The sequence below is a fragment of the Sorex fumeus genome, unplaced genomic scaffold (assembly GCF_029834395.1).
Source record: "Sorex fumeus unplaced genomic scaffold, SorFum_2.1 ptg000063l, whole genome shotgun sequence".
NCBI lineage: Eukaryota > Metazoa > Chordata > Mammalia > Eulipotyphla > Soricidae > Sorex > Sorex fumeus.
Genome location: NW_026606120.1, coordinates 65,696,403 through 65,840,581, shown reverse-complemented (window position 1 = coordinate 65,840,581; position 144,179 = coordinate 65,696,403). Strand labels below are relative to the sequence as shown.

General features: G+C 38.0%; 1 protein-coding gene across 1 annotated transcript; it reads left to right on the top strand.

The window, feature by feature from the left end:
* The first annotated feature begins 56,272 nt into the window (after window positions 1-56,272).
* KIF2B (kinesin family member 2B) lies at window positions 56,273-58,346 on the top strand. Its single transcript, XM_056127953.1, has one exon. It carries the CDS (start codon window positions 56,307-56,309, stop codon window positions 58,344-58,346), a length of 2,040 nt encoding a protein of 679 aa, XP_055983928.1. The 5' UTR covers window positions 56,273-56,306.
* Window positions 58,347-144,179: the final 85,833 nt, after the last annotated feature.

The window sequence follows — 144,179 nt, the reverse complement described above, 5'->3', positions numbered from 1 at the left end:
TCAATGATGTCATACTTGATTTTCACACTTGTACTATCAGGTCCTCGATGGGTGCATCTGATGCCAGCCTCTGTGTATTGAAAGTACAGACAGTCATTTTTGTCCTTCTTTGTTTGGGCAGCCTAGTGCGACCTTGAGACTTTATCAGCTTCTCCTTCCTCATCCTTCTTAACGCTGCTGTATTGGTGGCTCTTTCAGGGTCAGAGGAATGATACCCATTGTATTTACTGATTTTGGCATATGGAATATGCCACAGATAGCTTGCCAGGCTCGCAGTGCGAGTGGGATATTTTCGGTAGCTCACCAGGCTCTCCGAAAGGGATAGAGGCTTTTTGGGTGGCCTCTAATTACTCTTGCAGGTGTTCCCATGGTTCAAACCATATTTGAACCCTATTTAATATGGTGTGGTAATCTTGGAAGATGAGAGTATTAAGTGTCTTATGGATGTGTCGCATGTTCCAGAAAGGAACATGGCGGCGGCTGGGTAGTGGAGGTAGTGGAGGTAGTGGAGATCTGCAGATGAGGTATTTTTTTGGTATGGGTAGGGTGGGTCTTCCTTGTGTAATCCATAGGTGGCCGGAGGTTGGTGGAAGCAGACAAGGCAGGGTAGGGCGGGGCTTCTGGTTTTATATCCTTGGTCTCTGGAGATTGGTGGGAGCAGGCATAGGATCTCTGTTCCCGGGTCCCATTGAACCTGAAGTCCAAGGTCCCAGAGTTCTGCTTTCCTGGTTCTGTGGGTCTTCACTCGTGCTTCACTCAAGCATCTGGAAAGCATCCTGGAGCGTGGCAGCAGTTGGGTAGTGGAGTTAGTTGAGGGAAGAACAGAGTCTACATATAGCAGTGTTGAGAGCATTCTAAATAGTGTTCAGTGGGAAAACTCACAGAAGTGACTTTGATCAAACATGAAAGAATTCCTCAAGACAGGAAAACAAAACTTGGGCAAAAACCAACAGTGGTTAATATTCTATATTACTTTAATATTTCTACCAGTGTGATTAGTTCCTTATGAGCCAAAGAGTGCTAAATGAGTACTTTGTAGGCAGGAGGCCTGGGCTTAATTCTCAGCATTGCATTCTCCCCATTGCATTCTCAGCATTGCATTAGAAATAGCACCCATTGCATTCTCGCGATTGGGGACCACATCTAGTGGTGCTCCTGGTCAGGTTGGCATTCAGACCTTTCCTTCGGTTTTAATTAGGTCCAGTTTCACTACAAGAATCATGTCCTTAGACGTCTCTTGAGCCTTTCCTTCTTCTCTTGAGCCTCTCCTGAGCACCACTAGATGTGGTCGCCAAACCCAAAAACAAGGTGAAAAAACTTGTTCCTTATGGATGCAGCAGAGAGTTTGGGGGAGGGAGAGTAGGAAGGTGTTAAAAACTGATAGGTCTAGAAAAGTGTAAAATTAACACAGTACTGCATTAAGGGAATGATATTATACTTTAAGTGGAACTCTGCACCAGGCTGTTTTCACTTGGGGCATCACAGGGGTGTGTATGAGAGCCCTCCCCACCCCAAGGGTCCCAGTGCCATGCTCCAAGATGATTTCCACAGCTCAGGCTGAGCCTCACATATGAGTGAACATATTCCTGGACCACATGGTCATGACATCATAAGACACTTCTTACCTATTTTCCATAATTACCACATCATATTTTGATGGGGTTCAGACAGTAGGCAACAAACCATAGAAGGAAATATGGGTGTGTGTGTGTGTGTGTGTGTGTGTGTGTGTGTGTGTGTGTGTGTGTATGTCTCTCAGAGAGCCCGGCAAGCTACTGAGAGTATCTCGCCTGCTTGGCAGAGCCTGGCAAGCTACCCGTAGCATATTTGATATGCCAAAAATAGTAACAATAAAGGGTCTCATTCTCCTGAAAAGAGCCTACAGTACAGCAGTGTTGGGAAAGACAAGTAAGGAGAGGCGGCTAAAATCTCAGGGCTGGGACAAATGGAGACTTTACTGGTGCCCGCTTGAGTAAGTCAGTGAACAATGAGATGCCAGTGATACAGTGATACTTTAAATGTCTACCCTGAAGCAATAGTAAAGAAAATACTACGTTATAAAAGAAATTATATAAGATTATTGTTACCATTTGTGTGAATTTGGTCAAGTTAATCCAACCTTTCCAACATCATCATTTGCCAAATCCTATCACTTTTAAGTCAGTCTTGAGAAATGCATGCAAGAAATGAGATAAAGGTGTCCCATCTTTTCAAATGTTTAAATTAGGCCACTGCATTTTTAGGGTTCCTCACCTGTTTTTGCTAAAGAAATTTGAAAGGAATTTTACCAAATCTTGTAACCAAATAAATCTTGTAACCAAATAAATTAAAACTAAATTGATGGGATGGTATAAGAGGGGGAGGGGAAATAATAGTCCTAAAAAGTAGAAATAGCACTAAGCATCTATTTTCCAGGAACTTTATATATAGGAAACAGCAGGGAGTGGTCAGAGTGGGTCCACGGAGCCTTCTTCCCATGACAACGTGTACCCAGCATCAAGCTGCGAATAAGTTGAAACACCATTTGCAAGCACCGGTTGGTTGTCTTAGTGTATTCTGTGCATTCATGAATAAGATGTGCCCAAAAGTACAGGAAAGGCTCAAGAGGAGGACATGATTCTCGTAGTGAAACTGGACCTAATTACAACAGAAGGAAAGGTCTGAATGACAAGTTGACTAGCCAGTGGATGAGAAGCACTTGAGTGAGACTTTTAATTTTTTTTTCTACAATTGTGCTGCAATGATTGCAGAAAAACAAGGTGGTGATTTTTGGAAGGACATGTAGATTAAAGGCAGATTTATAGGATGTTTTCAGGGACTTCAAAGAACCAACTTAAGAAAAAATGCAGGAGGCTGAGCAGCCAAAGGTGCTGTTGTACACCTCTGCCTCATCAGCTGATGCAGAACTCCCATCTTCCACAGAAAGTCTCCTGAGACAGAAGACCATGTCCAGTCAGTGATGGAGGCAAGTGATGGAGGCAGAGGATTAAGAGAACTTGCTCTGGGGTCTGGAACAATAGCACAGCAGGGAGGGTGTTCGCCTTGCCCACCAGGGTTCAATTCCCAGCATTTCATATGGTTCCCTGAGCACTGCCAGGGGTAATTCCTGAGTACAGAGCCAGGAGTAACCCCTGTGCATCACCTGGTGTGACCCAAAAAGAAAAAAAAAGAGAAAAGTTGCTTGATGACCCTCTTCCTCAACCCTGCACTTGGCTTTCCCAGGATGTAGCCTAACACCCCATCACATAGCCCCTCCACCTCCCAGTGTGCTGCTGGCTGCTAGACTCTGTTAAGCACAGATTCTTTGCACACTGCAGTTTCTACTTCCTGTATTTTCACTTCCCTTCTCATTCCTGCTCTTACTTGATGGTGGAGTTATCTTGGGTCTTAAGTGTTATTTGGTATTTTTTTTTCCTGGGACTTAGAATGCTATAAGTATTTTCCATATTAATTAGTAATTGCATCTTTGATTTAGACCATTTCTGCATATGAAAGTTTTTATATGAATTTCCTTTTTTGTATTGCAGAGGAAACTCATACATAAGCATTATAAAAATGTAAGAAATCCTTATTGTTTTGTACATGTGATATTATTTACCGTAGAAAAGAATAAATGTAGTTTGGTGGGTGTTTATCTGCATATTTCAGAAGACTTATAACTCTCTGAGAGTTCCCAAGTGTGTGTGTGTGTCTGTGTGTTTGTGTGTGTGTGCGTGCATGTGTGTGTGCATGTACACAATTGTGTGTGTAAAACAAAGGAGGGATGATTTTTTATTTTAAGAAAGAAAAAAAATCAGTTGTCATGGAACTATATATTCCTACAAAGAGAAAACAAAACAGTCCTGAGACTCTAAATTTAGCACAAATTTGGAAGAATTATTTCCAGAAGAATGTTCTGGATATCAAATACATTTCTAATGTTGAGGAAGACTTCAAAAGTTTCTTAGTTTTATTTGTTTATTTCCATTTTACCAGACCTAAAGAAACATCCTTTGACATGGCAGCACTGTAGCACTGTCCTCCCATTGTTCATCAATTTGCTCGAGCAGGCCAGTAACATCTCCATTGTGAGACTTGTTGTTACTGTGTTTGACGTATCAAATACATCATGGGTAGCTTGCCAGGCTTTGCTGTGCTGGCAAGATACTCTAGGTAGCTTGCTGGGTTCTCCAAGAGGGGAAGAGGAATCGAACCCGGGTCATCCAGGCCAGCTGTGTCGTGCAAAACAAATGCACTACCTCCTGTACTATCGCTCCAGCCCTTTGACATGGTATTAATTGTAAAATGACCAGGGTCCAATATGTTTCTATTTTCTATGTATGTTAAGCTTATTTCGGGAATATCCAATGACTTTTTTAAAAAAATAATGGACATATTTGAAATATATTGTATTTCACCAAGCAGTACTCTTACTCAATTATAATTACTAGAGAGAGAAGAAGAAAGAAGAAGAAGAAGAAGAAGAAGAAGAAGAAGAAGAAGAAGAAGAAGAAGAAGAAGAAGAAGAAGAAGAAGAAAGATGCTGTGCTCTTAAGCTTGGGGAATCTTTATAAAATAGGTTTACTTTTTAAATATTATACTGGAGCCTGAGAAATATTACAACAGTTAAGGTGTTTGCCTTGTGCTCCCTGAATTTTTTTTCCCAAAACAACTACACAGTTTCTAAGTGAATAAATTGAGGGACTTAAGAATTTCAGAGACAGAAAATTTGTTAAATATTTATTAAGCATTCCCAAGACAGTAAAGGTAATCCCAGACTCTAAGGTATTTTGCTGGGGAAACATAATTTAGACTCATATTTAGAAAGCATACTGATGTACAAGGCACAAATTACTGTTTATTAAATACTGAGTATATGCTCAGTTCCATTAAATAACAAATATCCTAAATTTAATTATGGTTATCTATATGTAATTATATACTTTATACTTAAAGTATATAATTAAATATAGCCATAATTGGGGCTGGAGCTATAGCACAGCGAGTAGGGCGTTTGCCTTGCATGTGGTCGACCTGGGTTTTATTCCTCCATCCTTCTTGAAGAGCCAAGCAAGCAGAGTCTGGCAAGCTCCCCACGGCGTATTCAATATGCCAAAAACAGTAACAAGTCTCACAATGGAGATGTTACTGGTGCCCGCTTGAGCAAATCGATGAACAATGGGAGGATAGTGCTAGAGTGCTAGTTTATACTTAAATATACTTAATTATTTAATGCTAACTGTTTCTTCTACATTTGTACTTCTATAAAATGTTAAAATTTAACTATACTTTATGTATGCATCATCAAATTATATAATTTACTCCTCATATTAAAACCATGAGACAAATAGTATCCAAATTTTAAAGGAGAAGAAATTCAGGCTCAGAGAATTTAAGTTGCTCTCAGGTTCACAGAGCTATATATGTAACACAGTTGAGAGTACATCTCAGATCTGTTATCTCTAAGGATATGATCTAAGCCACAAGGCTGAATAGCATCTCATTAATAAAAATATAAGACATTCTGACTGATGAATTTGAGGTGCTGTGTTCATGAAGGAAGGAAAGATCGTATCTGACATTCTGTGGCTTTACACTACAGGAGAAAATCCTGAGTAGGGGAGAGATGGTACAAGTGACAATGTGACTGACACCCAGTTTTATCCCCCAAATCATGTGCCCCTCCCCTACAGACATTATTTGATGTAAACTTAAAGGACACTGAACATAGCCACAGGTAACCCTCCTGGTGGTCCTTAGCACTGAAGGACCTGAGCAGCACTGCATCCTCAGTCCTAGTACTGAGATGCCATCCCAGTTGACTAAGGCTCACTGTGTGTTTTTGCTGCCCTTGCCCTCCAAGGTTACTTAGTATAGCCTGAGAACCCCTGTTTCCTACCTCCCCACCCCAATTAAAAAAACATATTTTCAGAATGGGGCTAGCCATTTACTATGATATTTTTCTTTTTCTTATTGTATTTCCTTTGGTTTGGGGCTCACATTCAGCAGAACTGAGGCGTCTATTCCTGGTCCAGTGCTCAAGGGGCCATGCAGTGCTGTGGACCAAACTCAGAGCTTCTGGCACACAGCATGCACTTCAAAACAACATGTTTTGTTGTTACTGTTGGTTTCTAGTGGGCCTCTTCTAGTGCTGCTCATGGTTTACTCCTGGTTCTGTGCCCAGGGATACTCCCTCTGGTGCTTGGAGGAATACATGTGGTGCTAGATTTTGAACCAGTGACACCCAGACTAAGGCAAGTGCCTTCGTACATGTACTAGCATTCTGACCAGAGTTTATACTTTTTTATAATAATTTGAATTTTGAATTAGTACTCTTGTTCATTTTCCTAATGCATTGGTGCTTAAAAAAATCCCAACATATATGTACATTATTATTTTTAGAGTAATTAATAGACAGATTCTGCTCTGTCAAGCATTCATCAATTTAAAGAAAGCCTTAGATTCTGTTGAGACTGAAGCAGTCATCAAAACCCTAGCCAAACAGAGCATTCAAACTCAGTATATCAGCATCCTCCATGAGCTGTATTACGGATTCTCCATCAGTATCTCATGATTCTACAAGGAAGAGATCATCGATGTAAAGAGAGAGGTTCAGCAGGGTGATATCATTTCACCAAAACTCTTCAGTGCCATCTTCAAGAACATCATGCAATAAACCACAACACCCAAAAGGAGAGAGAGAACAGAGGGAAATGCCCTGCCACAGAGACAGGGTGGGATGGGGAGGATGGGGGGTGGGAGGGATACCAGGATCCGTGGTGGTGGGAAATGGGCATTGATGGAGGGATGGGTATTTGATCATTGTATAATTGAAACCCAAGCACAGAAATGTGTAAGTCTGCAACTGTACCTCATGATGTCTCACTATTAAAAATTTTTTAAAAAAAGAACATCATGCAATGATTAATGGGAAGCAATAGGGGTGAAGATAGATGGTCAGCAACTACACCACCTCTACTTCACTGATGACATCATTCTAATAACACCAAATATCAGCCAAACAGCGTGAATGCTGGCCAATTTCGACCATGAGTGTGAAAAGGTCGGAATGCAACTAATCTCATGAAGACAATGTTCATGAGAAACAGACTAGTTCCTGACATTCCATTTGATCACATTGGAACGAACATCTCTGAATGCAGCACTTATGTGTACCTGGGTCAAGAACTCAAGATGATGAACGACTTGGTGCCAGAACTGTGCAGGAGGAAGAGTGGCATGGAACGCCTTCAATTGTGTTGAAGAAGTTGTTAAGAGGATGAAGAATCTCAATTTCCGAACACATCTTTTCAATTCCACAGTTGCTCCTGCACAAACGTATGCCTCAGAGACCTGCACCCTATGAAAAGAGGATAAGAACACTATTCGTTGTCTCTCAAAGAGGAATTGAAAGAGCTATTCTTGGAGTATCACACTTCACTCAAGTGAGAGAAGGAATCTGGAGTTCCGACCTCTGTCGACATTCTAGGATCAGGTACACTGCCTTGTTTGTAAGATGTAAAAAATCAGATAGGCCGGACACAAAATGCAATTTGGAGACAACCGCAGGACTAGAGCCATTACTGACTGAATTCCACAGGATGTCAAAAGAATGCTGGCCGCCCATCTATGAGATGATTGTACTTTTTTTTCAAGACCCTGACCGAATGGTTTGATGCTCTTCATGTTGCTAGAGTGAGCAGATGCCATTGGGCTACAGTAGCATGTGACAGGAACAAATGGAGATGTTACTGGTGCCCACTTGAGCAAATCGATGAGCAATGGGATGACAAGTGATAAAAGTGATACTTTAAAAATTTAAAATATTTTGTGACTTACATATCTGGCACCTAAAATTTGACTAAGAAACTGAGAGGAGATTCAAACGAAAATTCAACTCTTTCTCTTACTTTGCTTGCAGTGTCACTTAAATCACTTAACTTCCCGTTAGTCGTCGATTTGCTCGAGCGGGTGCCAGTAACGTCTCCATTTGTCCCTGTCACGTGCTAGTGTAGCCCAATGGCATCTGTTCGCTCCGGGAACATGAAGGGCCTCAAACCGATCGTTCATGATCTTGACAAAGAAGTCTGACCATCTGGTAGGTGGACGGCCACGCGGTCTCTTGACATCCCGTGGAATCCAATCAGTAACAGCTCTAGTCCAACGGTCGTCTTTAAATCTCATTACGTGACCAGCCCATCTGATTTTCGACACCTTGGCAAATGAGACAGCGTCCCTGATCCTTGATCGTCGACGGATGTCAGAACTCCGGATTCATTCTCTCATTTGAGTGAAACGTGATATTCCAAGCATAGCTCTTTCTATTCTTCTTTGGGAGACCTGAATGGCGTTCTCATCTTGTTTGCGTAGGGCCCAGGTCTCTGAGGCATATGTTAATGCAGGAAGAACAGTGGAATCAAAGAGATGTGCCCGGAGCCGGAGGTTCTTCGTCCTCTTAGCTATTTCTTCGACGTTCTTGAAGGCGTTCCAAGCCGCTCTCTTCCTCCTGCGCAGCTCGGGTGCCAGGTCATTTGTCATGTTGACCTCTCGACCTAGGTACACATAGCTGTTGCATTTGGAGATGGTCGTTCCATTGAGAGCGAATGGAGCGTCAGGAACAAGGCTGTTTCTCATAAACATTGTCTTCGTAAGATTCAGCTGTAGTCCTACCTTTCCACACTCACGGTCAAAGTCGGCCAGCATTTGTGCCGCTTGGCTGATGTTTGGTGTTATTAAAACAATGTCATCAGCAAAGCGGAGGTGGTGTAATTGCCGACCATCTATCTTCACTCCCATTCCTTCCCATTCCAGTCGTCGCATGATGTTCTCGAGGGTGGCACTGAAGAGTTTCGGTGAAATGGTATCACCCTGCCGCACCCCTCTCTTGACATCAATGATCACTTCTTTTTAGAATGGTGAGATCCTGGTAGTGAATCCGCAATAGAGCTCACGGAGGATCCTGATGTATTGGGCTTGAATGCCCTGATTGGCTAGGGCTTCAATGACCGCTTCCGTCTCAACAGAATCAAAGGCCTTCTTTAAATCAATGAACTTTAAGCAGAGCGGCATCTTGAACTCCCGAGAAACCTCAATGAGCTTTGTTATTGTGTGGATATGGTCGATGGTGCTGAATCCTTTGCGGAACCCTGCTTGCTCGCATGGTTGTCCTTCATCTAATGTTCTGCCAATCCTATTCAGGATGACTCGAGTGAACAACTTGTAGATGACAGACAATAGGCAGATCGGGCGATAGTTGCCAATGTCATGGATGTCTCCCTTCTTGAACAGTAGTACGGTCCTGCTGGTTTTCCATTGGGACAGAACCTTGCATTCAGACAAGTAGCGAGTGAAGAGACGAGCCAGTGTATTGATGAGTACTGACAGCAGGTTCTTCAGGTGTTCAGGTCTGACCTTGTCTGGGCCGGGTGCTGTTTGTTTCTTTACCGACGAAATGGCGTGTCGGATTTCGGAGGGGAGAACATTGGGAACAACATACCCATCCTGTGGAATTTGGTATGTTGGCAAGTGGACATGGCTATCGAAGAGATTTGAGTAGAAGTCATGGATAATCTTCTCCATTGCCGTTCTGGAGGATGTGATGGATCCATCAGGACGTCGGAGGGCAGTCATCTTGGTCTTATAGTTGGCGAAGGACAGGCGGGCCTTACGAATACTTTTCCCGGCTTCTGCCGCATCTACCAGTACTTCTGCTCTTCTCTCTTTGAGGTCTTCCTTGATCGCATCTCTGCACTGCTTTGCAAGCTCGGACGTTAGCTTGCGGTTGCCTGAGGCATGCGCCAAACCACGCTGGCGAATTAGCTCAAGAGTTTTCGAAGATAGGCGACTTTTTGTGGCTATCTCTCTCTTGGCGTTCCTCACACATTCATGGAGGTGCTGAACCAGTCGATCGTATTCCTCGTCAATGTTGTCAACAATGGCATCTTCCCATGTTGCCGCAATAGTACCAAAGAGTTCCCAGTTGGTGGTCATTCTGGGAGTTCTCTTTTTGAACTTTGCAGCCCTTTCTCCCCGCTCTGTGAAGTAGAATTTTGCACGAAGGAGACGGTGGTCCGATCCCGTTCGAAATTTTGGGACAACAGCGACATCAGTCAGGCAAAACCGTCGATTGAATATGATGTGGTCTATTTCGTTGTGGAATCGTCCACCGGGAGACTCCCACGTCCATCGTTTAGATTCTGCCTTCTGGAACTGTGAGTTACCATGGATGGTCTTGGTCGACATGATGAACTCTGACAGTCTCTCACCCTGTTCGTTCCATTCTAGGCCATGGGTCCCGATGTGAAGTTCTTCAGCTGATCTTCTCGGTCCTATCTTGGCATTAAAATCACCCACAATGATCTTGTAGAAGGTGTGGTCTTCTTTATAGAACTTCTCTAGCTCCATGTAGAACTTCTCGATTTCTCTTTCATCATAATGAGATGTTGGTGCGTAGACAAGGAAGATAGAAACTGCAGGCAGTGAGCCACATCTATTCAAATGTAAACGTCCGATTCGGGTTGTTAGGCATTCGAATGAATCAATGCTCTTGGCCAAGTTTGTGTTGACAAGGACACCGACGCCTCCAACACCTCTTTTATCGCATGTTCCGAGGAACAATTCTTCTCCAGTGTCGAAAACGGCATGGTGAGATTCGTGCCTTCTTGTCTCGGTCAGACCAATGATGTCGTACTTGATCATTCGCGCTTGTACCATCAGGTCCTCGATGGATGCATCTGATGCTAGCGTACGTGCATTGAAAGTACAGACGATCATTTTTGTCTTCCTTCGTTGTGGCAGCCTAGGTCGGCCTTGAGATTTTGTCGGCCCCTCCTTTCTCATCCTTCTCAGTGCTGCCATGTCGGTGAAGCCTTCAGGGTCAGGTGAATGAGACCAGTTGTAGTTACTGGTTTTGGCATATCGAATACACAGCGGATAGCTTGCCAGGCTCTTCCGTGCGGGCGGAATACTCTCGGTAGCTTGCCAGTCTTTCCGAGAGGGATAGAGGCTTTTGGGGTGACCTCTAATCACCCTTGTAGGTGTTACCATATTTGAACCCTATCAAATATGGTATGACAATTCCAGAAGATGGGTATTTAGTGTATTATGATGTGTCGCGCGGCCGCTTGCGGCCACGCGGGTCCGGAAAGCGTCCTGGAGTGTGGCGACGGCTGGGTAGTGGAAGTCGTGCTTGCAGTGTATATTTTATAAATTATATCCATTCTCAAATAATATTTTAACTGAAATGATCATATATTTTAAAACTATCTTGTCCAGCATGAGTGGACACTGATAGTTTTTATTTAAGTATCTTGCAAGGCACGTTACATGCATTATGTCCTGTCTCACAAAAGCTGCTATCAAATTAACTTGTATTTCCACTTATCTTTGATAACTTGAGCAAGTTAACTTGTATAGGGAAAAGCAACAGGTCACAGAGTAAAAGTTTAAAATTACTGCTTTTATGATTTCAGACTATCTATTGCTTTTCACTCTGTTATGTTTCTGTTAACATGTTAAACTTGTCCATGATAAGGTCAAATAAATTGACTTTGCTATTTCTGAACTCAGGGTAGTTGACAAGGCAGGTAAATGAAGGTAAGAAGGCAGAGGGTAGTAACATGTAAAATAGGATTCACTGAAGGGAAAAATCAGTGCACATTAATTTTGCACATTTTGCACAATCTTTAATGGCCACTTTTAAATCAAAGTGCACTCAAGACATTCAGAGTATAAAGCACACTGAAACTTTGCTGTTCCTTAATTTGCTTGTAGCTCATTTCTAGAACTGCATTGCACTATGATTTGTTCTCATTTTCATTAAATCGTGAGCTTTTAAAAGATTTTATTTCTTCCGCCTGTAAGTTCACCCATAAAATATGTTGAGGATTCTTATCTTCTCTGGAGGCCATTTTTTCTCTAGATACAGTATAATTCAAAGTGATGGTTTGGAGGTGGATTATAGATTAAATGGAAGAAAAGTCATTGAAGAGGCTGCAACTGTGGTTAAAAGAATAAAACAGAGAGACTTGAAGGGAAAATAGGGTCTTGACTTAAAGTATCATATCCTCTTACTCAGAGTAAGGGTTGGCACTTTTTATCTGCATTGTATTTTCATGAAGCTCTCTTTATTCATAAGTCTTAAAGCCTAGAAAATAAAGACTCAGCTGGAAAGTTGAATTCTTATGGAAATGTGAACTTCTCTAAAATTTATTTTCTCTCTCTCTTTTCTTTAAGTAGGGTCGGGATGAAACATTGCACTAAGATTTGGTTAAGTATCTACATAGCTTTGACTTAATGATTATTTCTGAAGCTGAAAGGAGTAGCACAAGATTAATATGGTATTGAACTTGAAATCAACTATGCTTGTTTACTGAAGAGAAAGAATAGAAACCTAGAAAAGCAAATGTCATTGTTTAACTGTACGTAGTATTAGACCTTGAATATGTCTTCAACCTCTTCCTACAGCAGGCGGTCTTTTAAGAAAAAGCTGCTCAAGAAATATTTGAGACTCTTTAGGATGTAAGGAAGCATTGGTAAATAAATATCACAAATCTTAAAAAGATTCCTCTCTTTGTTATCTCTTAAGCTTGAGGACGAGGAACATGCTCTCCTTTCTGTGTATCATCTCACATTCCTTGAGACCTTCAAACATGTTTCTCCCTGATGAGCTCTTTATTTGTTAATCAACATCTTCAACAGAAAGGAATAAGGTTTCTTAATCTTCATCAAGACTTAGAGTAGAATTTCTTAATCATATTTTGACTTGCCCCCCTTCCAACCTTCTTTCCTTCTGTGCACCCCCCTGTCCTACTCATTTGCCCCTAATCATCCGTGGAGACCCCCATTTGTGCAATATTTACTTATGAATCCCTTGATTCATAAGTGCTTTGTACCCCCACCCCCCAGAATATAATACTGGTTGAGAAACATTATCTTAGAGAAATGGTCTAAGAATTCAAATTCAAAATATTCAGGTTCTTACGACTACCAATTATTTGCCATCTGATCTGTGAATCTTTGTGATAAGGGGTTATGATAGCATATATAGCTGTTAAAAATACTGACTTGACCCTAGTTGAATCCTAGGAACCCTATGACACCCACCCCTAAGAACCATGGGGTGGTGACTCTGGCAGTCCCAACAATACAGGGGTGGTCCTGGAAGTCCCCAGCACTGTAGGATCAGAGCAGCACAAAATTCTTGGGACTTTCATTGAATCTTCCAGCCAGTTGACTGAGAGTCTTCAGGAATGACCCACAGGTGTCCTGAGCACTGAATTAAAGGTCCCCAAAGTAAAGTTTTAAATTTTAAAAATAGAGGCTGATATATAATTTTGTTATTAGTAGTTTAATGTTTAGTCAAATAACTTGCTGGTTTTTCCTGCTCCTACAACAGTGATTATTTTAATCAGTGCATAGGATGGGTCTTTTAATAAACATTTTTCTAACCCAAAAGAAGTACATGTATCAATTCAAATGTGTGCTATTCTTTTAAGTTGAGCTTTCTAACATAAAGACCCTGCCAATGAATTTGAGTCCTAGTGATTTGTAAGATAAATGCTCCTTAAAGAGGAACTAATAAAGGTGTGAATGTGTTGAAGAAAGGGGAGTGGTATGTGGACAGAAAAAAAATACAGGAATAAGCCAAATAATGGTAAAATTTCAGAGAAATTTCAGCCTTAACCAGATCCCACGATAAGCAAGGAATACTATTAATCTTGCACTTCAAGATTTGTACTCTTGAAGAAAAGATACAACATTTAGCTGTGGCCTTCTGGAAGCAGTGAGATGTGGGTGGAGCATTGTGGGACTAAACAATAATAGTTTACTTTCTAATTGTCTGAACAGAGAATCATTTAATCACAAATAAGAGACACTACCTCTGACTTGGTTAAACAAAAGGAAATTAGTTAAACTCATATCTATGTTTCATAAAACACTTTGACAGGCGTAATAGACTCATCATAATAGGAATTGCATATAGAAACTAGAAAGCCAAACGGGAAATAAAGCAATCTTTCCTCTTTCCATCCATAGTTCATTTTTTTAAAATATATTTTTTTTAAATTTTAAAAACACTCTCTTCCACTAATCAGTTATTTGGATTTCCTAATAATTCTCATTCTTGAGGATTGTTTTACTAGTAGCAGTGTCCTTAAAAAATTGAACTTTAAATATAATAGCAATATGAATTGGCAGATCTCTTCAAAAGCAATTTAGCAGTAAACAGAAGTGCTATAAAATGTTCATTCCATTGACCAAGTAATCTAAGAGAATTATCAGAGTTCAAAATATGGGAGAAAGCTTTATGTGTTTATTATGTATATTTAGTATGACCATAGAAAATAATTTTTCAGAAAGGAAATAATTAAAATATTTTGAGTCTTTCACATTCTGGCCACAAGAAGCATGAAACTTTTGTAAATAGAAAAATCATTTCTTCACACTTGTAACTTGTCATCCTGTTGCTCATCGATTTGCTCAAGCAGGAGCCAGAAAAATCTCCATTAGTCCGTGTCGTGTGCTAGTGTAGCCCAATGTCATCTGCTCACTCCAGGAACAAGAAGAGCCTCAAACTGTTTGTTCAGGATCTTGATGAAGAACTCCGACCATCTTGTAGGTGGGCAATCAGGCATTCTTTTGACGTCCTGTGGAATCCAGTCAGTAATGGCTCTAGTCCAGCGGTTGTCTCCAAATTGCATTACATGTCCAGCCAATCTGATTTTTGGCACCTTGGCAAATGAGGCAGTGTCCCTGATACTCAATTGTTGATGGAGGTCAGAACGGAGCGATAGCACAGTGGGTAGGGCGTTCGCCTTACAAGTGGCCAACATGGCTGACCCGAGTTCGATTCCTCCACCCCTCTCAGAGAGCCCGGCAAGCTACCGAGAGTATTCGATATGCCAAACACAGTAACAACAAAGTCTCCAATGGAGACGTTACTGGGCCTGCTCGAGCAAATCAACGATCAACGGGAGGGCCTTTACTTCTCTTACTTGAGTGAATTGTGATACTCCAAGAATAGCTCTTTCGATTCCTCTTTGGGAGACCTGAATGGTGTTTTCATCCTATTTCCATAGGGCCCAGATATTTGAGGTATATGATAGTGCAGGAATAATGGTGGAGTCAAAAAGACATGCCTGGAGCCAAAGCTTTTTCGATATCTTAACAACATCTTTGACGCATTTGAAGGAGTTTCATGCTGCTCTCTTCCTCCTGTGCAGTTCTGGTGCCAAGTCATTCATCATGTTGAATTCTCGACCTAGGTACACATAACTGCTGGATTCAGAGATGTGCATTTCATTGAGAGCAAATGGACCATCAGGAACTACTTCATTTCTCATGAACATTGTCTTTGTGAGATTCAACTGCAGTCCGACCTTTCCACACTCACGGTTGAAGTTGGCCAGCATTCGTGCCTCTTGGCTAACGTTTGGTGTTATTAGAATGATGTCATCAGCAAAGTGGAAGTCATTTAGTTGCTCACCGTCTATCTTCATTCCCATTCCTTCCCATTCCAGTCGTCACATGATATTCTCGAGAGTGGCACTGAACTGTTTCGGTGAAAAGGTATCACCCTGCTGAGCCCCTCTCTTTACGTTGATGATCACTTCCTTGTAGAACTGTGAATACTGGTGGTGAATACGTAATACAGTTCATGGAGGATCCTGATGTACTAAGTCTGAATGCCCTGTTTCGCTAAGGCTTTGATGCCCACTTCAATCTCAAAAGAATCAAAGACCTTCTTTAAATTGATGAACATTAGACAGAGCACCATCTTGAACTCTTGCGAAACCTCAATGAGCTTGGTCACCATGTGGATAAGGTCAATCGTGCTGAATCATTTTCGGAAGCCGGCTTGCTTACATGGTTGCCCTTCATCTAGTGTTCTGCCTATTCTATTAAGAATGACACAAGTGAAAAATTTGTAGATGACGGACAACAAGCAGATCAGATGATGGCTGCCAATATCGTGGATATCTCTCTTCTTGTACAACAGACCAGTCCTGCTGGTTTTCCATTAGAATGGAACATTGCATCCAGACAGGGAGCATGTAAAGAGCCAAGGCAGTGTATTGATGAGTACTGGAGACAGATTCTTTAGGTGTTCGGGTATGACCTTATGTGGACCAGGTACTGTAAGCTTCTTTATTGACAAAATGGCATGTCAGATTTCAAAAGGGAGACTGTTGTTAACATATCCATCCTGAAGAATTTGGTATGTGGGCAGGTAGACCTGGCTATCAAAGAGATCCTAGTAGAAGTCATGGATAACTTTTTCCATTGCCCTTCTGAAAGATGTGATAGATCCATCAGGGCATCAGAGGGTGGTAATCTTGGTCTATTGTTGGCAAAGGACAGGAGGGCATTGTGAATACTTTTCTTGGCTTCTGCCACATCAGCCAAAACTGCTGCTCTTCTCTCTTTAAGGTCTTTATCGCTTCTCTGCAAAAGTTTGCAAGCTTGGATGTTAGCTGCTGATTGCCTGAGGCTCTTGCCAAACCACATTGGCAAATGAGTTCAAGAGTTTCAGAAGACAGGCGTCTTTTTGTAGCTTTCTCAGTATTCCTTGCACAGTCATGGAGGTTCTGAACCAGTATATTGTATTCTTTGTCTATGTTGTCAATGACGGCATAGAGTATATTGTATTCTTTGTCTATGTTGTCAATGACGGCCAAAGAGTTTTCAGTTGGTGGTTGTTCTGGAAGTTCTCTTGTTAAACTGCAGCCTTTTCTCCCCTGCTCTGTGAAGTAGAATTTCACATGAAGGAGATGGTGCTCTAATCCCATTTGGAATTGTGGGACAACAGAGTCATCGGTCAGGCCAAAGTGTCGACTGAATATGATGTGGTCGGTTTTGTTGTGAAACTGTGCACCCATGAGACTCCCTTGTCCAACCTTTAGATTCGGCCTTCTGGAACTGCGAGTTACCCTGGATGGTCTTGGTCGACTGATGAACTCAGACAGTCTCTCAGGCTGTTTGTTCCATTCTAGTCCACGGGTACCAATGTGGAGTTGTTTGGCCAATCTTCTCGGTCCTATCTTGGCATTAAAATCACCGACAATGACCTTGTAGAAGGTGTGATCTTCTTTGTAGAACTTCTCCAGCTCCACGTAGAACTTCTCAATTTCTACTTCATTGTAGTTGGATGTTGGTGTGTAGACAACAAAGATAAAAACTGCTGACAATGAGCCACATGTATTCAAACATAAGCGTCCAATTCGGGTTGTTAGGCATTCGAATGAATCAATACTCATGGCCAAGTTCGTGTTGACGAGGACACCAACACCACCAACGCATCTACTGTCACATGTTCTGAGGAACAGTTTTTCTCCAGCATCACAAACGGCATGATATGATTGATGCCTTCTCCTTTTGGTTGTTCAATGATGTCGTCTTGTTCTTCTGCGCTTGCACTATCAGGTCCTTAATGGATGCTTCTGATACCAGCAACGTACGTTGAAAGTATATACAGTCATTTTAGTCATTCTTTGTTTTGGCAGGATGAGCAAGGAGAGGCTGATAAATTCTCAGGGCTGAACTAGGCAAATAGAAAAATATCATGGAAAAATATTTTAGATTAATAATTAAAGTAGTTGAGCACAATACTGAAAGGGAACTCATAAAATGAGAGTAAAAATCCATAGGAAGGACTGGAGAGATAGTACAGGTATTGGAACATTCGCATCACACATAGCCAACCTATTTGATCTTTATGATTTCCAGCAACATATAAGAGCTCCTGAGTACTACCAGGAGCAACTCTGGAGCAGAGTGAAGAGGAAGACCTGAGTATTACCAGGTGTGGCCGCAAAACTGAAAAACAAAACCCACAGGGGAAAAAATGCTAAAAATAGTTATGATTAATTCAATGTATTTAAGTTAGAAGATTTTAAAATTATTTATGAACTTCCAGTGTGAAAATTCTGTCAGATAAAATTATTGTTTATAAATATTCCACCTTGTACATCAGATATGGTTTGTATTCTCTGGAGCTGTTTCAATAGGTCACTGTTTTTCTTGAAACTTACTATTTTTTTAAAGGATTTTATAAGTTAAAAACTATTTCTAAATACTTGGAATCTACTGAGAGGAAAATAGAAAATCCAGCTTAAGTAACAACTGTAGAGAAACTTTCCAAGAGTCTAGAGAAGAAATTTTGTTTAAAATAAATAAATAAATAAAAGTGGAAGACCCTGTAAGTCCTCAGAAGTGTCTGAAACTGACAATTACTTAACAGTTAGTTAGATGGATCTACAGCATTCATTATTTGTTTGATACAGAATTCAAGAGAGTTAATGAATAATTATTAGCATATATTAAGAAATTTAGATTTTCTTCTATGTGTCCATTTTGGCCTAATTCTCCTGTCTGTTTATAGATTGTTGTAATATTATTATAAAACCACACTGAAATGAGTATTTACATCTCTCATGTCAGAATAAGTAGAGACATTCTTATTGAAACTATTTTAGGACTATAATTATATGTTTTAATAACTGTCACTGTCACTGTCCTCCTGTTGTTCATCGATTTGCTTGAGAGGGCCCAGTAACATTGTAAGACTCGTTGTTACTGTGTTTGGCTTATAAAATATCTCATGGGTAACTTGCCAGGATTTGCCGTGCGGACAAGATACCTTCGATAACTTGCCAGGCTCTCCAAGAGGGGAGGAGGAATCGAAGTTGGAGGAATCGAACTCGGGGCAGCCGGGTTGGCCACGTTCAAGGCAAATGCCTACCCGCTGTGCTATCGCTCCAGCCCTTTTTAATAACAATAAATAATTATGATAATATTATTATAGTTTGAAGTTCTAATGCAGCAATTTCCAAATAATGTCCTGTAGAATGCTAGTGTCTTATGATGCTTCTTTTGGGAAGGGCTAGGAGGTAAAAATACATATGTGCTGTGTATATAAATCTTTAACAAAAGAGTGATTTTGTTTTATATTTTTGGGCCGCATTGAGCTGTGCTCAGGGTTACTCCTGACTTTTTGCTCAAGAATCATTCCTGGTGGAGGTCACAGAATGACATGTGGTGTCAGGGATTGAACTGGAGTCCACTACTTGCAACGCAATTAACTTACTGGTTACAATATCTCTCTGGTCCTAGGATATTATTTCAAAAGTATCATAGTCAATCTAACTATTTTCCCAAAATTTCCCAAGTTTAAGTACTCAGAAAAATCTCTCTCTTTGCACGTAATATTTATAATTGAGTAAGATATAGGTTGGTGAATTATAGGTTGATAAGTACTTTTGGTATATTGGCAGATTTCAGACATAACTAAACCTATATTCAATTAGTCAAATTCTACCACACACTAGGTAGAGGAATCTGAGTGACCTATATAAGTTATCCTTTTTAACTAAAAATCTGTGAATAATTTTATTGCACCTGAAATGTTACTGGTGCCCGCTCGAACAAATCGATGAACAACGGGGAGACAGTGCTACAGTACTACAGTGCTATATACTCAGAAACATAGCAATATTTTTAGAGATAAAATATCCATAACTAGTACTTTCTGAGATTTTACTCATTCACACCTGTAGAAGCTTGTGGGTTTTCTTCTTTATTTTAAATATTTATTTGAACGGAGCAAAACAGGATGTCCATATAGCTATATCACCGAAGGGGCAACAGATAGAATCCGGGGTATAAAGTTCCCTTCCTTCTGCAGTATAAACGAAAAATTAAATACCCATTTCAGTGTAGAAAAGGACTACTTATGGAATCCAGTTCAGCATTTTTGGTATTGATATCATTAGAGACAACTTGGAAACTATTTTTTCCCTTATTTTGGTCACACTCAGAGCTACTCCTGATGGTGCTCAGGGGATCATTGGATGCTGGAGGTCAATTCTGGTTGGCTGCATGCATGGCAAACACTCTTAAACACTATTCTATCGCTTGAGTCTGATATTTAACTATGGTTTTAATCTTCATATCTCCAGTGGCTCAAGATGTTAAGCAATGGTATTTTTTGTTTTTGTCATCTGAGTATCTTCTTTGTCAAAATATTCACACTTTTGTGACTGTTATTTAATTGACCTGTCTCAATACTTAGTAGTAAGAATTCCTAATATTTCTTTGTATAATTGTGATACATTTTTCTTGACTCTATATTTTGAAGTACTATATCCCAATCTGTTCTTTGTATTCTTAGAGTCTCAAGTGGATGGTAAAAGAAGGATACATTTTGTTATCAGGAAAGTGGATTTTTTCCTGTACTGGTGGATCCTTGAGAATTGTCTGAAAGATTTGCAAACAAAACTCAGTGGATTAAACATTAAGAGTTTATTGTACAGATAAAGTAGATGGGCCTGGTCCCTCCCCAGAGGTCCAGGCTTCACTTTAACCATGAATAATGCCACTGGTCCTGTACCTGACACTTCCCTTTCTCATCTCACATGGTCTACTCATTTCCTGTGAACGATGACCAGATGCTATCCCTGTGCTGTTCTCTTGTCCCACGTATGCTTTCCTTAGTCTCCTGCCAATGCCCCGTGCACCTGAGTGAGAACCCTGTGCTCTGTTACCTGTTGCTTGACCTCCCAACTGTACTCAGAAATTCTTGTCATCCTGGCCAGGCCTTTCTAGTCTTTGGCCACAGCCACGTGTTTGTGGGTGAGACTTCTGTGCTCAGCAACTTGTGTGTCCGAGACCTGCCTAAATCTGAGCTCTTATGGGTATTCAAGCCCTACATGAGCCTGAATTTTCCTGGGCATCTGAGTCCAGTCTGTATTCTGCACCTATCTGGCCCTGAGTGAAATGCTTGTGCTGGGCGCTGTCCAGAGGCACAGACCTACCTGACCCCGGAGGTCTCAGAAGAGAGGAGACAGTCCAGAGTGTGTGCTCAGAGAAAGAGAGATGGGGCTGGGGGTTTCCTTTTATCTGCTGCCAACTCCCCACCTGCCAGCCATCCCAGTATCTATTCTGATTGGCTACCAGGGCAGAGATTAAAGTGACCTGGCACTCCATACCTCAGCTCCCACTGTATCAATTTCCCGGTGTCTGCAGTGTTTTTATCCTGCAAGCAAGTTACTTATTTTTATTGATTGAGGTTCTGTGATTTACAATACTATTAATGATGGTTTCTTGTGCACATAATTCAAACTCCTCCCCGAAAACCAGTGTACCTACCTATCTTCTCAAAGACCTCAATCCCCTCCCCCACCACACACATATAGACTCAACTATATCAATTTTCCTGTTGTGTTGCCTTTGGCCCTTGTCAGCTAGCAAATAATTTTTAGTAGTAGGAAAAAAAACAGATTCAATTACATACATATGGAAAAATTTCATAGCTGTAACTTTATAGTAAATGAGAGAGAATAAGAATTTTTATTATTGAGCTAATGAATGGAAACCTGGAGACCTAAGAAAAGAAAAAATGAGCTTCATATGTAGTACTGTAGCACTGTCCTCCCATTGTTCATCGATTTGCTCTATACATCACGGGTAGCTTACCAGGCTTTGCCATGCGGACGAGATACTCTCGTTAGCTTGCCAGGCTCTCCGAGAGGGGCGGAAAAATCGAACCCGGGTCAGCAGGGTCAAATGACTTATGTTTACTCTGCAAATATAGATAGCTTTCTCGGAAAATTTTTTTCTACAGAGGTTTTGTCTGCTTCAGGATAATGTTTTATCTATGCACTTAAGGATGGGAATCTGCTTTGTTTAGGGGATGGACAAGGACTTTTCTTTGTACCTTAGGTCCTCAACTTGAACAAGGAAAGTTGGCACAGAACAAGGCAATAGATAATCTTAATTAATAAAAAATTCTTGCTATTGGAATACAACATAACTCCAGATTAAAAGAAGTGTAGGTTGAATGGATAGGACATAGGGTACAAATCTGGGGCACATTGGTGATGGTGAGCTGAGGTAACTGTGTATGCAAGACTGTGGTATTTCTTGAAAAGGTCTGTTCTGAGAGTCCTGAGGGAAGGGCAGCAGTTGAAACACAATTAATTATACTTTTTGAGAAGTATTTTAAGATTTACATTTCAAATAAATTCTACATTTTTAAAAAGGCTAAATCATAGAAGCTGTTTTGAATCCATGATTAATTTCTTTGTGTATGGTAGGGGAGGGTTCATGTGGTTTGGGGCCATATGGATTGGTATTTTAGGAACTAAGGATCTTTTCTCTTTTCTCATTGCTTTGGCAGTGCTGGGGGTGGGAGAAGGGGGACATGTGGGACCAGGAATTCAACCCTGTTCTCCAGCAGCTAGTCATTAATTCATGTGTATGTTTAAAAGACAAAACTCAAATATCTATATCCATGCAGCATGAGATATAAAAAGATCAGTAGCCATTTGAAAAATATTTATTGAACATGTTGTGCTAAAGTGTTCTTTAATAGACTTTACAAGATTGAAGTTCTGGATATCACAGAAAGAAAATAGTATGTTTGAATGAAGACTCGTTTTAAATATTAAAGAATACCTGACTGAAAAATCTAGGCCTATTATTCATTGCAAGATATTTTGTATATGTTATATAGTATAAAGGTATATCCAAGGCTAATATTTTGCAGAAAATTTCTATGATGATACTAAAAAAGTGGAACCCAAGATGATGGTTGCACAGGAGCTGAATGTCCTGTTTTGAGCAAAAAGAGGAATCCAGGAAATGATAACTCCAAGGGGGAAATTATAGAATTAATAGAATGGGTGATGTATTTGGTTAGGTTGAGATAATTTCTACATATAGTTGTGGTAAGGAATTTAAAGAAAAGTTATTGAAAAATTCATAAAATAGTAAACAAAAAAGGGGACAGTTGTAAACTCTAAGGAAAATGAATAGCTTTACAAGAAGAACTGCAGTCTTAGATAATTATGTAGTGGTTTGTATCTCTGGATTATAACTTCTAGGTGAAAATATTGATTAAACCACAGATTAGCATTAAACTATGTTGGATAGAGGAAGACTGTCATTTTTTTTCTCTTACAAAAAATAGCAAGATATATGAAATATAACTTTAAAATGTAAAAAAAATTAGTAATGTGCGAAAATATTGCTTATAAACTATACCCATATCTAGACAAAAAAAAGCAGTTAAAGTGGTTGCTATGGATTAGTCAGAAGCTGAATCTTGGAAGTTAGGGAAGAAAAATTCTATTTTTTTTAGATGTCTTCTTTAACTTGTTTTAAAATGTTTGAATTGAGAAGTGGGGATGGGGCCACCCCCATTGTTACTCGAGTTATTCCTGGCTCTACACTCAGGATATACTCCTGGAGGTGCTGGGGAACCAAATGGGATGCCAAGGAGTAAGTCTGGGTGGGTAGCATGCAAGGCAAATATTCTAGCTGCTGTAGTATTGTTCTGATTCCAAATGTCCAAATTTGTTAAGTCATATACGTGGATAAATAATTATATCTTCCCATAAAATACAACATAGATAAACAGAGGGGAACCTAAAATAATTTGATATTAATAAAATTAATTTTAATATACTTATGGTTAGTTTTTACATCATATTTGAAGTTTAAAATATCCTATATTCTTAATAAAATAGATGATTATTAAAACAATACAATTTCATAGTCAGCTTTATTTACTTTGCAAAGACGTAATATGTGCAGTAAGATTGCAAACATAAAACAATAATATGGAAACTGTCGTAACTCACATTACCTCAGTTATACATATACATATGCTGAAGTCAGAACTTTTAGTGAGACCAGCAGAGTTCATAAGTACCTCATAGCCTGACTTCTGAGGATAAAGGGATATTATTGAGGACCCAAGCTTTATATAAATTCCTAGCCAACTAGTAAGTTACTCAAGGTAGACAACCAGTTTTTTTAACATAGACTTTCACCCACAAAGTGGGTAAGCTGTTTTCCAATCTCTTTATGTTCGTCTATTCATGACTTAATGATTAAATTATGCTAAAGTCAGTTTTTATGAAGAGCTAGACAGAGCAAGGTGCAAGATCAATTTATATATTGTGAGTAAAACAATATATAGATAGTATTTAGTCAGAATTTTGAATGTTTTCTATTTGGATCAAGAATGAAGATTTATAGTATACTGAGTATAATAGAAACCTATGACCAAAAAAAGGTGCTAGCAATGTAACAGCTAATAGAAGTTTCCCAGAGAAGATAATTAAATAGATAATCTGTTTTTCCTGTCCAGTAATGAAACTCTGTCTTTCAAAGATCCTTTAAATGCAAACATTTCTGATTTTGATCTCTTGGCTCTGTATTCAGGGATCACTCCTGGAGGGGCTCAGGAAACATCAACTGTGGTGCCAAGGATTAAACCTGGGTCAACCACATTCAATGCAGGCACCCTATCCTCTGTAAACTTGCTCTAGCCCTCTTATTTTTAAGTAACTTAGTATACTGTTATGTTAATTATATCATTTGTATCATTTCTAGACAGGATTATATTTATCAAATATTCTTCTAACTATGCATCCTATTCATGTTTGTCTAGTGATGTTTTTAAAGATGGCTACTCCCAGTAGAGTTTGGCATAAGAATTGGGGTACCTGGGCATATAGTTCTTATAGGCAGGCAGAGTCACACAAGAAAGTGCCACAGGGGCAAGGCAGAGGTAGGGATAGAACTTAAGGCTTTCCATATGCTAGATACATGCTTTATCACTTGAGCTATCTCCCTGTCCTACACCAGGGAGAGAGCTTTTTTAATTGGATGCATACATAATTAATTTTATTATTGGCCTTTTAAAAATATTATTGACCTTTTCTAGATCTACATCTATCCCTGACCCCATCACCACCAAGATATTCCACTGTTTCAGATCAGCTAGATCTAAGTAAGGCTCGTTTTTCAGAGAAAATCACAACTCTTGACCCTTCACCAAATAATACTCTTCTGAGTAATATGTCTAGTCCTAAGAATCAGTTCCTTCCACACTGAATGATAAAAGTAGGGACGATTCCCAGTGTTATGTGAGCTCTGGGCTTTATTCCTGCTACATGTTTACCTTGTTACTCTCACTTAACAGGAAACTCTTCAGTGTTCTGTCATTCTATTCCTCTCTTGTGCTAGGAGAACTCTAGAATTTATTTTTGGATGATTTGTTCATAATCTAACTGCCCTGACCTCCTCAAACTATAAATTCTATTGTCCTACCTTAGCTAGATCAAGCCTATATAGTATTTGGTAAACCCCTGGAAGCAGTGCTACTGTTCTCTCTTTCTTACCCTGTTGTTCTGTGTCTGAAACCCTTTTCATACATTTTATTTTGTCTTCAAATCATGTGAGTCAGGTTATTGCTAATTATGGAATAGAGCATCATGTTCTCTGGAACGGACTTCAGGCCTCAATGAGCTGATGGGGGAAGTGTTGTTTACATTGATGCTTTAATTCTTTTTCCCACGTTGGCTGTTTATAGATCCAGAAAGAATGGTAGGCTGCTATTTTCAAACAGAACCATCCTTACCAACATGAGTTTCCACTAATAATTACCAAAATATTCTATATGAATCATGGATGATACCAATACAAAGTATTCTGAAAAAAATCACTATATCGCCGTAGAATAAGAGAGACATAAATGCTATCATTTTGTGTCCTAAGTTTTATTTGGGTAATATTTCTTCAAATATATGCTTCTGAAGTATGCAGAAGGCTCTTTTAATAAACATTTTTTAAATTAAATATTTCCTTTACCCTGAATATTCTGCTTAGTAAGAACTCAACAAACAGTTTTCAAAAGTAATTGTGGTGTAATCCATAGTTTAGAATTGTTTATTTCATTGGTTTTCCTCTTGCTTTCCTTTGGTTTGTATTTTATTTTTTCAAATTATCTTTGAATGGGAATTCCCATAACATGTTCATGATAGGTACTGGTACTAGAGTCATCAAAATCATAAAATATCCTTGTGGAGATCAAATTTAATCACTCTTTATGTATTTTTATTAAATTCCATTCTATTTTGAAAATTAACGCATTATAGAATATCTAATTCATCTTATGCTTAATATGGGTAACTAATCATTTTTGTATCATACTAGAAAATAGAATTTTTATATGAACATTTTGATTGAAAAACATAACTGCTATTTCTTTTCCTGAAAATAATTATGAATATGTCCTTTATTAGACAATACTTCACATAGCACTGCACTGTAGCACTGTCCTCCTGTTGTTCATCAATTTGCTCGAGCAGGCAACAGTAACATCTCACAAAAAATTGTGAGACTTGTTGTTACTGTTTTTGGCATATCAAATATGTCATGAGTAGCTTGCCAGGCTTTGCTGTGCGGGCGAGATACTCTTGGTAGCTTGCCGGGCTCTCTGAGAGGGGTGGAGGAATCAAACCCGGGTTGGCAACGTGCAAGGTAAACGGCCTACCCACTGAGCTATTTCTCCAGCCCAATACTTCACATATGTGATAATATTAAAGATTCATTTGTTCACATATAATGTTGTAAAAACTTGCATAGTGCTGCTGAGGTAGATTTGGCTTAGAACTAATCCTTGATAGCAAATGACCTAGAAGTCAAACAAGACAAAGGGTTGTTAATGAAAATTAATGGGACTAAAGATATCCCAGGGGAAAAAAATATGTTTTATTAAAAACACACAAAAATGTCATTTTAAAAGTCTACACCAAGTCAATTTACTGTGAGATAACTTTATTGTCACTGGATACCTATTAAAATCAAAATGAAATGTCAAAATGTTTAAATACAGGAATGACAGCACAGTCAATTATCTCAGACCTTTTGTAATACTTTTCAGATATGCAGTACTCCAGCAGACACCAAAATGTTGTAACTGGATGAAATAGACTCTGAAATTACAAATTTGAGTTGTTTACCTCTGAGACAAATATCTGTTGCAAATATAGCATTTGGAAGATAAAGAGAGATTTCCTCTTAAGAAACCTAAATCTAAGATTGCAATATGTTAAATAACAGACAGCAGGCAAAAGTAAAGATAGGTAAAAATATTAAATACAGAGGTATCTGATACAAAAATTCCTCAGTATTCTGGTTGACAAACAAATATTTTCATCAGCTCTGTCCCTAAAAAGAGGAAGATGGCATATCTCACAAGAAGCAAAGGAAAAATAAAGTCTCAGTGTCCATCCCAAATTCAAAAAGTCATCAAACTTTAACAACTTTTACAAGTAACATTTCTTTCATTTGATCACTTGACATCCCCTCACTCATTGATTTGCTCCAACGGGAGCCAGTAACGTCTCTATTCATCCCTGTTGCCTGCTAGTGTAGCCCGATGGCGTCTGCTCGCTCCAGGAACATGAAGAGCCTGAAACCGATCGTTCAGAGTCTTGACAGAGAAGTCTGACCATCTTGTAGGTGGGCAGCCATGTGATCTTTTGACATCCCGTGTAATCCAGTCAGTATTGGCTCTAGTCCAGAGTTTGTTTCCAAATCTCATTATGTGTCCAGCCCATCTGATTTTCTATGCCTTGCCATGTGAAGAGACGAGCCAGTGTATTAATGAGTACTGACGGCAGGTTCTTCAGGTGTTCTTGTCTGACCTTGTCTGGGCCGGGTGCTGTTCGCTTCTTTACCAACAAAATGGCCTGTTGGATTTTGGAAGGGAGAAAGTTGGGAACGACATATCCATCCAGCGGAATTTGGTATGTGGACAGGTGGTCGTGGCTGTTGAAAAGATGTGAGTAGAAGTAATGGATACTCTACTCCATTGCCCTTCTGGAAGATGTGATAGATCCATCAGGACATTGGAAGGCAGTCATCTTGGTCTTGTAGTTGGCAAAGGACAGGCAGGCGTTGCGAATACTTTTAATTTTAATAAATCATTAATCATTAATCATCATGAATCATTTAACTTCTTTAACTTTAATATTATAGTGTGTGTGTATTTAGAGTTGAGAGAATGTGTACATAATCTGAGTCAAAATGCTTTTTTTTTGGCAGTCTTTTCATTATAAATTTTCATCTTTTATGAATTGATATCAACATTTTCTAGAAACACTTTTAAGGGGAAATCTAGGTCAAGTCTCTGGGTGTAAAAAATATGAAGAGAAAAAAACTGAGAGACAAATCAGCTTAAGTAAATGATACATATAATATGGTATGTTCAGCAATAATAACCTTTAAACTCTAAGTGTCAGGGAGAATGGTCAATGATGTTCTTTTTATTAATTCACATTTACAATGTCCTATTTTGTTTCATCGAACACAAGGGTCAAGATTTACCAGAAGCTTCTTTAAATAGGGAATACATCTAGGCTCAGAGAGATAAAATGTGTTGCTTAAATGTTAATGGAGTGCTTCAATGTGGCCTTGAAAACATAATAATGGAAAGAATCCAAATTCAAAATGCTAGATACAAAAGGTATGGTTTCAGTTATATGCAATGTCCAACTAGGAAAACTCAAAGATTCATGGTTTGTGTGTCTTACAGGATGTGAATACAGGAAAGCATATAAATATACACAAAGCTATAGAATGGCACCATAATGAATGAATTTGGGAATATACATATTATATATATATCAACACAAAATAATAAAATTTTCTGCTACATGGGAGAATTTAGAGAGTATTGTGCTGAGTAAAGTTAGTAAGAATGAGAGGGACAAACATAGAGTGATCTATGTGTGTGGAATATAAAGAAAGAAAGTAGTGCAATAACAAATTTCCAAACAGAACAAAAACAGAGACCTAATCTTCAGAAGAAGTTGGGGGTAGGAGGACAGTTCTGAGGATAGGAGGGACATATATTAAGACAATAGTGGAGGGAAGAGTACACTGGTGAAGGGCATGGTACTGGAATGATTTATGAAGGAACCCCTACCATTTATAGTATTTAAAACTGTGGTGCCTAAAATAAAATATTTAATACATATGTTGATATCATTCATATAAGAGTCCTTGGGTTTCAAGTGATTATCTTTTATATTCCTATGTAATTTTTATTATGAATAAAACCAAATAGAAATGAGAAGACCTCTTAGAAATTTCAATGTGCCTTTCTAGTTTGTATGTGGGCTAAAAATAAAAGTGCAATAAGTTCTCAAATGTTTCCTTTCATTCAAAAACATTTCATTATAATACCTAGGAGAGAAAACAGTCAATCCTGGCCTATGCTAATATAATTGTAAAATTTTTACCTTGTCCTCCTGTATTATGGGTCTTTGAATGCTTTGGTTTCTTCCCACCTCCTAAAGACATTCACTTTAAGTTTGTGGCCATGTCTAAATTGTCCTTACCCGGATATTCGCCGAATACACATCTGACAAGGGGTTGATATCAAGGATCTATAAAGTATTCGTTGAACTCCACAAGAAGAAAACATCCAACACCATCAAAAAATGGGGCAATGAAATGAACAGAAACTTTCTCAAAGAAATCCGAATGGCAAAAAAGCACATAAGAAAATGCTCTAAATCATTAATCATCAGGGAGATGCAGATCAAAACCACAGTGAGATACCATCTCACACCTCAAACACTGGTCCACATCCAAAAGAACAAAAGCAACCAGTGCTGGCACGGATGTGGCGAGAAAGGGACACTCCTTCACTGTTGGTGGGAATGCCGACTGGTTCAGCCCTTTTGGAAAACAGTATGGACCTTTCTCAAGAAATTAGAAATTGAGCTCCCATTTGACCCAGCAATAGCACTCAATACCTGCAATACCTAGAATATATCCCAGAGAGGCAAAAATGTATAGTCGAAGTGACATCTGCACTTGTTTGTTCATTGCAGCACTCTTTACAATAGCCAGAATCTGGAAAAAACCTGAGTGCCCAAGAACAAATGACTGGTTAAAGAAACTTTGGTACATCTACACAATGGAGTACTATGTAGCTGTTAGAAAAGATGAAGTCATGAATTTTACATATAAGTGGTACCACATGGAAAATATCATGCTAAGAAAAATGAGTCAGAAAGAGAGGGATAGACATAAAAAGATTGCATTCATCTGGGGGACATAAAGTAACAAAATAGGAGATTAATACCCAAGAATAGCCGAGATCAGTACCAGGAGGATTACTCCATGGCTTAGAGGCCAGCCGAGCACTCTAGGGGAAAGGGCAGCTCAGATAGAGGGGGGGAGTAGCAAATAAAGGGTGTTTGGAGGATCCTCTCAGGAGGGGAGATACATGTTGAAAGTACACTATGGACTGAACATGATTGCCATTCAATGTCTCTTTTACAGACCACAACACCCAAAAGGAGAGAGAGAGCAGAAGGGAATGCCCTGCCACAGAGGCAGGGTGGGATGGGGGGATGGGTGTGGGAGGGATACTGGGATCCATGGTGGTGGAAAATGGGCACTGGTGGAGGGATAGGTACTTGATCATTGTATAATCGAAACCCAAGCAGTAAAATTTCTAAATCTACAACTGTACCTCATGGTGTTTCACTAATAAAAATTTAAAAAAACATTAAAAAATAATAACTCTAGAGTTCATTTGAATTTAGAAACATAGGTGACTTACGACCAGCGTCATTTATTGTTAATTTTTTAAATTATATTCATATTAATGTCAGAAATTGCAAGTTGATGTCTAAGATTGAGATAAAACTTCAGATAAAGAAAGAGAGCTTAAAGGGCTGGTGATTTATCTTTGCATGTGTAGTCCTGGGTTTAATTCCTGTACCACATGGTCCCCCAAGCATCTCTGCATGAGGCACCCCCAAAATAATAAAAAGAAAACAAAACCCCTAAAAAAATAAAATAAATTGTCCTTACCCAGAGGCAGAACCCATCTTTTGCCTTGAGCTACTGAGTTAGGTTCAGAGCACCCATATTCTCAATTGTAATATGCAATTTAGGAAATTAAAGAATGGATACAGATGATCATTTAGTGCTAAATGTATTTTGGGTCTCTAGTAGTTCGGTGATGTTTCTGTAACCAGAAATATGCTTTATGAACTTAATTCCTTTATTTGGAAGGGCTGGTGATGAAGTGAGAAAAGAGAGATTGGGTTTAGGAGCAATTCCTAGTGGTGCTCATAGAATATGCCTGCTCTCTGCTCAGAAGAATCCCTGAGATTGTTCAGCAGACTGTATATGATGCCAGAATTTGAACCAGGGTCACAATCAAAAGCAAGGCAAGTGGCTTATGTCCCATATTATCTCACCAGCCCTTTTTGGTTATTTTGTTTGATTTTGTTTTAAGAGCCATACCTGGGGTATTCAGGGCTTACTCTTGGCTTTGTGCAAAGTGATCACGACTGAAGGTGCTGAGGAACTGTTGGGGATCAATCCAGGGCTGACCATTTGCAAGGAAAACACTTTTTGGCCCACATAAGATAGACTATAAAAAAATTGTTCTACTTTTGGTTAATAGTAAAAATTAGTTTCATTTACATTTGAAATTACTGTTTCTAATAACTTATTGATATATTATGTGTAAATAGTATAAAGTCATTAAAATTTTATTTCATTTCTTTTTAAATGGCATTGGTTCTTATTAACAATATACTTTGGTACAAAATTGTGTAAATCCTTGGTCTATCCCCATCTAGAAAAGATGTTGACATAAAATTATCAAATTACTATAAAGTAAGGATATATTTAGCATCTATTCTTTTTTCTATTTCCTGAGGAGTCAGTGGGGCTGGAGCAATAGCCCCGCAGGTAGGGCGTTTGCCTTGCATGCGGATGGCCTGGCCTAGCTGGGTTCGATTCCTCTGCTCCTCTTGGAGAACCTGGCAAGCTACCGAGAGTATCTCGCCCACACGGCAGAGCCTGGCAAGCTACCTGTGACATATTCAATTGGCCAAACACAGTAACAACAAGTCTCAAAATGGAGGCATTACTGGGCCCACTCGAACAAATCGATGAACAATGGGAGGACAGTGACAGTGAGGAGTCAGTATAGGAACTTTTTGAAGTAAAGAGCTTAAAAAGCTGTGTAACAGCCACTGCATTCTTCCCCAAAATTGTTCCTTATAACAATGATCAAACATGGGAAAAGTTAATGAACTGATTGGTTTTTGAAAAACTTTGAATTCTTACTGCAACTTCTAAAGAAGATGGTGAATTACTTTTGCTCCCTTCAGTCCCCAATTTAATACAGATATTGGAAGTGGGAAATAAACTCTTCCATGAATATTAATCTCTTTAAAATGAGGAGCAAACGTCTTCAGAGAAGAATTGGCATGTTCTGTAGTCTTAATCACAGAAACTCAGATACTGATAATAGTTAGAAGTTAATTAACCATTTTCTGAATGTTCCACATCTTGTCCCACACAATTAGAAAAGGCAATCAAAGCACTAATCTGTAACAGTGAATCTTATTTACACAAGTTTCTGTAGTACCTTTTGGAAATCTGGTTATACTGTCTTGCTTTAAAAAATGTATATACACATAAATAAATTTTACAATTTGCTTAAAGTTCAAGGAATAGTTCATTTTTTAATTTAATTTTATTTACTTTTATTATTGGAATTCTGTGAATGAAGAGGAATGAATGAGGAAGCACCTGGCTGTCCTCACCAGGGCCCCTTGGAGGGGAGCGGGTTGAGCTTTCCTCCCCACCCTGACCGGGGCTCCGGCAGCCGAAGACCTCCAAGAACAGCCACCACCATGCTGAGACCACTCTCTGCATACCTGAAGATACAGGCAGAGGAACAAAGACAAGCGGTCCCGGGGTTGAGATCTCCAAGCCTATACAGATTGGGGCTGAGCATCCTCCACCACAACCACCAACTGGCCCCCTAGCGCTGTGAAATCCCATCAAGGGCCAAGACTCAGACAACTTATTATGACATCTTATTATCTCATTCCTACTTTGGACAAACTGGCTGGCTACCGAATGTAACCTGCCCACATGGCAGAGTCTGGCAAACTCCCTGTGGTGTATCCAATATGCCAAACACCAGTATCAGTGATGGGTCTCATTCTCCTCGAGAGCCTTGAATATAGCACTTTCTTAAAAATCTCACGGCTAGGATGAAGGAGACGTTACTGGGGCCTGCTCGAGGCAATCCACGAATAACAGGATGGTCGTGATTCGTGATTGGTGATTGGAATTCTGTGATTTGCTATACTTTTAATAATGGTTTCTTATGCACATAATTCCAACACTATACCCATCACTGGTATACACTTATTCCTCTCCCAAAAACCTACATGTCCCCCTCTTTAAACGACCTTCCCCACCCCTCCACCACTACCCCATCCCCCACCCATGCCCAGCCAATTCAATTGTGTGGATCAGTTCTCCCATTGTGTTGCCTTCTGCCCTTTATTGTTACCTTGCTGAAACTGATAATTTTGTTAAAACTATCCTTGGAATCCTGGGGGAAAAAAGCCATAGAGATCTTAACTTTTTTAAAAAGCTCACTTTTAAGAAGAAAACCTAACATATTTTTGTGTTTTTCATGAACTCATTTAGTCAAATGAATTATTATAATAAAAATGTAGTGTCTGATTTGTAGTATCATGAGAATCTAACATTCAATATAAGTATAAGGTAACCTTCCTTTTTAATTAAAAATGTATTGATTTACCATTGGTTTACAATACTACATAAATTTCAGGGGTATCTTTGTACCTCTGTTTGTAAATATTTAGCCTTGTCACATTCGCCACTGATGGGCTACTGCCTCTCCTACTATATAATTTTTCAATTTAAACTGAATTTTTTTTATGTACGAGATTCTTTTTTAAATTCCTTCACCCCTCTCGGAGAGCCCAGCAAGCTACCAAGAGTATCTCGCCCACATGGCAGATCCTGGCAAGCTACCTGTGATGTATTCCCTATGCCAAGCACAGTAACAACAAAGTCTCCAATGCAGACGATACTGGGCCTGCTTGAGCAAATCGATGAACAACCAGAGGAGAGTGACAGTGAGAGACTAATTCTAATTTTCTGTTGTTCTGTTTTCTGTTGTTATTATTGCCCAGATATAAACCTAACAAGCTATTTATAATAATTTGAGCATAAGATATTTTAATATTCAAATGCCTCCCAGAGAAAGAATCTGAACATATGGAAGTGATCTTTTCCAACATCAGTGGGGTCTGCAATTTTGTTGTGTGTTAATAAAGAAAATATACTGTTTCACTCTCACTGTCAGCACTTCACATCCTTAACCAGCAGTGAAGTAGTAGGACTTATGCTCAGATTTAGCATTTCTGATTCCAGAGCCAAGACTTTTATTTCCATGATGTGCCACTGTTGGTTGGTTTCACAAAGACTATTCAAAACTTGTCTACAATGTTCACCAAGGCAAAAGCATATATCTTAAAGAAGGTATTTAATTAACATCAACTCAAATCAAAACTAAAATCAGAGGAAGGCAAACTCTCTATTTCAAATAAATGTCATAAATTTGCATTGGCAGGGTGTTTTAAGTGATTCCTTTTCAGAAAGTCAAAAATATATAAATTATCATAAATTTCCTCTGTCAAATGAACTCTTTCCCCCTATCCACAACACTAAAAAAGACAGAAAATTTTAGGTCCTAGAATTTTACTATCAAGCACTTAGAGCACATTTAAAAGGTCATATAATTTGAGAATATAATGAGGTGTGCCAACTTGTTTTTGCCTTATTAAGTCAACAGTGATAATGTAAATTATCCTTAGTAAATCATATTTAGGGACTTAAAATCCCAATAGATGATTAACACCCTTGTTTTTCTTATAGTCAAGATACATTCCTATTATTAATTATTACAGAGGTAGGGCATTTTCCTTGCACAGGGCTGATCTGGTTTCAATTCCTGGCATCCCATATCATTCCCTGAGCACTTCAGTAGTGATCCCTGCATGCAGAGCCAGGAGTAAGCCCTGAGAACCACCAGGGATGGCCCAGAAAACAAAACACATTTTTTAAAAAGGGTTTTCTTTACTTAGCTGTTTTTCTGGTTTCAAATTTCCTATATTAAAAAAAAAAACATTGAATCTTATATTGTTAATATATAGCAATAAAGCCTATGATAAAGGACAGAGGATGTGAGTTAAGAAAGTAGAAAAACCCATGGAAGATTTTTCATTAATCAGTGTTTCTGATCTGGTGATGAAAGTACCAATAGAACGATAACCTAGCTTATCAATCCTAACAGATTGAATTTCTGGGGATCTGAAACGTTAGAACTTTGGTATTCAAGACATAAGTCATAATGCGATAGATGTTTCTATGTTAAATAAAATTCTGCATTTGGGGAGAATATCAAGTCCCTTCTTTCTGTTAAAGCAAACAATATCAGTGTTGTTTTATCATATTCCTACCCCTCTCATAGTATGTTGTAATTCCACCTGCTTAGCCAACTTATCTGTTAGCTTTATCAAACACTAAATGTTTAAGCAAGCACTGAAATAGTTTTATAACTTTCAAAAGGATATAAATATGTAAAGTAAGTGTAAATATTAAGAAAACACAAAACTTTCCACAATGGTCCTTTTTGTCAAACACCTTTAAGTAGTTATAAAAGGTGCCTGGACAGTGAGGGGAGTGAATAAACAACATATTGTGGAGCAGCAAACTTCCTGGTACCTTATCCATGGGTTCTACAGTGAGTTATGTCTTGGTCAAGATGTGAGTTTGACTGAGAAAGTGAAAGGGCAGGGACTTCTATGGCCACATCTTTGCACTATTTCTCTGACTTAGTGGATGTTTATAGGTATGTGAGTTTTCTTTTAGAGCTATGTTAATTGCCATATACCAATGAAAAATATTCAAGAAGTTGTCAGTAAATGAGAAATCGGGTGCTTTTTAATGGCGGAGAAGCCAGTAAAGACTTACTATGGACTTTGTGCATAGTTTTTACTACTTGGAAACTTTTCTTCACAACCAGTTACCATAGCACTCTGCTATTAATATTATTCCAAATAAATTATCAATGTTCTCAGATGCAGAAAGTGTCAACTATGAATCAACTCGATGAAATTTATCCCAGGAAGTCACACAAAGTGATAACTTTCAGAAAACTATATTGTGAAATAGTTTGGTAAATACTGCCCACACAGCTGATGGTCTGTCCCACTCTCAAGACTAACACTTTCTATCAAGCATATTAATAGTGCATTCCAGAACCGAACATATATTAAGGGATGAAGCAAGAATAGAATGGAGGTTTGTGTGTTAAGTATATTAATGCTTTGAGGGAATCTAACCTTCATTTCATCTGCAAAGTATTTGTAATCCTCATTTAATATAAGAAGAAACAAATTGATAAAAGAACAGAAACTTGTTGTAGGTTAGATAACTGGTGAAAGGCAGATCAGAGCAGAAAAAAACTTGGGTCAACATTTTCTGTTTTCATAATAGTTCTACACTACCCTAAGAACAACTTGAGTCAACTGTTTCTTAGAATCTTTGACCATAAGACTGAACTTTTTTTCTTCAGAAGAAATATGACATATCAATATTTGGTTGTTTAAGGTCTGCCACAATATTTAATATTTTTACACATTGATTATTTCCAATATGAACCTTTCGAAGAATATATTGTTTACTATAAACTGACCATAAGAGTTACTTATATAGAACGTAAGAATAATTTTCTTCTTTCTTTGTAGTTTGGAAGGTGGTGCTCAGGAGGTCCAAAAACACCACCCAGCAATTTCTCAGTCAACTGGGTGTACTGTTCAATTCAATAGCCAGAAGATATGGTGCTGCTTGGGCACTGTGGTGCCTGGAGTTACCTGAAGCACTCTGGCAGTGGTCAGGTTGCTTCCAGACACATACCTGGTGGTTCTTCGGGATCTCCAGGTGATGCTCAGGGACCATTATTATCACCAGAATGGGATTGCTGACATGCAATATATGTACTTAACCCTGTATACTCTCTCTAAGTACTTTATTTCCTTTTGTCCTTTTGTCTAACTTATAAAAAAACTCACACATCAATTTCTCTGGGGGGATTGTTCTACCCTGAAATTTGGAAACAGATATTCCTTTCCAGTGGCCACCTATCACACTCATACACACACATGAATTCACATGAATGTATCATGTGTACATACACATGCTAATGCTTGTATTAGTATAAATATTCTCAAAAGAGAAGGAGCGATAGCACAGCGGTAGGGCATTTGCCTTGCACGCAGCCAACATGGCCGACCCAAGTTCGATTCCTCCGCCCCTCTCGGAGAGCCCGGCAAGCTACCGAGAGTATCTCGCCCGCACGGCAGAGCCTGGCAAGCTCCCCGTGACATATTCAATATGCCAAACACAGTAACAACAAAGTCTCCAATGGAGACGTTACTGGGCCCGCTCGAGCAAATCGATGAACAACGGGAGGGCCTTTACTTACTTTACTATTCTCAAAAGAAGAGAAATATTTTTTCGTTCATCACAAATTTTATTGTGAGGTAGTGCTTTAGGGTAAAGACCTCTGACCTTACAAAAGAACAGTTAAAAAAAATACAGTCTCTGAAAATCCCAACTCAGCACAGCAAAATGAGTTCAGGTAAGAAATATTGGTAGTACCAAAAATAGTGCCTTATGTCAGCCCCGTGATAAACAAGACTTTAGATCATAACTACCTACCTCTCAGAATTGAGTTGTGAGTTGGTTGTCAAGGAGATGTATAGGAATACATTTATCTAGTTTGAAAAATGAACTTGGATATTGTCAGTAGAAAATAACTGATTCAGCTGAATGGTTGAACAATGAGATGTGACTCTCTTCCCCCCCCCTTTTTATTGTATTGTGAGTGTTTTCTATAAATGGAATTAGAAAATTATACAATTTAAAATTTCCAGGGAAATGTATTTTAATGTATAGAGTGTGCTTGGAATTAAAAAATATAATTTGCAGTTATTAGGAGTTTACTAAATTGCCTTGAATATTTTTAATTTAGTAAAGCAGCTTTTGGGGGTCTTCAAGTACCTCCACTCCCTCATGCTAGCAGAAGCCTTAGACAACAGCCCAGAATCAGTGGTGTGAGCTCTGGAAATAGATTTCTCAGATTTCCCACCTGTCCTGGAATTTTTCCTGCTACCAGATCTCCCACTGAGTTTTCCCAAATCCCACTGGTTGGTGCTTTTAACTGATTTGACCTTAGTCCTGAAGCCCCAAAGAACTCTCTACCCAAGGATCAACCGCTATCAGCCTGTTTTCTGCCTTCGTTTCCCTGTGAAGCCCTTAGAATCCTGCCATGTATTTCCTTGAGAACATATAATTAAAAACTTCTCCATATCAGTTTTTAGTTGAACCTTTTCTTATTGTGGGTATATAGTTTGTAAAATGTTAATTTTAGGGGCTCAATAAATAATACATCAATTAAGTACCTTGCCTCATTCATAGCTGACCCAGCTAGATCCCCTGTGGCACCCCATAAGGTCCCCTGAACCCACCCGACTGACCCCTGAGCACCACCATTGTGGGCCCCAAACAAACAAAAAGTCAATTTAATAAGGTTGTAGAAGAAAACATAAACTTACACATTAACTTCAATGTGTGAAGTAAGTTTAAGTAATATTTTGAAATATACAAGCCAGTTGATCTATAGGCAGCTTAGTTAGACAAATTCTGAAATGATGCTTAGGTCTGAAATATTTTATGCCTCTTCAGAATTGAGTGGCCTAATTTTTTGGAATAGTTAAAGCAACTGAAAGCTATTTCACTACTTATTCATATAAACTAAATCTGATTACTTCTAGAATTGTAAGAAGTGGGGGGAAGGTTATAATCTTTCTAGTGTTCTAGAAAATAACAAGTGAACTACTAGGATAATTACCTTCAAAGTCTAAGATATCAGTTACATATAAAATATAATTTCTTAACCATTATCTGTCAAAAATGTAATGGGTTTCCAACTCTGAACATGTTTGAGAATAAACTGGAGAGAAACACTCACTGAAATCTGTATGATAAGCTAGGTCATTTGTAGCTCCTAGGCATGAGAAAATGCAGCAAGATACAGTGACTGGCTAGTTATTGAACCTGGCCTTAATCTCTAAAGAAGGAAAGTAAATCAAATTTGTCTTAGTAATGGTCAGCTTTCTATCCTTTGTGAAGATACAGAATGAGGGCCATCAGTCTTATTATATGAGAATGCCTACAGGCAAATGAATGTGATATTTTGGACCTGGCAGTGCCCACAAGCAGAGAAACTTGGGATTCAATTACTTTTCAACTGCAAACTTTCCTCAAAATAAGTTGCTATCAGGCAGCAGAATTTGCAGAATTTCAAAACACTCTCTCTCTCTCTCTCTTTCTCTCTCTCTCTCTCTCTCTCTCTCTCTCTCTCTCTCTCTTATAATCAAAGATTTTTTACAAATTCACTTGTAACTTGTTTGGGGAATGTCTCTTATTTATACCATGTGGTTAAAATAAGAATGCTCAGCCAACATCTTCACATGGGGCTTTTTGTTAACTCTCCTTCAACTATAAACTGTGCTGCAACTTCATGACCGTCACTTCTGAAAATGCAGACACAACTGGACCCCACTCTCCACTTGTTTCAGAATTTTCTGTTTCTGACTCCTTTGGTGTTTTATTCTCTCAGAAGTTATTTCCACTGTGAGAGAGAGAGTGTGTGTGTGTGTGTGTGTGTGTGTGTGTGTGTGTTTTCCATAAAAGCAAAGTATAAATTGGAAAGGATGAGAAATCAGAGGAAGCAAGAAGTAAAAAGTCCCCTTCCATTTTAAAAAGGATTTTTTATCTTGAAAACTGTAAGTCATAAGGGGGCATTGTTGGATGATAATATAATACCAATAGTTGGGGGGAGTGTTCTATTTTTATTTCAAAGTAAGAAACTAGTGGGTTATTTAGTTTATGCAAAGAAATTACCTGATTTAATCAGTTGAATTTGAGTTGGAATGTAGGCACTATTGAACTGTTATAGCTGATAAATCCATGTTTTCAATCAATAAGTATTTTTCAGAACTTCCTATTGCCATTCTTTAGGTACTAAGGATAGGGAAAATACTGTGATAGATTTCTGTTGTTTTATTTAATGTGAAAACATGTTAAATATGCTTTATCACATACAAAATCAGTGTTAAAAATGGGGAGAGAGGGTCAGAGAATAGTATAGGAGCCAGAAATTAAATATTCCTATGGCTTATCATAGATATACAAGCCCATCAACAATAGACGAGCATTCAGTGGTGAATAGTTTTGTATGCTGCAAAATCATTTAAATATATTTTCTACAAAAATGTCTTTCTTTTTCATGATGAAAAATAATCATGACTCGGCAGGTGATCACTGCTGAAATTTTAGCAGGCACTTAAGATGGATAAAAATCCAACAAACACCATTTGAAATCCATTTAAAGAAAATTTCACTCTGAAGAGCAGAATGCAAAGAGGGCAATTGATGCCAATTTATGACATGACAAAATCAATTAACTTGTAATTGGATTAGCATGCATTGAGAATGAATGGATTGAAGGTAATAACACACTTGGTTAACTCCTTTCTATCTGTCCAGTATGGCACGTACAAGTCATGTAACACCAAGGCTATATAAGGATGAATGCTTTCACTAAGTGCTGTCTCCATTAAAATGCTCCTTAAATAGGAAAGGAAAAAGAACTTCCCATAACTAGCTTAAACTGGGAATTTATCTAAAATATACTAACAGAGTTAAGCTATTTTAAAGTATTTAAATGGAGTTGTTTTTTTTAAAAAGGAAACTTCTAGATCATCATTTTAATATGGAAATGAAATAGGGCTTTTTGTTATTGCTTTTTTTTTGTTGGTTGGTTTTTGTGGCCTGACACTTTGGTCAGGGGAGTTTTTTGCTTTTGTTAGTAGCAGTAATGGGTGGGGCTCACCCTGAGGTATTTGCTATCTTTTGTGCTTCAGGGATGACTTCTTCCACCTATAGCCTGGGTGCATCATTAACCTGTCTATGTTATATCTATGGATTCTAGTCTCTGTTTGACATGTGTACAGGCACAAATTTTTCCAGATATTTTTCATTAGATGTTCTCCAATTTAGTTTGGAGCTTAAACCTGTCGTATACCTTTTGGTGGACTTTGGGAGAGCTTTCTTTGTGGAGCCGGCTTCCACTCCAAGTCTGTGGCCTGACTGACTACTAGAACCTGAATGGTGGAGACTGGAGGGGCAAAATTTGCACTCTCCTGCTGGGCTGTGTTTTACCTCTACAGTGCCTATTCCCACATTGAACCAAATTTACTTCTATCACCTTCCTTGGGCATAGGAAATCCTGAGACTGCAGTTTATAAGATGCAATAAAGAAATTAATTCTTTGAAAAACCTAATTTTCAGCAGGATTGCATCCCACATTGTGCTGCCATGTCCTATGTCTGTTTGTATTAGACAGTTCTGGTTTCATCCTGTAACTCCTTTGAGTCTTCCTGTTCTAAGTTGGTGTTTTAGTCACTACCAGATTTGTAATTACTTTTCTCTTTCAGATTTTATTTTTCTCCTCCCCCAACCCCCATCCAAAGGAAATGCTCCTTCAATATGAATTCTCATAATTCTGCCTTCCAAGAAGTTGAGTCTCAGTGAAATAATGTCTGCTTTCCCTATTGAATCCTGTCAGTTACATCCCTTGCATGATGATGTGCTTCATTTATTTGTTTATTAAATATAGCACAGCAGTAGGGCATTTGTCTTGCAGGCAGCCAGCCTGTCTGAGCCAGGTTCGATTCTTCCACCCCTCTCGGAAAGCCTGCAAGCTACCGAGAATATCTCACCAGCACAGCAAAGCCTGGCAAATTACCTGTAATGCATTCAATATGCCAAACACAGTAACAACAAGTCTCAAAATGGAGACGTTACTGAACCTGCTCTAGCAAAATCGATGAACAATGGGAGGACAGTGTTTGTTTGTAACAGTGTTTTATTATTATTATTATTATTATTATTATTATTAGAAGTAGTAGTAGTAGTAGTAGTAGTAGTAGTAGTAGTAGTAGTATCACTTGTATATTTGGGCCCACCTAGCAGTACCTGGGACTCCCTGGTTCTGTGCTTAGAGATCACTCCTGGAGGTGCTTATGGGAATTGGAATCAAATACTGTGCCAGGGATCAAACCAGGGTTTACTGCATGCAAGGCTGGCACCCTACCAACTGTACTATCTCTCCAACCCCCACCCCCATTTATTTGTGTGTTTGTGTTCTTTGTTGTTGACACCATAGGTGTTCCCATAGAAATCTTCCTTTTCAGCCATCTTGGCACTCTCCCTTCTCGAACTCGTATTTCCTTCCTTCCTTCCTTCCTTCCTTCCTTCCTTCCTTCCTTCCTTCCTCCCTCCCTCCCTCCCTTCCTTCCTTCCTTCTATATTATAGTCTATCCAAAGTGTTGTCTTAGAATCTAACAAACAAGCAAGGCAGATGTGCTCTCACCTAAGAGTCATTGTATATGTAGCAACCTCTGCTTGGGATTTTTTATTCTTACTGTCTTCTTGGTTGCTCCCATCCTTCCTGTATTTCATGTAATTTCTTAGTAAGAAATACCCTATTGCCCCACTTTCTTCCTCTCATATTCATTTATGTACTCTAAGTTCCTTTCCTGTCTTTTATTTTTCTTAGTACCATGTAATAAACTTTTATATATTCTAAAGATGAAGAGCCAATGAAAGTTAGTGGACTTTCCTTTGTCTATGGGCCACACCCAGCAGTGAGTACTTAAGACAGTCTCCTGGCTCTGTTCAGTGTTCACACCATTTGTGCTCATGGGATCATATGCAGCGTGGGGGATCAAACCCGAGTCTACTGCCTGGAAGGCAAGTGCCTTACCTTCTGCTCTCTGGCCCCTAAATAATACTCTAAATTCTATTGTGCATGTTTATATATCTCACTCATTAGTCAATGGGGCACATTGTTGTTTCCAGTTCTTTGCTATTGCAATAATGTTGAAATAAACAAATAAAGCCTTATATCTTGTCAAGGTACTGCTTTTCTATTTTGGGATAAATACCCAAATGAAGGATAAGGAAGGTCAAGGAATTCCTATTTTTATTTTAAATAATTTCTTTACTGCTTTCCTTAATAGGTGCACCAATTTACATTCTGACCAACAGTAAATAATGGTTTAGTACTTTTCAGATCCTTTCCATCATTTCTTGGTTCCTGGGCTGGAGCGATAGCACAGCGGGCAGGGCGTCTGCCTTGCACGCAGCCAACATGGCCGACCCGAGTTCGATTCCTCTGCCCCTCTCAGAGAGCCGGGCAAGCTACCGAGAGTATTGGTATGCCAGACACAGTAACAACAAAGTCTCCAATGGAGACGTTACTGGGCCCGCTCGAGCAAATCGATGATCAACGGGAGGGCCTTTACTTTACTGAATAATAGTCTTTTGTTCACAGTTCTGAGATAATTAATACCTTATTTTTGTTGTTTATTTGTTTTTATCTGCACGTCCACAATTAGAAGAGATTATGAACATCTTTTCATGTACTTTTTAACCATTTTTATGTCTTTGGAGAAGTGGCTGTTCAGATCTTTGACACACTAACAAGTTGTCTGTTTATAGTTGAGTTTTATGAATTATTTCTAAATTTTATTAGTAAGCCATTTTCTGATGTATGATATAGAAATAACTTCTCCCATTCATCACACATGTTTTAGTTTTGATTCAAGTTTATTTCCCTGTACAGAAGCTTTATAGTTTGAGGTAGTCCTGTTGGTTTATTTTGCTTTTCTTTCCCTTAAATGTGAAGTTAAGTTCCCAACTATATCTTAAAGTGTGTTATAAAGGAGCATATTACTTATTTTTTCATGTAATTTATGGTTTCACATATTAAATACAAATTTACGGCCAATTTTGTATTACATTTTTAAGTATGGCATGAGTGGTATCAATTTTCTTTCAAATGTTGATACCTGGTTTTACCAACAATGGTTATTTGTTTTCTTAGCATACTGAAATAGAAAGCAAAATATTAGGTTATCTAAAGAACTATGATTATATCATAAATCAAATTACAAAATAACAGATTCTCATAACTGCTAGTAATAAAGAAGAATGCCACTTCTAGAGAAAAATGGGTCACTTTTTTTGTGTGTGAATATATAGGATCTATGAGCTTCCTAAAATGGCATAAGGGATTTTTCTGCATAAATCCCTGTCAGGTTATGCATGCATTATCTCTTTATTAAGACTACAAGTCTATTGTGGTACACTGATTTGCTTTGAGGTACAATCACACTGTCTTCTCAGGCCCACTGCCTAGCAGGCCCATAAAGTAAGGTTCTACATTTCCTGACAGTGAACTTGCTGGATATAGTGCTGTGTTGTCACTTCTAAGGCTGGGGAAAAGCATGTAACAGCCTTCTATTTTTATATCATTACATGCTATGAAATAAACTAGCTACATGCATGCACACACACAACACACACACAAACACACACACACACACGTGCATTCTTTCATGCCTTTTGGACATATCCCCTTCAATGCAGAATCTGTTTATGGAGGGAAACAAAGATGTTATTGTAGAAGTTCTGGGCCTTGGGCTCGAGGGAGAGATAACACAAAAGGGAAGGCTGGAGTATAGAGCTAGAAGGGCCTGAAAACTGCCCAGTGTAGCTCCCAAACAAAAACAAAATATTCAGGGCCTAAGCCTTAAGAAATGAAATTTTCTACCTTCATAAACTCGGGGATTTTGAGTTACCATGTTAACATGTTAGTTAAACATGATCTCAGAACACTGAGTTGGCTTAGTATACACTGCTAGCTGTGTATCAGCACAAATCATATGAGTGAACCACCCTGTATATTTCAGCCCTGTTTATTTGAATCCTTCTCAAATAATTTTGAAATCACTCCAAGCATTTGGAAAAAAAGAAGCCATTAAACTTAACCCAGAAAACATATATAATCAAGTGGAGTCTGGGCATGATATAGTAGTTACTATATTGCACTACTAATGTTGTTAATTTGGATGACTTTTATGTAATAATGTAGATATAGAAAATTGAAAATATTTTATACACTTAGCTTAGGAAGCGAAGTTATGGGGACCACTTTAAGGGATGTGTAAGATTCTAAGACTTCTGTTCTATCTGATTTACTGTTTCTTATCTTAGAAGACCTAGAGTTCACTAAAAAGAAAGTTAGACTGGCAATGTCAACACTATTCTTCCCAAGTAGTTTCTTTAATTATAATTTATACCTTTAATTTTAAAACTTGGATTATTTGGGGGCTATAAAGATAATACAATGAGTAGGGCTATTTCATGCATGCTATCAAACCTGGTTTAATCCTTCTGGTCCTCTGAGAACTGCCAGAACTGATCCTTGAGTACAGAACCAGAAGTAAGCCCTGAGCACTTCTGAGTGTGACCTCCTAAACCAAATAAAATGAAATAAAATAAACTATGAGTAATTTCTTCCCAGTTACATGACATCTAATTTCCTGTCTAGAGGAAAGTGCAGACATTCTATATTATATCGAGATTGGGGCATGGGGATTGGCATGATGGGTATGATAGGTCTGGGTATGATGAAATACCATCATAACCATGACAGTTTTCATCACTTCACATATGTTCAGATAAATGTTAAACCAATTCCTCTTGGTCTACAAACTGTTCTGACACAGGAAGTTACACCACTTCTTACATATTGGAGCTAATCTAGTCTCTAGACCATTATGTGAAATATCAATAGATATTATGACTAGCACAGACATCATATATTTTAAAGTATATAAAGTACAGTACATAAAAGTGTATAAAACAATGCCTTGATGTTTCAACAAGATAACAAATCAATTTTAAGATTATATAATACAAGCACTGTAGCACTGTCTTTCTGTTGTTCATCGATTTGCTCGAGTGGGCCCATTGTGAGACTTGATTTTACTGTTTTTGGCATATCAAATACATGATGGGAAGCTTGCCAGGCTTTGCCATGCAGGGGAGATTCTCTCCGTAGCTTGCCGGACTCTCGAGAAGGGCAGAGGAATCGAACTAGGGGTCAGCAGTGTCGGTCACATGCAAGGCAAACGCCCTACCTGCTGTGCTATCGCTCCAGCCCTATAATACAAACATTCAAAACTAATGTAATGTTGAACTCAGGTGGACATTCAGGGAGTCATAAGTAGCATTTTTATTCTTTTTAAAAATTGTTTTATTTATTTGCTTAATTTCATTAAATTTTAATACTATAGATTTTTTCAGTTGATTATAATGAAAATAAAGGTCACAGTCTAATTTGCTAACATTCAAACCCGAAGCATAAATCCCTTTATCAAAAAAAGTCTTAATTCAAGGAGATTATTATTACAGTGAATTAAATACATGGATGTGGCATACATTTAATCCCCTTGTGGAAATCTTGTTTTAATTCTATAGTCCCAACTGGATGCAATATACTTAAATGAGCACTATTAACTTTTTTTCACTGTTCTATTTAGAAACATAACAGTCCAGAGATATTTATTAAGAAAGCATCAACTCTATTTGCACATTTTAAAGAGAATATTAGAAAAATTTAATTTTAATTTTCATGTGTATAATTTGTTAATATAATTAGAAGGGAATGCAATTAGGTACTTCGAGAGCTTTCAGTGTTAATTAAAAAGCTAATAAGTTGAATGGTTATAATACTGAATTAGGACTAATGCTCAAGGCAGTTAATCCTTTGTTTATCATTTAAGATCACTTAACTTGAATGCCATCATCATGTCACAGATTCCTTACTATTGGCACTTTTTGAATTGTGATGTTCCAAGATCTTAGATGGCATATATCTGAAGTATTTGCCTAAACTTTTCACCCAGTTCTGGGGTTTTACTAATAGCCAGAAGCTACTGTCTTTGACTCAATCCATTATAAAATCTTCCTGCCTCCCTCAACCCATGGAGTAATTTCTAGTTTTTAAAGAAAGGAAAAATAGCTCCACTAAGACATATGTAAAGGGTGACAGCTGTAAGATTTTAAATACTAATCAATATTGGGCTTAAATAACAGAAAATCTTAGAAGTAGACACTTCAAGCATTAAAGGGATTAATATCTTCAAATGGTAGGGCAACATCAAATAATATTTGCTTTTATATGGTGATAAGATTCATGGGTGCATGATGCTTAATGAAAAATAAAATCTCATCCATTTTTTTGGAAGACACTAGAGAACCAGTTCACTATTTTTAAAAGTAGCAAATAAAGTGACAAAAGTGAAAAAATATTACACTGACTTTCCTTTATTAATCATTTAAGTACTTCCACAGAAACTCTTCTGGCAGTTATACGTGAATAAGGTACGACAGATTTATAACATCACCATTTTGCAAGTGATAATAAAATAAAGGATCTAGAAAATTTTCATTATGGTTGCCAAAGTCATTAAGTTAAAAGAACAGAGCAATCTGATAACACATCAATTCATTATTCATTCTCATATGTATATTATTTAGCTTTTGTTAATGAGAGCTCCAAAGTGAGTTTGTTCCAAGTCCACTTCTGTCTTCATAATTGATAACATGATGAGAGAAGTGGTCACTGTTTGAAACACACAATTCTCAATAGTGGAAAGCAAGAGTTTGTTAAAGGCTATGCAGATAGAGTGCAAATAAATTTAAAGCCTTGCCACAGATATGTATGTCATTTCCACTCAAATGAAGTGAATGATACATTCTTTGTATGAGATGGGGAGAAAGACTGTTGGATAGATATTATCTGCTAAGCAATAATAGGATCTATTACAATATCACAGAAAGAGACAACCAGACATCAGATGCCTTCTGTGATGATCAAATATAAGAATGCAACCCAACTGACACATCAAGCTTCTGTATCAAAGCCTCTATATCTACAACCAAGCCTCTCTCCAACTATCAAACCACAGAAATAAAGAGCCCAACAGAAGATGTTAAACAAAGAAGAAACTAGTAAATTCTAGCTTGTGTGAAAACATTCCAGAGCAATTAATTATTTTTGTTTTTCTATAAATAATTTTTCAGAATAATATTGGGGTGTCTGGAGCGATAGCACAGTGGGTAGGGCATTTGCTTTGCACATGGCCAACACGGCTGACCCGATTTTGATTCCTCCTCCCCTCTTGGAGAGCCCGACAAGTTACCGAGAGTATCTAGCCCACACAGCAAAGCCTGGTAAGCTCCCCATGACGTATTCGATATGCCAAAAACAGTAACAACAATTCTCACAATTTGTTGTGAGATATTACTGGTGCCCACTTGAGCAAATTGATGAACAATGGGAGGACAGTGACGGTGACAGTGACAATATTGGAGTGACAAAGATAGTAGGAGAAATATAAATGAAATACATTTTTTGATGAGTATCATATAAAAAGGGGGGTAGGGTGTGGAAGATGACTTATCACTGGATAGTATGGAAGTTCATATGTTCAAGAAGTTGATTGTGTGATATGAGGAAATGTTATTCGCTTGTGGCCCTTTGCTTGCTTCTTCCTACATATTACATTTCACAGGTCGAAAACTTCACTTCTAACTGATAACACAGTGACAAAAAGAATATCTGTATTTCTAAGGTAAAAATACACAAATTATGTAGCCTTTAGTTTCTTAAAAAACTCCTTCCAAAATTGCAGAAAAAGACTTCAAAGGATTCTCCCAAATATAGTCTCTGAATAAGATAAAAAAAAAAACTAATTTGGGTAAATAGGCATTTTTTTGTTAGTTTTGTGGTCTTTACGAAGGGAAATCTCTAATCTTTGGTAGGTATAAACTATTTTGTTTCACATACCTAAGGAAATAGAAACACTGATCAGTTGAATTCATTTTTTTCCTTAAGTGAGAATGTATTTATCTTTAGAAAATACCAATTTTATTTCAAATTATAATCAAATAGCGACATAGTTTTAGGAGTCACAAATAAAATGGAACTTCAAGAGAAATCAGTATTTGTTTAAAAGAACAGATTGTGTATAGGGAGCTACATTATATCCCCTTCTTACCCCAAATAGGCAGTGGTTACTCCCATGTGGCATTTCAAACCACTGCAATTTACCTGGAGGAAATCATTAATTCTTGTAGGCATTTTAGAATAATAGCATGATGATGAGACACCTAAAAAGCACTCAGAGGAAACATTGGTTGCAAATGCCTGCCCAAATTGTTTAATGTTTGTCAAACTTGAATTGCATTTGAAGGATACATCCGCAGTAATGGATTTCTAGTTCTATTTCCACATGGGCAAGGTTTTGCAGCCATTACATGCTATAGTTTATTACCTTGCATTATGTATGAGATGATCTTGTGAGCAGGTACACAAACACAAGGGGGAAAAATACAAGAAAGCAATTTCTTTTATTGCTCAATATACAGCAGTTAGAAATAATTTGGAGATTTTTCAAATAGTTCGTTTTGGGAAATTCTTACATCTACTAGGGAATGATAGCAATGTTACTAAATAATTTGGCTGTAGGTAAGATTGGCATTAATACCTTAGGGAATAATATCTAGTTGCAGAATAGAGATAAATATTACAAAAGAGGCATAACATTTTAACAAAACTATCTCTTCACTCTCTTTCAAATAATGATTAGTTATGTGTGTCTTTGATGATATAATTGAACTTTTCTGTGCCTTATTTTTCTCTTCATATAGCAAGAACTAAACAATATGCTGACATAATGATAATGAAAGAGCATAAATCTAATTAAAGCATTCTTAAGAATTGGGTAGTCAATATTTTTGGTGTAATTCCCAGTGTTAAGGAAGTCCCAATAATTGTAACATAATTTTGCAAATTAAAAAGCATGATACAAATATGATAAAAAGATAGGTTTATTTTGGTCTATAAGTTTTGTTTTGAAGTACTTTGATGGTGTTTGATCAGAGGTTGCTAATTTTCTTTAAGAACTGAAAAGAATGAGTGTCAAAACTAAAACTAGTCTTTTTACCTTAAATATGGGGTAAAATACGTTATGGAATCATCTTTAGAAGGAGACTGAATTTCTAATGAAAAAAACAAAGATCTATTATTAATGAGGATATGAAATAATTTTTAAAACATTGATGTTTAGAAGCAGAAACTGCAGTAAATTGCAAACCATGAATGAAGTCTAGTCAACTTGAAGTGAGCGACTATTCATAAAATGCAAGAGAAGTTTTTGTTATGTTGTTTTCTTAGATCCAATTCATAGCCATATAATCTGTGACTTATATATGAAGAGTTATAAGTGAAGGGAACATGCATGTTCTTTATGATTTTGGCACACAGTTGCCAGTTCTAATTCAAACGCTCTCAAATTTTACCAATTTTCCCCCTACAGTTTGGAAGAAAAATTTTACTTTGACCAGAGACTTACTTTTAGAATTTTCAGTACTAGAAAGAAGGTTTTGTTTACAAAATCAGAAGGGTAAAAAATCAAAATCTCAGCAAGAACAGAAGAGATCTGGCAACCTTAGCTCCATGAGGAGGCTCATTTCAAACCTCAAGATGAGAGTTGGCTGTGCTTGAAATAAAGGTTACTTTTCTATGAAATAAGTAAAATAGTTCCCCATTAAAGAATATATTTTCAGTACCAAAGGTACGAGTTCCACAAGCATGTTATGCCCAGAATTCCACTAGGGTGAGAGGTTATATGAAAGCACATTACCTACAGGCAAAGAAAAAAAGAAAAACTTAACATCTGATGATAATAAAGATTGAACAATGAGGAATTTTAATGTCAGACTGCATTCAGAACCACAAAGCCTGAGAAAGAGAATAAGCAATATAAATTACCATTTATAATAACTATGAATTTAAAAAAGCGACTGATGGTTTAGAATAATAAAGATCCCAGTAAAATATCACCTTCATGAAATCTTGTCAGGAATACTATACTTTTTCCCCTTTCTTTTCATGGCAGAAATTCTTTCCCTATAACACTTAAAACTACCAATGATAAGCCAGAGACACTTTGGTCTGGCCAACACACACAAGATTTCTGACTTTCATGCAAGCTCAAATTTTAGGCACTGCTTAGCAGTGAGTGAGGAGTAACTTTCTCTGAGCATCAAATTTCTCATCATTATGCAAATGAAGATAACTTGTACACAATTTCTCCAAAATGTATATATTTCAAACACACATATGTATGTAAATATATGTGGATACATACATATGTGTGCGTGTTTGTGTGTGTTGAGATAGAGATACTGGCATAGAGACATATATGCATATTAGTCTAAAGAAATAAAGTGAGAAAAATACTTGAGAAATTAACCCAAGGCTTAACACACGATAAGACCTTAATAAACAGTGCTGTGTTATTAGTTATAGTATGTGTTTATTTGTTGTTCATTCACAAGTGTTTTTTAGTGACACCTATATGATGAGATAAACTTGTAAATAATGCAGTCTGTGTTAAGAAAATTTATTTTGGGGTGCAAAAAAATGGAAGTGGAAAATCTAGAATAGCATTCCAACAAAGATAAATAATAAAATTCATAGGAGAATTATGCAATCTTAAAGTGAGGGAACCCTTATACAAAATGTCATGCAAAAAATGCCATGCAAATTATAAAATAATACCCAAATCAAGTAACCAAGGACAATAGGAAGGATGAAGGAAATATTGGGTCCTAAGGTGGATCAGGGGGAGGGCAATATGGTTAAGGAATATAAATTATCAGCTTTTAATTTATATTACTTGATCACACTGTACCCCCTCCTCCACATAGAGCTTCAACTTATACATCTCCCCTATACTGCTTGGTTATCACATTAAGCAATTCACACCATACTAAGTAATTTACATTCTTCATTTTCTTGTACACAGCCAACATGGTCGACCCGAGTTCAATTCCTCCGCCCCTCTCGGAGAGCCCGTCAAGCTACCGAGAGTATCTCGCCCGCACGGCAGAGCCTGGCAAGCTACCCGTGACGTATTTGATATGACAAACACAGTAACAACAAAAGTCTCCAATGGAGACATTACTGGGCCTGCTCGAGCAAATCAATGAACAACGGGAGGACAGTGACAGTGACATATCTCAACCAATAATTGTAGCTATTACTCCATCTCCCTAACGCTAATGTATGAGTACTAACCATTAGGCCATAGCACACACTAGTAGTATTTCATGGGGTTGAAACAGAGTTGGACAGTGTTAAGTGTGAATGACTTGAAGAAAGAGTGAAGGCATCAGAGACTGAATGTATTGGCAATTGACTTCATGGAAGGGCAGAAAGGAGTTTAGATGCATGGATTAAAAAAAGAACAAACATGAGGTGACATATTGCAGAATTGGCCGAATTGTAGATAAATGTGGAGGAAGAAAGCATTCAGAAGGTTGTTGCAAAACATATCATGGTGGCCCAGACTAAAGAAATGGTATAAATAAGGTATTATGTAGATAGATATTTCAAGAAACTAAAATGAGATTTCAAGAAAGTAAAATGACAGGCGAGCATTATGATTAAATTATGTGAATGGGTAGTAAAAGAAGAGCTAATTTTTGGAGCCTGAGCTACAAGGGAACATGCACTGTGTTAGGGAAAAAAATAGAAAAAACAATTCTCAAAGGCAAAACTATTAGATATAAAGTGATTATTAAGCATAATTATTTAATACAAATTTGACTTTTCCTCTTTTCTCTGTTTCTGGATATTCTCTATTATCTGAAACCACTATAATGTATATTCTGAGTATAGTTTCCCTATTCAATATTTTATCAAATATAGATATAATTGACAATCATAGTTATGATAGTCTTTGTCATAGAGAACTAAATAACCTAACCATTGTCCCTTTATATGTGTAAATGTTTCACATAACAGAGAAAATCATTATAGCCTTGAATATGTATTTATTTAAAAATGTATTTATTTAAATATATATTTATTTAAAAATATACAAAAATATCATATACATGCTTTTCAAGAAGAAACAAAATTATCACACTAATCATAAATGTGAGTGTTTAGTGAATGCTCTTTAAATGAACGATAACTTTTTACTTCTATGATCCTGGAACACTTTTAAAATTGATATTTCCCATGTTTTGCTCAAGCGGGCCCAGTAACGTCTCCATTGGAGACTTTGTTGTTACTGTGTTTGGCATATCGAATATTCTCGGTAGCTTGCCGGGCTCTCCGAGCAAAATTTCCCATGTTAACTTTTAAAAAGCATAATTGATCGGATACTTGTTTAAAGGGTAATTGAAACAGGACAAAAGAATAAATAATGTGAGCCAGAGAGATAGTACAGTGGGTAGGGTGCTTGCCTTGCACATGGTCAACCAGGTTTCAATCCCCACCATTCCATATGGTTTCCCCAACCCAACAGAAGTGATTTCTTAGTGTAGAGCCAGGAGTAACCCTACTCGACAACATGTGTGGTCCAAAAACAAACACAAGAAATTAATTTATAATTAATTGCCCTCAAATATAAAATTCTGTGATTCTATTTTGATGAATATTAATAATGTATAACTATGGGCGGCCGGAGCGATAGCACAGTGGGTAGGGCATTTGCCTTGCAAGTGGCTAACATGGCCTACCCGAGTTCGATTCCTCCGCCCCTCTCGGAGAGCCTGGCAAGCTACCGAGAGTATCTCGCCCGCACGGCAGAGCCTGGCAAGCTACTCGTGACGTATCCGATATGCCAAACACAGTAACAGCAAAGTCTCCAATGGAGACATTACTGGGCCCGCTCGAGCAAATTGATGAACAATGGGAGGACAATGCTACAGTGCTATCAGTCCTAAATATCTTCTATTATATTTCTGAAGATATTACTTAAATCTTTCCCATGCTAAGAGCACAACAGTTTATCATTTATTGATGATAATACAATTCTAACATTGTGAAAAACTATGCACGCTGAAGGTTGTTCACGGGATCTCTGGACAGCCCTGTCTCACCTCCCGCATTCGGTGCTCTTGAGCCACTGTGTGTGGTCAGGATCAGGACGGCTGTTGGCCAAGGCAGACGAAAGAAGAGACAAGAGCCAGGCTCGTTGGTCTTAGTAGCAGGTTATTACAAGGAAGTTTATCCCATAGAAGAAATTTATGTTATGGAGGGCCTAGGTTCTCTCAAGCACGTGTTCCCCTTGCTAGTCTCTCCATGGTTCATCTCGCAGCCCTGCTCTCCCCTCTCTCCAGCTCCCTTATCTCTCCAACTTCCCTTGCAGTCTGGGCTGACACTGCCCTCAGTCAGGTAGCAAAATCAACATAAGAAAGCCCTTCCTGAGGGCCCACCTATAAGGTATTCTAAAGCCCTTCTTGACTGCCCAAGGGCAAATGCCTCTTAAGGTGTTTTTCTCTTTTCCTCAGTCCAATAACTATCAACATATCAATACTAACTATTTTTGTATGGACACAGTAAGGGATAACATTGAGACTTGTAGGGCAGCTTTCCTGGAAACATCTTGCTACAGACTCAGACTAGGTGTTCAGGACAGATTAATCATTCCTAGCCCTAGCAGGGTCCAAATCTAGTTATTACTTTTTGGATCATGACAGCATTTGTCCATGCCCAAGCTCTTAACTTATAGTTAAGCATTATGGCGCTTTGGCCAGGTCCATCTCGATGCCAGGGTAGCACATAGCTTACTGCTTGCCCTGGTTCCATCTAGTCTTTCGTTAGGACCCTGCTTTTGTGGGCTCTAGGAAGTAAAGGCAGCTGAGGCTTAGGTGAGGGAACAGATGCCCACAAAGAAAATATCACTGAGATTCACATTATAAAAGCATGTCTTCTTGTGTTCATACAAAAAGGAGATTGCTCTGAATAGACTATGCAAAGGACTTCGGGAAAAGAGAAAAACAATATTTGCACAAAGAACTTACAAATAAACACAGAGGAATGGGAGCACTGTGATGGGAGCAACCCAATAACTACTTGAGGCTATGCAAAAAGGACAAAACAATGTTAGTCTACATAACATATGTCACTGAACATTCTTTTCAAAATAAAATAAGATTTAGAGACAATTTCAACTTTCTCAGTGTTAAGACTTTCGAGCTATAAATTTATAGTCCTTGAATGCAGGTAATGTAATTATCACCACAAGTGCAACCCAACACACAATGTAATATGTGGGGTGAGAATGGTAGAAAGAAAGCTAAAGGCGTCATCTTCATCCTCAAGTTAGATTATCTGACAAAAGATTTTTTTTCTGCTATTTCACAAGCAAAAAAAACCCTACAGAAAAAAAATATAGTCTTATTAAAATACATATTCTTACATTTTAATTTATTTATTCTAGAAGAGGTGCTATGCCAGAACCAGCTGAGAGCTTCTGAGGACTTATTTCTGGCTCTGTGTCCAGTGATCACTCCTGGCAGAACATGGCTGGGGAACCGAGTGTGGTGAAGGGATCCAACCAGAGATGTGTTTATGCAAGCCAAGTGCCTTAAGCCCTGAACTATCATTTTATACTGTTAAAATAAAGTTTTGCCTCTGATTGCCATACCTCCTTTACCATCTCCCATCATTCAATACTCCCTTTAACATTTGGGGGTGGGGGTTGGGGCCACTTCTGTGTTGCTTGGGGAACTGTATGGTGCCAGGGATTATATCAGGGTGTTCTGCAGGCAAGACTAATGCCTTCATCCCTGTTCAGGCTTTGTCCCAATCCCTTTAAAATTTTCTAAAAGATAGACAGTTTAGGACAAGGAAAAGAAATAACCTGAATTATTTCTGTTCACCAAATGTCTCTTCTCTTTAAATTATAAATAATAGTAAAGGAGTTTGGAAAGGCAGTTACAAAGCTTAAAAAAAAAAGCACAAGGATTTGGTGTAACAAGACTCACGGCAGGGTTTTCGGGTCACTTGGAATATGATATAGATTGTGTTTGCAAATCCTGATGTTGCACAAAAGGAAGTTAGTTTCATATAAGCAAATTAGCACAAGAACCCACTCCTTTCGATTTATTTTTATTTTGTAATGAGAAAACCCATGATATAGGACTAAGTTTTAATAGTAATTGTTAAACAAGTTTTGAAGAAGTAGGAGGATAGGTTTGAGGACATTTTTTCTGGGAACCTGTCCTTCCAAGCCTGTGATTTGCAAACAGCTTCTACCTTCACTTGTTCCTGCAGATTTCTGGAGGGTTGACGTTTAAAGGAATATTACTGGCTCTCAATCTAAAAGCACTTAGCTCTGAGGTAGCAGGTCAAGAGAGCACTTGGGAAAGAATGTTTCTAAAGCTTAGGCACAAGTGCTCGTGGAGTTTAATAGCCTATCCCTGACTACAGTCCCAGTGCTCTCTCTGGAGGAGAACAATTTCTCTGCTCTAGCTTCCTGCGCTTCTAAAGCTTACCAGAAAAATGAACCCCTCTCCCTCATCACCCTAATCGGCCTTCCGACACCCCTATCCCTTGCCCTAGATACTCTCAGCTGTGTCCCCCCGCTCCTTTGTGACGTGAACGGCCAGAGACTGAGCCCTGGTCCACCCGGCTCACAAAGGCCAGTGCACCCTATCCAGTGCTTTGGGAGCTTCAGGCTGGTGTGGGCTCTGGTCCTGTATCTCCAAACTAAAAGAGTCCCAGAGGGGAGCGCTCAGATGTCCCATCGTTCACCATGGCCAGCGGGTTATGTGTCCCCGTCCTCCCCAAACCCCACACTTTGGGAACATCACTGACTCCGCACTTGGGGAACATCCAAAAGGGTATCCAGGTGGCGATCCAGCGCAGTGATAGGCGGATCCACCTGGCGATGGTCACGGAGATCAGACCAGAAAGACCCTGGGTCATCGTCGAATGGACAGAAAATGGAGTCACAAAAGGTAAGAAGATTGACCTAGAGACCATATTCCTGCTGAATCCAGCTCTCATCTCTGCCCAAGACTCCAATTCATCCAGGTCCTTCCCTTCCCCGTCTCTAGCATCCCCTTCGGCCAGTGGGGACCAGCATATGGGGTCAGAGTGGATTGCAAAGACCCCCCAGATCAAAGAAATGCAGTCAGGGTCAGGAGACAGCCTGGCCAAGTCTGTAAGGGTCCCCAGCAACCCTTGCCTGATGAAACAGAAGAAATCTCCCTGCCTAAGGGAAATAGAGAAACTAAAACAGCAGCGGGAAAGGCGCCGAATGCAGCAGCTAGAAATCCGAGCCCAGCGTGTCCTGGACATCAACATCAGAAACCCTAATTACCACATCATGTACATGATCGAAGAATATCGCAGGAAACTAGACAGAAAAAAGGTGACTGCCCTGGGGCCCCGGGAGGACCATCGCATCTGCGTCTGTGTAAGGAAGCGCCCCCTTAACCAGAGAGAGACCAGCATGAATGATCTGGATATCATCACCATCCTCTCGGAAAACGCGGTTATGGTGCATGAGTCCAAGCGAAAGGTGGATCTCACTCGCTACCTGGAGAACCAGACCTTTTTCTTTGACCATGCCTTTGATGACACCGCCTCCAATGAGTTGGTGTACCAGTTCACTGCCCAGCCGCTGGTGGAGTCCATCTTCCACCGGGGCATGGCCACCTGCTTTGCCTATGGTCAGACGGGCAGTGGGAAAACCCACACCATGGGTGGAGTATTTTCAGGAAGGAACCAAGATTTTTCAAAAGGCATTTATGCCCTGGTGGCACAGGATGTCTTCCTTCTGCTTCAAGCCTCAACTTATAAAACACTGGACTTCAGAGTCTATGGGACCTTTTTTGAGATTTATGGGAGCAAGGTGTTTGATTTGTTGAACTGCAAGAAGAAACTGCAGGTCCTTGAAGATAACAAACAGAAAATGCAGGTGGTTGGGCTACAAGAACAGGAGGTATATCGTGTAGAGGATGTGCTGAGCCTAGTGGAATTAGGCAATAGCTGCCGGACTTCTGGACAGACGTCAGTCAACGCCCACTCTTCTAGGAGCCATGCTGTGTTCCAGATCATCCTCAAGTCCAGAGGGAAAGTCCATGGCAAGTTTTCTCTTGTTGACTTAGCTGGGAACGAAAGAGGAGCAGATACTGCCAAAGCCAACAGAAACAAGCAGCTAGAAGGGGCAGAGATCAATAAGAGTCTTCTCACGCTCAAAGAATGCATCCGGGCTTTGGGTAAGAACAAGTCTCACACCCCTTTCCGAGCCAGCAAACTCACACAGGTGCTCCGGGACTCCTTTATTGGTCAAAACTCTTCTACATGCATGATCGCCACTATCTCTCCAGGGATGGCCTCCTGTGAAAACACCCTCAACACTTTGAGATATGCCAAAAGAGTAAAAGGATTAACTCTAGATGTAAGGTCCCACCAACGTTGTCCGCATGCAGTTAGACATGAAGTTCCAAAGATGACGCAAAATCACATCAGAAAGTCAGATGTCTCTATTCCAAGAAATGAATTAATTAGAATGCCTTGTGTCCAGAATAAAGGAGAGGAAAAGAACAAAGAAATAGAAAAATCGTCCACTCCATTAATTCAGGTTCCAACAATTTTATGGAAGACATCTGGTGAGTGGTCAGCAAATAATATCCAGGAGAGAGCTGATGTGGTAAATGCTGATGTTGAATTTTGGATTGCCCAGTTATTGTCCATTTTGGATAAAAAGATAGGTGTTCTGACTGAGATTCAGAATAAACTGAAATCATTACAAGCTGGCCTTCAAAAGAAGGGTAAGGTAGAGTGAAGTCAGTGAAAAGAAATTGGAACCAAAATGGATATATTGCTGCATTTCTATCATAAAGAAAAAATGTTAAAATTACCTAGTTATAGAAAAATAATCCTGGAAAACAACAGCTACAAAAAAACCACCTCTTCAAATATACTTGTCCAAAGGTCCTCTTTGTATTTTTTTGTTTGTTCTCATTCTGTAGGACAGTGTCTTCTCAATGGAAAACATTTTTTACATCACGATCACGATCACGACCACCCTGTTGTTCGTCGATTGCCTCGAGCAGGTGCCAGAAACGTCTTCTTCGTCCTAGCCCTGAGATTTTTTTTTTTAAAGTGCCATATTCAAGGCTTTTTCAGGGTTAGGAGAATGAGACCCATCATTGTCACTGGTATTTGGCATATTGGGTATATCACGGGGAGTTTGCCAGACTCTGCCGTGTGGGCATGTTACAATTGGTAGCCTGCCAGTTTGACCAAATTAGGAATGAGATGATAAGATATCGCGCGGCCGCGAATGCCGTGTTCTCTCCCAGGAGCTGAGTGTGATAATCTCTGGATCCTGGCCGTTGTTGGAGTTACACGGCAGTTGGTGGGTGTAACTGTCTAGTTACTGGCAGGTCCAGTCCCAAACTGTGCAGGCTTGGAGATCTCAGCCCCGGGTCCCACACACCTGGGTTCCTCTGTCAGTTCTTTTATGCGTGAGGCTCATCCAAGTGTGTGGAGAGTGCTCCCAGCATGGCCTTGGCTGGGCCTCGGTGGTCTTCAGCTGTTGGGCCCTGGTGGAGACAGTCAGGCATAGGGTAGGAGACTCTGCCTTGTTCTCTCCCAGGAGCTGAGTGTGATGATCTCTGGATCCTGGCCGTTGTTGGAGTTACACGGCAGTTGGTGGGTGTAACTGTCTAGTTACTGGCAGGTCCAGTCCCAAACTGTGCAGGCTTGGAGATCTCAGCCCCGGGTCCCACACACCTGGGTTCCTCTGTCAGTTCTTTTATGCGTGAGGCTCATCCAAGTGTGTGGAGAGTGGTCCCAGCATGGCCTTGGCTGGGCCTTGGTGGTCTTCAGCTGTTGGGCCCTGGTGGAGACAGTCAGGCATAGGGTAGGAGACTCTGCCTTGTTCTAAAAATATATATATATTTTTTACATATCAGAAATATTAAGGAAAGTCTGGAAAAAAATTCAAGTTGGTAAGTCTGTCTTTAGAAAAGCAGTGATAATGTCGAATAGTGCATAGGGGGCTAGAGATGCTGTTAACATTCATAGTGTACCAGACAGCCTGCTGTAACAAATAACTATCTGATTGAAAGTCTCAACAGTTCTGAGAGCTTGAGGAGCACTGCTATAGAAGAACATAACTGTGATAAAATCATGAATTTTGTGACTAGGAAGACAAACTACTGTGAGTTAAAAGAATTAGCATGGGACAATACCAATGGAGACACAATGGAGTAAATCTAATGATACTTGTAAATCTTTTCTGTTGCATTGTTTGTATAGATTCAGTGGTTTCTAAGATATAATACTGGGAATTAGGGAAGGGAGGAATTTTTTTTTTTAGGAAATTGTCAGAATCTAGGATTGAGACATTTTTTAATTAAGTTGAAGTTGAAAAGTACTAAGTGAAAGTGTATGCATCTGTGTATTGCATATTCATAGTGTATTCGTTTTGACTAAGGTATCTTTAAGGTTATTTCGTTTTAACCAACATTTGTTCCTATATGATTTACATTAAAATCCGTGTCCCATCAAATGGAGGTAAGGAACAAGTCAGCAAAACACTAGAAAAGGTTAGGGTATGGGTCGGACACATCCCCAAAGGCTTTATAAGAATGTGGGATATATCAATGCGTTCAATCAAATTACAGAAAATAGTCCTGATTCAGGAATCACAATATACATCCTTTGAGAAAAAAAATCTAAGCACTCTACAAATATATTAACTAATCTGATACACATGTATGTTCAGAGCGATAGCACAGCGGTAGGGTGTTCGCCTTACAAGCGGCCAACATGGCCGACCCGAGTTTGATTCTTCCACCCCTCTTGGAGAGCCCGGCAAGCTACCGAGAGTATTCGATATGCCAGACACAGTAACAACAAAGTCTCCAATGGAGACGTTACTGGGCCCGCTCGAGCAAATTGACGATCAACGGGAGGGCCTTTAATATTTCTATTATTTATAAATGTGTGGGGTCTTTTGGTTTCAAATGTAGCGAATTCAAAGTTTTGAAAATAATATAATGATTTATAGGATAAGTGTAAAACCCATTGGGATAGTTAGTGACACAAAATTAGCAACTTAATGCTACCTTTGGAAGACATGGCCAAGTCTCTCATTTGTTGTTATTCAGCAAAGGGACGCCACTGTCACTGTAGAAATATGACACATTTATAGCACAGCGGTAGGGCGTTCGCCTTACAAACGGCCAACATGGCCGACGCGAGTTCGATTCCTCTGCCCCTCTTGGAGAGCCCAGCAATCTGCCGAGAGTATTCAATATGCCAAACACAGTAACAACAAAGTCTCCAATGGAGACATTACTAGGCCCGCTCGAGCAAATCGACGATCAACGGGAGGGCCTTTATCTTATATCTTATATACCACTGAAGAGGGAAGGAATGTCCTAGTCCTAGCAAAATCTAACAGTGTAAAACTCTCAAGATTATTAAGAACACCTGGTCTATAATAATCAGTAAATATTATGGCCACTAAGTTTGTTTCCCCACTGCTATGCAGGTGAAGTCATATATTATCATCAAACCAAACAAAATTTTGGATTTGTTCTTTCGCACTAGCTCATATTTTTTTCAAAAATAAGATGTTTATATTTCACAAAATAAAATGTTAAGAATCTTTCTTGGATTCCAGTTCAAAGTCTATTGTATATTTATAATTTTGAACATGTAATGTAGCCCCACTGAGCTATTTGTCACATGCATGCACACACACAAATTACATACAAGGAGCATAAACAATCTTGTGCTATGAATTTGAGTATTTTATTAATAAATATGCTAATATTAATATAGTTGTATGAGTATTTACAAAGTGAACTACTAATATGCCAATGTCTAGAAAGGCAGAGTACCAGAAGTCTTGTTCTTGCCCCAGTTAACTCCTTATACTCCTCAAAGGTGAGGAATATTCTGACTGTAAACATCATAGATAAGTTTTCCTCTTAAAAAAATGTTATTCACGTGAATGAGGTTATCAAATATTATTGAATTTATTTTTCTTTCAAAACTATGAGCCTGTCTTTTTATCTTGTTCTATATTACTCCACTGGCATAGATTAAATCTATAAATCTGTATCATTCAGAGAAAATAAAGTTTTTATTTTTGAAACAATCCATAACTATGTCATATACATTCTTATATATGCCATTTGGTGCATTATATGTTAAGTATGTCTAAAAATGGAATTCTGTGCCTAAGTATCACTCATGGAAGTGCTTGGAGTATCATATGGTATGCTGGGGATTTAAATCAGGTTTGGCTGCGTTACTTGTAGTATCTTTCTGTTAGAGATAAAATTCCTGTATATGTCATACACACTCACAGACACACTTGAGGTAATGGGTCATGACAAAAAGTTTTCAAAATATTTGTATCAATTTTACATAACCATCACCATTTTACAATACCTCAATCCTCCAATTTTTACCTACTCTGTCATATTTTTAACTAACTGTGCCTTATGTGTGTGCATATAAAGGTATTGCCATCACTTTATGTTTTCATGATAAATATTATTAAATATATATAAATGTACTAGCTTAATATATACAAATATACAGGCTTTTTAGTCATTCTCTTTGATATGATATGTGTATTCTATTAGATCTTTAATATTTAGAATTTCCTATATCTTCTAGTTTGTAGAATTCCAGTTACACTCTTAGTGTCTTGATGATCAGAAATTTACATATGAATGTATGTTTATCAATTGCTTACTTAATATAAGTCCTATCTAACAAATCTCAATTCATTTTACCTCATGACAATATTCTTCTTTGATGTCTCTAAAACCTATCCCTAGGGTTCCAGCTGCAGCTATCTCCTCTACATGTTTACAATCAGTGACAGATGGTGTAGTTTTAGGACTAGGGCCAAGTGGAGCTAAGTTTACATGGATATGACACTTCTTTCAGTATGTAAATGGGTACTATATTTGACACACTTGTCACCGTGGTTAACAGGTCTTTGTTCTCAAAGAGGTTCTCTTCAGTCTTAAACTTCACCAGGATTTTACAATTTCCTGCCTGGATTTCAAAGCTCCAAAGAAAGGTCATATCTATATTCATACAGTATCATTATTTCGCTTATTGGGAGGGAAATACACTGGTACTCACATTCTACAACCTTGCTCCCTTCATAAGTCTCAACTTACCCAGATTTCTCTATGGGAAGATTTTACTGATGTAACACGTTTATTTAAATCTAATACTATCTAGATTTGTAGAGTATTTTCATACGCTATATTTAATAAACTATTAATTGTAATAAGACTATGGTGTAGTCATTATCTTTAACATCATTGTTGATTTCTATTTTTTTATTTTTAGTTTGGTGTACCTCATTTATTTTATGATCAGACATATATTAAAGTAGACTTTATACTTATGTTTAAAAATTACATTAGTCTTTTAAAAAATCCTGATCATTTTATTTTGTCTATTCTATAATTTCTCTTGTTTGTAATTTCAAGGGGAGGGGTACTTTAAAGGGAGGAGGAAGGGGAGGAAGTGTATAAGAAAGAAGGAGGAACAAGAAAGTCGCACTTAATACCCCATCCTCAGGGGTCTAAACACAGCTCAGGAAAGTCAATCTGGGATAGGAAGATGACACAGGACTTATAGTGCATGTCTTGCATGTGTTTAACCTGGTTCTAACCCCAGGATCACATGTCTCCCCAGCATCCGATGTGTGGTTCTGAAGCCTCTGTGTCCCTGGAGAACCCCACTGTAGTGGCTCAGGTGATCCCAGGCATTGCATGGGATTGTGTTTGATATCTACACTTGTCCTAAATGTTCTGACCTTAATTACTTAGGTTATAGATTTTCACCTTATTTTATGTTTTTTTTTTTTTTGGTTATTAGTTTTCTTCACTGTATCACTGTCATCCTGTTGTTCATTGATTGCCTCGAGCAGGCCCCAGTAACGTCTCCTTCGTCCTAGCCCTGATATATTAAAAGTGCCACATTCGAGGCTCTTTCAGGGTCAGGAGAATGAGACCCATCACTGTTACTGGTTTTTGTCATATTGAATACACCACAGGGAGTTTGCCAGACTCTGCCGTGTGGGCAGGGTACTTTTGGTAGCCTGCCAGGTTCTCCAGAGTAAGAACTAGATAATAAGATGTCAGGCGGCCACTTCCAGGAGGAGGGTTTTATAGTCTCTGGATCTTGGCCATTGATGGGATTACACAGCACCCGGGGCAGTTGGTGGGTGTAACGCCTACATACTGGAAGGTGGGGAATCTGCGGGGAGGAGGCCCCAGTCCCAATCTGAGCAGGCTTGGAGATATACGCCCCGGGTCCCACACACCTGGGTTCCTCTGCCAGTTACTTCATGCATGAGGCTCGTCTCTGAAGCAAAGTCAGAGATATATATACATATATATGTTTATGTATTTAGTAACTGTGGCCCCTAAACAAAAATAAAAGTATAGATCATTTTTATTGTAGAGTCATTTTCATTACTCAAAATATTGGATAATGAGATATTCTATTATTTTAAAAGAGTTATTAAAATTACTATATTCATAACATAGTTTTAAGAATACATTAGATATATTTACTTTACATATATTTATTTATATATATTTTTATGATTCCTATGATACTTATAGTGTTAGAATATTTTGTAATATTTAGTGATTTTATTCGTTAGCAAGAAAAATACAAAATTCTGAACTTTGTTTCTTCTCTGGGTTCTGACAGTTTTCAGATTCTATATTTTGAGGCTAGAGAACAAATTGAGAATCTGTCAAATTATAACTTTATCAGGAAGTTTCCCTCTGCCCCATGTAATTTTCTTTACCATGTCTATACATTTTCCAAGAAGAGTATGTATTTTGTTTTTTTTTAGGTAAAACAACTCTGTACAGTTAGACTTTTATGTATCCCTAGTTTTGGTATGTCTGTTGATCAGCCTCTTATGTTAAAAATTAAATTTTGCTTTCAATTGATAATTTAGCTGTGTCAGTAGCCCCCACCACTTCATCAGTCAGAAATTTTACAAGGCCTGTTTGCATTCCAACATCTCTATCAGTGAGGTTCATTACAATATCAGTCCACATAACAAGGTTCTCAGTTCTAGGATTTCCATTTGACTCTGAAAAGTAGATCTCTCTTCTTTGGCAACATCTAGATGACCTGTGGCTTTTCACTGATTTGAGTTTTTTTTTTGTATCTTTTAATTTTGAATACTAAACTAAGTATGCAATATGAAAATCACAATCGCGATCAGGATCACGACCATCCTGTTATTCGTCGATTGCCTCCAGCAGGCCCCAGTAACGTCTCCTTCATCCTAGCCCTGAGTTTTTTTTAAAAGGAGCCATATTCAAGGCTTTTTCAGAGTTGAGAGAATGAGACCCATCATTGTTACTGGTATTTGGCATATTGGGTACGCCACGGGGAGTTTGCCAGACTCTGCCGTGTGGGCAGGTTACATTCGGTAGCCTACCAGTTTGTCCAAAGTAGGAATGAGATAATAAGATGTCACACAGCTGCATTCGCGGCTGCGCGCTTCCGGGAGCTGGGTTTTTATAATTCTCTGATTCTTAGCTGTTGATGGGATTACACAGCGCCAGGGGGGGGCAGTTGGTGGGTGTGACCCCCACCTACTGGAATTTGGAGGATCTGGGTGGAGGATGCTCAGCCCTGATCCGAGTGGGCTTGGAGATCTCAGCCCCGGGACCTGCATGCCTTTGTTCCTCTGCTGGTACCTTCATGTGTGTGGAGAGTGGTCTCAGCATGGTGGTGGCTGGTTCTGGAGGTCTTCAGCTGCCGGAGCCCTAGTCGGGGTGGGGAGGAAAACTCAACCCGCTCCCCTCCAAGGGGTCCTGGCGAGGAGAGCCAGGCGCGGGGTAAGGAGACTCTGTGCTGTTCTGGAGAGCTGGGTTTTATAGTATCTGAATCTTGGCCGTTGATGGGATTACACAGCGCCAGGAGGCCAGTCAGTGGGTGTGACCCCCGCCTACTGGAATTTGGAGGATCTGGGTGGAGGATGGTCAGCTCCGATCCGAGTAGGCTTGGAGATCTCAGCCCCGGTACCCGCATGCCTTTTTTCCTCTGTCGGTACCTTTACACACACAATATGAAAATTGTGGAAAAAATTAGAGTCCTTCACCCTACCACCTAACAAGCTACCCGTGATGTATTCAATATGACAAACACAGTAATAATAAGTCTCAAAATGGTGATGTTACTGGGCCCGCTCGAGCAAATCAATGAACAATGGGATGACAGTGACAGTGACACCTTACCTCAATTCAAGCTACAGGAGATCTCCAAGGTACCACTCCATGAATAGCTCCTGAATGCCTTTGAGTGGCCCAGAGCAACAATAAAAATTAGAATCTTTCTGCTGCCAGCGGTATATGGGACTTCCACCATTAAATGTGTAAGGTTCCCCAGGTGGCTTGTGTGAAGTAGGGAGGAGAGAGGCATTAGCCTTGAGAAAGAAATTCTACTGCTCCCTTCCTTACCCACCATTGTCACATGGAGAAGTACCTGAGAAATTCAGGTCTGATGGAAGTATGTGATAAGTCCCTGAACAGCCTGGATGCCTGTGTTCCTTCAGCCTCAAAAGGCAGCCACCAAGATGCAAGAGATGCACCTGAAGTCATCCCATTTCCCAAGGAATTGGAAACTCAGAATTCCAAGAAATGAATGGAAAAGTAAAACAAGTTTACTGGGGAAATAAAGGGAGGGAAAAAGATAAGTAGATTAATATACACACTCAAGAGCCTGGTAAGCTCCCTGTAGCATATTCACTTAATCACTTCACTTAACTTCCCATTAGTCGTTGATTTGCTCGAGCAGGCGCCAGTAACATCTCCATTTGTCCCTGTCGCGTGCTAGTGTAGCCCAATGGCATCTGTTCACTCTGGGAACATGAAGAGCCTCAAACCGATCATTCATGATTTTCACGAAGAAGTCTGAGCATCTGGTAGGTGGGTGGCCACGCCGTCTTTTGACATCCCGTGGAATCCAGTCGGTAACAGCTCTAGTCCAGCGGTCGTCTTTAAATCCCATTACGTGACCAGCCCATCTAATTTTTGACACCTTGGCAAATGAGACAGCGTCCCTGATTCTTGATCTTCGATGGATGTCGGAACTCTGGATTCTTTCTCTCATTTGAGTGAAATGTGATATTCCAAGCAGAGCTCTTTCAATACGTCTTTGGGAGACCTGAATAGCATTCTCATCCCGTTTGCGTTGGGCCCAGGTCTCTGAGGCATATGTTAATGCAGGAAGAACAGTGGAATCAAAGAGATGTGCCCGGAGCTGGAGGTTCTTCGTCCTCTTAGCTATTTCTTTGACGTTCTTGAAGGTGTTCCAAGCTGCTCTCTTCCTCCTGTGCAGCTCGGGTGCCAGGTCATTTGTCATGTTGACCTCTCGACCTAGGTACACATAGCTGTTGCATTCGGAGATGGTCGTTCCGTTGAGAGCGAATGGGGCATCAGGAATGAGGCTGTTTCTCATAAACATTGTCTTTGTAAGATTTAACTATAGTCCTACCTTTCCACACTCACGGTCAAAGTCGTGACATATTCAATATACCAAAAACAGTAACAAGTCTCACAATGTAGATGTTACTGGTGCCCACTCGAGCAAATCGATGAACAATGGGATGAACAGTGAACAATGGGAGGACAGTGCTACAGTACTACTCAAGTGAAAACAAGGGCTTCAGAATGGGAAGAGCCAATACACATGCCAAGTAAGTGGGTGCTAAAGTATAAAAGTGTGTATCTCAAGAATGGAGATGCAATGCAGCTATAGGCAGCATGAGCATGGGTAGCGTGTGTATTTGTCCCTCTCAGCTTCGCTTATATTCAGCTGTTCCAAACTGCCTTCTCCCCCCAGTTCATTGTTAGGAAGAGAACTTGAAACAGTTGACGGCTTTTGTTCTAGCACTGTAACCTCTTTTCCCAGAAGGTCCAGTGTCCTTTTGCCCTTCCTTCCTTGCCACTGGGAGCTTGTGTTTGTTGATTGCCCACCAACCTGTCAATTACCCTTGTCTCCTGATTATACTGACTTGCAAATATTGTCTTTCTCTTCTCCTTAATATCCTTTGCATGGTTAGTTATTTCAGAGCAATTGCTTTTTGTATGGTTACAGGAAGACAGTTAAAAAGACAAGACTGTGGCTTGGGAGTTGATTGACTCCAGATAATATACCTTCTGGACATCTGGTCTCTCAACCTAAGTCTCAGTTATCCTTACTCCCTAGATCCCCAAAAGCAGAATCCCGACGAGGGACTGAATGGACCCAGGGCAACCGTTGAGTATGAAATACCCTGGCATTCAATTGTGCCTGGCCAAAGTACCCTAATCCTTAACTATAAGTTAACAACTTGGTCATGGACAAATTCTGTCATGAGACAAAAGTTATAACTAGATTTGGACCCTTCTGGGGTTAGAAATGATTGATCTGGCCTGAGCACTGTAGTCTGAGTCAGTGCTGAGATGTTCCCAGGAGAGCCAGCATATAAGCCTAAAAGTGTCTATTACTGTGTCCATACAGAATGGCAAATATTAAGAAATAGAATTAAAGATGTTAAGTTGCTGGTCTAAGGACAGGAGAAATACACCTTACTGGCTGTTTTGCCCTTGTGGGTTGCAGGTGGTTGGAAAGTCTGGAAAAACATTTTCGATTGTGCTTCCCATGGGGAGAAAAGGGCGATTGATTGAAGGAGAGGAGATTGAAGGATCAACAGAGAAGAGAGGGAGAGACAGCAGAGCGAGAGAGAGAGAGAGAGAGAGAGAGAGAGAGAGAGAGAGAGAGGTGACGGATACAGAGGGTAGAAATAATTGTGTGGTTAGAGAGATTGACAGAAAAAGAGAGATGGGAGAGACGAGATATTGAATAAATGGCAACTAATAATCAACCATCTTGGCCCTCATTCTTCTTTTGTCTGTCCAAGGCAACAGCCATCCCAGGTGGAGAAGCATCTCAGAGCACCAAACGCGGGCAGCGAGAGAGAGAGAGAGAGAGAGAGAACCACTGGAGAGCCCAAACACGGGTTTACACACTGAGATTTTCACAGGCTGAGAGAGTAGGGGTTTACACAGTTCAGCTACCTCCCAAATGTTCATCCATGCTTGGACATGGACTTCCACATCTTCATGGTTTTCTGGAGTCCAGAAATGGATATTTTATGTTAAAGGTCTCCATGCTTTCTGGTTTAGGTTTCAGATGCTTCTCCAACATATATTACCAACGACCTCCTATCTTCCTGCCTGCAACATGGCCTTCTCAAAACTACCAATCAGTGATAGTCTGCTAAATTAAGTTTTTCTAAACCACTTTATATCACTCCTAAATCTCTTATGAACATTGCATTATGCAGGAACAGCTTTAGAATTAGCATATACCAGAATAAAGGAGAATTTATACACAAACCTATGCTTCTCCCTTTTTCACAAAATCAAGCCTTGTCGGCTTTAGTAGATTTGAACCTCAATCTTGAACTTCTGTGAGACTTGTATCCCTGTGAGACTGCAACACAATTTACTTGGCTGATGCTTTATTTGGGCTCACAGCTCAGACCCAAGAATCAGCGAATCCCACAAGGGTTCCCGGAAAGCAGAGTAAGTGTAATGACCTTTCCAATGTAGTGCTTTATGTGCTCTCTTTATTTTTCTCCATAGCTTTGGATTTTTTTGTATATCCAGTTGCATTTATTTGTCCATAATTAAATATATCTGAAATATTTAATCAACTCTAAAGAAGTTCTGCATCCCTCAAAGATTACCCCTTAACCACCCTATTACCAGCATTAGGAAATCACTATTATCTCTCTTGCTTTCAGTAATTTTGATTCTTTACATTGTGTTTGCTCTTTTTGTTCTTTGCTTCCTTCCTTAGGTATTTTGATATTCAATTTTAGAGTGTACTTTATAAAATAGCTTCTCTATGATGCTCTGTCTTGGCATAATAACATAATGAGTTACACATTTTATATGCAATTTTGAAAAAGATCTATACATCAAAATTAGCTAAATTAAGAGTTTTACTCTATGTTGAAACAATAAGGGAGAAAAAAAGCACTTTATTGATAAATGATGGTTACCATTTTTTTGAAAGTGGATGCAGAATTGATGTTAAATGCTTCATTTGTCACAAGAAGTGATAAATATTTGTTCTTAGATTTGATCTTAATAAATTTTGCTTATCTAGTTAGGTTTGAAAATTGGAAAGGGAAGAAAAAATTCACCAAAATATTTCAAATTTTTGGAAGGACTACATAAACATGCATGTACATGCATGGTACATAGTTTTTACATATATAGTTACAAATATTTCACACTAGCTTTATATTCATATCTATAAATTAAGCCCTAAATTTTTTCAAATACTACTCTTTATATAATTGTTTCTATTGAGTTATCATTCTTCCAGAATGTTAATGTTAGTATTTCCACTGATGTTATTCTTTTCTGGGAATATAGATGGCATTTGACATGATCTCAGAACACACAACCTAAAATTTTATATGAATTCAGAAAATAATATTGGGAAACATGAAAAAGCTCAGAAAATAATTTAATTGGAGTTCACTAAAAGAGAATTGCTGACAGTTCACATAGATGCCCTGTTTAAAAAGGACTGTGAAGTAAATTAATGCTTTAACAAAACTGTTCAGAGACTGTCAGAGCTGCAAAGTCAGAAAAATAAATAATTTAAGAACTTTGGAAACATCTATTTGCACCTAAAAAGTTGACATTATAATTAAAATCTGTGCTTATCTACTAATTAAAGTAATTTTTCTTCATTCTTGTAGTGGACAAACTTGAGTTGCTACATGAACTTTCACTTAAAATTGCTTTTAAAATACTAAACTCATGGTCACATTATTTTAAATTATCTTTCCCACAATAACAAATTTTTACACTATTCTATTCATAAAGGTAAAAGGTAAAGGCCCTCCCGTTGATCGTCGATTTGCTCGAGCGGGCCCAGTAACGTCTCCATTGGAGACTTTGTTGTTACTGTGTCTGGCATATCGAATACTCTCGGTAGCTTGCCGGGCTCTCCGAGAGGGGCGGAGGAATCGAACTCGGGTCGGCCATGTTGGCTGTGTGCAAGGCAAATGCCCTACCGCTGTGCTATCGCTCCAGCCCTAATTTTGTATTATATATTGATTATATATGTGTGTCTAGGGCTGGAGAGATAGCACAGCGGGTAGGGCATTCGCCTTACAAGCGGCCAACATGGCCGACCCGAGTTCGATTCCTCCGCCCCTCTCGGAGAGCCCGGCAAGCTACCGAGAGTACTCGATATGCCAGACACAGTAACAACAAAGTCTCCAATGGAGACGTTACTGGGCCCGCTCGAGCAAATCGACGATCAACGGGAGGGCCTTTACCTTTACCTTTACCTTTACCTCTATTCATAATTTTAGTATAAACTATTTTACAAGCTATATAATAAAATATTAGTATGCTAGATAAATATGTGGATTGAATAATAATTTTTCTTTACAATTTTATTACTGATTTAAAATGTAGTTCTTATAGCAAAAAACAGTTTATAGATGATGCTGCTTAAGGAAAAAATCAAAATTATTTTTCAAAACGTATAATGTATTCAAAGCAAGCCATCACTAATGAAGCATTTGTGTAATTCTATTGTCTAAAAAGAATGACAGCTGATTGAAAACCTTAACATCTTTTTACTTACATGTAAATTTTTTCCATGCAAGTCTTTATCTCTGTAATATTAACTAAAAGTACTCTCAGAAATTAAAATATTATAAAGTATATGTTGTCCTAATGACTTAAAAAGCTGTTGAACCAAGTCAATAATAGATGAGACATATTGACAGGTGCAGGCAGCTTTTATTCCTTTGTGTTAAGGGTGATCCTTTCCATGAATGAAACCTGTTAGAGCCACAGCAACATGCTTGAATGGTGACAGAGAAAATGAATAGAATCATCAAGAAGGGAAATTTAGGAGAAATTATCCCATCAACAAGTACAAATGTTTTTATCCTGAAATAATTGCATATAGTAGCATTGTACCAGTTAACATTCCATACTCGGGCTTATATTTGTCCTAAAGTCTGTGAATAGAATGAAAGGAAGAAGATTATATTGGTACACAACTACCACAAGTAAATCATTAATTTACACTATCTGAGATTGTTCTATGTATTGAAATTGCTCAAAACTAAGTGAACAAACAATACCAAGTTTAGTTAGATTTTTTGACATTAATTTAGTTATTTGCCATCAGCAGGTAGCAATGTGACTCAGACAAGTGACTCTACCCACATTAAATCTAAAACTCAATGTTTGAGTAAATAAAAAATTACAATGCTATTCCTAAAGTGGAATTTTGTGGAATTAAAGTAAAAAATATATTAAAATAAAATTACTTTGTACTATTATTACTAGAAGCTAAAGACAGTGATGAAAGTATAGAATTGTCCATGTCCTTAAGGGTTTTATAATTTCAATTAGATAATTTGAATAAGAGAACCAGTACAATGAGAAATAAATACAAATGTGCTATAATGATACAAAAGTGCTATAAGAATGTAGAAGTTGATGACTGATTTAGCCAAAGAGGACTGGAAACATTCACAAAGCCACTCATTCCTTTGTGGGATAATGAATAAGGAATCTGTTAAACCTAAAATGAAATAAAATAAAATGATGGACATAAAGCAGTAAGTAACTATATTCCTTGCTGTAAGTAAAAAACCATCCAGACTATGGGTTGGCCCAACCATTAACATTATTAATAAACTTAGATGCCTTAAGGACAGAACAACGTCTTATTCAGTTCATATTATTAGCATTTCACATGATCTCTGAGACTTTATAAATACTCAATGCTTATGTGGGAATATTGCTATTACCCATTCATTTCACCTGGCTAATGTAGAACTGCATAACTGTTGGTTTGTTGTAGTTTGGCTTGAGAAATAATTCTGTCCAATGGCAGAAAGTAACAAGGGGAGTTATCTGAGTGAATGCATAGTCTTTTGCATTTGCTAATACTGGTAAACAGTTGGAAAGAGGAAGTGGTCATATCTTTAGACCAGCTCCCACTTCGTTTTGGCTTTATCTTTTTGTTTTTTTTTTTGTTTTGTTTTGTTTTTCTTTTTTTTTTTTTATTATTAGTGAAACACCATGAAGTACAGTTATAGACTTATAAAGTTTTGTGCTTGGGTTTCAGTTATACAATGATCAAGTACCCATCCCTCCACCAGTGCCCGTCCTCCACCACCACGGGTCCCAGCATCCCCCCCAACCCCCATACCCCCCGTCCCACCCTGCCTCTGTGGCAGAGCATTCCCCCTTGTTCTCTCTCTCTTCTTTTGGGTACTGTGTTTTGCAAGAGAGGCATTGAAGGCAATCATGTTTGGTCTATAGACTACTTTTAGCATGCTTCTCCCACCCTGGGAGGGTCCTCACAACATCCTTTATTTGGTGCTCTCTTCTCTATCTGAGCTTCCTTTTCACCTAGCACATGTGGCTGGCCTTCAAGTCATGGAGCAAAATTCCTGGTACTAATCTCAGCCATTCCTGGGTGTTAGTCTCCCTTTTAGTTGCTTTATGTTCCCCAGATGAATGCAATCTTTCTGTGTCTATCCCGCTCTTTCTGACTCATTTCGTTTAACATGATACATTCCATGTAGTACCACTTGTATGTAAATTTCATAACTTCATCTTTTCTAACAGCTACATAGTACTCCATTGTGTAAATGTACCAAAGTTTCTTTAACCAGTCATCTGTTCTCGGGCACTCAGGTTTTTTCCAGATTCTGGCTATTGTAAAGAGTGCTGCAATAATTAAAACAGCATGGTACTGGAACAAAGGCAGAGCTGCAGAACAATGGAACAGAGTTGAATATACTGACATTTCCTCCCAAACATATAATCATCTAATCTTTGATAAGGGGGCAAGAAAAGTGAAATGGAGCAGGGAAAGCCTCTTTAATAAACTGTGCTGGCAAAACTGGATGGCTACATGCAAAAAAGTGAGCTCAGATTTCTGCCTAACACCATGCACAAAAGTAAGATTGAAATGGATTTATGACCTCAACATCGGACCGGAATCCATAATGTTTATTGAAGACAAAGTTGGCAAAACTCTCCATGATATTGAAGCTAATGGTATCTTCAAAGATGTCACGCCACTGGCCGAGCAAGTGAAAACAGAGATAGACAAATGGGACTATCTTAAACTAAGAAGCTTCTCCACCTCAAAAGAAATAGTGACCAAAATACAAAGACAGCCTACAGAATGGGAAAGGATATTCACCAAATACACATCCGACAAGGGGTTGATATCAAGGATATACAAGGTACTGGTTGAACCAAGAAGAAATCACCCAACCCCATCAAAAAATGGGGCGAGGAAATGAACAGAAACTTTCACAAAGAAGAAATCCGAATGACAAAAAGGCACATGAGAAAATTCTCTACATCACTAATCATCAGAGAGATGCAGATCAAAACAACAATGAGATATCATTTCACACCACAGAGACTGGCCCACATCCACAAGAACAAAAACGACCAGTGCTGGCGCGGATGTGGCGAGAAAGGGACCCTCCTTCACTGCTGGTGGGAATGCCGGCTGGTCCAACCCTTTTGGAAAACAGTATGGACGATTCTCAAAAAATTAGAATTTAATCTCCCATTTGACCAGGCTATAGCACTTCTGGGAATATATCCCAGAGAGGCAAAAAGGTATAGTCGAAGTGACATCTGCAATTGGCTTTATCTTTTTGAACTTTAGCAAGAAACTCTGTGGCACATCTGCGAACACAATTTGTTTGTCTTATCCACACAGTTCTTCCTGTTACTTTGCTACCACTGATCTACTTCTGTTACACTACAGGATAACATTTTACTCTTCAGTACTACCTGACTTATGGTTCTATAGGTTGGGATCCAGTCATTTCTTGGTTAAAGATAGCTTTATTTGTGTAAAGAAATTGTCACCATCTAAGAAAACAACCAGGATTCTGAACTTAGGTCATCTTGGATCTTAAAATTATGGTAGGGTTTTACTATGACCATTCAGAAAAAGGCCGAGGAGGAGATGACGGAGATAACACCTACTCCTCTTTTGTCCTTTTCTACTTAGTATCCCTTGGGGTCTTAGTTGAACCTATCAGCTATAATTAATATTTACATAATAATAATTTTATCATATTATTTACATAATAAACATTTTAATTATTTTATAATAAAATAATCACTTGCATCACTTAATCACTTAACTTCCCGTTAATTGTTGATTTGCTCGAGCAGGCGCCAGTAACATCTCCATTTGTCCCCGTCGCATGCTAGTGTAGCCCAATGGCGTCTGTTCACTCTAGGAACATGAGCTTCAAACCGATCATTCATGATCTTGATGAAGAAGTCTGACCATCTGGTAGGTGGGCGGCCACGCGGTCTTTTGACATCCCGTGGAATCCAGTCAGTAACAGCTCAAGTCCAGCGGTCACCTTTAAATCTCATTACGTGACCAGCCCATCTGATTTTTGACACCTTGGAAAACGAGACAGTGTCCCTGATTCTTGATCATCGACAGATGTCGGAACTCTGGATTCTTTCTTTCATTTCAGTGGAACGTGATATTCCAAGCATAGCTCTTTCAATTCCTCTTTGGGAGACCCGAATAGCATTTTCATCCTGTTTGCGTAGGGCCCAGGTCTCTGAGGCATATGTTAATGCAGGAAGAACAGTGGAATCAAAGAGATGTGCCTGGAACCAGAGGTTCTTCGTCCTCTTAGCTATTTCTTCGACGCTCTTGAAGGCATTCCAAGCTGCTCTCTTCCTCCTGCGCAGCTCGGATGCCAGGTCATTTGTCATGTTGACTTCTCGACTTAGGTACACATAGCTGTTGCATTCAGAGATGGTCGTTCTGTTGAGAGTGAATGGGGCATCAGGAACGAGGCTGTTTCTCATAAACATTGTCTTTGTAAGATTCAGCTGTAGTCCTACGTTTCCACACTCACGGTCAAAGTCGGCCAGCATTTGTGCTGCTTGGCTGATGTTTGGTGTTATTAAAACAATGTCATCAGCAAAGTGGAGGTGGTGTAGTTGCCGACCATCTATTTTCACTCCCATTCCTTCCCATTCTAGTCATCGCATGATGTTCTCGAGGGTGGCACTGAAGAGTTTCGGTGAAATGGTATCACCCTGCCGAACCCCTCCGTAGCAGAAGCCGGGAAAAGTATTCGTAATGCCCGCCTGTCCTTCGCCAACTACAAGACCAAGATGACTGCCCTCCAACATCCTGATGGATCTATCACATCCTCTAGAATGGCATTGGAGAAGATTATCCATGACTTCTACTCAAATCTCTTCGATAGCCATGTCCACTTGCCGACATACCAAATTCCACAGGATGGATATGTCATTCCCAACGTTCTCCCTTCCGAAATCCAACATGCCATCTCGTCGGTAAAGAAACAAAGAGCACCTGGCCCAGACAAGATCAGACATGAACACCTGAAGAACTTACCATCAGTACTCATCAATACATTTGCTCGGCTCTTCACATGCTACGTGTCTGAATGCAAGGTTCCGTCCCAATGGAAAACGAGCAGGACCGTACTACTGTTCAAGGGAGACATCCATGACATTGGCAACTATCGCCGGATCTGCCTATTGTCTGTCATCTACAAGTTGTTCACTCGAGTCATCCTAAATAGGATTGGCAGAACACTAGTTGAAGGACAACCATGCGAGCAAGCGCGTTCCGCAAAGGATTCAGCACCATCGACCATATCCACACGATATCCAAGCTCATTGAGGTTTCTTGGGAATTCAAGATGCCGCTCTGTCTAATGTTCATTGATTTAAAGAAGGCCTTTGATTCTGTTGAGACATAAGCGGTCATTGAAGTCCTAGCCAATCAGGGCATTCAAGCCCAATACATCAAGATCCCCCATGAGCTGTACTGCAGATTCACTACCAGGATCTCACCATTCTACAAAGAAACAATCATTGATGTCAATCACTTGCATAATATAACTAATTTTGTATAATAATTATTTACATGATAATTATGTAAATAATTTTTGTATAATGTTTATTTACATAATGAACATTCTGGCATGCCTCCCGTAGTTCCATAAGTTAGAAAACTAAAAACTTGGAAGAAAAGATCGTAGAAGAGTTATGCGCTCTCCTTGCATGTGTCACTGTCACTGTCCTCTGTTGTTCATATAGCGGGCCCAGTACGTCTCCATCGTGAGACTTTGTTGTTACCGTGTTTGGAATATCGAATATGCCATGGGTAGCAGGCAAGATACTCTCGGTAGCTTGCAAGGCTCTCCGAGAGGGGCGGAGGAATCGAACTCGGGTCAGTCATGTTGTCTCCATGCAAGGCAAACACACTACCCTCTGTGCTATCGCTCCAGCATGTCTTGCATGTGTAGACTCTGCTTATTGAAAGCACTCTTGGCCCCCTGAGTATATCTTGAAGGGCACACAGCCTCAAAAGAAAGAAAAGTAAATTCTTTCCCTCTTGTACATGTAAAAGCCATTTCTTTCAAGACCATTGTTTATATTCTTAAATCCAAAGGACCATTTTATCATTCAGAATATTGACCTACTTCTCTTTTCCTTGGATTTATGTTGTAACAGTCCTCTCTTGAGAGTAAAAGAAAATGAGTTTGAAGGAAGAAATCAGTGAAGGAGATGTTGTAGCTACCAGTCAATAACTCAATATAGTCCTACACATGCCCTTTTCCTCACAGGAAATGAAGTGGGGAAGACACTTTGCTGTCCTTGACTCCTGTGTTTTCAATCACATAAAACAGTCCCTGTCCTATAGGGGAAAAGAAATACTTGTTGAAGGGTGTATGTTCAGAATATGACTCAAATATTCATTACCAACACAATTACTCAGAAACATTTTTAGGGAAAAAAAAAACATCCAGAGGTAGAAATCTGAGAAAACAAAAACTTATGGGGCAGGGGAACAGGACGATATTGATGAAGGGTGCTAAAGTCAAAAGTAGAATGAAAAAAAGACAAAAAAATGGTACAGAAAGACTGAAGAGGATTTAAAGAAGAGTAAATAGTTTACCCTGCTTTTTGTTTTGTTTTACTTTTTAAGGAGTGATTAAATAGAAGAGAAGACTTACGAGTAAGTTGGTGATTTTGACAATTTGTAGGTCAATAACCTTTGGGAGATCATCTTGAACATAATTGTTGGTCCAGATGTCAGTTTGCAATAGACTGAGGACCAAGAGTGCACACTGAATAATGTGTGAAATCACGGTCACGGTCCTTACGTTGTTCATCGATTTGCTCGAGTGGGCTCAGTAACGTCTCCATCATGAGACTTGTTGTTACTGTGTTTGGCATATCAAATACTTCACGGGTAGCTTGCCAGGCTCTGCCATGTGGGTGAGATACTCTCAGTAGCTTGCCAGGCTCTCTGAGAGGGGCGGAGGAATTGAAAGTGACTCATAAATCCTAAACCACCTTACAGATACAATTAGAACATAGAATTTGTTAGATTTAGAGGTTTGCTGCTCATTTTTCTAAATTCATCTTTACATTCATTTTTTTTAAGACTAAAGCACATACTTCTTAGGCTTTAGCAGAATAAATTACAGTTAATCAGTGAAGAACTTAGAACACATTCAATTTTTTTAGTTTTTTTTTTTGTCCTATACATTCTGCTTCTGTAACATGCCTCAAGTATTAAAAATGCATGATCATTAGGCAATCTCCATTGTATCTCCACTGTATCTCTAAGGTCATCTTCCTTAGAGAAGCAAGTTTAGTAAATTCTAACAGTTTAGTAATCTGATGTTAGCTTCTTGAAAACCTACATTTGAATATGATATTGAGTTCATCCATATGATCTGGAACACCATCGTCACTGAACCGTCCCCCAGACTGTATCCAATAGCGTTATTTCAAAACCTCTTTTCTTGGCTTCTCTGCCACTGATTTCCATTTTATATAGATTCCCTGTCAGTCAAGTCAGCTTACTTAATATTACATGGATTTAAAATATAATTACTCATCCTGTGAGAGGTTTCTTTTTATGACTTAAGCCCATATTAATCAAATAACCCTATCCTAACTCTCCTTGTAATGACACTTAATTTTTTAAATACTAGTAAAAGAATATAAGACTATGAGTTTTTGATTACTTATATTTTTAGTGATTCAGAAAGAAATGATTTGTATGTATTAATTAGATTTTAGAGAAAACACTGCAGATATTAATATTTAAAAGATGCTGTACCATTTGAGATTTTTCTATTAGAACACTGTAACTTATCTGTTCAGTGCCAGAATTGTTTATGAAGAAAAAGAAAAAGAAATAATTTTATGTCTATTTTTATTTAGAAAAACAGTGACATCTATTGTTGAGTGTTATAAAAATAAATTAAAAAATTAAAAAGTAATGCCTTTTTATGTATATCTTGAATAGTGATACTTTCCCTGTTGTTAACTTTTATTGTTTCTTCCTTCTCTTTTATATTTTCCTAATGTCTTTTACTCTTAAATCATAAATTTATTGAGATAAATTTGATGGTCAAAGTGTTTTAGAGGAACAGTGTTAACAGAAAACCTATATGGTGGTATCTAGAAATGTATCTAGATATAAAATAGTTCCACTGGTTATTCAAAATTGTGAACATTTTAAATTTTGAACATTAAATTACTTTTTTAAAAACTTAATCACCAAGGAGATACACAGTTACAAAGCTGTTGATGTTTGAGTTTCAGTTTGAACAATATTTCATGTGAAGGAAAGTATATTATGCTGTGTCTGTGTGGAGTGTTCTGTCAGATGGAATGTGTTATTTAAAATCAATGCTTCCTTGTTGATTTTATGTTTGGCTGACCTCCCCATTACCAGGCAGGGGTACTGTAAAATCTCTTGACTATTGCTATGTTGCTACCACTGTCTATTTAGTTTTGTTGGTATTTACTCTGCATATTTGAGGGGTGCAATGCTGAGTTTGAAAATAAGTACTTATTTACAAATGCTGTGTCCTATTGCAAATAACCCTATTATTACTTGGTGGTATTCTTTGTCTCTTATTACATTCTTTGTCTGAAGATCCATTCGTTTTGTCTAATAGAGGGAGGTCTAACTATCCTACCTTTCATTTGATTTAAATTTGCATGAAATATCTTTTTCTATCTCACACTCACCTTTTCTATCCTTGTATCTAAAATACATCTCTTCTGAGGAGCATATAAATTAATCCTGTGTGTTTTGATAATTTAGTTCATTTGCATTTAAGGTGAATGTTGTTGACAATGAACCTATTGACATTTAATTGTTTTCAATGTTTTACACTTTAGTCATTCCTTTCTTCTTCCCTTAAAATTTGACGATTAGATTAGGCTGCTTAGTGTCTACCACGATGAGGCTTATTTTGCACAATTTATCTTTACTAAGTTTAATTTGAAAACAACTTAAGTTCAATGTGATATGAAACTTTTCATTTGTCCTTCTCTACCCCACTACCAGTGTTACTTTTATGTCTCAACTTACTATTTATAATTTTAGTTCTGATCAATGAACAAATTGTTTTGATAAGCAAGTTGTTTTTAAAGTTTAACACATCTTTTAGGATGACTTTCACAAAGTGATTTTTCTACTTTCACAGACATTATTTTTTGGGTGAACATTAGCTTGATGTATGGTGTTTCTAGAAGAATAGATTTTCTTTCAGCATTATCAATGAAGGATTCATTTTGGAAAATGGTCTATTATTTTAGTACCTTTTTGTTTTATAGTGTTATATGAAGCTTTAACATATAATGATGTAGTGAAAATTTGGAATACTGAAATAATAAAATAAAAGTTTTTTAAAAACCAAAACAAGTGGCTGGAGTGATAGCACAGCAGATAGGGCATTTGCCTTGCATGCAACTGACCCAGGTTCAGTTCCCAGTATTCATATGATTCCCTGAGCACGGCCGGGTGTAATTCCTGAGTGCAGAGCCAAGAGTAGCGTGCATTGCCTGGCGTGACCCAAAAGCAATAAATAAATAAATATATAAATAACAAGAAATCCAGAATCTCTGGTTGCTAAAAATAGGAAGAAATAAATAAGTTAAAAAAAAAACAAAGAAAAAAAACAGGAAATAGAATTCTTCAGGTTGACTGCATATCACGATGGATTTGTTTTTCCTCCTTACAAATTGCTACTAAAATCTGTGAATTCCTGAACTAAAATCAGAATTGAGGCAAGTTTTTCTTCTCATCTTACTTGTGTTTAGAATTTAGAAAAATTCCTTATTATCTTAGAGTTTACTCCTTTAAAGTATAAACGAAGTTTTATCTGAACATCTTGTAGTTTTTTCTAGTTCTTTTCTCTAAGATGTCATTCAGTTAATAAAAAAATATTAAACTGAAAATATTAGTTGTACCATAACAGAGTTTGGGAAATAGAAATTATCAAACAGTTGGCAGGGATATAAACTAATATAATCTCTTTTCAAAGAAATTTGGCTATATCTTTGAAACTTTAAGATGATTACATTCCATCATCCATAATTACAATTGATAAACATTCTACAGGTGTTCACACATGTACATATGTGGCTACATTTTAAAGAAGTTCATCATTGAATCATTAAAATTTAGGGATAGAGTATATATTATAGAGTAGATGACTTTTCATATGTATATATTGCTAAAATCAATAACAAGCACTTAATGGCTGAAATTGGTATACCATCTTTTACATAAATAAATTTTAATCAAACTAAATAATTCAAAGAAATAAATTCTAGAATATATGTGTTAAGTGACCTATGACATGCAATATCCCTTTATAACAAACCTGTTATTATAGAGGCATCATATGTTTTATTATGAAATATATAGAAGTCAGAGAAATAATCACAACTCAGAATGTTTCTGGAAATATAGAGCAGTGAATGCAATCAAGGGTCCAGAGGATTTGAACTGTATCTAAAACGGTTTCCTTATTAAAAATTAGGAAGCAAATCTGAGGAAAATTAGGAGATGTTATAAATGAATATGAAGGTTACTGTTTCTCACTAGAAGTTTATGCTTTTTAGTATGCTGAATATTTTTCCTATTTTTATAAACAACATTAACATTACAGTTCTACATTTTATTTAAAAGTTAATAATTCTCTTTCTAAAGGAAGTTAAACAAACCAGCTGGATGATTTAGAGGGACAAAAGTATATTTTTATGAGAGAAAATGTTTGCTAAATATAATTTGCTTTAAAATGTGTAAACAATTTTACATGTTACTTATTGGTTAGGCTGGAGCGATAGCACAGCGGTAGGGCGTTCGCCTTACAAGCGGCCAACATGGCCGACCCGAGTTCGATTCCTCCGCCCCTCTCGGAGAGCCCGGCAAGCTACCGAGAGTATTCGATATGCCAGACACAGTAACAACAAAGTCTCCAATGGAGACGTTACTGGGCCCGCTCGAGCAAATCGACGATCAACGGGAGGGCCTTTTTTTTTTTTTATTGGTTAGGTGTGAATACAAAATTACATTCATTTATCTACAATATAATGACTGTAATATACGGTCCTTTAAAAATATTTGAACATGACATGCTAAGAACTTTCCAGCATATGGTATAGTGGAAAACATTCTAAAACACTAAAAACCAAAATCATAATGTGACTTCAAAGAGTTTCTGAGCAGTGATCCAAGCTAGATTAAGAGATGCCCCGTTCACCAGAAGTTCTAGGGACTACTAATGGAAAAGGGGAAATTAGATGGAGCCCATTGTTATCTGCAGTCTTCACCCCTGAAAGCAGTCTTTTGTACCACCAAAATACTGTACTTTTAAATAAGTTTCTATGATAGTAAAAGTACAAGCTATAACCTTTAAAAAAAAACTTGAAAATATAAGGCTAACAATGCATAATGTTAGGAAATAAAAAAAAAGTTTTTATTTCTTTTCCACTGACTCTCTAAAAGCTTTCCTTTAAATTGAAATTGTATTAACATATACATATATTTGAATATTTTTGTGCTTGTATTACATTACTCTGCTGAATTGAATGTTTCTTGGTTCCTCATAGAATCCTCAAAAGAAATGTTATTGAGGTCTTTGAGGTTTATTTATGTGGTGAAATTAAGAAGTGTCAAGAGAGGTCAAGGAATCCAGGATAGGTCCTGATGGAAAAGGATAAAAGACCTTAAAGTAGCTCCCACTGCTTTCCCACATCCTGTTCCCCCTGGGAAATTTAACAAAAATATTCTTATGATTTCAACATATCAGATGAAAATGTTTTCTCTGAGCTCTCAAGTGTACCAAATCACTCATTACTCTGTAATTTTACTTTCTATGTAATACTTTTTTACCTCACTACAAACCAAGATTTTTCATGTTACAACTTGAGCCACATTTCCTTCAACCATTTGCTTTTTAAATTTTTTATTTTATTTTTATTTTTTGGGAGGGGTATTTGAGTCATCTCTGCCCATCCTCGGGGTTTATTCCTGGTTCTGCACTCAGGGGTCTCTCCTTGTGGGGCTCAGGGGACCACATGAGGTGCCAGGGTTCAAACTCCAGATTGGCTGCATACAAAACAAGCTCCTTGCCTGCTATACTCTCTGGCCCCCAACTGTTAGCAATTTTTGCTATGTATTTGTCTTTTTTGTTTGGAGGTCACACCTGGCAGTGCTGAGGAGTTGCTCCTACCTTTGTGCACACGGGGTGACTCCTGGTGGTATTCAGAGGCCTGGAGGACCAGGTGGTGGTGGCAACCAAAACCCAGACCTGTCCCAGCACAATATGCCTGAGTATCTATCCCCACACCACAAGGTTGAGAATCTGTCCCCACACCACGGGAACTAAACATCTGTTCCAACACAACAGAGCAGACACCTGATCCCACACACAGTCCTGACCACCTTTCCCAACAACTCAGCCTAAGCACCTGTTCCCCCTGACGCCCTCTCTGCTTGCCCCACCCCACCAGGCCTGGGCAGCTCTCCCAACAGAGGATTCCCTGCCAGCTTTCTCTCCTGCCTAGAATGAAATCCAACTCTCTTCACCCACTTCCTACCATGTAAAACTGCAGGTGGAAAATAAGAAGCTGGAAACAGTGCCCAACAGACACCAAATCTGCTGCTCCTTGCTGGCACTCCGGAAATTGTTAACAGGTTACTCAGTTGAATTAACAGATTTAAGGCAGCACACCATCTGTGAAATAAGTATGCCACCTGTCTGCCCTCAATATAAGAAATATATGCAGTTATGTCTTCATAATGGTTAGAGGTTAGAAAGCCAAGTTATGGTTAGTACCGGCTTAGGAGCAAGGTATGATGGTTCCGGGCAGCAGGATGGGGCTCAAGACTTCTTGGAGTGTGGCTGTGAAGGTTTCAGGTTGGGGAGGGGCCATATTTATTGTCTTAAGCCAACAATATGAGAAGAACAAAGGCAATCATCTACATTCATTTGCCTATTTATGCTAATCCAACCAGGGTAGCTTTTAATATACTCAAGGAACTAAGTGCCCTCTCTCTAAAAGGCCCTTAGTCTATGCCTGCCTAGTACATTTTTAGTAGCAGGCTGATATTTGTTGTTTATTCTATTCTTTCCTGTTATATTCTTTCCAGGGTGCATTTTTGCAAACTCTTTGCATTCTGTTACCTAAATTTTGTTACCTAAAGGTGTATCCCACCCTTGGGGGTACTTTGCTAGGGGGATGAATTCCCATGAATTGACTTTCACACTTTCTCTTAGGTAAGATTTGGATAGTTGGGTCACAAGTTTCTAATATTTTTGTTTAAGTTAAGGACACAGATTAAACATTATTTAAATTCTAGGCATGGGAAACCAACTGTGGTTTTGCTTTGAATATTTTTGCCAGAATGTTTAATAAAGTATTTTAAGTAATACTTAAAAATTCTATTTCATAAATTCTCTCTTTCACTAGTAATATGAGATAGACTCAGATCCCAGGAATGTGTATATAAAATCTGTGAAAGTAAGCAATCCATTCACTACAAATAAAATATGGTTGTATTATTAGAAAAAAAAAGTAGAATCAGTCTCATCTGCATGGAAATTTTATAGAAAAATTTATGCTTCAGATTTCTACTAATAAATTAGGCTTCTGAGCTTCCATATCCCAGTGCCTTCAGAAATGGGGTAGGCATTTTTTTTACCAAAGGTAGTATTCTAGGTGTCCTCCCAGTGGCATTCAAAATAGGTTTCACTAACTCAGAAAGAGCCCTTTGATTCACAGAGCAACTGTGAATCTCCCAACACATCATAAGGTACTCCCTACCGATTCTCCAAGAGTACCACACCACATTTGATGGGGTTCAAATAATAAGCAACCAATCGTAGAGGGAAATATCTATCTATACATATACACATATAGAGAAATGAAAACAAGCAAATGGAAACAAGCAAAAAGGGAACAAATAAAACATGGTGAGAGGGAGAGAAAGTTCTAGAACTCTTTTACTCCCACCTCCTACTCCCACCCACCCCCGGGGCCAAAGGAAGATTTGTGGTTGAGGAGGTAAGCAGGAGTGAGTTCTGAGCACAGGGACATGATGAATCCCTGAGCATCTCTAGATATGGTCCCAAATCCACTTCCTCTGCCAAAATTAACTAGCTGGCCCAACTGGAAGTGATGCCCAGAACCTCTGAGCACCTCTTAGGAGCCTCCTCAAAACAAAGGCACTAAAGTGAAGTACATGTACAGGGGCTGGAGCCATAGAACAGTGGGTAGAGCGTTTGCCTTGCAAGTGGCCGACCTGGGTTCAATTTCTCCGCCCCTCTCGAGAGCCTGGCAAGCTACTGAGAGTATCTCTCCCGCACAGCAAAGCCTGGCAAGCTACCCGTAATGTATTCGATATGCCAAACACAGTAACAATTGTCACAGTGGAGACATTACTGGTGCCTGCTCGAGCAAATCAATGAGCAATGGAGGATAGTGATAGTGATAGAAAAGTTCACATAATTCGACCTTTAACAACATGCTAGTGATATCCTAAAGAAGGTCTTAATGACCCCTGTCAAAATACAGCATTATTCACACTGTTTCCTCCATGGATACTTTTTTTGTGTCATTTTCAGCAGTGTTTCATAACAAACAAATATACAAAGTATATTATTTCAATTGTGCTTTGGGACAGGGATTAGGTCTTTGGATGGAAACATCCCAAATATGGTTGTTGGAAGGTCATAATGCTGGTGGAACTGGTGTTTGAATATTAAATATAATCAAATATTGTGAACGACCTTATAAAATAATTTTTTAAAAAAGTACAGAGGCTGATCTGGCAGGTGGGGAAAAATAAATTCAAACAATATTTAAAAAATAAATCAATAGGAATGACTGAAGAGATAGTACAAAGAGTGGAGTGCTTGCCTTGCATGTAGCTGTCCCAGGCATCCCTTATGATCCTCTGAGCCCACCTGCAGGGATTCCTGAGTGCAGAGCCAGGAGTAGCCCCTGAGCACCACCAGGTATGGCTCCCAAGTCCAGTGGTAAAAAACAAAAAATGTAATCAATAGAAAGAGTAGAGTACAAACATTGTGATTAGGTTTTACTACTTCACATTCAAAGATGAAAACAACTGAGGCTCAAAAAAAGAAGTGTAAATTGCATGCAATTATACACAAGGAATATATAAAACATAACACAATGCTTTGTCTGTAGCCTTATGTTGCTTATATTGAATATATTTATGTTGAATAGACTTCTGATTTCTAAATACAGGAGACTTTTTCTGAAAAAATAAAATGCCTTTAAAGCCAATTTGTACATATCATCAATGTGGCAAGTGAGCAGACAAATTTAGTACCTTTGGTATATGCCAAAAGAGTTGATATGACTTAAAATATTTGTTCTTCTGTTGTCATTCAGATTTAAGTATTTTTCAACCAAAATTCTGGTCAACCCAAAAATACATATAAAACCAGATTTAATTTGTGGGTCTTAAGTAAAGGACTATCAAATGAACCTAATGCATCCATGAATTAAAAATCCTATTTTAGTTCAACAAAAGGAAAAAAGATTATTTTCTGAACAAATGCAGTGTTTCTTGTTTGTGAGTGTTTTTGGTGATTCTACCACAGATCAAAAGTAAAAGAGCTTAAAATCCCCTAACATAATTGTAGAATATGTCAACGTCATTCCACCCTGATAAAGCAGGGACAATTTAGCTTCATGACACCCTATGTATCCTGTTAGCACAATTTTTGAACCACCTTTATCCTGGAAACAAAATTATTAGTGCTACTGCATACTAACATGTCAGTTTAAAAATAATCAGTAAAGCACTAACCACATACGAAAGAGAAATAAAACAATTATGACATATTTATTTCTTTTCTTGGGCTTTCTTGGGCTGCTGGGCCACACCTGGCAATACTCATGAAGTATTCCTGTCTATGCACTCAGGAATTATTCCTGGCATTGCTCAGGGGAACATATGGGATGCCAGAGATAAATCCTGTGTTGACTGTGTGCCAAGCAAATGCCCTATACTATTGCCCTGGCCCCTGTTTCTTTCTTTCTTTCTTTCTTTCTTTAATGCATTAAAGATAACTAGAAGTTTTGATCAAAGAAGTGGAGCTTGTGCATATAAAAAAATGATATACTAGCGACAAGATACATAGTTATAGTCTCAAATTCAAAAACACATTATTTTCAGTATGATTTTCTATAGTTGCACATATTTTTATTACACTTTTCTAAAAATTAAAGAAAGCATATGCTTCTCTTGAGTCTCATAATTTACTGAATACATAAGAAATGCAAAATGCATCCAAAATTTAAACATACCTGCACCTATATGTAAAAATGGCTTAGTTTCTGGGAAGAGATATTTATTAAAACATTTTTTAAGTACATGGGCAAACATTAAGATATTTAAAATTCTTATAGAACTGGACAAAATTCTTTATTATGCTTTTGCATTGAAGAGAATTTAGTAGGATTCCACCTACTAAAAGTTAGTAGATCGTGCCTAAGAAATTAAAAGCAACAAAAATAATGTAGTGGAACTTCCTAACTTTGCAAGAGTTTTCCAGTGAATGCCCAATTTATCCTAAGTAGGTGGAGTATTTTCTCTTTGAAAATCATTGCTCTAATGTCATCCAAAAGATAGAATCTAGGTGATTAATTAACTAATAGTCTTACTCCTTTCAAATAGCAGAAGACATGGGAACTGGGAAAGAATACAGATTTGAAATACACATAAGCCAAGACTAGCCAGCATTAAGGAAAGGGTAAAGTAATAATTTGTTATCCATAAAGTGTTCTGCCAAGCCCCTTAAACTAACAAAGTAGCAAATAAAAGCAATCTTTGTGACTGCAGCTATCATGCATGTTGTAATGAAAGGTCAAGATGAATAAGGTCAATGCTTTCTTCTATTCAAACACCTTCATTCATAGTTCTGACATGTGTCACTTTCTTTAATCCAGAAACCATCAAATATTCTCTTTGGTTGAAGCTGTGTCAATTTAGTGCCAGAAGAATATCTTAGAGTTTATTTGAAACGTTCTTGAAGAGGCCTCTAATAATGGCCCATCTATTTATATGTGAACACAGGACTGAAAACTAAAATAGAGGACATATTTTAAACAATTTTAGATCACAGACTCTGATACATTTACATCTAATCTTTTTAAGATAAACATTAAGGGCTAGAGATATGATACAGGGGTTTAAGCACTCACCTTGCATGATTTTATACCTGACACTGCATACCATCTCCTGAGCACTGCCAGAGGTCACTCCTCAGCATGACAAAGAGTTCCCCAACTCCTTCTCTATTAAGATAAAAGAAAAATGTTAAATATATATTTAAGTCATTTTTCTATCAAATGGGCTGGAGTGATAGCACAGCGGTAGGGCGTTTGCTTGCACGCAGCCAGCCCAGCTGAGCCGGGTTCGATTCCTCCGCCCATCTCAGAGAGACTGGCAAGCTACCGAGAGTATCTCACCTGCACGGCAAAGCCTGGTAAGCTACCCATGACGTATTCGATATGCCAAACACAGTAAAAAGTCTCAAAATGGAGATGTTGCTGGGCCCGCTCAAGCAAATTGATGAATAATGGGAGGACAGTGTTTGTTTGTTCTATTAAATAATTCTGAGCAAATATTTCCAAAGTAAAAATGCAAGGTGCAACCTGGAAAATTTGATGAAATAATGATAGAGTTTTTTTTTTATCACAATAAGTGTACAAAAGATTTTTAATGAAGACTAATTTTAATGTCTTCTTCCAGTAGCTAGACATTTACACCCACCAACTACCATATAACCCCATCAACGGCCAAGATCCAGAGACTATAAAACCAAGCTTACGGAAGTGCACAACCACATCTGTGGCCGTAAGACCTTTATTTGTCTAGTTCTCGCTCTCAGAGAAACTAGCAGGCTACCGAGAGTGTCTTGCCTGCATATATGCCTGACTGGGAACAGCTGTAAAGGTGATTAGAGGCTGCCTCAAAAGCCTCCATCCCTCTTGGAGAGGTCACCAAGCTACTGAGAGTATCCTGCCCGCACGGCAGAGCCTGGCAAGCGACCTGTGGTGTACGCTATATGACAAAAACAGTAACAATGATGGTCCTCATTTTTCTGACCCTGAAAGAGCCCCCAATATGCCATCGGGCTACACTAGCAAGTGACAGGGAAGTATGGAGACGTTACTGGTGCCCGCTCAAGCAAATCAATGAACAATGGGGTGATAGTGATAGTGAATTTTAATGTCTTACTATAGAGAAAGATATAGCTATATTCCCAAGCAATGTAGTTAGTAAAAACATTACTTGACCAAACAAATCACAAGGAAAATGTTAACAGCAAAAAGAAGGAAAATGTCTAGGTTAATTATTGAACTATAAACTCAAATGTCATAGAATATTGAAAACATGAATTTAACCAAATTATGTGAACATTTGAAATGAAGTTTTTCCTTCTTATTTTTTTATTTACTATGGAAATATAGTGAGCAGTTTACTGTTGAAAAATAAAATTCTGCATGTAAGGAAATATATTATTTTTTTCATATACCCACTATTTAAGTTTTCCATTTTACTTCTCATTCACCCTTAACCTTAGTAGTTGAAATGTGTTTTTGACAAGATGATTGGCTGTTGGTTCTTAGAAATTAAGATTATAATCCTTACTCAAAACCCTGACACATGAAATTTAATAATTTTAGTTACCAAAAAGGTTTTAATTACTTTTTAACCACCTTTAGTTAGTAATATTTAATTCCATTTCACTAAAAATTATATGAAGGATTTATAACCCTACTGCCTTTAAAGAATTCAGTAAAATTATTATCATTTTAAAAATAGTAAATGGTTCTCCTTGATCAAGATTTATATAAAATATTAAACAATTGTTTGGAATATTCAGTTATTATTTCTTTTCTAACAAGCTTTCATAGGTTTCATATAACATAGAGGTTTTCCTAATTATTGAACTGGCATTTATTAAATGTATCTAATGTAACAGATACTTTCTAACCTCTGGGAAAACATGATACTACATTCTGTAAGTTATTAGGTCAATACTGCATAGATTTGTATGCTTAAAATTGTCTAAAGTAAAACATAAATTTAACCAAATGTGTTAGGTGGCCATTTAATAGGTTAGTGTGGGTTAAATGCCATGTAGGAATCTACGTGCGGGCATAGCCAGAAACATATTTTTACTGAGGGATTACAGAAAGCTTGCGATTAAGACCTTGAAGACTTTTTCAACCATAAAAAAGTTTGTGGAAGTAAGGGAAATGGAGAGACATTATTACGTGGTGTGAGAAATTTCTAGTATATGAATGGCATTAGGGAAGGTATGTTTTGACTTGGTTTTGTCTGAAATCTGGTTCCTTGAAGGCAAACTATGGACAGGAAGGTAGAAGGGATTAACTGAAAAGTAAAGTGTCATGAAACAATCATTGGCAACAGGAAATCTGAACATTTAGAGAACAGGAAATCTGAACATTTAGAGGTAATTTTAAGAGTGTTTGATGTCTTTAACTGTACTCTTAAAAAAAAAATGGAAAGGATAGCACCCATAGAGTTGTAATAAGGAAGTCAGACATTTTGCAATACAGTGAGGAAATGCCAAGGACTTGTTACCTTTACAGAGAATATTATAAGGAAACATGGAAGAACACTGATGGTGATTTAAATTTCAAACAAAACTATAAACTATAAAGCTTACAAATCTTAAGAGATGGAGGAAAGGGGTATGGTACCGCCAGCAGGTCAATCTGTACCTGTGAGGCGAGTGCATCAGCAACCTAATGGCACCTTCAGACTTCCAGATACCCCAAAATTGCTACTATGCCTTTGGCCAGACCCCAAAAACTTGGGGCAAAGTTTACCAAGAAAGTAAACAGCCGAAAGTTAGGTATGTGGGAAACACACCCAAAAACCACCTCCGGCTCAGCTATATAATTGGAGGCAAGGCCTCTCTGGTTCCTGATTGAACTGCTTAATGGCCCTGATCCCAGAGGCTCAGAAACGAATCTTGGAAACCAAGAGCAGCTTTAGGTAGAAATGCGTCCGGTCCCTGCAGTAGGTTACCGGTGCTAGGCCAACCCAGGTGGGAATAGGTTTCATGCCTTGGCCTGTTCCCCCTGGCAGCCCAGTGGCTGCCATCCTTCAGAGGCCACTGGATAGTCAGGTTTGGGCCCCCAGTGACGAGACACACAGGGCCTCACGGGATAGGGATGGAGTCGGGCTTGTCCTCCCCACCCCAACGAGACCCCAAGTCATTGCCCACGAATGGCCTCTCTGGCTCCTGATCCAGCTGCTTAATGGCCATGATCCCAGAAACTCAGAAACAAATCTCAAAACCCAGTGGCTTTTGGCAGAAATGCGTCCAGACCCCACAGTACGTTACTGTCGCCGGGCCACCCCAGGGAGGAAAGGGTGTTGTCACTCCACCTGCTCCCTCTTGGCGGCTCAGTGGCCGTTATCCTTCAGAGGCCTTTGGATAGTCAGGCTTGGGCCCGCAGTGATGAAACTTGTTGTGCCTCATGGAATGAGGGGGAGAGCCGGGCCTGTCCTCCCCTCCCCAACGAGACCCCAAGTCATCACCCACGAATGGCCTCTCTGGCTCTTGATCAAGCTGCTTAATGGCCTTGATCTCAGAGACTCAGAAACAAATCTTGAAACCCAGCGGCTTTTGGCAAAAATGTGTCCAGATCCTGCAGTAGATTACTGTCACCAGGCCACCCTAGGGGGGAAAGGGTGCTGTCCCTCCGTCTGTTTCCCCCTGGCGGCTCGGTGGCCGCCATCCTCCAGAGGCCATTGGACAGTCAAGCTTGGGCCCGCAGTGACGAAACTTGTTGGGCTTCACAGGATGGGGTGGAGCCGGGCTTGTCCTCCCCACCCCAATGAGACCACAAGTCATCGCCCATGAACGGCCTCTCTGGCTCCTGATCAAGCAGCGCAACAGCCATGATCCCAGAGACTCAGGAGCAAATCTCGAAACCCAGTGGCTTTTGGCAGAAATTCCGCCAGATTTAAGTGTTAAAATTTCGGAACTTCAAAATCGCATGGCCCTACTGCAGCCACGCGAGATCATACGTTATTCATAACCAGCAATAGAACACAAATTGTCTATTGTTGCCTTTTCAGCATAACTGAGTGTTGGAGTAAAATCTCAAATAATAATGGTGGGTCTGGTGTCGAAATATTGAATGTGATCAAAGTAGAGAGTAATGTGGAAATCATCTGCTCCACAGGTGGGGGGAGGGTGTGGGATGGGGGTATACTAGGGTTTTTGGTGGTGGAGAATGGGCACTGGTGAAGATACGGGTTTTTCATTGTATGACTGAGACTTAAACCCAAAAGCTTTGTAACTGCTCTCACGGTGATTCAATAAATAAAATTATAAAAAATGAAAAAAAAAGTAAGGTGGAGTTCATGCACAATTCAATCAGCTAATCAGTGGCTGAATAAATAGCAGTATTCCTCAAAAAAAAAAAGAGATGGAGGAGACTTTTTCCCTTCACATACAAAATAACACCCCATCGCACTTTCTCCAAAATCTCTAGAAAATTTCGTCTCTTCCTACAGCAGAAAGTCTCTATGTATGTGCTTCATGCAAAAAAGTATATGAGTTTTTTTTTTGAAAAAAATAGTTTATCCAATTTTCCATGAGCTTAATCTAAATAGCTATCTAATTTATTCTCTGAGGATAGAGTAAAAGAGCTTGTCTATTTTCAGAAAATATGTGGACTGAATTATTTATTTCTAACTTCTTAAGAAGCTTATAAAATGCAAGATGAAAGGTCAGGATTAATTAAGAAAAAATGGTGTGAATTCCAAGAGAAGAATATATGTTGATTGGCAAAATAAATAAATGAATAAAGACTGGTAAAACGATTACCCCACTGATGTTCAGGAAAACTCAAGCTAGTCTGACAAAAAGAATGTTTTCGTTTAACAATTTGTGTATTGTGATAATGTTGACTTTAGTGTTGAAGTGCATACATACAACTTGTAAATTGTATTGGATTGAATATTTCTGAGTGATTCCTACAAAGATTTGTATTTTCCTTCATTAACAAAGGCAATTGAAAGCCTCTCAAGATTTTGGCACAGGATGGTTAAGTCCAGTGTACTGACTGGGATATAAAGACAATGGCAAAATTATGGAAGTTGTAACCAATATACCCTAACTACCATGTGTCATAAGTAATGGAACTTTAATGACTATAATTTTATGTTAATGAGAATTCAGCAGGGTTTCCAATCCACTTAGAAGCAAGCATTTGTTCCGACTGCTGTTCATTGGGTTAATGCATGGTTAAGACAGAATGTTTATCTGGAATCAGAAAATAGGGGCTCTACCTTGTTATTTTAGTCTTTTCTTTTCTTTCTTTTTTTTTGCTCTACACTAGCATAGAAAGTATTTTCACTTGGTTGTACTACATTACTGCTTTAAAAAAATCTTAAATTTACATTATAGTATTTCCTTTGCAACTGATTTTTTTCATTTTTCAAAAGTTTATTTAATTGCACTAAATGTCTTTGCCATGTATCGTCCACATTTGGAGTTTTATTTGTTTATTTATTTTGGTTTTTGGCACATACCTAGAGATGCTCAGGGGTTACTCCTTGCTCTCTGCTCAGGTATTACTTCTGGCAGTGCTCAGGAGACTATATGTCATGCCGTTCAAATGCCCTCCCTACCCACTGTACTTTTGATCCAGCCCCTGAATGGAGTTTTAAAGACAAACAGGCAGATATACTGTCCTTAGATTTCTTATGATAAAATAGAAGGATGCATACACACACATTTACTACAACACCCTTTAATGCACTGCATGCTATGATAGAAATACATAACATAGAGAACTGAAGTAATAATAAAATGCATCACAGAGCTCTTCCCTTGCATGCCGCCAGTCCAGCATGATATATAGTATCCAGTGCTACTAGAAGTGAACCCTGAGTGCAGAAATACATAATATAATAAGACTCTTCAGTACTTCGACCCATATTTCTAAGCTGTTACCTAATTTTGGAAATTTTCCTTCCAGTGTCATTTTCCTTCACTTAAATGAGCGTATGCTATAAGAGAACAGGGATAGTGTGTGACTCTTGTTAAGTATTTATTAGATAAATGGAATAATAACTAAAGCACTGTAGATGTTGAATAAATATTTATTAGATGAATATAAGTAAAGCATTTTATACATCCCTGATTAAAATATGTTTTCAACTATTTTTAGCTAGGACTACAGTAAAACACCCTTAATTCTTGTTTTTCCTCTTCCAGCACCTAATAATACCACCACCTGTTACTATCCCTAAACCAAAAAAAAAGTATCTAATACAGAGTAGATAAATTTTTCAACTTCTGTCCCATAGTAAAAGTTTTAGCCTGTACTCTATTGTCTCTAGTTGTTTCTTCTTATTGCTAAAGTAGCTTTAGTCAATATGAAAGACATGAGCAAGGAAGTCAATATTCTAATAAAAATATTAACAATAGGCATGGGTCTAACTGGGCTATAGTTTTCTTATTTATGATTTAATAACTAAATTTCAGAAAGAATTTCTATTTATTAGATTCACATGGGCTGGAGCGATAGCACAGCAGGTAGGGCGTTTGCCTTGCACTCAGCTGACCCAGCTGACCCAGGTTCGATTCCTCCACCCCTCTTGGAGAGCCCAGCAAGCTACCAAGAGTATCTTACCTGCACGGCAAAGCCTGGCAAGCTACCCATGACGTATTTGATATGCCAAACACAGTAACAATAAATCTCACAATGGAGACTTTACTGAGCCCGCTCGAGCAAGTCGATGAACAATGGGAGGACAGTGCTATAGTGCTACAGTTTCATATTACAGTATTAAGGATGATTTTATCTACTTACATAACAAACGAATAAATTTTTATGTGTGAGGAATTCAGTTATGTAGTAAGAAGACAAAGGCACAGTTCCTGTTCTGATAGAATTCACACAGTTAAAACAAAAAGACATATCTCTGAACATGTAGTTACTATATACAGTTAAATAAAAGCATATATAGAATGCTAAAAGAACAGAAGGCAGGTGAAATTGTCTTTTTTTTGTGTGTGTGTGCACTACAGAGTAGTTAAGTTTTCAATACATAGATCAAAGAGTTTATTAGCACTGTCCAGAGAAAAGGCATTAAACTTCAAATTCTCCTCCCAATACACAATACATTGATTTATAATCTTATGTTTCTTGTGCTAGCAGAACTCTTCTAGACCAATAACTGATGACAGCAGTGTTTCACCCAAGGTATCGTATACACCCAAACCTGAGCAATTGAAAGGAAGTATATACCTTTCTCTAGAAAACCCAAGTTTAGAGTCAAGAATGTTACTTTTGAAATAAATATCTGGATTCAAATTCCGACTCTTCCTCACCAAGTAGCCTAACAATGCTAGGGAGACTCTCACACCCATTTTTTTCACCAGTTGTGTGATTTTCATCATAATCAACATCATTATGGGAATAAAGAATATAAAATTATTAGGTATCTGGTATTTGGTAGATATTTAGTACCTATTGTATAAGCAAGCTGTATCTTAGTTCAGAACTCCCAATTCCTGTGAGCCATCACCCTCAAATGGAGTTGCATAGTTTAAAATTTTTTGTTTTAAAATCAATTTGTGATTTATAATCTGTGAAAGTTTTATGTGTGTTGCTATGTTATATACTCATCCAAGATCTCCTAAAATTTTCCCAGGTGGAAAGAAATCATGAGTGGAAACTGTTTAAGGAGACAACCTTGAACTAGAAGACTGGAGTCTAAACACCCCTATTTGCAGTGTTAGACTGTTTTCTGATCCTTGTTCTCGGTGCCATCAATGTAGCTCAGTGCTAGACTGCATGCTTCTGGATTTCAGAACCTGGTGTTAAAAACTTCAACAATGAAATGTCTGATCTTTAGAACAAATAAAAGTGAAATTTCAAAATCTAAAGTATAATTCTGTGAGAAAACCTGTTAGGATAGGGGAAAAGGCTCAGCAATCACAGTCGCATCACTGGCATGTACCATGACCCAAGTTAGAACCCCATGTACCACATGGTTTTCACTGGAAGTTTCACTGATGGCCCCAAACACCATCAAGGTTGTCTTGGTAGCTCTTAGAATCCTAGGGTACAAAGTAATTCATCGCTAATCCTAAATATTGAGAAAAAAATACCTAAACTGTTAAAATTGTATCATTTAAATTAATAGCAATGACATTAGTATTAGTAATAGTAACACTAATGCTCAATGTGTGTGTATTAGATTCCAGACACAGTGCTAACTGGCACATTATTTTATTCAGCCATCATGACAATAGCACGAAGGAATTATTATTAACTCTGGTACTATTTGAGTTTTAAAGATAATTTGAATTTAACCACATTAAGTTTTTTCTAGCAAGAGAGTGATTTCTTCAGAGTGCTACTTTCTTTTTTGTTTGTTTGTTTGTTTGTTTTGGTTTTTCGGTCACACTTGGCGTTGCTCAGGGGTTACTCCTAGCTCTACACTCAGGAATTACTCTTGACGATGCTCGGGGGACCATATGGAATGCTGGGAATCGAACCCAGGTTGGCCGCTTGCAAGGCAAACGCCCTACCCGCTGTGCTATTGCTCCAGCCTCAGAGTGCTACTTTTAAGTCATAAATCCAAACTTATAATCCTCTAACATCTCATAGCAAAATGCCTTTAACCACCAATCTGGAATATGTGATTTTCTGCCTTGAACCCTGAGCTGCAAGGATAAGACAAGCTCTGATGACTTGTGTCTATGAACTGGAGTAAATGAGTTTCAAAATACACAAATTAAATGAATGAATGTAAATTATTGCTTATTACTAAAAGTCAGGTCTTTATTTAGAAGTTTGGTGATGTTTCATGATTAGATCTTTGCTCTAGGAATTTTTGTTTTATCAATTAAAAAAAGAAAATGTTTTTTATATGATCTTTTATTTATAGTTTACAAGAACTTATGATGTAATACGTGTTATATGCTAGTTCAATGTAGCTGCATGCACAATATAAATTATTAGGAAAACAGGAAAGAAACGTCAATGAATAGTAGTTTTTAATTGAATCAAATCCAATATCTCAAAATTGAGAACTTAAACATCTCATTGGTACTTAAAATTCTCACCATTTGATATTAGTCTATTATTTCCCCTTTCTCCACCAAAATGAAACATTTACAGTCCGGTTCCAGACAATTAGACTGCAAGCAACATCTTGCATTTCCTGCTTCTTTATTGTCTAGAGTATTCTATTTATCTGACTCAGAAATCCTATTTCAAAGTTTAGCTTAAGTAATATCTTCTGTGGATGACTTCTTTAATGGACCTAAAAAAATTGATGTTTCTCTGGCCCTGAACTTATAAAGGACTATATTCAATTATTTAATCTTAATAATTATACATCAAGCTCCCAGGAGAGCACAAGGCAGAGTCTCCTACCCTGTGCCTGACTATCCTCGCCAGGGCCCAACAGCTGAAGACCTCTAGGCCCCAGCCAAGGCCATACTGAGGCCACTCTCCACACACTTGGATAAGCCTCAGGCATAACAGAACTGGCAGAGGAACCCAGGTGTGTGGGACCCGGGGCTGAGATCTCCAAGCCACGGTTTGGGATGACCTGTCAGTAGCTAGACAGTTACACCCTCCAACTGCCATGTAACCCCAACAACGGCCAGGATCCAGATATTATGACAACAAGCATTCGCGGCCCCGCAACTATTTATTTACTTTTCTCTAAGTTTTCAGGGTACCTTTAAATATCCCACCCGCACGGCAGAGCCTGGCAAGCTATCCATGGTCTATGCCAAATAGACCAAATTGATATGCCAAATCCAGAAATAAATGGATCTCATTCCCCTAACCATGAATATGGCAGAGTCGAGAAGGATATGGAAGGAAAGGCTGATAAAATACCAAGGCAGAAATAAGCTGCCAAAATGAAGAAAAACAAAAATGATTGTCTGTACTTTTAATGCTCGTACGCTGGCATCTGCTGCATCCATTGAAGACCTTATGGTACAAGCACGAAAGATCAAGTACGACATCATTGGTCTGACCGAAATGAGAAGACATCAAACACATCATGCTGTTTTCGACACTGGAGAAGAACTGTTCCTTGGAACATGTGATGAAAGAGGTGTTGGTGGTGTCGGTATCCTTGTCAACACAAACTTAGCCATGAGCATTGATTCATTCGAATGCCTAACAACCCGAATCGGACGATTACACTTGAATAGATGTGGCTCACTACCGGCAGTTTCTATCTTTGTTGTCTATACACCAACATCCAGTTATGGTGAAAGAGAAACTGAGAAGTTCTACATGGAGCTGGAGAAGTTCTATAAAGAAGATCACACCTTCTACAAGATCATTGTCAGTGATTTTAATGCCAAGATAAGACCAAGCAGATCAGTCGATGAACTCCACATCGGGACCCATGACCTAGAATGGAACGAACAGGGTGACAGGCTGTCTGAGTTCATCATGTCAACCAAAACCTTCCATGGTAAATTAACAGTTCCAAAAGGCTGAATCTAAACGTTGGACATGGGAGTCTCCCGATGGATGGTTCCACAATGAAACCATCCATCCAATGGTTGGATGAAACCATCTCATCCAACCAATGAGACCACATCATATTCAATCGGCGGTTTTGCCTAACCGATGTTGCTGTTGTCCCAAAATTCCAAACGGGATCAGACCACCGTCTTCTTCATGCAAAATTCTACCTCATAGAACGAGGAGAAAAGAATGCAAGGTTTAAGAAGAGGACTCCCAGAACGACCACCAACTGGGAGCTCTTTGGCTCTGTTGTGGCAACATGGGAAGATGCCGTCATTGAGACATTGATGAGGAATATGATCAAATGATTCAGCACCTCCATGATTGTGCAGGAATGCCAAGAGAGAGATAACCACAAAAAACCGCCTTTCTTCGAACACTCTTAAACTTATTCGTCAACGTGGCTTGGCACATGACTCAGGCAACCACAAGCGAACATCCGAACTGGCAAAGCAGTGCAGAGAAGCCATCAAGAATGACCTCAAAAACAGGAAAGCAGCAGTACTGGTAGATGCGGCAGAACCTGGGAAAAGCATTCATAATGCTCGCCTGTCCTTCACCAATTACAAAACCAAGATGACTGCCCTCCGACATCATGATGGATCTATCACATCTTCCAGAAGGGCAATGGAGAAGATTATTCATGACTTCTACTCAAATCTCTTTAATAGCCACGTCCACTTGCCCACATACCACATACCACATGATGGATATGTCGTTCCCAATGTTCTCCCATCCAAAATCCAACATGCCATCTCGTCGGTAAAGAAACAAAGAGCACCTGGCCCAGATAAGGTCAGACCTGAACACCTGAAGAACTTACCATCAGTACTCATCAATACATTGGTTCGGCTCTTCACACGCTACCTGTCTGAATGCAAGGTTCCATCCCAATGGAAAACCAGCAGTACTGTACTACTATACAAGAAGGGAGACATCCACGACATTGGCAACTATCGCGCAATCTGCCTATTGTCTGTCGTCTACAAACTGTTCACTCGAGTCATCCTGAATAGGTTTAGCAGAACACTAGATGAAGGACAACCATGTGAACAAGCCGGATTCCGAAAAGTATTCAGTACCATCGACCATATCCACACGATTACTAAGCTCATTGAGGTTTCTCAGGAGTTCAAAATGCCGCTCTGTCTAACGTTCATTGATTTAAAGAAGGCCTTTGATTCTGTTGAGACGGAAGCGGTCATGGAAGCCCTAGCCAATCAGGGCGTACAAACTCAATACATCAGGATCCTTCGTGAGCTCTATTGAGGATTCACTACCAAGATCTCACCATTCTACAAAGTAGTAATCATCCATATCAAGAGAGGGGTTCGGCAGGGTGATACCATTTCACCAAAACTCTTCAGTGCTACCCTCGAGAACATCATGCGACGACTGGAATGGGAAAGCATGGGAGTGAAGATAGAAGGTCAGCAACTACACCACCTCCGCGTTGCTGATGACATTGTTCTAATAACACCAAACATCAGCCAAGCGGCACAAATGCTGACTGACTTCGACCGTGAATGTGGAAAGGTCTGACTACAGCTGAATCTTACGAAGACAATGTTTATGAGAAACAGCCTTGTTCCTGACGCTCCATTCGCTCTCAACGGAACCACCATCTCCGAATGCAACAGTTATATATACCTAGGTCGAGAAATCAACATGATGAATGACCTGGCACCTGAGTTGCGCAGGAGGAAGAGAGCGGCTTGGAATGCCTTCAAGAACGTTGAAGAAATAACTAAAAGGACAAAGAACCTCCAGCTATGAGCACATCTCTTTGATTCCACTGTTTTTCCTGCATTAATATATGCCTCAGAGACCTGTACCCTACAAAAACAGGATGAGAACGCTATTCGGGTCTCTCAAAGAGGAATCGAAAGAACTATGCTTGGAATATCACGATTCACTCAAATGAGAGATAGAATCCGGAGTTCTGATCTTCATCAACGCTCAAGAATCAGGGACGCTGTCTCATTTGCCAAGACATCAAAAATCAGATGGGCTGGACACGTAATGAGGTTTACAGACAACTGCTGGACTAGAGCCATTACTGATTGGATTCCACGGGACATCAAAAGATCGTGTGGATGCTCACCTACAAGATAGTCAGACTTCTTTTTCAAGACCCTGAACGATCGTTTGAGGCTCTGCATGTTCCTAGAACGAACAGATACCACTGGGCTACACTAGCACGCAACCAGGATGAATGGACACGTTACTGGCACCCGCTCGAGTAAATCGATGAATAACGGGGATTAAGTGATAAGTGATTAATAATTATACATATATTTTGATTATTTAATGATCGTGGTCATCTTTTAAGCATTATATTTCTCAATTCAAGGATCTAACATATAAAAGTATGAGAATTGTACTCTCTATTAATGTACAAATACATTAGCATATGTTTTTCAGTATTTTTATTAACTTCAATAGATTTTATTGTACTTAAAGTAGTTTAGAGTGCATCTTGAAATTATTCATTTAACCCACATCAGTCATATAATTATTCCAAACTCAAAATGTTTCTCACAGAGAAAAATGTTTAAACAAATTATCTTTTAATTCAACAGACATATCAATGAACATATTTTCCTATTTTTTTTCTTTCTTGCTGCTTCATTTAAACAACATGGTTTACAACGTTGCTCATAATACAGCTATGGGCATTCAATGTTCCAACACCAATCACTCCACAATTATCTACAGTTTCCCACCCACCCCCTAAGCCTGTGCCTTTATCAGGCACAAAATAATTTAGTTTATATTGCTTGTTACAGCTAAATGACTAGTGAAATTATAAAAAAATGTTTCAGTAAAAGAAAGCTTGTGAAAATTTCTATGTCTCACCACGGGGTCATTGAGTCCTTGTCTGAGGGTTTATTAAGCTGTTGGTTGCTACTTCAGCCTTCTGTGTTATTGTTTTTGCTTATCAAGCTTAGTTGTCTTCTATGTTACTTTTCCGTTTAATTTGGTGTGGTCCTACTGGGATGTCAGTATTGTAAAATTAGGAGGTGTCACGCTCCAGGAACGCCAGGATCTGTCAAACTGGGCTTATGAGTTTACACTGCAGAGGCTGTGTGATGTGGGTGTGAATGCCAGGGCTTCTGATGAATGGCGTGGCTGAAGTGGGAAGTGCTTGCCCTTACTCTGAGAAAACCCCAGAGCTTTCAGCCTGAAAAACAGTGTACTTGAAATATTTGTTGGTTTGATGTCCTTGCAGAGATTAATTGTGAAGCATTAGTTCTCGGCCGTTCTCTTTTAGGAAATAATTCTGTATAAGGCTTAATCTTCTACTTACACACACACATGAATATATGTGTATGCACGTATTTAAACACAAGTACTCACACTTATCAGTATGTACATATACAAATATCCCACCCCTATACACACAACCTGAGATTCTCTTTACAAGCGTAAATAAAAAGTCTTCATTATTTCTTTGTAAAGGGTACATTAATAACTTTGCATTGTAGAAAATCTTACTGGATGCAGGTGAACACATACTATAATGCTCTGCAGTTTCAGAAGTTCAAAAACTTCATCTTCCTCATGGGCTAGATCTCATGAGGATAAGCATCCTATATCTTGTATTGATTTTAAGATAAGGAGTCCAATTTGCTATGCTTCCTTAGAGTGTGCCTTGCTATCTCATGAGGAACTGTGCCTTCCAAACACTAAGAATGCTTTCTGCATTTAACATTTTTTTCAAAAAATTATGATAGCATAATATTAAACTATTGATTATAATGTCTTTATAGCATGACATTATGATAAATAGTTTAAAAAGCAATCTTCCTAGATTTGATAAAAATCTAAAAACATAGGTTTATTTCATATTAAATACAGGATTATTAAATGTTTAAAATCTATAGGATAAGCCAAAGTATTTCCATTGTCTTTGTGTTTTAATTTAGTGTTTTACACAAAGTTTTTTTCCAAGTGAATCACGAATTTTTAGTAGTCACAACGTCATTTGACAGTAACACTTTTTTTATAGTTTAGGTAATATGATAGCGTTAAAATTATAATATTAATGTGTAATATTGGATATAATAACCCTTACCTCATTCATAAAAGTCAATTTTATGCTTTGCATTTAGTATTAAAGAAAATACATAATTTATCCCTATATTATCTAATCAAATTTCCTTTTGTCTACCACTTCAAGGGTAGACATTTTTATTTTTGTCTATGATACAGCCTCTCATTCCTCATACTTCTTAATGCTGCCATATTGTTGGCTCTTTCAGGGTCAGGTGAATGAGACCCATTGTATTTACTATTTTCAGCATATTGAATATGCTGCAAATAGCTTGCCAGGCTCTGCTGTGCAGGCGGGATACTCTGAGTAGCTTGCCAGGCTCTCTGAAAGGAATAGAGGCTTTTAGGGTGGCCTCTAATCGCCCTTCCCATGGCTCAAACCATATTTGAACCCCATCAAATATGGCGCAGTAATCTTGGAAGATGGGTATTAAGTCTTATGATGTGCCCAGAAAGCTGCCACGTGGTCCAGAAAGCGGCCTGGAGTGTGGTGGTGGCTGGGTAGTGGAGGTAGTCAGCAACTACACCACTTCCGTTTCACTGATGACATCGTTCTAATAATACCAAACATTAGCTAAGCGGCATAAATCCTGACCGACTTCGACCAAGAGTGTGGAAAGGTTGTATTACAGCTGAATCTCACCAAGACAATGTTTTTGAGAAACGAACTCGTTCCTGACATTCCATCCGCTCTCAACAGAATGAATATCTCTGAATGCAACAGTTATGTGTACCTAGATTGAGAACTCAACATGATAAATGATCTGGCACCTGGGTTGCACAGGAGGAAGAGAGTGGCTTGGAACGTCTTCAAGAGCATCAAAGAAACAGCTAAGAGGAAGAAGAACCTCCATCTCTGAGCACATCTCTCCATTTCCACTGTTCTTCCTGCATTAACAGACACCTCAGAGACCTGGGCCCTATGAAAACAGGATGAGAATGCTATTCGGGTCTCCCAAAGAGGAATCAAAAGAGCTATGCTTGAAGTATCACACTTCACTCAAGTGAGAGAAAGAATCCGGAGTTACGACCTCCAGTGACTATCGAGAATCAGGGACGCTATCTTGCTTGCCAAAGTGTCGAAAATAAGATGGGCTGGACACATAATGTGATTTGTAGATGACCACTGGACTAGAGCCATTACCGAGTGGATTCCATGGGACATCAAAAGATCATGTGATCACCCACCTACGAGATGGTCAGACTTCTTCGTCAAGACCTTGAATGATCAGTTTGAGACTCTTCATGTTTCTGGAGTGAGCAGATGCCATTGGGCTACACTAGCATGTGACAGGGATGAATGGAAACGTTACTGGCACCCGCTCGAGCAAATAGATGAGTAATGAGATGTCAAGTGATCAAGTGATCTATTATTCAGATCAGTTGCCTTCATGTACCTTGAATTGATTACTAAACACTTTGATAGTCACAAATACTTTTTTTAGACACAAGTATTTTTATAATACTTTCAAAAGCTAAGTAAATTTACAATACTACACTATAAAGAATGCTAGTATTTTATGGAGTACTGTAAGAGAAAAAGTGCATAAGAGAAGTACAAGTGTAGTATTTCTACACTTAACTATAAATATAGAATTTTAACATCCAGTAGCTATTAAAACCTCAATTTTCCACCTATACAATACTAATATAATATCAATTGACATTATAGAAAATAAAGTACACACAGACTTTCTTTGTGTATGATCAGAATCAGAAAGAAGATGAACATGTGAGAAATCCCAATATGATATATCAAACTGAGAAAATGAAAATAGGAAATGCAGTGCTAAAAATTATTTTAAGTAAAGTGGTTGGATATGTAGATAACATAAAAAATAGTTTCCCTAGATCAAAGTCAACTGAAAAATAAATAATGAGTATAAAGTCTCATGATTGCAGAAGCATCTAAATTGAAAAATGATAAGCAGTCTTGGAAATGAATGAAGAAATTATGGGAAAGGCAATTATATTCCATTGAAGGTCATATTAGTTATATATTATAAATTATTTTATCTTCAGCAGAGATAATTAAGTATTATGGTACTTGCCTTGTTTATGACCAATACCAGTTTGGTCCCAGCACCTCATGTGTTACCTGAGCACTGCCAAGAGCAGTCTCTAAGCAGAACCATTGATGCTATGAACACCTCTGGGTGTAGTTTAAACTTCCCCCACTCCACTATATATATATATATATATATATATATATATATATATATATATAGCTGGAGCAATAGCACAGCAGTAGGGCATTTGCCTTTTGTGCAACAGGCCTGGCCGAACCGGGTTCAATTCCCCCACCCCTCTCAGAGAGCCTGGCAAGCTACTAAGAGTATCTCACCCATAGGGCAAAGCCTGGCAATTCAATATGCCAAACATAGTAACAACAAAGTCTCACAATGAAAACATTACTGGGCCCACTCGAGCAAATCAATGAACAATGGGAGGACAGTGCTATATATATATATATACATATATATTTATATATATTTAGAAAAATCTTAGGATTTACAAATGTATGACTGTAATTTTAAAGAGTGTGGAGATATTTAAAAGTTTTCTTACAAAATGATTGAGAAATGACTCTTCTCTCTTATATTTGGTAATCAAGATCATCTAGAAAGTGATAGTTATATCCCCAAAATGATTCTGACTCTAAATAGAAATACAGATAACAATTAAAAAGCCAAATTCATGAATATGTGAGAATTTAGCATTTAATAAACATGACCTCTTAAATCAGCAATGAAAAGAAAGCAATTTGATAATAAATTGTATTAAAATAGTGACAAAAATTTAAGGTACAATAGAACATTAAGTTAGATGTTGAAACTATAATAAGATATTAAACATTGAAGTATTAAAATGCAATTCACTAATAGGCTAATAAATAAAAGGTATGCCAGCTCATTAATTAAAAAAAAGAAACACAAGCTAAAGCAGTGTTATTTTTATTGATTATGTGACAAACATGTAGAAGTCTGATTATGTAATGTGAAGTGTTGGTAATGGCATGGAATAAATGACTAATCATAATTAAAAAAAGTAAATTTATCTGCCACAAATTGTGTTATATAAAAAAATAGTAGAAGACTAATATCCAAGGCCAGGGAAAACAGGGGATAGGAGGACTGATCAATGGTTGAAATCTAGTTAATGGTTGGAATCTATCAGAAGTGTGTGTGGGGTGGAGGGTAGGTAAGATAGAGACTAATATGACAATAATAGTTGGAAATGATCATGCTTGACAAAAATTGAGTGTTAAAAGTAGATAAAGGAATATACATGATAAACTTTTAGTATCTGTGTTTCTGCATTTCAAACCACAATGCCCAAAAGTGGGGGGGGGTGAGGGGGGGAGGGCAAAGGAAAGAAGGTAGAGGAGAGAGAAGAGAGGAGGAGAGGGGAGAGGGGGGAAAGGAGATGAGAGAGAGGAGAGTGGAGAGGAGAGAGGGGAAAGGGAGGAGAGAGGAGAGAAAGAGTGTGTGTGCCATAGTGACAGGCTGAAGAGGGTTATGGGAGGGAACCTGGGGACACTTGTACTGAGAAATGTATGCTGGTTTAGGGATGGGTGTTGGAATACTGTATGACTAAAACCTAACCATGAACAGCTTTGTAAGGGTCTATCTCACAGCACTGTAGCACTGTCCTCCTGTTGTTCATTGATTTGATCGAACAGGCACCAGTAACGTCTCCGTTGTGAGACTTGTTGTTACTGTTTTTGGCATACTGAATTCACCACGGGGAGGTTGCCAGGCTCTGCCATGCAGGCGGGATGCTCTCGGTAGCTTGCCAGGCTCTCAAGAGGGATGGAGGAATCGAACCCGGGTAGGCTGCATGCAAGGCAAAAAAAACCTATTTAAAAATGTAAATTTGGTACTTCAGAAGTTTGCTTGTACCTGATCTATCCAGTCTAGAGAAACTTTAAGCATATATAAAAGAAATATTTATGAATCTAGTTTATAATTTTGCTTGCAATAGAAAAACTTCAGTGTGTATAATAGATTTTTATATATAAACTAGATATTAAATATCAGGCTTATTATTTAATCTAATGATAGGACTAAATAAATATGCAATAAACAAGTTGTCAGGTATGAATGATTCTTCACTGAAACGAATGAACTAATGCTAGATTGAGCTTTATGAAACAAACAAAATAATACGTATAGTTGAATTCAGTTTTGTACAAGACAAGTCTATACTCATGAAAATGTTGTAAATTTCCAATATCTGTGTTTTGTAATGAATAAACTAACTTCATTTCTTTTCTTTCTTTTTTATTTTTTTTTGGGGGGGTCACATTTGGTGGTGCTCAGGGATTACTCCTGTTTCTGCACACAGGGACCTCTCCTGGCTGGGGTCAGAGGACCATACCAGATGCAGGGCATGGAACCTAGATTGGCTGCATGTAAGGCAGGACCTTTAATCAATGTACTGTCTAGCCCAGAACAAGTAAACTTTTTTATTTGGCTTTATGTTACTATGCATTGGAGGAGACATGAGATAGGAGTTTTTATTCACACTTCAATTTTTTCCCATTTGAAACTTTATTTTATCAGTGATTTACAAAGCTTTTATGTTGTTTCAGGTATTTAATATCCATCATCATGTACCACTTGCATGACCTTCTCTCCACCAAGTATCCCAAGTTACCCACCAATATCCCTAGTTTGTCCCTTAAACAGGCACAAAATAATTTATATTGCTTTTTACAATATATGTCTTGTAAAGGTGTTACAAAAGTAATTTTCCAAGAATTTGGTGAACAAGCTAAGATTCTATTCTGTTGTTTTCACTAATTAAGCTTAGTGGGCTTCTACACACCTACCTCATCTAATTTTCTATCATCCTACTGGGCTGTCAGTACTGTAAAATCTGGAGATGTCACTTGGCTGCCTCTCTTCAGCAGCTGTGTCATTAGGATGATTCAGCAACATGGCTTTTCAAGTCTACCAGGTTTTGTGGGGCCAGTGTGTCTCTGAGATGCAAATTGGGTAGGCTGTTAAGATGAAAACAGAGAGGGTATTGGTGGGTGGAGTGCGAGGGTCTCCAACAGGGAAGACACTCAACCTGCCCCATCCAGAGAAGCCTCTAGTAATCTGGGCCCAGATTCTGAGCCTACCACATTCGGTGGGCTGGAGGCTTCTGAGTTAATGTGTTTTTGTTGTCTGGTGGTACTAGGTATCAAAATCAAGGCCTTGTGTATGAAAGTGTATACTCTGTCACTGAGCACATTCTTGGCTGTTTGAATAAAATAATTTTATTGATGCAGCCAGGAATCAAACCCAGGTCTTATGTATACAAGGACAGGTACTTTACTATTGAGTTCAATCCCTGACTCTTTAATGACACATATAAACTTGAGAAAGAGATGGAATCCAGAATTAGAAATATATGTCAAAAATATTTAGGGTTTTTTGAAGGGATCACACCTTGCAGTGCTCAGGGCTTACTCATTGTTCACTACTCAGGGATCACTCCTGACAAGAATGCATGGTATCAAACCTGGTTCGGCTGTGTGCAAACCAAACATCCTATCTGCTGTACTACCTATTACTCCGGCCCATAAAATACTTAGTGAGGACAGCCAGACTCGGGGGCATGCTGTATATAACTTAATCCAATTTTCTATATTTCATGCTTGATGAAGATCCAGATTGCAAAAGAAGGAGATCCCAGCAAGCTACCGAGACTATCTTGCTGGCACAGCAAAGCCTGGCAAACTATCTGTGACTTATTCAATTTGCCAAACACAGTAACAACAAGTCTCACAATGGAGATGCTACTGGACCCACTTGAGCAAAATCAACGAACAACGGGAAGATAGTGTGTGTTTGTTTGTTTGGTTTGTTTTTTTTAATGATTTAATCACTTAGTCACTTAATCACTTAACTTCCCATTAGTCGTCGATTTGCTCGAGTGGGCGCCGGTAATGTTTCCATTTGTCCCTGTCGCATGCTAGTGTAGCCCAATGGCATCTGTTCACTCTAGGAGCATGAAGAGCCTCAAACCGATCGTTCATGATCTTGATGAAGAAGTCTGACCATATGGTAGGTGGGCAGCCACGCAGTCTTTTGACATCCCGTGGAATCCAGCCGGTAACAGCTCTAGTCCAGCGGTTGTTTTTAAATCTCATTACGTGACCAGTCCATCTGATTTTTGACACCTTGGCAAATGAGACAGAGTCCCTGATTCTTGATCGTCGACAGAGGTCGGAACTCCGGATTCTTTCTCTCATTTGAGTAAAACGTGATATTCCAAGCAGAGCTCTTTCAATTCCTCTTTGGGAATAGCGTTCTCATCATGTTTGCGTAGGGCCCAGGTCTCTGAGGCATATGTTAATGCAGGAAGAACAGTGGAATCAAAGAGATGTGCCCAGAGTCGGAGGTTCTTCATCCTCTTAGCTATTTCTTCGACATCTTTGAAGGTGTTCCAAGCCGCTCTCTTCCTCCTGCGCAGCTCGGCTGCCAGGTCATTTGTCATGTAGACTTCTCGACCTAGGTACACATAGCTGTTGCATTCAGAGATGGTCGTTCCGTTGAGAGCAAATGGGGCATCAGGAACGAGGCTGTTTCTTATAAACATTGTCTTCGTAAGATTCAGCTGTAGTCCAACCTTTCCACACTCACGGTCAAAGTTGGCCAGCATTTGTGCCGCTTGGCTGATGTTTGGTGTTATTAAAACATTGTCATCAGCAAAGCGGAGGTGGTATAGCTGCGACCATCTATCTTCACTCCCATTTCTTCCCATTCCAGTCGTAGCATGATGTTCTAGAGGGTGGCACTGAAGAGTTTCGGTGAAATGGTATCACCCTGCCGAACTCCTCTCTTTATATCAATGATTTAATAAGATAAAATATTGACATGAAATTTGAGGCCAGAGTGAGAGCTCAAAGAGCAGATGCTTCACATGCTGGAGGCCCAGGTACTATTCCTGACTCTGCATGGCTCCTGGAGCACTGCCAAGACTGACCCCTGAGCACATAGAGGTAATTGGCCCTTCTGCTCTGCCAAGTATAGCTCCCTTTGCCCCCCTTCTGGTAACACAAACAAAAATTCAGTGGAATTTGGCACAGATTTTGAATTTTCTTTTCTTTTTTTCTTCTTTTTGTTTATGTTTTTCTTTGGTCCTCAAAACTGTTTGACAAATAATTTTGGGGAAATGAGTTTTTTAATTTTTTTTATTAAAAACACCATGATTTACAAAGTTATTCATTATACCGTTGGTTCAAACATTTAGTGTTAGAGCACCACCAGTATGACCTTTTCTCCACCAATATTCCAGTTTTCCTCCCAAGTCCAACCTTAGACACATTACAAACTTTATATTGCTTATTCCAAAAAAACTTTTAGAAATGGCAAATAGATGATCACAGAATAAATCAGTAAGAGCCAATTTGTGATTACTACAGGATTTTGATCTATGTAAATAAGATAATTAAAATCATTTAATACAATATAAAATGCCTATTCTTATTTATATATAAGTTTTCTAAAGTATATTACATTAAATTTCAACTTTTCCACACCAGCCCCACCTCTATCAAATCTTCCCTCCATCACAGTGGAGCTATGCCTCCCTGAAATAATTTATTTATATTGCTGTTATCAATAATTTGCTAACAGAATGATCAAAAATGTTTTTTAGAAGAAAATTAGTGTAAATTGTTGTATCTCACCATGGATACATAGTTTTTTATAAACAGATTACTAAAATGTTATAAGTTAAGCTTTCTGTGTTGTTTTGTTAATCGAGATTAATTGGCCTTTTATATTGCATCCCAACCAATCTGGTGTGCTACTACTAGTTTTTGAGTGTTATAGAGTTTGAGATGTTGTGAGGCAGTATACATCAGATTGTCTGTATTTTTTTTTGCTTTTTGGGTCACACTCGGTGACGCACAGGGGTTACTCCTGGCTCTGCACTCAGGAGTTACTCCTGGCGGTGCTCAGGGGACCATATGGGATGCTGGGAATCGAACCCGGATTGGCCGCGCAAATGCCCTACCCGCTATGCTACCTCTCCAGCCCTTGTCTAATTTTTAACAGAGTGGTACAACTGGAGTTAAATTTTTAACTGGTTGTTGGCTTTGGGGTTTGTCATGACTGCCAGAGTTTCTGGAAGTAAAGGGAGGTGAAGCGAGGTAGCCCATCCTGACTCCATGAAAGCCTGGAGATTTCAGTCACAAAACTCACATACTTGAATTTTTCAGTAGATTAATTTCTATGGAAATGACTTTTAAATCTTAAGTTTCAGTATAGGAGTAAAACTTTTGCTTCAGTTGGGTCTCTAGATGTTACCCAGTCTAAGTACCTCCTTCTTCACTAGTTTTTCAGTGACCTTTAAGACCTTTCTTCCAGTTATCTTTACCAGGCATAATTTCTTCAAAACATCCCAGCATACTGATCAATTTGATGTTGGGACTGGGACTCTGCAAGACATGTTTCTCCTTTCCAACTGCTCCTATCTTTAGATTGGAAAAAAAGAAGTTGGAAAGAAGAGTCTAATGCCAGAGAAAACTTTGTTTTCTCTCTCCTAGTAATGTCACCTCACTCTCATCTTTATTCTTCAATAACAGTTCGTTGCATAAGCAAGCAAAAGTTAATTCCAGATTGTAATTTTTCTGAATATCCTAGAAGCAGTTCTTGTTTTACCCCACATGTGCCAACCCCAGACTAAAATCCTTCTCTTCAGAGAGCTTGGTCCTAAGTCCCGAGCAACGCGTGTACAACTCAAAGACTGCATCCACCACCATTTTGGCAAAACTCTTCATATCTGCTCAAATAATTGGTGTGATCTCTCTCCTCTAATTGGACTCTATACAAAAATATTTGAGATTAGATGTTATCTTTGGATTCTTCCCTAAATAAAATTATTTTTCCGGGGCTGAAGAGAGAGTACAGTGGGTAGGGGCCTTGCCTTACATGCAACCAACCTGAATTTGATCACTGATACCACTTCTGTTCCCCAGGAACAGCAAAAAGTGATCCCTGAGCACAAAGTCAGGAGTAAACCCTATGTACCATTGGGTATGTACCCCCAAACAACTAACAAAACAAATGTATTTTCTCAATAAGGCATAGATACTATTTTTATTAATCATTTTAACAGTTTATTTGCTCAACATTTATTGAATACGCAAAATGTGTCAAGAACCATGTTAAAGCTGGGGATCCAAAAAGGAGACCTAATTCCTCTCTCCAAAGATCTCAGCAAAGAAGAATTGGAATGCAGACTATAGTAGTTGTAGTTGCTGGTTTGCAAGTGTCATGATAAATAGCAAAGAGAAACTAAAGAGTGGTAAACACTCAAGAGACAGGACAACTGATCTCATCTGAGCATATAGAATATGCAATTATTTAGCAGACCGTCGGAAGAAATGGGAGCATTCAAGAAAGCACAGAATTGAAGAAACTAGCTGTTGCCAACAAATGTTATTGGTTCATTACAATGTAAATTGTGAGGATTGAACTGAAAATAAGGAAATAGGAATAAGTGGACCAGATAATAGAGATTCTTATTAACATGTTAAGATGATTTAATTTTATCATTCTAGGCCAGAAGCATTAAAAAATTAATTCTAAGTAATCATTTTAAATTGGGAGAATTCACACAAATTTTTGGCTTCTCTTGAAATATCAGGCCATCTGGCTCCACTGGGCCCACATTTCTGTACTATGACAATTGGCTAGAGCTTAGTAATTTCCCGCTTTAGGGAAAACCAGGGCTTTCCAGGTGACTAAAGTTGGCTGACTGCTCTTTTCATTAAATTCTTTACCTGGTAGATCTCTGCAGGCACTTGCTATCCTGGTTTATTAAAAAGGAAATGTTTAAACAAGTGAATTTCATGATTAAATATACCATTTAGAGAGATTACTGGAGTTAATGCAGTAAACACCCTGAAATTGGTCAGAAGGATAGATATTTTGCTATTAAAGCAATGATGCTGAAAGTCTTTAAGGAATCAATAACAATGTGGTGGAGATAAATGGGCTGAGAAAGAGAGAGAGAGAGAATGAGAGAGAGAGAGAGAGAGAGAGAGAGAGAGAGAGAGAGAGAGAGAGAGAGAGAGAGAGAAAGTACTAGGGCTAAGGCACTTGTCTTGTGCCCTTGTATTGAGCTGACTCTGGTTTGATCTCCGTCACCACATATTATTCCCCAAACCCCACCATGAGTAATCCCTGAGCACAGAATTGGAGAAAGCCCTGAGAACCACTGGGCTTTAAACCCACTATACTCTCTCTTCAGCCCCGGAAAATTATAAGAAAAATATAAGGAAAATAAATAAACAACAGGATTGCTAAGATTTGGGAAGAACCAGATAAAGAGAATGAAGAAATGAAGAGGCAATATGTTGCCTGAGCCCATGTGCTGCTTGTGCCCATGTGTTCCTGCTGAGCACATGTGTTGCCTGCATCTTCCCTCTTGAGATGTGTACTTCTATATCTAATTATCGAATGTTTGCTGGGGCTTCTTCTCCTCTCAGAAGAAGCCCACTTTCTCTTTTGAGCTTATTTTTGCTCTCTCTCTCCCTCACCCTCAACCCAAAATGTCTGAATAAAACCTGTTAAAAAGAGAGAGAGAGAGAGAGAGAGAGAGAGAGAGACAGAGAGAGAGAACAGGAAAGAGAGAGAATGAGGAGGTTATAAGGGTACAAGTATGCATTACTTACATGGTTTCTGGTGTCCAACAGCAAAAAATAAATAAATAAATAAATAAATAAATAAATAAATATCAAGAATAAAAGAGGAGAGGGATATTTGGGCAAGTTCAGATGTGTTGAACTTGAAGTGTTAATCAAATTTCAAGAAATAATTCCCCGTGGGCACATGGATATAAAATTCTAAAATCTTTGCAAATGACTTTGTCTAGAGAAAATGATGTCTTAGTAATCAATTTATGCTTGGTATGATTAAACTATTACTGGGAATAAAATGTGTTTTTCTGCTGGTTGTTAATTCCAACTAAAGGAACCTATCTTCTCCCAAGAGAAATTAAACAGCTGAAATAGGATGTTACTTAAGAAATCTTCTTCAGGGATACAACAAATAGAAGTTTCATGCAGATAAAGAGGCCGATAAAGGAGACCATGTTCCTTGTGATGGAGGTCCAATAAAGGAGATTAAGTACATTTTGGATATCTATAGCTGTTGTAAATTTTTCTTTGAGAAATTAATGACATAACAATATTCTCTTCCCAGTTTTAAATAACACACAGATATCGTAAGTCCATGCTGTTTACAAGAAGTGACTTTGTTTTTAAACTCTTGGTTTTTTTTTTCCATATTTATATTTATAAGCTCCATGTTCCCCCTAAGTCAAATAATTACATCACACCATCTGGAAGTTTGTTATTAGGATGTTTTATTAACAGCAGAATATTCAAAATTTTTGATCAATGTTTGCTTGGTTATGTTTTATTCTCTGATCAGATATATTATAATATGCCAATCTTTTAAAATATTCTTAATTTCAAAACTATATTAAATGTTCATCATTACATAGGATAAACTAGTGAAGGCAGGAGTAACAGAATTTTAAAATTTATAGCAGACCTAGGGTATATATTTATTGTCTTTAAGGAGGTGGTAGATATAATTGAAATGTCCTTATGCCCACTGTTGAAAGTCATAGATATATAATTGGTTAATTATTTATATGTATGATTAAACTACTCTTCTACTTGTTATAATTTGTGTTTTCTACCAAACAAGAGTTCCTTTATATTGCTCTGACAGTAGCCACTAAAGATTAATTATATGCATGCATGTCCCAATCCTAAGGCCACAAGTGTGTTTCCCATTTCTCATATTCTTTGCTGTACTGATACTTTAATTAAGTAATTATCTAACCATGAGTGAATTTATTTTAATTATAGTTATCCTGATAATAAGTAATTTTAAACAAATATGTGTAAATAATAAATATATTAAATAGAATCACAAATCTCTAAATAAATTATTCACATCACTTCCTGAAACTAGTCCGGAATACTTTCTACAATTCACATATAATAGTGTTATTTGTATCTTGCCCTATTGTGGACTACTGATCAATTCCATTATACAAACCCATCATAAGGGGTAACAATTCCAAACTACTTAGTAAATTTATCAGATAGAATAAAAATTGAAAACAATAATAATTCCATAAGTTTTAAACCATGGATAATACAACGCAGATATGAATATCCAAATACTCTGGTGATTCCTATACATTAAACCAAAAAGATTTCAAGTTTTTTGTCCTCATAAATTTTGGTCAAATCTCAACTATGAATTTAACTATGGTCCACCCTGCTTATCTGAAATAAGAGGTCTATGTAAGTATTACTGTTAGCTAACATAAGACATTTTCTTATTGACATTGTTCAAATGTTATTATAATTCAAGAAAGATCATATTAAAGAACAAGAAAAATAAAGTATATTATTATTCCATCCTGTCACTTAGAAAATCACTTATGGGATCCCTCCCTGTGTAGTGCTTGCAAAATTAGGTAAAAAAGACTAAAGGAGTAAGTCTGCTCACAGTTTTAGAGATTACCTGAAAAATCAAAATAAGTAGACATGTCAATCAATTCCATCATTCTTTATAGCAGATAAAATAAAGAACCCTAAAGTTTAGTGGTTTAAATGATTACATAGTTTCAATCCTGTGGTTTGTCTTTTATTAGTTTTAATAAAAGATCTCAGCTGAACTTACAGTCATGAACTTACAGTCAACTGACAGGTCATTTCCAGGCTGGTTGGTCTTCTCAAGAGCTCTCTCTTTGGATGGCTTCCTTCTTCTACACCTTGTCTCTTACATACATTAAATGTATAATTTTAGATAAGTTCATATGGACAGCTCAAGGGTCCAAGTGAAATTTGAATAAAGAGGAAACAAGTCATCTTGAGACCTTAGGCTTATGATTGACACACTACGAATTACACCATGTTCTTTTTGGAGGAGTGGGGTCGTCACATCCAATAATGCTCAGGGGTTCCTATTGGCTATGTACTCAGGAATTACTCCTGGCAGTGCTTAGGAGACCATATAGGATGATGGGGATTGAACCTATATTGGCTATGTGCAAGCCAAATGCCCTATCCACTGTGCTATCGTCCAGCCCCAAATTCCACCATAGTCTATAAGCCAAGTCCATGGACAGAAATGTAATAAAAATATTAACTTTTTAAACATCTATTGAAGTCTCAAAATTATTAACAGCTTTTATAATAATGGGGTTTATGTGCTATTATTTGGCTTTTGGTGAAAGTGACTTGTGTCAGACAAATATCTAATTATAAAATGTTCACTCCAGAATTTTCAGTGTTTCTCAATTGGTCTGGGTCAGATTTTGCTTTCTCCTCCCATGGCAAAATTGGAAATGTAAGGAGATGATTTTGTTTGCTACATTGAAGCAGTGTAATTACTCCTGGAATCTAATGACATAAGCTAGGAAAGCTACAATTCTCAGGACACGTCTTACAACAAAGAACAAAGCTGCCAAATGCCAATTGTTCCACTATTACAAAACAAAACAAAACAAAACAAAAACCTTTCTTGACCTTATCTCACTGAAAAGGAATATTATCAGTGCAGAGTGAAATTTTTTATTATAATTTAAACGTGTGATAAAAGGCACATTTACATTTACATCAATACTTTACATGTAAGACTGAACTCAACAAAATTTTTACTGAACAGCTTAAATGAAATAAATAAAATTCAAATCCATAAATTTTATTCTTTAGAATCTTTCTGGAAACACAGAGGTTTTCACTTAAGCAAATGGGAAAATTAGGTAATAGAATGGATTTGTCAGCAAAAACCAATAGCTGAAAAGGAACAAAAGACTGAAGAATTTTACAAAAGCATAACGCTATTTGATATCAAATTAGGAAACAAAACCAAAACTTCATTGTTCAATAATATCTTACATATTATTATAGCACAGTAAAGTAGAATATTGTATAAACCACATGTTTTTATATAAATCACATGATTTGTAAAAATTAGCTCCCCTGTTATTTTTGTGTATTTTAATTTTTTAAAAGTACTATGTTATATGCCTTTCTCAAATGCTTTAAGCTCATGGTGTTTATAGTGAATCTGTTTAACAAATTATAATTTAATATATACCAACATATATATCTATATACATATGACACATAAATGGTCAAGGATACTTCTTTATTGTATTAACAGTAGCTATAGATCTACAGATTTACTGAATAAAATCTGATAAAACACAGCTAATATTCTAATAGTTTGATACGTGATTAAAAATAGTTAAGAGATACAATGGTGAAAAAAGACAGGGGAGTTATCCTGGCTTCAACTGCTACTTATAGATGATAACTCTTAACTTCAGTCCTTAAGTATTTGGTACTTGCTTTACACTGGTAACTTGCAACTAGTATGTACAAGAGATAATTAACATGCATAGTTATAATTGATTGGGGGGAAATTAAATAAAGCAGTTCAGTCTTTTTTATTATTGATTTAATGTTAATATTACTCAATTCATACTCAACAATATTCAAATTGATGAAATCTTTTCCTAGAGGTTTCTTTCAATTGTCTTAAAGAGAATTCAGGTTTATTCTATTTCTCTGAGTGATTATTCTAAAATATTTTAAGAAAAATTTATAAGGATAATACATTAGGTTTATTAATTATTCAGAAAATACAGATTAAATATATTGGAATCCAGTAGTGACTCTTTATATGTAAGAGACTTAGAGAAAGAAAAGACAATAATTTATATCTTACAGTTTGTAAAATATGTCTTAGAAGCAACAAGAATGAAAGACCCCATGACTTTCACAGAAACCCTAAATTTATACACAAGTGCATAGACCTATAAGAGCATTAATGAAATCAGGTTTCCTCAGACTAGGACTTCCGGAGATTCTCCATGATCAAGAGATTCCCTGTGCTATTGTCTGCCAACAACTCAAGCTTAGCACATCAGCTAATGAAGTCATTCAAGTTACCAGGTGACTAAGCTAATTGATTTGGGAGGCACTGTGATCTAGTCAAAGATCAAGCCTTGAAATCAGACAGCATTTCAACTGAAACCAGCCTAAATACTCAGCTGACTATAACTCTGTTTACATATTTGAACCTCGTTTTCAATAGCTTTTTATATATAAAACATATACACATATGTATATCCAGTCATATACATATACAATGAAATTTCATTGTCTATTCAGTTTCTTTGGGCTGGAGTAATAACACAATGGGTAGGGCGTTTGGCTTGCATGTGGCCAACCTAAGTTCGTTTTGTCTGTCCCTCTTGAAGAGCCTGGCAAGCTACGGAGAGTATCCCTCCCACACAGCAGAGCCTGGCAAGCTCCCTGTGGCATATTTGATATACCAAAAACAGTAACAAGTCTAACAATGAAGACATTACTGGTGCCCACTCGAGCAAATTGATGAACAATGGGATGACAGTGCCACAGTGCAATGCTGCTCAGTTTCTTTATCTAGTCATCTGTACTTGGATATTTGAGTTGTTTACAGATTTTGACTCTTGTGAACACTGCTGCAATGAACACAGGAATACAAATATCTTTTTGAATACAGTTTTTGGGCCCTTGAGATAGAAGCCAAGAAGTGGAATTGTATGTCATATGGAAGTTTAATTTTCACTTTTTGGGGGGAAGTAGACACTTCTGAAAAGTTGTTTTCCAAATGTTGACATTGCGCCATCTATAAGTCTTAGACAATTGGTTCCTCTTTTATGTGACTTTATCCGTTTTAAGTGACTTTTTTTCAAATAATTTTGCCTAGAAAGTGCATAGCTCTTCTTCAAGAAAGTTAAGAGTTCACTTCAAAATATACAGTTTTTGAAAATTATTCTATTAGCTTGTCATTGATTTACAATTTCGAAGAATTTTAGGACCTTAGTTTTATCTATATGTGCGTAGTTGTCACCATTTCCACAATAAAATATAGATTGTGGAATATAAAGAAACATGAATTAGGAAATGCACCAGCCCAAATCATGGTAATTGAAGAGTTTGCCTCAAGAACCAAGCTTTCCTGGGAAATCTGGAAAGAATGGATGAAAGGGGCCCCTGGAACATTTCAGAAAGAAGCAGGCACTTTGGTGATGCTGAATTGTTGTGTGCATGAAACTATTATTAACAAGATTATAAATCATCGTTACTCAATAAAAATGGCAGAGAAAAAAATCCCTATTATTATCCCCCCATCCCTTCCCTTTTCTTTTGATAACCATCATATTTTCATTGAGTCTAGGGGTTAGTTTTTTTCTTTCCTATTTGTGCTTTAGTAATTTATATATGTATGGGTAAAACTATTTAATAACTATCTTTCACTCTTATTTCACTTGGCTTATGCACCTCAAGTTCCATCCAAAAGGCAATACTTATATTTTCTAAAGTCTAAGTTATATTCTATTAAGTATACCTGTATATATATATTTATTTACGTGTGTATATATATAGTATTTTATTGAATATACATATGTATTACAGCTTTCTTATCAGGAAATCTGTTGATAGGCATTATTTTATCCTATATTTTGGCTCTTGTGAATAATGCTACTATAAAAACAGAAATTAAAGTATTCTTGGTTTTCATACCAAGATATCTATTTCTAAATATTATTTCTAGGACATTGTTCCTCAGTAAAAGGATTTTATTTATCCTTTCACCTGCTCTTGGGCATGTAGATTGTTTCTAGCTCTTAGCTATTGTAAACAATGCTGCGGTGAACACAAGTGTATGCATATCCTTTCTGATAAAGTTATATGCACAGTAGTGGTTCCACCCCAAGTCATATGAAAGCTATATTTTGAAGTATCTTCAAACCATTTTTGAAAGATGCTTAACCATACAACAGTCATACCAGGAGCGAATGAGAGTTACTTCATTTTCTACCACATTTCCATCAACATTTATTGTTCTAAACATTTTTTCTTTGATTTTGGATTATACCTGGTAGTTCTTAGGTCTTACTCCTTTCTCTGGGTTCAAGAATCACTACCGGCATGCTCAGGGGTTTAGAATGGATGCCAGAGATTGAACCCAGATTGGCCACAAGCAAAGCAAAGGCCCTACCCACTGTACTAGTGTTCCAGCCCCTATTCTAAACTTTCTGATGTAAAGAATGTTCTCACTGGTGCAAGGTGAAATCTCAATGTCATTTTGATATCCACTTCCCTGAAATAAGATATGAACATCTTATCATATCCCATCCTAATTTCTGTGAAGAAGTGTATTTTTATGTCTTCTCCCCATTATTTGGCAGAGGGGCACACCTGGTCATGCTCTGGACTTACTCTGGTAATGTGCTCAGTGATCACTCCTGGCAGTACTTGAAAAGCCATACATGATTTCAGGGATTGAATCCAGATTGGCTGCCTACAAAGCAGGAATTCTATCTGCCCTGATCTTTCTCTGGCCTTCCCCACTTTTTACTGGAGTTTTGCTGGATGCTGAGTTTTCAGGTATTTTACCTATCCTAAATACTGTAGCACTGTAGTACTGTCCTCCCATTGTTCATCCATTTGTTCAAGTGGGCACCACTAATGTCTCCATTGTGAGACTTGTTATATGTTTTTGGCATATCGAATATGCCACAGGGAGCTTGTCAAGCTCTGCCTCGTGGGCGAGAATACTCTCGGTAGCTTGCTGAGCTCTCCAATAGGCACGGAGGAGTCAAACACAGGTTGGCCATGTGCAAGGCAAACACCCTACCCGCTGTGCTATCACTCCAGCCCTTTGTATAATATATGCTTAACCACACAACAGTCATAACAGGAGCGAATGAGAGTTACTTCATTAAGTTACTTCACATTTCCATCAACATTTATTGTTCTAAAATTTTTTTCTTTGATTTTGGATCATACCTGATAGTTCATAGGTCTTATAAATATAATAGGCAAACATTTCCTCCCAATAAGTGGGTGTATTTTATCTTAGGCTTCATTTCTCTCACAATGCAGAAAGTTTTTATTTAATGTTGTCCCATTTGTTTCTGCTTTGGTTTTCTCTGCTAGTGGAGTCAAGACTGTGGTGAATCCTGTTTGCCTCACTTTATTTTAGAGAAATAGGCTTGACGTGGAATTATGTAGTCCATTTTGAACAAGCCTTTGTGTACAGCATGAGGCAGGGTTCTAATGTTATTGCTTAGCATGTGGCTCTCCAGTTCCCCAGCATCGTTTATTGCAAAACCTGTAACTTGCTTCACTTCATCCATCTAGCGTCTATATAATAAATTAATGATCCATACAATTGAGAGTTTAACTGGAATCTTAATTCTATTCCATTTATATTGTCATCTTTGTTCCAATTTTATGCAATTTCAATTACTGTAGCTTTGTAGAATAAAGTCCGGCTATGTAATGCTTCCCATCTTTAATCTTAGGATTGATTTGGTTATTCTGGAAGTATTATGGTTTCATATAAATTTTTAAAGAAACTTCTACATTCTTAAAAATAATGTGATAGGAATTCTGATGGGAATTGAATTTATCTATACATATTTTGTGTATTTTAACCATTTTCAAAGATTTGAATTTTAATGAATATGTTTTCATTTCTTTGTGTGTTCTGTTATTTCTTTAAAGTTGATTTGTAGCTTTTATTAAATGCATCTTTTACCTTTTTGATAAACTGATTCCTGGATACATTTTTGACATTATAAACAGGATAGTTTAAAGATTATTTTTCACCTACATCATTGTTTACATATTAGAATGTGACAGATTTCTGTGCATTGATTTTGTACTGTCTAAGGTTACTGTTACTCATTTTTTCTAGGTTTTTTTAGTATGTCCTATGTACAACCTGTTATCTGCAAATAATGTTAGTGTGACTTTTTGCCATTTTGAATTCCTTCAGTTTCCTCACCAAATTGCTTTGCCAGGTCTTTGAACACTGTTTTTAATAGTAATGGTGAAACTGGACATCCTTATCTTGTACCTGAGTTTAGAGGAAAGGCTCTCAGTTTTTCTCTGTTAAAGATAATATTTGCTGTGAGTTTGTTGTACATAAATTTTAAAATATTGAGGTGAGTTCCTTCAGTCCCATTTTGTTGAGTGTCTTCATCATAAATCGGCATTAGGTCTTGTTGAATTATTTTTGTGTATCGATAAAAATGATAAAATTTTGTCACTTCTGTAGTATAGTATACATGTTTATATACTACCTATATTACATAGTGATTATGGAACAAACAAGAGACACACCAATATATCAATCTCATATAACATTCAACTGTCCTTATATCATAGGATAAATCTAAATTGATCATGACATATAAAGTGTTTAATATATTGTTGCATTCCATTTGCTAGGAATTGAAGTCATTTGTATTCAGTGCATTGGGGACTTTGGTCTGAACTTTTGTCTTTTTAGTAATGACTTGTTCAGTTTTCCTTTTCAAGTTAATGTTAGTTCTACCTATACTGGGAGGATTCCTATTTCTTCCACTTTCTGGAAGAACTTTATTATTATTTATTTTTTTATTAGTGAGACATCATGAGGTACGGTTGTAGACTTACAAATTTCTGTGCTTGGGTTTCAATTATACAATGATCAAATACCCATCCCTCCACCAGTGCCCATTACCCACCACCACGGATCCCAGTATCCCTACCACCCCCCATTCCCCCATCCTACCCTACCTCTGTGGCAGGGCACTCCCTTTTGTTCTCTCTCTCTTATTGGGTGTGGTGGTTTGCAAAAGAGGCAATGGGTGACAATCAAGATTGGTCTATAGTCTACTTTCAGCATGTTTCTCCCATCCTGGGAGGATCCTCCCAACACCTTTATTTGGTGTTCCCTTCTCTATCTGAACTGCCTTTTCCCCTAGCATGTGTGGTTGGCCTCCAAGCCACGGAGTAAAATTTTTGGTACTAATCTCGACCATTCTTGGGTGTTTGTTAGTCTTCTATCTTGTTACTTTATGTTCCCCAGATGAATGCAATCTTCCTATGTCTATCCGTTTTTTCTGAGGCATTTCGCTTAACATGATACTTTCCATGTAGTACCACTTGTATGTACATTTCATTACATCGTCTTTTCTAACAGCTACATAGTACTCCATTGTGTAAATGTACCAAAGTTTCTTTAACCAGTCATTTGTTCTAGGGCACGCAGGTTTTTTCCAGATTCTGGCTATTGTAAAGAGTGCTACAATGAACAAACAATTGCAGATGTCACTTCGACTATACATTTTTGCATCTCTGGGATATATTCCCAGGAGTGGTATTGCTGGGTGAAATGGGAGCTCAATTTCTAATTTTTTGAGAATCGTCCATACTGTTTTCCAAAAGGGTGGAACCAGTCAACATTCCCACCAACAGTGAAGGAGGGTCCCTTTCTTGCCACATCCGCACCAGCACCGGTTGCTTTTGTTCTTATGGATATGGGCCAGTCTCTGTGGTGTGAAATGATATCTCATTGTTGTTTTGATCTGCATCTCCCTGATGATTAATGATGTGGAGCATTTTCTCATGTGCCTTTTGGCCTTTCAGATTTTTTCTTTGTGAAAGTTTCTATTCATTTCATCTCCCCATTTTTTGATGGGGTTGGATGTTTTCTTTTTGTGGAGTTCAACCAGTACTTTGTATATCCTTGATATCAACCCCTTGTCAGAAGTGTATTTGGAAAATATGCTTTCTCATTCTGTAGACTGTCTTTGTATTTTGGTCACAGTTTCTTTTGACGTGCAGAAGCGTCTTAGTTTAAGAGAGTCCCATTTGTCTATCTGTTTTCACTTGCTTGGCCAGCGGCATGACATCTTTGAAGATACCATTACTACTATGTCATGGAGGGTTTTGCAAACTTTTTCCTCAATGTACCTTATGTATTCCTGTCTGATGTTGAGGTCTTTAATCCACTTTGATCTTACTTTTGTACATGGAGTTAGGCAGAGATCTGAGCCCACTTTTTTGCATGTAGCCGTCCAGTTTTACCAGCACAATTTGTTAAAGAGGCTTTCCCTGTTCCACTTCACTTGCCCCCTTATCGAAGATTAGATCTCGTATGCTTGGGGGGAGATGTCAGTATATTCAGTTCTGTTCCATTGGTCTACAGCTCTGCCTTTGTTCCAGTACCATGCTGTTTAAATTATTACTGCTTTGTAGTAGAGTTTAAAGTTAGGGAGGTTGATTCCTCCCATTTTCTTTTTCCCAAGAATTGCTTTAGCTATTCGTGGGGGCTTATTGTTCCATATAAATTTCAGGAGTGTTTGCTCCATTTCTTTGAAGAATGTCATGGGTATCCTAATAGGGATCATGTTGAATTTATACAGTGCTTTGGGCAGTATTGCCATTTTGACAATGTTAATTCTCCTCATCCATAAACAGGTGATATTTTTCCATTTTCTCGTATCCTCTTTTATTTCCTGAAGTAGCGTTTTGTAGTTTTCTTTGTACAGGTTCTTACTTCCTTCCAGAAGGGCTTTAAAAGGATTTAAAGTAGGTCCTCCTTGAAGTAGTTGGTAGAGCTCAGTAAAATCACTCATCTGGTGCCAGGATTTTATTTGGGGAAAGATTTTTTTATTACTGTCTCAATTAATAGTAATATATCAATTCAAGTTTTGTACATCTTCCTGATTCACTTTTGGAAAATTCGAAGACTAGAAATATATCCGTTCCCTCTCTACTTCTGTCAACCTGTGCATATTCCCTCTATTGTGTAGTTTTATTGTTGTTGTTGTTGTTGTTTGTTTGTCTGTTTTTTAGTCCTTCTACGATGCTCTTCAGTTCAGTGATTTCTGACTGAAGTTTTCTCATTTTTTCCTTTTCCTTGTTGAAACACTATTTTTTTAACTCAGTGAACGATCTAATCATTGTCACTTTGAATTCTACATCAGAGACATTAGAGAGCTCTTGTGTGCTTAGGTCCTTCAAAGGGTTTTGTAACAATCCATTAGTGAATTTCTCGGCTTCTTCATTATGCCTGATGCTATAAAACTGCAGGCATTCCACTCATTGTTTCTCAGCCTCAGCTGGGGATCGAGTCTCTCTCCTTCTATCTGGTCATGGCTACAGCAGTAGCACCATCAACTCTTCCAGCTCCAGCTGGTGTTTGACATACTGTGCTAAAAACCCCCTGAAGGTGGAAGAGGGCTTGTGAGGATTATCTGCCTTATGTGTGAGGTGTAGGCCAATTGCATCTCTATGGGCATTTCTCCAGGAGGGAGGAGTTCCTGGATGCTCTACCCAGCAAAGAATATCTTTTAAAGAGAAATAATTAAAATGTATATTTATGCAATAAAATATTAAGTAGCCATTAAAAAGTCATATTAATACATGTAGTACATATACTTAGGAGATATATATATGTATTATATATGTATATATAATTTATGTATATATATATGTGTATATATATAATATATATATATACTGAATCCGAAAAGAATTCAGTACCATCGACCATATCCACACGATTCCTAAGCTCATTGAGGTTTCTCAGGAGTTCAAGATGCCGCTCTGTCTAACGTTCATTGATTTAAAGAAGGTCTTTGATTCTGTTGAGACGGAAGCAGTCATAGAAGCCCTAACCAATCAGGGCGCACAAACTCAATACAGCAGGATCCTTCGTGAGCTCTATTACGGATTAACTACCAGAATCTCACCATTGTACAAAGAAGTAATCATCCATGTCAAGAGAGGGGTTCAGCAGGGTGATAACATTTCACCAAAACTCTTCAGTGCCACCCTCGAGAACATCATGCGACGACTGGAATCGGAAAGCATGGGAGTGAAGATAGATGGTCAGCAACTACACCACCTCCGTTTTGCTGATGACATCGTTCTAATAACACCAAACATCAGCCAAGCAGCACAAATGCTGACTGACTTCGACCGTGAATGTGGAAAGGTCGGACTACAGCTGAATCTTACGAAGACAAGTTTATGAGAAACAGCCTTGTTCCTGATGCTCCATTCGCTCTCAATGGAACCACCATCTCCGAATGCAACAGTTATATATACCTAGGTCGAGAAATCAACATGATGAATGACCTGGCACCTGAGTTGCGCAGGAGGAAGAGAGTGTCTTGGAATGCCTTCAAGAGCGTTGAAGAAATAACTAAGAGGACAAAGAACCTCCAGCTACGAGCACATCTCTTCAATTCCACTGTTCTTCCTGCATTAACATATGCCTCAGAGACCTGGACCCTACAAAAACAGGATGAGAACACTATTCGTGTCTCTCAAAGAGGAATCGAAAGAGCTATGCTTGGAATATCATGATTCACTCAAATGAGAGATAGAATCCGGAGTTCTGATCTTCATCAACGCTCAAGAATCAGGGACGCTGTCTCATTTGCCAAGGCATCAAAAATCAGATGGGCTGGACACGTAATGAGGTTTACAGACAACCGCTGGTCTAGAGCCATTACTGATTGGATTCCACGGGACATCAAAAGATCGTGTGGATGCCCACCTACAAGATGGTCAGACTTCTTTTTCAAGACCCTGAATGATCGGTTTGAGGCTCTGCATGTTCCTAGAATGAACAGATGCCATTGGGCTACGCTAGCACGCAACCGGAATGAATGGAGATGTTACTGGCACCCGCTCGAGTAAATCGATGAATAGCAGGGATTAAGTGATTAAGTGAAGTGATTATGTATATATATATCTTATCTATCTCATATAAATGTATATATGTTTATATACTACCTATATTATGTATGTGATTGTGAGACAAATAAGAGACATATCAATTTATCAATCTCATATATAGAAAAACATAATAAATGATCTGAAATAAAAATTATTGGTTGTAATATCTACATGTTTTTGGCAATTTTCTATGAACATAGCTGCAATTTTAATACTTTACATTCTGGTATTTAACATAAAATATAAAACACAGCACACTAAATAAAATGTAGAAAATTTTTCTTGAACTCTACAAGTTTTAACAGCCCACATACTATCAGTTCTCCTAATGATGAACTCTAAAATGTTCTTAGTCTGGTCAATGAAAATTTTGATAATAAATATTTCACATTTTTAAAATTGTATAAATGAAAAACTTGAAAGTGGGGAAAAGATGAATATATCTCCCTGTTCCATGTGTTAATGAGACCTTTGGTGAGCAATTTGCTTTGTGTTCCAACTGTTCTTCTCAAGGTTGATGCAGTATTCAGGTCACATAACCATCATTCTATTTTGTAGATTTCATGTTTTATTTATTCTTATTGTTTTAGATATTGCTTCTCTTGCAGCTGATTCCTTCCAGGATCACATACCAAAATAACAAAATATGTGTAAGCAATAGCAATTGCAATTAGAATACTTTTCTTTGCATAACTGACATAGCTGACCAAAAGTGAGAACTTCGGTTTATCCAGAGACTTAATTTAAATAAAAACCTAAGTGACTAAGATTCTTTTTATTATTAAACTAACTCTGTTTATGATAGAATTGTCACTTCATGCCCTGTCAGAAGTAGCTGACATTGGTGCAAACCTGTGCCAGAATATTCAATTATATGATTATGAATATTCATTTAGCTTTTGTCCAGTGGATGCCAAGGCTGACATTAAAAAAAAAGTTCATTTTTTTCTAGTTAATGTGTTAGATAACCTTCCTAACAACAAGTCCTTTATAATTAAAAACTTGTTGACTGTTAAAGTGTTGATTTGTGATTTTTCAAAACCCTTCTCCATGGATTGCTGCCATAAAATACATTGCAACTGTCTACAGCTTAAGAATTTAAAAACTCATTCATTTTATATGTTTCCTATAACTATTTATTTATAACACTTCAAGTGATATTATCAACTCTATTTTTCAAGATTATATTTTTAACTGAGGTAATGTGATTTACAGTATTGCTAGTGATGGATTCCCATGTACATAATTTCAACACCACACTAACATCTCCATTTTAAAGGTAGGAAAACAATTTAGTTCAATAGTTTACCTATGATTACTAGATAATTAATAGTTATGACATACAAACTGTGCTATTAGCTCTTTATGTATAGATATTTTTTACTAGAGTACATTTTACAAGGTTTACCAATTGTATATTTCTGTGGTTCATGTAGTTTTATCATTTCTAATTACTAAAAAACAATAAATCACGTTTTTACCAATAAAGATCTGAATTTATCCAGAATTAGAGAAAAATTAACCAAGTAGTTACTGAACCACCTGTAAAATTTAAAATTCCAGATTTATTTTGGAATTACAGAGTATTCAGATTTTACCACATATATATGCTCAGCTGGGCTGGAGCCATAGCACGGCGGATAGGACATTTGCCTTGCATGCAGCCAACATGGCACATACAAGTTTGATTTCTCTGTCCCTCTCGGAGAGCATAGCAAGCTACCAAGAGTATCTCACCTGCATGGCAAAGCCTGGCAAGCTACCCGTGATGTATTCAATATGCCAAACACAGTAACAATTGTCACAATGGAGACGTTACTGGGCCTGCTCGAGCAAATCGATGAACAATGGGAGGACAGTGACAGTGATATGCTCAGCTATCACAGATACATGTTATCACATTATAACAGATATATCATATGATTTTGAAAAAAAAACTCAATGAAACTCAATTATATCACTTTTGGGGGTCAGAAAGGGTTTCCCAGCTCTTTTTAGTACAAAACCCAGTACTACTCTGACCAGCAATCAGGACAGGTGCTTGCTCCCCTTTGTGCTTGCCACCCTAGGGCCACCAGGGCCATACCCATCAGTGCCCTGGGGAGACAAATTGTGCAAGGGATGTATGCAAGGTCTGTACTCTGTGCTATCTTCCTGGTTCTGAATATCAGTTTTTTTTTTTTCTGTTTTATTTTTGTCAGGGCAGACCCAACTAGGCTCAGAGCTTACTCCTTGCTCTTCACTCAGAGATCACTTCTGGAAGAGCTTGGAAAAGCATAGGTGGTGTTCAGGATTGAATTTGGTCAGTCATATGACCTAACGAATGCGCTATTAGAATTCTATTCTGAATAGAATTGAAGATTAACATTTCTAAGTAATGTTAAGTCTTGCATGTTTTATTTTTGTGTAATGTAGATATAGGTAGTAGTTCCCTAAATATGCTTTGTATGCTTATACAGAATATCTTACAGCAAGGATTCTTGGAATGCCCCTCTCTCCAGCTAGAAGTAAAAACTTTGGATTATGGGTAAATGAAATTCAAAAACTTGTTTTTTCTTATTTGCTCATAACTTCATTGAATGATACTGTGCTATCATCAAAGAAATAATGCTTACTTCATGTCAGAGTTTAAGGATATGCTACTTTACTATCAGATAAATTAAACATGACTCTGTGTTGGAAATATTTTTTTCTTTGTGGGTATATTTTATTTAGAAAAAAATAAAACATTAAATTTTACTTTCCTAATTCCGTAATCTACTCTCAATCCAGACTTGATCACAAGACAATTTACCATTTTAGTATTTTAGATTAGCAACTCTTTTCCATGTGCATATTCCATCTTTATCACCATCCCTACCGTTTCCTCTGTTTGACTGATTTGACTAGTCAGGGTCTTTGTGGCTTCAAACATATGTATGTAATATTTGTTCTATTTCTTAAAAAATGGCAATGAATTTGTACTGAATATAATAACACTCTGTTATTAGATTGTTGTTACTTTTTGACAATCTTAAAGCTAAATGGAAAGATATAGTTTTATATTTACAGGAAATAACCTCGAATATCACTAATTATTATTCAGATTTTATATCCTGTTAAAATTTTTGTTTTGTAATGGAATAATAGTTTAACATTCCTGTAATGATTATGTTTCTGTCAATGTTGACAAAGTTTCATATATATGTATATACTCATATATATACATATATATGAGATGCTATGTCTTAGATGCCTGATTTTTAAAACAATTCATCTAGAGTTAGTTTTACCACTCTTTTCTTTCTCTTTTGCATGACCATTTTAAGTATTATTTTATTGTTCTGAGTTATATTTTATAAATGTTAATATTATGGGCATGGGAGCTCAGATTCTTGTCTTTAAGTATTCAAAATTGAAAGCAAGGAACTAGAGACCAAATGGCTGAATTTGATAAAGATTTTATTTAAAAGAAATAAAAAGAAGGCAAGGAAGTTCTCAGATTATGGGAGGGGTCCCCTGAAGAAGGATTTCAGAAAAAGGCAGAAACCTTTTTTTCTCTTTTATACATTTTTAACAAAGATAAGGTGCATGATCACCTCTTCATTGAGTTTAAAGTAGATGGGCAATAAAACAAGGGTATGGAGTTGAGATGATTGACTGTGTTCTAGAGTCTGATCAGCTCGGTAAATAGCACAAGTTTAGGCCATTCAGGTTGTTAGGCACCAATTAGGTGCACCCTTTTGTCCAATAACTCTTCTTTGTGTTATATTCAAGGTCTTGCCCTGCCTGTTCCCCTTTGTCCCTATAAAATCCGGTATGCTTCTGCCTCTAGTTGTGATCTATGATAGCTAGTGATAATTTTGATGTATTTCCTATTCTAACTGTTGCATATGTTTTTTTATTATCTCTCTGGGTCATGGATACTTTTGCCATACCGACCAGTAATTTTTTATTCGGTTGTTGTGACCATATTTGGCATGGGTTAGACTTCGCACAGAGCATGAAGAGTACCACTGGAACCATAACCCTTAACCCTCCAGTCATCTTTACATATACACAGCTAATTTTCATTATTCTCCAACAGAAATATAATTTTATAATAAGAATATAGATTTTGTCTGTCCTTGAAAAATTAGACCAATCATTCTTTCTGACAGTTAGTGGAAACTGATTCAGAGTTCTATTCCCTACTTTAGAACAAAGCGTGTGACCTTGATCTGGCTTCACAAGTTTGTTGAGCTTGTTATCTATATGCCCTTAGTAATCATTTGTCTTCAACCATTATTCAAACACTTCCATTAAGGCATGACTACTGCATAATCAGTGGTGAGACATTGATCACAAAGGTTAGGACAGCTTGTCTCTGTGCATGAAAACAGAAAGTATTATAGTCATTCAATAAAGGTGTTCTACTTTCTATTGAAGTGCCCAAATAGAAAGCAAACCACCCAAAAGAAAACCTATAACAAAACAATTACCTGGAAAGTGAGTATATTCTTTCTCATGCATTTAGAGGGTGTTCTCAAAAAGAATCATTGCACAAGCAAGATGCCTGATATTTTCAGACACATGGTGCTTAAACGATATAATGGGAATTCAAGCAGAACTTCTAGAGACAGTGTTATGCCTTGCAACTCTATCATAGATTCTCATGTTTTTTTGACTTATTTTTATAAAGCTGTCATGTTTAAATTTATTCTGCCAAGCCATTATTTGCTTTTCTGCTGTATTGTTCTATATATCTAACTACATGTCTATTTCTTCATTTCTTTTTTACCTAGTCATCTTTCTGCTATTTATCTTTCCAACATGACATTTTTATTACTCTCTTTATATTTCTATTTTTAAGTTTGAAGTAGACTTATAACTGCCACAATCTTTTTAAAGACTTGAGATGACATCAGAAATCATGCGTGTTGCATCTCCTGTTATCCCCTGTATACCCCAGCTCTTTTTATTTTGATACTGCAGATTATGTTGATTAAATGCATATTGCTCTCTAATAATAGCAGGTTATGTGGACTTCTTTAGAAATTTGAAATATGACTACACGAACATGTTTGAAAATATATTTGCAAAACTATTAATACTTGTATGCCCAAATGTATTATAAATACATGTGGCACATGTTAGGTACAAACTGCCATTTAAAAATATTCCTTTAATTAAAATCTTAGTATTTAGAGCCTGGCAAGCTCCCCGTGACATATTCGATATGCCAAACACAGTAACAACAAAGTCTCCAATGGAGACGTTACTGGGCCCGCTCGAGCAAATCGAAGATCAACGGGAGGGCCTTTACTTACTTTACTTTACACTGTGCATTTTGTGGTTTTGTTTATTTTTTAGGGGGGAGGTAGATAAGGGTTTTGGATCACTCTTTGGGGTGTTTCAGGGTTAATCTATATATTGAGGAAAGGGTCGAACTGGGATCACCTTGTATTCTGTACCATGTCCTCGACCCGTTACTATATATCCTGAAGCAGTTTTATTTAATGCTTCCGCTGACCCTCTTTTATTCACTGGCTACCTCTGCTTGTGAACAACTTGTAAGCTGACATTCCTTGTCTGTTAGTGAACCAACAAGAAATTTGAAAGAGTGGGTGAATTTGAGTGAAAATTATTTTTGATATTTTGACAATCATTGAGCATGTTTCTATTTACGTGATGTGTCCATGTCCACTTTCTAATATTCTCTGAGTTTCCTTTTAGAAATTATCTATGTAGAGCCTGAGTCTATGATAATCATGGTGCTGAGTCTTTCAATAGAAGTTTCTCCTTCTCAATATTTGGCACAGTGTAGGAGCAGGCATCTAATCCAAAGTGGTAAAAAGCTGCTCTCTGCTGGGACACATAACCATGAGAATTAAAATAAGAAATGAAGGGATTGGTAGTATTTATTCTAGCAATAGTATCTCCTAGCCTGGGTGTTTAAAAAAAAGAGGGGAAAATGACTTGGTTTTGCATCCTAAATCTTTGATCTGAATTGTAAAACTTCATTATTTCCACGTAAAATACAACTTTAAAAAAATGAACATAAAGTATGGTGTAATTTGTCAATATAGTGCTTAAAAGTAGGAGCACAGATAGGTAAGTTTGCACCAATTTAAACCTGAGTTTGCAACTAATCAGGCAACTTTTGGTACGGTGTTTAGTTCCTTCTGTCCTCTGCTTCTTTCTCCTGTGAAATCAGTATAATGATGATGTTTATGCTATGGAGTTATATGTATGTAAAACACATAGGGTAGAGCCTGAGACGTGCATATTCTCATAATTTAATTATGATATCTGTTGTTTCTGAGACTATTTTTATCTTACTTCAGTCTCTTGTTAAGACACACACAATTATCTTAATTAATCTCCTTACAATGCTCTTTATCATTCTTCTTATAATTATTTGACAAATAAACTACTCAGTTTTCGTAAAAGAGTCAAGATTATTCAAATTTCACATTGAGTGAGGCAGATTTTACCACTTTTTTTTCCTCAAGCAATGACATTGAAATTGAATATATCATTCTGTCAAAAGCTGGGTTGTGGCAAGTTTAAATGATTTGTATGTATACAGAGAAGTCCTGCTGCCATAGTACCATAGTGGCAAGGTCACTTTATCAGGAATATATTCCTTTTGGCTTCTCATATAACTCACCATGAGGGAACATTATGGAGATATATTTTTGCCATTTTGTCTCTGAATCACTGTTTTTTTTTTTTTGTAGAAGTGATGTTGTTATAAAGTGGTTGACCAAGTTGAAAAACACTGGGTTGACAAGTAGGCCATACATATGAAAAAATAATAGAAACACTTTCAAGTTTTCCGACATATTAAATGCAGGGTTTCCCTGTATTTAACATTGACTCCCATTGCTCAAACATAGAGTTGAAGGGGAAAAAACTGCAATGACTTAGTAGCTTATCTCAACATTTTAAAAGTTATAATAGTTGTGGGGGATATTCTGTTTACTCTTTATCTGATTTTCTACTGCTTTTAAAAAGTATAGTTTCTTAAATGTTATGGGAAAACAAAGAGAAATTCCCTAGAAAGATAACTGAGGCAATTTATGTAGTTGGCCAGCTTTGGTATCTGTCAGTAAGCAGCACTAATAGCATGCTATTCACTCACAGTCTATTTGTAAGATTAATGGTACAAGATAGGATATTTGATTTTCTTACTGTTTGCCAGCATGAGACAGTCAAAATGGAAATGTTTTGGGAAATATAGAAATTTTATTGTGCTTTTTACTGAGAATATATATTCCTTTCAAGGTATTTCTACAACACTGCTACAGTTCTGACATACTTTACTATTTTAAGGTTTCAATATTGCAAAATAGAGATTGCTCCCTAGGATAAAATGCAGAATTTACAAGGGAAGGGGACTCAAGCACTTTATTGTAGGCTCTTTTGATTAAAAAGGAAGATGAGTATCTTCTGAATAAAATGCCAAGGGCCCCATAATAATTTTGCTCTATTTAAAACTTGGCATATTTAAATTAAGAAAACAAATTATTCAATTCTCAGGCCAACTGTAAGAGATACAATTATTAAACATTGTTTTTTCTAATATCCCCAAAATCATATTTAGACTCTCTAACTTATTGGACTTATTGGGACTAAGCTCACTTTAACATCAATATGCTAGAAAACATTTTATAAATTAATATTTAATAGCTTCATTAATATAAGTGGAATTTTCAATAGGCCCTTTAATTAAATTATTTCAATGAAAATATAAGAAACAATTTAGAATGAATACTGAAGTTTTGATACATTTTTATGAAAGAGTTATAAAAATAGCATTAAGAAACAGATAAGGGAAATGTTCCTGAAATGGCATCTTAAGTTCTCAATTACTTTGAAAGATCTAAAAGTAGACGTTGAAAAGTGTTCATAATGCAGAGAATTCTCTTAATGTATTTTCTAGGAATACAAATATATTCTGCAGGAAAGGTTGAAATATGTGCATCTATTACCTTTTATGATTAGATGCAGAGGTAATCCTAAGGCACTTTTTAGCTCCCCTTTTCAGGGAACTTTTATTAATAATTGTCCTCTTTAATCCAACTAAAATTCTGGCACCAGAATATTCTTTTCATATCCTCATCTTGACTAACAATCATATATATATAGGTCTTACATATCCCTGCCAATAATAGTTTTGTGGAGTTAGGAAGAAGGGCTAGTAAGGCATAGGAAAATTTATTCCCCCACTAGCAACTGAGTATAGAGAAGCAGGGTTTTTCTAAGAAAAAAGATACATAGTCCAGGCCAGTCTTAGAAAATCTCAGCTGAACAGGGGAGTTTGTGTGCATGCTCTATCATTACTCATCACAAACTCTGAGGCATTGGTGATATGATGGTAAGACAAGACATGACTACCTGCTTAACTATGCTTGGAGCTTAGGTATACTCGTAGCCATGGTTTCAAAGTATTGTAATTGGGAACTATATGAACACAGCTGTCCTTGTTAAGACAAACAGAAAAATCTTTGGGGAGGATGCCTAATCTAAACGACAGAGGATAATTCAAAAGTAAACCAGTGGCAGGAAAAGTTTCACTGCCTGGTGATGTCTGTTTTGTAATTTCTTATTATTAAATATTTGCCAAAAAATACATTCCAAGCATATATCTTTGTTGATGACACTGAAAAATCTGTTTTTAATTTTTTAAGGAGCTTGAAGTCCTGCAAAATCGTTGATAAACTCTTTTCTGCCGAGTTCTTTTCCTACACTTATAATCTCTTCAGCTCCATGTCCCCACTTCAATTTCCACAACTGATGAGACAGTTCTTCAGGAAACACTTTCAGGAGGTCTTCAATTCACAAATGTCACAATGAGGTTAAAGTTGTGCACCATCTCAACCACACCCTTGTTGATCTTTGCAGCTCATGTTTGGCAAATCCTCTGCAATCATAGAAAAGCACTTGAGTGTCTACTTACAGAAGCCACTCAGACATTCCCTAGTGACATAACCTCAAGCCCAAACAAGCTATGATGCAATCATAGCTGTCATAATCTCTCCACGACTTCATCAATATCTTCTCAGAGTGCAACTGAATGTTTGTGTGTGATCTTCTATCCAAGTCAATTCCCACATTTCTCCAAATCTGACAGAGGACCTTCTTGAATCATTGCTGGTCTGATTCAACTCAATGAAGCAAAACATTAACCAGGTTCTGTCACTTTGTTCAAAAATAGCTATTATGCAGTGAGAAAGACTTGACTGCTGAGCAATAGCCATCCCTAATTTTCCTCCTCCTTTCTCTTACTGGTTTAAAATAGTCTTCATACTTTTGATATAAAAGGTTCTGCACCTCCAATTCCAAAGTGCCACCTCTACCCCCTAGGTCTTTTGTGAGTCATCCTTTGCCCCCAAATGCCTACTCAGTAATCTCAGTTTTGTTGCCAAAGGTTTGTTTTCAATGAATACTAATTTTCTACACTCAAACTTATTAATTACTTTAAATTTTATTTCCATGTCAGTCATTTGATACTACCTCTTACAAACAAATTAGAGAATTGTAGACCAAGGAACCATGATGAGCAAAACAGAATATTAAATCAATCATCAGAGATAATAATGCTATCAGGAGAGAATATTAACACAAGATGCTTAAGGCTGATGCAAAATCACTATCAGGCTAGACTCTGGAGAGATAATATAGGGGTTAAGATATTTGCCTTATACACTACCAACCTCACTTTGGTTTCTGAGCACTACCATGAGTAAACCCTCCAAAAATAGAACACTGAGTCTAAAACTATGATGTCACTGGGAATTTTGTGAGTACTTTCAAATATGTGGCTCTCCATTGGTCTGAAACTTCATTATATATGTAACTGTACAGAGATGCAGAGCAATCTACATAGTATATGGGTTCTAGAACAGAAAAAGAAAAGTGCTAAATGGCAATCCATAATAACTATTTTTACAAAAAATATATTTTGCATTGTGATAACATATAGATATTTATATTCTGAGTGTGTAGCACTCCCATGTGGTTATTTGTGTCCTTCTGCACAATTCTGTGAGTTAGGATTTATCCTGTTGTTTATCGATTTCCTCCAGCAGACACCAGTAACATCTCCTTTGTCTTATCCCTGAGATTTTATAAAGTGCCACATTTGAGGCTCTTTTAGGGTCAGGGGAATGAGACCCATCATTGTTACTGGCTTTTGGCATATCGAATACGCTACAGGGAGTTTGCCAGACTCTGCCGTGCGGGTAGGATAGTCTCGGTAGCCTGCCGGGTTCTCCGAGAATAAGAACTAGATAATAAAAGGTCGCTTCTGGAAGCTGGGTTTTACAGTCTCTGGATCTTGGCCATTGATGGGATAACACGGCGCCAGGGGCATGGTGGGTGTAATACTGGAAGATGGGGAATCCTGGTTGGAGGAGGCCCAGTCCCGATTCGAGTGGCCTTGAAAATATCAGCCCCGAGTCCCGCATGCCTGGGTTCCTCTGCTGCTTCCTTCATGCATGAGACTCATCTGAACACATGGAGAGTGGTTTTAAGTATGGCTGTGGCTGGTTCTGGAGATCTTCGACTGCCAGGGCTCTGCTTGAGGTGGGGAGGGAAACTAAACCGGCCCCATTCCAAGGCGCCCCAGTGAGGACAGCCAGGCACGGGAGCAGGATTTAATAGTTCCCTTTTTTCTTAAAAGAGTTTCAGGAGTTTGATTGTATGAAACAAAGCTTAATCCATAGGCTAGGTTTTTTTTTTTTTAACTCTTTTTTTTTTCCTTTTTTTATTAGTGAAACACCATGAGGTACAGTTATAGACTTAAACATTTTGTGCTTGGGTTTCAGTTATACAATGATCAAGTACCCATCCCTCCACCAGTGCCCATCAAACACCACCACGGGTACTAGCATCCCCCCCACCCCCCATCCCCCCCGTCCCACCCTGCCTCTGTGGCAGGTCATTCCCCCTTGTTCTCTCTCTCTTATTTTGGATACTGTGTTTTGCAAGAGAGGCATTGAGTGGCAATCATGGTTGGTCTATAGACTACTTTTAGCATGCTTCTCCCACCCTGGGAGGGTCCTTACAACACCCTTTATTTGGTGCTCTCTTCTCTCTATCTGAGCTTCCTTTTCACCTAGCACGTGTGGCTGGCCTTCAAGTCATGGAGCAAAATTCCTGGTACTAATCTCAGCCATTCCTGGGTGTTAGTCTCCCGTTTTGTTGCTTTATGTTCCCCAGATGAATGCAAACTTTCTGTGTCTATCCCGTTTTTTCTGACTCATTTCGCTTAACATGATACTTTCCATGTAGTACCACTTGTATGTAAATTTCATAGCTTCATCTTTTCTAACAGCTACATAGTACTCCATTGTGTAAATGTACCAAAGTTTCTTTAACCAATCATCTGCTCTTGGGCACTCAGGTTTTTTCCAGATTCTGGCTATTGTAAAGAGTGTTGCAATGAACAAACAATTGCAGATGTCACTTAGACTATACCTTTTTGCCTCTCTGGGATATATTCCCAGGAGTGCTATAGCTGGGTCAAATGGCAGATCAAATTCTAATTTTTTGAGAATCATCCATACTGTTTTCCAAAAGGGTTGGGCCAGCCGGCATTCCCACCAGCAGTGAAGGAGGGTCAATTTCTCGCCACATCCGCGCCCAGCATTGGTTGCTTTTGTTCTTGTGGATGTGGGCCAGTCTCTGTGGTGTGAAATGATATCTCATTGTGGTTTTGATCTGCATCTCTCTGATGATAAGTGATGTAGAGCATTTTCTCATGTGCCTTTTTGCCATTCGGATTTCTTCTTTGCGAAAATTTCTGTTCATTTCCTCGCCCCATTTTTTGATGGGGTTGGGTGATTTCTTCTTGTGGAGTTTAACCAGTACCTTGTATATCCTTGATATCAACCCCTTGTCGGATGTGTATTTGGTGAATATCCTTTCCCATTCTGTAGGCTGTCTTTGTATTTTGGTCACTTTCTTTTGAGGTGCAGAAGCTTAGAGCAGAAATCAACGACAGGGAAAACAAAGAAACAATCCGAAAAATCAATGAAACCAAGAGCTGGTACTTCGAGAAAATAAATAAGATAGATAAATCACTAGCAACACTCACAAAGAAACAGAGAGAGAGAGAGAGCCCTAATAAATCGAATCAGAAATAAGAATGGGGATATCACAACAGAAACTAAAGAAATTCAAGAGATCATTAGAGACTACTTTGAAAGTCTGTATGCCACGAAACACGAGAACCTGGAAGAAATGGACAAATTCCTGGATTCCTACCATCTCCCAAAGCTGAATCAAGAAGATATAGAGTACCTGAATAGACCTATTCACATCAAAGAAATTGAAACTGTAATTAAAAATCTTCCCCAAAACAAAAACCCAGGTCCAGATGGAGTCGTTAGAGAATTTTTCCAAACATTTAAAGAGAACCTATTGCCAGTTTTTCTCAAACTTTTCCAGGAAATTGAAAAAACAGAAACTCTCCCAAACAGCTTCTATGAAGCCCATATCTCTCTAACACCAAAAGGAAACAAAGACACCACAAGAAAAGAAAACTACAGGCCGATATCCCTGATGAACACAGATGTGAAGATTCTTAACAAAATACTAGCCAATAGAATTCAACAACTCATCAAAAAGATCATACATCAAGACCAAGTGGGATTCATCCCAGGGATGCAAGGATGGTTCAACATTCGAAATCAATCAACATAATCCATCATATCAACAAAAGAAAAGATAAAAATCATATGATCATATCAATAGATGCAGAGAAAGCATTTGACAAGATCCAGCACCCATTTATGATGAAAACCCTTGCCAAAATGGGGATAGAGGGGACTTTCCTCAATATAGTTAAAGCCATCTACCAAAAACCTACAGCAAACATCATCCTCAATGGGGGAAAAACTGAGACCCTTCACCCTAAGGTCAGGGACGAGACAAGGATGCCCTCTCTCTCCACTACTGTTCAATATAGTACTGGAAGTACTTGCAATAGCGATTAGGCAAGAAAAAGATATTAAGGGCATTCAGATAGGAAAAGAAGAAATTAAGCTCTCACTATTCGCAGATGATATGATACTATACTTAGAGAACCCAATAACCTCTACCAAGAAACTCCTAGAAACAATAGGATTGTATAGTAAAGTGGAAGGCTATGAAATCAATGCCCAAAAATCCATGGCTTTCCTATACACAAATAGTAAAAGAGAAGAAAGTGACATCAAGAAAACAATCCCATTCACAATTGTGCCCCGGAAAATCAAGTACTAGGAATCAACTTAACTAAGGAAGTAAAGGACCTGTACAAAGAAAACTACAAAACGCTACTTCAGGAAATAAAAGAGGACACAAGGAAATGGAAAAATATCCCCTGTTCATGGATGGGGAGAATCAACAGCATCAAAATGGCAATACTTCCCAAAGCACTGTACAAATTCAATGCAATCCCTATAAGGATACCCTTGACATTCTTCAAAGAAATGGAGCAAACACTCCTGAAATATATATATGGAACAATAAGCCCTCACGAATAGCTAAAGCAATTCTTGGAAAAAAGAAAATGGGAGGAATCAACCTCCCTAACTTCAAACTCTACTACAAGGCAGTAATAATTAAAACAGCATGGTACTGGAACAAAGGCAGAGCTACAGACCAAGGGAACAGAGTTGAATACACTGACATTTCCTCCCAAACATATAATCATCTAATCTTTGATAAGGGAGCAAGAAAAGTGAAATGGAGCAGAGAAAGCCTCTTTAATAAACTGTGCTGGAAAAACTGGACGGCTACATGCAAAAAGGTGGGCTCAGATCTCTGCCTAACACCATGCACAAAAGTAAGATTGAAATGAATTTATGACCTCAACATCATACCGGAATCCATAATGTTTATTGAAGACAAAGTCGGCAAAACTCTCCATGATATTGAAGCTAATGGTATCTTCAAAGATGTCATGCCACTGGCCGAGCAAGTGAAAACAGAGATAGACAAATAGGACCATCATAGGCTAGTTTTTCCTGCTTTTCTCACAACATAGAGTCAATAATCAGATTAATCTATTTATATTTTTTATATTAACCTATTTATACTTTTAATTCAGAGTAAGTGACAGGGAAAATAAAAGAAGAAATCATCTTCACTGTGGAGAAATGACAAATGACAACATCTAGGTTGTGAAAGCTTTAGTGGTAGGCACCATAAGTAATACATTGATTTCTTCTTGGAACAACCCTAAACAAATGACTGCACTACCCCTGATCCATAGACTATAGCAGATAAAAATGCAGTGCTAATTTAAGCCCCTATATGTAATAGGGCTGGAGCGATAGCACAGCGGGTAGGGCGTCTGCCTTGCATGCAGCCAACATGGCCGACCCGAGTTCGATTCCTCCGCCCCTCTCGGAGAGCCCGGCAAGCTACCGAGAGTATTGGATATGCCAGACACAGTAACAACAAAGTCTCCAATGGAGACGTTACTGGGCCCGCTCGAGCAAATCGATGATCAACGGGAGGGCCTTTACTTACTTTACTTACTTACTATATGTAATAATTTTTTAGAGAAATTAAGTATGTGTCAGTGTTTCAGTAAGTGGTGTGAGCTTTTTTTCCTTGGTAGAATAAAAAATAGATATGAAAGTAGATAGCATGCACTGTAGCACTGTCCTCCCATTGTTCATCGATTTGCTCAAGTAGGCCCAGTAACGTCTCCATTGTGAGACTTGTTGTTACTGTGTTTTTTGGCATATCGAATATGTCACGGGTAGTTTTCCAGGTTTTGCCATGCAGGCAAGATACTCTCGGTAGCTTGCCGGACTCTCCAAGAAGGGGCAGAGAAATTGAACCCGGGTCACCTGGGTCAGCCGTATGCAAGACAAATGCCCTACCTGCTGTGCTATCGCTCCAGCCCATGAAATTTTTAATTTTTTTTATTAAATTACCATGACTTTCAATGTTATTCTTTTTTTTTTCTTTTCTTATATTTATTTATTGGATCACTGTGGGAAAAGTTTTCAGGCTTAAGTCTCAGTCATACAATGATTAAACACGTTTCCCTTCACCAGTACTTATTTTTCACCACCAAGAACCCCAATATACCCCCCTCTCACCCCTCCCTATGCCTGTGACACAGATGATTTCTACTTAACTCTCTCTCTACTTTGATTACATTCATTATTTCAACAAAAGATGCACCATTATTGTTTAGAATTTCCAACCAACAATCAGAATTGCTGAAAAGGCATTGTGAAATAATTTGATTTCTGTAGCTGGTTATGAGAACCATATGGGATGTCGGATTTCTGATATTTTACTAAGTAAGTCTGGAGGAATTTCTGCAAAGAGCCAGATAATTACGAGATTGGTTTCTGTGCATCTGGTATTATGGCTGTGCTGGAGAGCCACTCATGGCGGGCAACTCGTGACCTCAGTAGGTCGTGAAGGACAAGCCGGTACCGCCCCTCTTTCCATGAGACTGGAGTTTCCCCATCACCGCCAACTCATATCTGGCTTTCCAATAATCTCTGAGGCGGCGGCCACCTTGCTGCTGGGGATGGAGGGGGGAGCGGGGAGGGGGGAGGGGGGGGAAGGCGGAAAAGAGCAACACCCTTTCCCTCCCGCGGAGGCATGGCGCCGTAGGTTAACACATGGTCCATTCACTTTTCACAAATCATCCTGTTATTCGTCGATTGCCTCGAGCAGGCCCCAGTAACGTCACCTTCATCGTAGCCCTGAGATTATATTCAAGGCTCTTTAGGAGAATCAGACCCAGCATTGTTACTGGTATTTGGCATATTGGGTACGCCACGGGGAGTTTGCCAGACTCTGCCGTGTGGGCAGGTTATATTCGGTAACCTGCCAGTTTGTCCAAAGTAGGAATTAGATAATAAGGTATCATAATAAGATGTCCGGGATCTGGTTTTTATAGTCTCTGAGTCCTGGCCGTTGATGGGATTACACGGCACCAAGGGGCCAATTGTTGGGTGTGACCCCGGCCTACTGGAATTTGGAGGATCTGGGTGGAGGATGCTCGGCCCAAATCCGAGTATGCTTGGAGATCTCGGCCCCGGAACCCTCGTGACTTTGTCCCTCTGCCAGTACCTTCATGTGTGCGGAGAGTGGTCTCAGCATGGTGGTGGCTGGTCCTGGAGGTCTTTGGCTGCCGGACCCTTGGTTGGGGCAGGGAGGAAAGCTCAACCTGCTCTCCTCCAAGGGGTCCCGGGTCCCGGCGAGTGAGGACAGTCAGGCGCGGGGGCAGGAGACGGCACTGTTCTCTTCCTGGAGCTGGTTTTTATAGTCTCTGAGTCTTGGCTGTTGATGGGATTACACGGTACCAAGGGGCCAGTTGGTGGGTGTGATGTACACTATATTCCAGCACAAATAACACCACCAGTGTCTCTTCCATCCACCAGAGTTTCCAGGTTCTCTTCCACTCAGCCATCCTCCATTAACATCCTGCACCATGGTAAGAACAATTTTTAACCTTTTAAAAATTTTTATTAGTGAAACATCATGAGGTACAGTGGTAGACTTACAAATTTTTGTGCTTGGGTTTCATTCATACAATGATCCAGTACTCATCCCTCCATCAGTGCCCATTCTCCATCATTTAAATTTTTTTAAATTTTTTGTTAGTGAAACACCATGATGTACAGTTATAGATTTACAAATATTTGTGCTTGGAGTACAATTGTACAATAATCCCCATTTTGGCGAGGATTTTCATCATAAACGGGTGCTGGATCTTGTCAAATGCTTTCTCTGCATCTATTGATATGATCATATGATTTTTATCTTTTCTTTTGTTAATATGATAGATTATGTTGATTGATTTTCGAGTGTTAAACCATCCTTGCATCTCCGGAACGAATCCCACTTTGTCACGGTGTATGATCTTTTGGATGAGTTGTTGAACTCTATTTGCTAGTATTTTGTTGAGAATCTTCGCATCTGTGTTCATCAGGGATATCGGCCTGTAGTTTTCTTTTCTTGTGTTGTCTTTGTTACCTTTTAGTATTAGGGAGATATGGGTTTCATAGAAACTGTCTGGGAGAGTTTCTGTTTTTTCAATTTCCTGGAAAAGCTTGAGAAAAACTGGCAATAGGTCCTCTTTAAATGTTTGGAAAAATTCTCTAGTGAATCCATCTGGACCTGGGTTTTTGTTTTTGAGAAGACTTTTGATTATAGTTTCAATTTCCCTGATGTTAATAGGTCTCTTCATGTACTCTATGTCTTCTTGATTCAGCATTGGGAGATTATAGGAATTCAGGAATTTATCCACTTCTTCTAGGTTCTCTTGTTTCATGGCATACAGACTTTCAAAGTAGTTTCTGATGATCGTTTGAGTTTTTTTGGTTTCTGTTGTGATATCCCCATTCTTATTTCTGATTCGATTTATTAGGGTTGTCTCTCTGTTTCTTTGTGAGTGTTGCTAGTGATTTATCTATCTTATTTATTTTCTCAGAGAACCAGCTCCTAGTTTCATTGATCTTTTGGATTGTTTTTTTGGTTTCCATGTCTTTGATTTCTGCTCTAAGTTTTATGATCTCTTTTCTTCTACCTGATTTGGGCTCCTTCTGTTGATCCTTTTATAAGATCTTGAGCATGAAGTCAAGTTGTTTATGTGCATCCTTTATTCCGTCCTGAGATATGCTTGCAGAGCTATAAATTTTCCCCTTAATATGGCGTTAGCTGCATCCCAAAAGTTCTGGTAGCTTGTGTCTTCATTCTCAGTTATTTCCAATTACTTTTGATTTCATCCTTGACTTCCTTCCTGATCCACTCATTGTTCAGCATTGAGTTGTTTAACTTCCAGGTGTTTTATTTGGTCCTCCGTGTCTGTGTGTGATTCACTTCTATTCTCAGTGCCTCATGGTCTGAAAAGATTGTTGATCCTATTTCTATCTTCCTTATTCTATTGAGGTATGTTTTTGTGGCCTAGCACATTGTCTATTTT

Bases quoted from the DNA above. Each gene is read 5' to 3' on its own strand.
- KIF2B (XM_056127953.1), top strand. From the start codon at position 56,307: ATGGCCAGCGGGTTATGTGTCCCCGTCCTCCCCAAACCCCACACTTTG.